Raw genomic sequence first — 128432 nt, forward strand, 5'->3', positions numbered from 1 at the left:
AAATACAGTCACAAAACTAAAGTATTTACAACACAGATATGTTTTTAAGCTGGAAAACAAAAAACGCTATTATCCTGTTTGATAATGTGATAATAGAAGTTTTCTTTACTTTAAATATCTGAAATTCTGTATGCATTGCTAAAATAATTGTTTTATGTCGTACTCACAGAATATTGTGTGGTTTTTATTTTATTTTAATAGAGTGTGTCATTTAACAATATGTACTTCTCTCTTTTTTTCTTGTTTATTTGCCAGTTTTTTTCTAAAAAGTTTGATGCGCCTACAGAAGATGAATTAACTGGACGTCGGAGGGAGAAAAGGTTTCAGCTCAATGTATCTGTAAGAGGAAGAAGTTCAATGTATTTTCTTTTCAAATTAAAATCTCCATCCCAAACTGTGTTAGCATCGGTAAATACATGTGGAAACAAGGAAATAGACAGCCCGGGGACTAAGCCCTCTGGATGTTTCCCTGCTTGTAACCTAAGAAAAACAGGAGAGGGGGGAAAAAGAAATCGTTGCTTTTGCTGAATCAGCACTTTGCAGCAAACTTTGACGCGTTCTGATAAGATCCCCCCGTCCTCAGCATCCAGCCCGGTCCAGAACGGCTGCAAATCAGGGTGAAATTAGATGTACTGTACCAGGGAGCGGGATTAGCTGCGGCCTCCTCGCTCCTGCGCCGAGCGCTCGTGCTGATAAAATCAGACGCTGGCTCGCCGCTTGCTTTGGTCGTGATAATCATCGCTCATAACAGATGCCACTGTTGACATCTGAGAAAGGCAATTAAAGGGTGGGGAGGGGGCGAGGAACCAAGCATCCCGGTGCCATCGGTCCCCATTAGCGTCAGAGCCGGAGGGAAAAGTCTCGGCGAGCGCAAAACCCTCCTGGCTCGGACCGCCCGCCTGCCTGGTGTGAATTATAGCTACTGATCCTGCTGCCGGGGAGAGAAGAATCAAGGATGACGTTGGCAGTAACAAAGCACCGAGTGTGACCTGCGATCACCATGAAAACACACCAAAACAGAGGATCCTCTTCTCGCCCCCCCCCCCGAGGAGGCCAAGTGAGCAAAGTGGGGTCTGCACTCCGGTGGTCTGGAGTTTGTTCTGCTGAGCAAAGTGTGAAGAGGAAAGAGTGAGAGGACAGAATGACAGGCCTTCTACAGATGTATGCTGCCCCCCAGTGGAGAGGAGGGGATGGGGGCAAAACCAGGGTGAGCTCAGAACCCAAACCAAAAGAAATGTGTCATACGTGCAAAGGGGGTGCCGTGGTTTGGACTGCCACCTCACAGCAGGAAAACACTGGTTCAAATCCTGGCTTGGAGCTTTTCCGTGTGAACTTTAAGTTGTTCTTGTGTGCAGATGTTGTTGTTTTTTTTATGAAGAGCCACGTGTACATTAAGATCTGTTTATTATAATGTCCAATATGTTGCTAAACCAACTAAATTCAGGACAAACCTTCATAATTAAAGTCAGAACTGAACATTTACTTCAATCTTGGTGGGTTAAAATGTCGGATTTAGTCGTTATTCAAAGTGTTTGTTGTTATTTTTCCTATTTTCCATGGTTTCAGAGCCGTGTCCCACAGATTTCTGGCACAGTTGAAGAGAAGACAACTTTGCAGAAGTTGTGAGGATTTAAAAAATATAGCTGCAGAGGTTTTGTTCCAGGGTGTCAGCAGTTTACAATATTGTGAATCATATTGAGTTTTTCACATTTTATTTTAATATCTTAACCTAAAAGTTTACTTTCTGAATGCAGATTGACGTATTTATCCTCCACTTGCTCTGTAAACTCTAGAGCAGGGGTGTCAAACATAAGACCCGTGGGCCAAAACTGGCTCGCAAGAGGCTCCAATCTGGCCCAAGAAAACATCAAGCAAATTGTAAAAAGTTCTAAGACTTTATTCAAAACTTTTTTCTTTTAAAGAATTTCAGACACAACACTGAGACCCGAGCTGAGATACGAAGTGAAAGCCTCAAAGCAGAGTGAGTTTGTAAAAACACCCATAATGCAAAAGCTGTAGGAGAGGTTGTTGTTGTTGTTTTTTCCCCACCGCATTTTGCTTCATCAAAATTGGCTTTACGTTGAGATTATTGAGATTTTCTTGGAATTAATTGTTTGGTTTTGGAGAAAATAAACTTTGAGTCACAGCAAAGACAAACTTTAACGTTTTAATATAAATGTTGTTCTGGCACCATTTTATCAAGCTGAAATTGTACTGAACTCAAAGGAGTTTGATACCCCTGCACTAGAGGGAGGCAGATCCTTTAAATCTGCATGTCACCAAGCTTGACTTTCAACAAATCCTGCAAATGTAAAAGCCACCAGATCCAGAAGGAATGGTTATGGGGTGACTGGAGACTCACATGCATGTGTTACAGCACATGCACATCCCTGTATTATAGGAACCAAGCTGCATTTAAAATAGAAACAATGCTTTTGCATTGTTGTCTCCAGGCACTACAGAACATTTTCCCCCTCAGCTCCTCCCAACCAGTGCCACAAGCGAAGCAAAGCAAACACTACTAATTATTTGCACAGTGTCTGCTCTCAGTCTGAGTGCTCTGCTGCAGTCTTTATGCTGCACAGTAACAACCTTGGCAGGGGGCTACAGGGGAGGCTGCAGTGTCCAGTGCTGTCCACTAGGGGGGAGAAGAAAACAGCAGGACACGTAGGAGCAGACCCAGAGTCTGTCCTCTGTGCAGATGTGTCTCGTACGGATTCTAATGCTGTTTTAAACAGTGAAAACTGAGGACTGCAAAGTGCACACAATCTGAATTCTTCACATGCACATTCCTCACGCTGCACACAAGACATTCTGCGTACTGTCACACGCAGCATGTGACAGTAAGAATCCCATCTGTGAGTGACTTGGCAGACGAGATGAATGAATAAGCCTCCCAGTGTAATCATGGAGGCTCTTGGAGGTTTGGAGGCTGAAATGATTGTCCAGAATGAGGAGTGAACTCCCCTCCAGCTCGTTGATCCCTTTATTGATCTGTCACTCATTCAGGTAAAAAGTCTTGTTGGTGTAACCTTCCTTTAAGACCTCCGCGTGCCTCTTTTTCCGTTGTTTGTTCGGCTTGTTTGTTCTGTCTGGCTCTCTGGGCTGATTCACTTCTGTCTGTTTGTCTTGCACTTCCCTGCGGATCGCTTGTCAATCAAGCAGTTGATGGAGTTCAGTCTGATCGGCTTCACGAGACGTTCATTCCCCATGAATACGACCTCAGAGGTGATGCTGCACAGACTCAGGTTATAACTGTTTCCACCTTCCAAGAGTTATTCAGTTTATTTGTATTACAGTTTCATAACCTCCACCTCCTCCATCAGTTTGCTGCCTCATGAAACGTGGGATGGTTGTTCTTCCGCCTTCATTTCAGTCAGCCTAATTTTGCAGCTTCCTACCAAATCCCAACTTGGGTTACTTATACTCAGGCCAATGAAGTGATGCTTTAGTGTTGTCTTTCTTTACACTGTGTGTTCTCCATACCAAACCACTTTAAATTCAAGCCTGTGTAACCCCACATTCCCATTGTGACTAACAGCTCCTCTGACTGCTTGTGGGCAGTACAATAGGCTCTGATTGCGTCTATGTAATCATCAGCTACTCTGGTTTCAACACCTCCAATTGCTCATGTTTTTTCTTTTCCTTTCCTGTTTGCTTTTCACAACAATGCCAAGATTTTACGGCTGGCAAATAATGCAAACGTAGCCTCAACTGGGTCACAAACCGTGATCAGCATAACAATTTTAGTCCTGCTGACCTGGATTGAGCATTTCAAAAATATCATGGCTGTATTTCTGCAAATGTATATCAAACTATATTTCAATCATTCATCAGAGAGCAGGAAAACAGAGTCATGATGCCACTAAAAAGATATGTTTAATCCAGCATGCCAAGCAATTTGACCCAGTCTTGCAATACCACTTTATACCACCAGATGGTGTAAAGATTCATTTGTTAAAGGGACAACACATAACATTTCTTGTATTAAAACCAGCCAAAAAGATTGTGAGGGAAAAACGGCCATCATAAAATCTCCTAAGCCTAATTCATAGTACCTCAACAAAGGATTCACAAAGGCAAACTACCTTCGCTGTCCTCTGTGTAGAACGGTGCGCATCTCCAAATATTTGTAATAACAAGTCAAAGTGACACAGAATTCAAGAAGAAGTTCACTGCTAATTTTGTCATTATGGCGGCAAAATTGCTTCACGCCACTTACAACCTCGACTCAAAACTTCCAGGGGTGAATGCATGGTGCTATAGTCTCACAAAATGAGAAGAAACACCCCCCATGATGCCATTTCCAAAACACCTTTCAAATCAAGCAGAGACCATCTTGTTCCGGTCCTGCAATCAAGACCACTTTGTACCATCGGTTGGTGTAAAATCTCATTGGTGAAAAGAAAAGATGTGTCAGATTGTTAGTATGAAACAAAGAAAAAGTCAAACTATCATCAGGATGAGATGTACTGAGGTCATCTTCAATACATCCATATAACCTGATATTAACTGAAACTAGAAAACTAACTAATGTCTCCCAAACCGATTTTAGAATATTTGTTGTTTTAGTTCTTGTTTCTCCAACCGAGGTCGTCATGTGAGCAAAGTCATATGTGATGGTGATTGACATTATGTGATTCTTTTTGGTAGACCATCAGGGGCTGATGGAGGACCACACAGCCAATCAAGGCGTGATGATAAGGAAGATTTCCTGCTTGATGCATAAGTAGTAGCTCCCTATGCATTTTTTGTCTGAGGAGACTGAACATCAAGCAAAATTTCTTCGAGGTGATTCAAGTGTTGAACCAATCAGGGTTGAGTGAACAAGGCAACATGGCGTCCAGAACAGCCATTGCATCGGGAATCTTGGAATAAAAAAGCAACATTCTCCACCTGTTCCAGGACATTGTGTTGAATTTCCCAACTATGTTCGGAAACAACAGCATTAAACCTATGAACTTTTCACCAAGGCCTCGATGACTTTTCCCTCTCCAGGTCGCCGACCGCCCACACATGACTTCAGTTTCCCCGGACACTGGGCTCTGCAGGACAAGAATGGACTCCTGGTGATTTTTATTGTCCTGCCTGCGGCGCCTTTGCAGGGTCGCAGTGAGAACTAATTGAATTAGTGCATTTCGCCCAAGGATGGTCTCAAAGTGTCCTGGGAATAAATCGATATTTCCTCCACCGACCGCATATGTGACAGAGGGAGGAATCCTGGCATGAATTGAATCTTAATTTGCAGCTCACATGATGATAGACACTTCACTGATTGTACGTGTGAAACTTCTTAAAGAAAATCCTCGTCCTGAACTACTGTAAGCAAATTAAATGGAATTGACCCCGGCCCTGCATGGTACTGCCGTTATCTTGTGATAAGCCTCAATGCGAGCGCAGCGTTTCCCCTCCTCGGCCTGCGTGGAGGTGTGAGGGGGGGGTTAAACCCCTCTGTATTTGCTTTCCCCTCAAAGGGACTATGCGAGGAATTCCGGGAATCCAACTGATCTCAAAGTGTCCCGGTATGGCTCCCAGTGCTGCTGCCCCACTCACGTTCTGGAAACAGCCGAGCTACCTGACACTGGACACCGGGCGACCCCCCCACCACCACCGCCGTGGGAAAAAGGAACAGAACGAAAACACATTGAATCACGGGAATGAAAGCACAAATATCACCAATGGATTCACACCAACGGGGACATTTTGTCTCTTCGGTCATGACAGCAGTCAATGAGTCTCCTGGTTGTGATTAGTGCCATTTGACGTGCCAATCGAAATCGAAATAAGCTCATAGTTCCCATAAAATATAAACACATGTTATGTTGGAATGGGAATACCATCTGGGATTTCTAACTTTAGATCACCCACCCATGTCTGAAGAGAAGGAAAACACGGTTGAAGGTCCGGCGTTGGACACAAAGCAGCAGATAATGAAAGCTGGACTCCAAACAGTATGTGCTAATGTCATGTGGGCTCCACACAAAAGACATCCTCCTGACTGCACGCTAGTTAGTAGAAATGAATTTCCCTTGATTACCCCCCCACAACACCATGTTTGAAGAAGTCCTGGCAATCACTGCAAATTATCGAGGTGGAGGCAGAACTGAAGTCGCCTCTAATGAGGTTTTATCAAACGCTGCTTTACCAAAGATTTAGTTTTTTATAGTTTCCTCAGCACGAGAATGTGAAGGTAAAAGATATTGCATGGCATGGACAACAGGATCAAAATGCCGATTCAAATTCAACGAGGACTGTGATGAAAAGTAATCTGACATAATCTAATATGATCTGATATGCTTTACAATTGGTACACATTTAATCTAGTCAATTCAACTCTAATCTAACCCAATTTGAACATTGTCTAATGTAACTGAAAGTAATTTTGTCTGGAAAAAAAACAACCTCATCTAATAATATATAATCTAACAAAAAGACTGATTCAATGTAATCCCAAATAGCATTATCTACACTGACTATATCTATAAAAACCTTATAATATAATGTAATGTATAAAAAATATCATATATCATATAATTCGAATTAGTTGTGTCTAAGCAAATCTAACCATAACCATCTCATATAATACAATCTCAGACAAAAGTCTAATGAAATCAAAACATTTATAATCAAATCTCATTAAATTCAACCAACTTCAAATGTCATGACTTTAAATTTAATCTAATCAAAATTATTAATCTGATCTCCTAAGCATATTTAGCAAAATCGGATCCAAATTGTTAGTATATAATCTGATGTTTCTAATATAATATACCGTAATTTCTATCTGTACAGCTGTAGATACCCAACCCTCCCCACCCATTACTTTCACCCCACTTTATCTGGAGAATCATTTTAATCTCAGGTTACTGACATTTATTACTTAAAACTACAGGAAACCTCCTTCAAAGAGCTTCTTATAAAACGCTATGATACTGAAGCAGAGTTGTTAATGACACTGTTGAACCAAAAGACTTTGTGAAAATTCATCTTTCACTCGACACATTTCAGTTTGGACGCTGGAATCGACTCGTTGAGTAAACCTGAGGTCTTTCAAGTTGCTTTAAACCAGCTTTTCCTTCATCTTCTCCAACCTTCACGCATTCTTTTTTTCACCTGTTTCATCCCGTCGCACGCTGTTACCTCATGCACAGCTGGATTATCACGCTTCCTCAGCCAATCCACCCCGTTCGCTGCTCTCGCGCACACACACACACACACACACACACACACACACACACACACACACACACACACACACACACACACACACACACACACACACACACACACACACACACACACACACACACACACACACACACACACACACACACACACACGTCTCCACTTCCTGTTTGACCTTCTCACCGGGTCACCCTCGGACGGGTGCAGCAGGGAGGCCGCAGCAAAGGATTGTGGGAAACAGTGGAGAGGCCAATGAGAGCCCTTCAGACGGATTGCTGCCGGGCATCGCCACCCACCTATGACTGCTCTCTCGCCGTTGCCTTGGCAACAGCAGCGCTTGACAAGAGAAGATTCAAATTTTTTATTTATTTTATTATTTTTTTGTGTGAAGGAGAAGTGCGATGTGCCGAACTCCTCGCCGTTGACCTTGAGACTAATCAAAGGGAGAGCAGCACATGTCGTGACCTTCGAGTTGGATAAAGTTAGTAAACAAAACTCTATTGATTATTTTCAACAATTCGGCTTAAATTTTCAAAATGATCTCAGGGAGAAGAGATGAAACGGTTTGGAGGCAGGAGAGGTGAGACTGTGTGTGTGTGTGTGTGTGTGTGTGTGTGTGTGTGTGTGTGTGTGTGTGTGTGTGTGTGTGTGTGTGTGTGTGTGTGTGTGTGTGTGTGTGTGTGTGTGTGTGTGTATTAAAGAAAGGTAAAAGAGGAGAGATCGGCGTGGGCTGAGCTGTTCATGTTTATTCATAGCGGAGCTGATCTCTTCACAGGTTTGGCTATCATTTGCTGGGTTTTTTTTCCACCCCTCCCCCCCTGCTTCCTCCATCTCTTTTTAATTTTCATTATATCACATCCTTTCATTTCCATCTGCAACCCCAGCCGTGTCAAAGTGACCGAATGATCGGACTCGTGGCAGTTTTCACGCTCCCTCACACACACTTGTGCACAGGTGTGTGTAGCCCACCCGCCCACACACACACACACACACACACACACACACACACACACACACACACACACACATTCACAGGTGAACTGTTAAATGATGCTGCTTGAAACCAAACAGGCAAATAAATGCTTGGAAGAGGCGACTTTCCTGTCATTTGAGGAAATTTAGATTTTTCAAAAGGGCCTTGAAGGGAGCACGACACGCCCACTTCACCCAAATGACACGCCCACTTTAGAGAGAGACTAATGAAGCTACTTCGTTAGTCGAATTAAGCAAAATTTTCACATATTTGTACTGGAGTCATTTATTTTTGCTGATGACTTTTTGCTTTTATTCCCTAAATGTCAACCTAAATTTTTTCACTTTCTACTCTTGAAAGCCTAAAAACCGTCTCGCTGGTTCCACACGAGCATCGGTACGTCTGCTTCAGGAGTATTTCACCTATTCTGCCCCGAGATCTCAACATCGTATCCTCCAAATAAACGAATAAATCTACTAAAATCAAAATACAGTCAATAAATCACTGACGAGACAGTAAGAACCAAAACAATCTGAACAAAAGTCTTACTATTACCTTAGACAATTGTTTAAGCTTTGAGCTAAAATGACATAATAATTAGCTATTTTTAAGCTGAAACAAGCCATGTTCAAGATATCTAAAATCAAATTCATTTAGCAGATGTCCTTTTGAAACCAATGTATTTCTTCGACGGAAGGCGAACAAAGGATTTTCAATCTGAGACACGGCAGCACGGTGGCGGCGGCGCTGAGCTCTCAAGTAAATCGACTGAAATTTGCAAAATAATACAATTAAAAAGTGAGATGTCACGAAAGCGGTGCGAAACGGTCGCTCCTTCACGCGCGCGGCACAAAAGCCCTTTCGCCAACTCAGACTCTTCTCGAGTTCTCCGTCACTGTTGATCCTGTAAATTTCACTCGGCTCGCCGACATTTTGCCAACTTTCCGACTTATTCATCTGCGATCATTTACATGACAAAGTCGGCCATTCATGCGTCTGATGCCGCAGACTCTCCCTGATTGTTGGGTAATGTGCCACAGCCTGAACGCCCCAGCATCCAACCTGATCGTGAAAGCAGCCTTTTCTTCTTCATCACCTGCCTCCTCCTCCTCCTCCTCCTCCTCCACCTCCTCTTTACCACTTCCACCCACGCTCAGCTTTTATGGACTCTTGTCCTAAGCGAGTGTGTATCTCAGCGTGTGCTTGTGTGACACTTTATTATGACATCCCCCCTCCTCTCTCTCCCCTCTACATATTCTTTTGACATATTTTGCTGTGAATGGGTTCGAGAAGTCGCATTTGTGCTGCGAAAAAGCTTCCTGGGAGCTGCCCAGGTACATGGGGAGGGGGTTCCTGCCACATCATCCTTGAAAAATCCAGAAACGGCTCCTGTAGATGTGTGATTTGGGCCCAAACATGCTTTAAGAGTGGCTTTATCATGTTCTTTTAGATTATGTTAGATTATTCTACCAAATTCTCACACTTTGAATTCATTAATTCCCTGTAATCTAACAATGACTTATTTCCCACTTATTGGAGTTTGATTCTTGTATGTGTGTCACATTGACAGGATGTTTTTTTAAATTTTTTTTGCCACTTGGTAATTGCAGCGAGCTGCATGCTGGAATTAACCGACCAATTTCTGTACAGCACAAACACGCTCTTCTCGTCAACGGGATTCACACTTGACTGTTGCCATGGTTCTGCAAATCTGCCAACGTCTATCCATCAAGGCCAGAGTGTTTGACAAAGATATTGTCTGCAACGATGATTCACTCGCACTCAATAGCCGAGATCGGTGTGTGCAACGCCGCCTCGTTTGTCAGAACCAAGACTGTTTGGATTGTGTTTGTCCGCCCTACCAAGGGAAAGGAGGATATGAAAGTTCAACAGCGTGTTCTTCCTTACGGGCATCGAGCTCCAATAAAGGTGGATTAGCCGAGGCTTTGGCTTCCCGAGTTCTTCACTTTCCATTGCTCAGGACATAAATCACCAAACCTGTCCTGAGACGCTTGACATCAACATTTCTGAATTCAGTTGAACGGTAAAACCTTTTGCCCCAAAAAAGAACATTATCCATGTTTTGTTTTTTTTTGTTTGAGAAGCACATCCATCAGGAATCAGACTGACTTGGTGACAGATCCACCACGTTCTCAGTTTCATGTTGAGAATCCTAACTGGCAGATATGAAATGTAGCGTTTCTTGCCTTTGTTGTAAAGGAGGCAACGTGGCTGTTGGTTGCCAGAAGACACCCACGCAGCCCATGTGTTCCTGTTTGCTCCACTCATACACGAGACACACAATCTCAGAGTTCTGCTTATCTATCTATCTATCCATCTATCTATCTATCCATCTATCTATACATAAATACATACATACATGAAAGCCTGAACTTAAATAGCTCAAGGTGGAGACAGAAAAGACAGAAAAGAGACGTGATGGAGAGGCGGTGGTCTCATTCAATCAAAGAGAGAGATTGAAGGGAGCGAGAGGATAGAAAATAAATAAATGGAGCCACGTAACGGAAGACCTTGTGAGTTTGGCCCTGAAATCTAAGCACTCCCAGTTACAGAAGAGATGGAGTTAAGGAAGTGAAAGCTGATGTATTACTAATTACATTTTGGTGTTTTTTTTTTTTTTTTAAAAGGGTTTTAAACACAGTGTCGTCACCAATATTGTGATAATTCTGTGTAACATGATGGGACATGACGTATAGCAATCGGAGGAAAAGTCTGAAACAAACAAGCCAAGTAATCAAGTAGATAACAGCACGATATAAACATTCAAGCTTCTTTATTTTATCTCTTGGTTGTTTTAGCCCATCACAGTGTCTACTGTATGCAGATGACGGCGTAGTAAATGTACATCGTTTAAACCAGATTAAAATAGATTATCAAACTGCATCAGCAAACATAAAGGACCGTCCCAACACACGTTACATCGTGGGTTTATTCAGCACTAAGAGAAGATAACTGTTGAATCCTCGTCCTGTTTTATCACTACACGTTCTCCTCAGCCTCTCCAGTGGCTCCCTGCAGCTTTCACCACATTATGTGTGAAAAGAAAAAGAAATCTTTTCATTTTGCCTCCATAGATGTACTCGTGTTTTGCAGTTTGATGTGACAAATAAAAGAAAGACAGTCTTTGTGTACAGGCCGCAACCTCATTTGTATAATTAGATCATCACGTCGTTTTCCATCGAATTTCATTTTTAGCCATTACTTATTTGCGGTTAATGTTTTCCTCTCGTCCCGCGGTCACATCCGTCCATCTCTTTAAGGAAATCTCATGAATTATCATGTTGTTTATTCCCTCCACAGGAGGCAGAGATCTTTCGGTGTCAATCTAACCAATCATACTTTATTCATCTCTCGGGGGGAAAATCTTTTTCCTTCCATATTGACCCATCCTGTCTCTGGGATGCGGAGGTGCGACGCTCCAGGACCAGTGAACTCCTGATCCCGAGTCTCGAGGCCACCACAGCTCTAAAAGGTAAACAAGGAGCTTTTGTGTGGTGTAGTGCGTGGCTCCTTGAACAATCCTTCAATCCACAATATTATCTCTAAGTAGTTTGCCTCTCAAGCAGAAGCTGCGCATGTCCAGATCCCGAGCACATAATCACTTTTAAGGACGAAATCCTTCACATTTTCAATGCGTGAGCACCAGCCTGTGGCCTGTTGTCCACAGGAACAAGCAGAATGCGCTCTTCACTCGCTCTGCTCTTCAGCAGTAATTATTCCCGGCCATGTGTTTTCAGAGCCACTCGGCCCAGTCCGCTAAGTGCCTCTCTTCTCACAGCCTATCATCAGCACACATCTAAATTGTTTGTTGCTTTTCAATTAACTCACATTCATGTGTCTGATGCACTTTTTTTTTTTTTCTTTCATTTCGGGCACTTCAGACTAATTAAAAGATGAATTCTGGTACCTGGATCTGAGCACACGTGTTTGCTTGCCGGGTCTTTTTTGCCCGCGTTGCACGGCGCATGCTAGTTGGTGAGCGTTTCACCTTCGTAACAGCAAAGGTTAATTTATTTATTCAGAGTACTTTAATTTAATTTGATTTAATTTAATCCCGGTCCATGAAAAACTTTCAGTTTCTGTTTTCTGCATCCGGCTCAGTTTGTGTCGGCTTTACGTTAAAGGTTTAAGTTTCTGCTTCGTGCAGAATGACATCACACTATATACACTTCGCCACATGGCTGACGACAACCACGTCATCCTCCCGCATACTGATGAACCATCACTGATTCTCTGGGAAATAAAGCCGATGACCTAAACTTTACTCTTTCTTTAGTTAAAAAGTCATTTCTGTAAAGTCTTGGGAAAGAGTGCATTGTTATTTTTGCTGACTGCGAGCGCTCACAGATGGCATAGTGTTAAAAAAAAAGAAACAAGTATGACAAGAAGTACAAGAAGTCGACACAAAATAAACACATTTACATAAAACTGCCTTCGTCGCCTCAACTGATGGCACATACTGTTGAATCCAACTGTTTTCCTCCAAATTATTAGAAAGTGAAGATAATAATAATAGAATAAAACACTTAAAGTTTCTGTTTTATTGCTGAGATCGCATGACTAAAACCTTGGCTGCTACCATAGAAGTAACCAATTACTCAAATTAATGGTATAAATAATGAGATAAATAACTATTAATAGCAGTAAAGAAAATATATCACCTGGAGCCTGAATGGGCTCGTTACAAAGCTGCTGTCTCTCATCATTCATTCATTCATTCATTTATCATCGGTAATCAGTGTGTCTTGAAACATTTTGGTGTTTCAGCCCGTTGCTGTTGGAGGGATGAAATCAGAGCTTGAGTGAGGCAAGCTTTTTCTGGGCTTAATAGTTGCACAAAAGCTGAGGAAATAAAACACATATACTGTTTACGTGCCAAACTCTGCAATTTAGAATGATTATTTGAGCAAATCTTTCAAATCTATCGAGAAACACAAATCTTTTGATTGAAAAAATGTGCCTACTCATTGAAATATTTAGAAATCTCAACACTGGGGGTGTTGTTAAAGAATCTTTCATTTCTTTTTCCAGGTCAGGAGGAATCAAAGCGCATTCGTCGATATTTCTGACGATGGAGGAGTTTGGTTTCAGATACTGTACATCCGCCGCCTCCTCATTCTCGCAATATCTCCTCACAAATCCTTGCCGATCCGTACCCACAGCGAGCGACGGAGCGGCTTCGCCCGCCTCGACAAACAGCAGCCTGATCTGCCGGCGCTTCCAGCGCCTCGCTCGGCAAACAGTGAGAAAATTTCCCGAGCTCCGGGACGTAATTAAAGACAAACCGCGATTGATCTCGTTTGTCTACCTGAGCACTTCACTCTGCTTCCTCCGAGGTCAGAGGTCACCGCTGGTTTTGCCTGAAGCACAAATTCCTTGAAAGCTGCAATGTTGCAGCTCGCTCGCTCGCTCGCTCACACACACACACACACACACACACACACACACACACACACACACACACACACACACACACACACACACACACACACACACACACACACACACACACACACACACACACACACACACACACACACACACACACACACCTAGAAAAACAGGCATGACTGTTGTTCATGCATGTCTGGCGGAGTGGAGCTATGTGGAGAGGATCTTTGATCTCAGCCAGGCGGCCTACCAGCTCCTCCACTATTTGCATTCAGTCTCCGGGGTCTGTTGCCTTCTTGGCCCCTCACCAGCTTCAGATGCAGGTTACGGAGGTAGCCAGAGGGAGATTCCCACACATTCCGAGTTTGTGAGAGTGTGTGTTTAAGGTTGCGATTGTGCGATTTTGTGCATGCACCGGCCTGTGTTGTAGCAGGCTCAGAATATATAGCGAGTGAAGAGCGAGAGTACCTGGGCCAGCAGCACATCAAGGGAAAGCGAGAGAGGAGAAGAAGAAAAAAAAGAAACAAGCTGGGATAGAGAGGATGGCGTACAAATAGAAGTGAGACGGGGGAGAAAGAGAGCGAGGCCTCTCCAGGAGGTCACTGAGTTTCTGGATCTCCGCTCCTTTTGTCCCACACCACATTCCATAGCAACAATCTGACCAGTCAGCCAGCGAGCCGAAAAAATGAAAAGAAATATAGAGCAAAGAAAGAAAAGAAAAAAAAAAAGAAACGCTCACCTCAGACTGTATAGAGTTCGAGTGTGGCCAACTCCCCACAGGCCACAAACGAATCCATCACGTTTAGGTTAAAAATACAATCAGAGTCAGACGAATGACCTTTGACACAATGAGCAAGTGAAACGCTTGGTGGAAATGTGTTTTTCCAAGCGTACGTCAGGTTGTGTAAATGCTAGTTTGCATACATTTCTAAATGACACGCGTGTAATTTTGTATAATGGAGAACCGAATGCAACTAAACATGTCACAGAGTGACCACAACACGAGCTATATGGTAGAATAATGATGGATAAATGCAGTAAACGTATTTGCAAACGTTATATAAATATACTGTACATATGTTGAGGCCAGGTTTGGAATTCCATGTTGGCGTAACAGATTACAAACATAATTTTGATTTGATCATGTTGATTATTAACACTGAAACTGTAACAATGTACAAATGGAAAATAATCTGCGAATAAATGAAAAGAAAATATCATTATTGTGAGTAAGTAATAGGATGATGATGAAATGTGATTATTACTGGAGAAATGGTAGGACTAATTAAGTTTGACTTCCTCCAACCAATGTACAGACATGTTGGATTAGAAACATGTGATTGGAATTCCGGATCAAAATTCCAATCTGGGCCTCAACATATGTATATACCAACTTATACTGTACATATATGAGCACACACACACACTTAGATATACTCAAATATATCAAAGTATTTACCTGTATCAGGTGTACTCTCAGCCTCAGCTCGTTTTTTTGCGAGGTGAAGATAATCAGCGACTGATCCAGCAATCCTGGAAACGACAGAAAGAGGAGCGGACTCAGGCTGAGTGTGAGAATAAACTTGGTGAAGACACAAACTGGATGTAGAGCTCCACAGTGAAACAACAACAGACGAGAGCGTCGGTTCCACCGAGAGGGAATCAGGGCTGACGAGACACAGCTGCAGACAATCAAGGATCGGGGACGAGACACGTCTGATCATTTTGACAAGAAACCCCAAACATAAGAAAGACCTAACAGAGAAACTGGACAAACTAGAAAAATAACATGACAAGAAAGACAAGACAAGAAGAGACAGGACGAACTATACTAAAGGAATAATGTCATGAACTGGAAACACACATGATACAATTAGAAATAAAAGAAATTGACGAGGATCCAAATCATAAGGAGGAAAAGGGAAGTGCAATAACATGACTTGAGAACACGCCTTGACACTGACAACGATGTCGTTAGTATGCCAGGCCAGGAGGGGGCACTATTGCTTGTTTTCAAAATGAAACCACACAGACGTGTGCAGAGAACAATACGCTATAAACCTTAACAAAATCGAGAGAACCCGGCATTCGTGTGGACGAATGACGAATTTAATTCCATTAGCCCAACTATAAAACTACCAATAAAACTAGAATACAGACTGCGAGTCCTGCCACTACAGGGGCCTATTTTTGCGGTTACACTCGTTTTCATTGTCACGTAAACAGGGCCTGAGACCCAAAATAAAACCATCCAAATCAATGCAGCAGAGCTGCGACACTTCACACTTCCTTCAAAAAGCAACACGTTTTGAACAAATCCTGTTTTTAAAACAAGTCAGTAATTTTCCTCCACATTTCTCACCTTGACGAACCTCACTCACCCGTGAATTATTTGTATCTCCGGGAGGATTAAAGAGGATTAAAGCCTGTTTGAAGCTTGTTCTTGCCTGATATTAGAGGTTTACCTCCAAGTGGCTGAATATGTGTTGAAGAATTTGCAGCTTCTTTTTTTTTTGTCCTCAGGTGTTTGGGTGGAGAACTTCGGTTTGGTCTCAACCGCACACAAACCACTAATAAACCTTAATAATAGGTCATTTATATAATTGTGATATTGTCTGATTGGATGACTTAATTGGCACTTTTACCGCAGAGACAGCGTCAGCAGAAACCACCTCTTAGTGCCTCGTCTGCCTTTTTGAAGCAGCCGATTCAAATGAGACGCTACAAAATCAGGTTTACCTTTACCAACGGTACAAGTATCGGAGTTCTCGGGGTTCTATCGAACAAGCTGAATCTACAAAAAAAACGACTAAACAAAGCAAAGAATTTTGGGCATGGATCCAAAATGAGATGCAGAATAAATGTGGATTGTTGTTGTGAGAAGGCCCTTGAAGCTGGCATTTCCAGCTATGCAAATCAAGCGCTGCCTAAACACAGGAATCCTGGAAATTGCCGATTGCTCGCTGGTTTGGGCACTCTTAATGCATTTCCCCCGTGCGCCAAAGTCAGGGAGTTCGTTCTTGTTCCCATCGGTAATTTGAAATGTAATTACCCGTCATTTCAGAGTGCTTCAGGAGCCTGACACCTACATCTCCCTATCCGCCTCTCTGTCTTTCCTCTCTCTCTCTCTCTTCCTGGCTGTTTTTTTTTTTTTTTTTTTTTGCATGCTGGTGAAGGATTGTATATTTTCCACCCCCGCACATTTTTTGAGCACCACCCCTACCATTACCTATGTAAATGACTCCAGCTCAGACAGGCGGTTTACAGAGCCACCTCTCCTACACCGTGACTAAATGAGCGCTTTTACATGCGCGCGGGATGCCAGATCACATCCCCGCCGAGGTTACCTTCAAGGAAAATCTGTTTTGGGTGCCTCTTCCTATCTGCCGGCGTCCATGAACGTGAGCCGATATGCGGCGCATCAAAGGAAACTGGAATATTTAGCAGCTGTCAAGTAGCACACAAGCAGGGACCGAGATCTTGCACCTGTTGCACCTGCTTCGTAGCTATTTCATGAGAAGAGCACGCTCTTACAACTCTGGGCTAAATTAATCCACATAAAATGCTGCATAAGTCATAACTGATTTCATTATTAATATCACCAGCCCTGAAACTGAATACTGTCATGATAAATATACCAGTAAAGCAAAGGTTGGTTACTTTCGTCAAGCTCATTGAACTGACCGTGACCTTTGGCTTGAGCGTTATTCCAATAACGTGGTTCAGAAAATGGATGGATGGAATATTGTCGATTGTATCAGCACTTTTCGGTGTAGATTTTGCGCCATTTTCATTTCTGAGCTGCTTGTTAACAACCCGACGCTGCATTATGCAACACCTGTGCTGCTTTCTGGCCCCCGGGATCCAAAATCATATGCAGGAATCTGGGAATCATTTACATTTGGAAACCTCTGATCGGAGTCTGGAGAGTTCATCCATGCGGTGAATCTGCCGTGCAGCCGGGGGCCGAGCCGAGGTCGACGGTATTGTCAAGTGTCCACAGACAAATGCAGCACCGACTCTCCTTAACGACGTCCCACTCAGGGCCGAAATGATAAATGTCTCCTTTTTGTGAGAAAGTTATGACTTCCAAAGAAGAGAAACGACAGATTTCCCGGATAAAGTCAATACTTTGTGTGTCGGTATCTTGCAGAGGCTTATATTTCAGTGATCACACCATCATCCCACAAAGAGTGTGTGTGAATGTGTGTGTGTGTCAAAACTCTGATCTCAAGCAGCTTGAAACCTTTTTTCCAGCCTGCAAATGCTCCCCTGCCTCGCCGGCTACCTGCAGACACTTTTAAAAGTGTCCTTGCTTTTATTTGCACATGTGAACGCTCACTCAGACAAACGCCACTTCTTCCTGCAGCAGTCACGGCTTTGTGTGTCGGCATGACACGGCTCAGCTACACCAAAGTGTTTTCTCAGACGTCTAAACTTATCAACGGTTGCATTAATTCTAAAGATTGAAGAAGGCCAATGGCATGTTTGATATTTGAACTCACTCCATCATTCATCTTCTATACATTTCAGGGTTATGAGATCTTGTAGAAATATAAAGATGAAGTAATCTGATGTGTTACTCTGGTGCTATTATACTGACAAGGCTGAGAATATTTTCCTTACATTCCTGACTATAAAGCACATACAGGGACAGGATAGAGGATTTTTCTGTGCTACTGCTGCCGCACTTTGATGTCCCCCAATGTACCGAAATAAGTCACAAGAAGAGACGAACAACTTTTTAAAAAAGCTAGTAGCGCGCTTAATTTTTAAGACCCCATTTACACCGTTTTTGCATTTTCATTTCAGAAAAGTTTCACGTTTAGACAACAAAATTTGGAAAAAGATGCCTGTTTACACGGAAACGACAGAAACCCTGAAAAGGATGATTTCATGTTGGGCCTCTCGTGGTCGCAGAGAACAAAACACTGTAAAGAATAACGATGTGACATTCTCGTGGACAGACGAGTTGGATTGTTGACACAGTGACTCTCATCTACCAACATTGTTGTTACTGTCCACCTACTGAGCATGTGCAGAAGAACCACTTCCTGCAGTTGCAGCATGAACACGAAGGCGGAGCCCCAGCGTTTTCAAAAAGTTGAGCTTTCAGTGGCTCAGAGCGCCGTTATAAACCGACACCCAAAATGCAAGGAAAGTTTTGCGACGTCACTCATTTCAACCATTCATCCTCCCTTTTCATCTCGTCACCGCTCATCAATTCATCCCCCGATCCCGGTTCATTCTCTTTTCCAGGTTCCATCCTTCGTTTCATCCCTTCGCCTTTATCAACCCGTCTCGTTTCAACTGTTCCTCATCAACTACGCTAACTCTCCAAACTCAGTTCATCCGTTCATGGGCATCAAGTCTTGCTCAGGCTCCAGGGGTCTGAAACCAGTAATTACTCTGCTGTTATTAGATTGAACCCTCCCAACCCCCCCATCCCTCCACCTCCCATGATCCCACCACCGAATCACTTGCATTTCTTCCCATGTGACGGCTCCTCCGCCTCACGCAGCGGCGGCAGCCGGGTGAATTCAGATCACTATTTATAACCTTGTTGCAGTGCAGGTTGCTCAGATTGTCTTTAATTTAAAATTAGCTCGGACTCTCGGAGCTCCTCGAGGAGAAAGGAGGGATTCTGACACGCCGGGCCGCTCTTTGGAGTCGCCGCGTGACCTCTTGCAGCCCTGCGGCCAGCTGGCTTTATGCATATAATGGAGGTAAATGCATCCATTATGAGCTGCTCAGTGGGGATGAGTCACAGGTGTGCACAGCAGAGGATGCTGGCCTTCTCAAGACCCACACACACACACATACACATATACACACCGACACAGGTGACTCTGAAATGTGGACTTTTGCTTTTAATGCTGCGTGTAGGTGTGCACACACATGCAGTTGATGCGTAGGGGTGTGGAGTGGTCAACTGATGAGGCACTGTGGAGGCTGAGAGCTCTGGAGAGTGGTGTGTGTGGGTTGGAAGCCTCCTCTTTTTTCACAAACACACACACTCTGAGACACACACACACACACAAAGCTGGAGGAGGAGGAGGATGAGGAGGAGGAGGAGGAGGAGGCAACAGAGCTCGCTTCGCCGGCTGTCCATTGATCAGTGGAGAGGCTGCGAGACTTAAAAGATGAGTGTAGTGACCGGTGGCGAGCAGAGCGAGGGAGCGGGGGTCCGGTAGAGGCAGTTTACAGGTAAAAAGCAGAGTGGCTGAGGAGGAAGAGGCAGATCACGCCGTCTGGGGTCGCCCCTTGGGGGGTATTAACAGTCTGGACGAAGCCCGTTGGTAAGCACTTCATGTTTCTGTGTTTTTTCCATGTGCACATAGCTACCCGGCTGCCCATTTGTATGCCTGTGTGCGTGCGTCTCGTGCTGCCCATGCTTCGGTGTTGAGCCACTGCGGAGAGGAGTGTGTGTGTGTGTGTGTGTGTGTGTGTGTGTGTGTGTGTGTGTGTGTGTGTGTGTGTGTGTGTGTGTTTGTGTGGTTGGTGGGGGGGGGGGGGGGGGGGTGCCAGGCGTTTGTCTCCACAGCAGCAGGAGTACAAATCTTCCAGGCTTTCCCTTTTCCACTGCAGACATTCACTCCGTTATCTGTTCAATTAAAAGCAGCAGCAGCAGCTCCTGCTGCAGGATTCATTCACAGCGAGCGCTTTCAGAGCTGAATGAAGGTTTTCCAACACCAGATTATGGAGTAAGAACGGCAATGCCTTTGGAAAAAATAAAATACAATCCACTCAAGGAACAAAAGCTGCCTTGCGGGGCAACACTGTCATTCTGGACCGATGTTCTCGTCTCCATGGCGACACAGGATGCACATCACCTGCAGTCACTTTTGTTTTCAGATGCGACTTTTTTGTTTCTGTTCCATTTTGTATTGAATAGAAAAAACAAACAAACTGGGAAGTGGGAGGGGTACCACTGTCAAGTGGGAAAGCTACATCTGGACAGAAGTGGGAAGTTTCTGAGACGGTCATGTGACGTCACTCTCCTGGTGCAACAAATCCAGATATGCAAATTTCCACACAAATTAAATGACTGGGAACTGGGAAAGGTTACACTTTCAGGTGGGAAAAATACATCTGAGTGGGAAGTTTCTGAGGGATCACAGATGGTCATGTGACGACACTTATCTCATCAGAGTAATTTCTTTCACAAATGCAAAAGCATATTTCACACGATACCAGAAGCTGATGAGATGTCCCTCAATATGAAAGTGTTTATTGGCTTTTTTCTTTTTTTGCAGATGGCAAAGCTCCCAACTGGGAAATAGCACTTTCATATCCAGTAACTTCAGCTCCATGATTGTACCATTAAACCTTAAAGGTCGTTTCTGTTTGTAAAAGTGCCAATAAATGCAAAATATGCACATTTTTATTTGTTAAAAAAGTCAAATGAGACTAAAGGTGCACTCGCGAGGAACTGGGAAGTGGGAAAAGTTCCACCCTCAAATGCGATAAATACATCTAAACAGAAGTGGGAAGTTTCTGAGAGATTCCAAAAGCCCAATGTCACATTAGACATTTGTCTTGATGGTGATTGACGACCACTGAGCAGACTTGGTCGCTGTTTTTTTTGTTTCTTGTTTTTCGTTGCTTCAACGTCCCCAACTGGGAAATGGGACTTTTCCACCTGGCAACTTCCTAAATGCCTCGCTGCTGTACACACTAGGTTTTTTTGATAGGGAGAGACAGTATAAAAGAGCTAATAAGTTAAATTGTGCAAATATTTTCATAAACAAAATACAAATGATGGTAATGTTGGTTTAATTAGTAAAGAGGAAAAACTGGTAATAACTGGGAACAACTGGGAAACACAACATATGAGTGGTTGAGAAGTTTCTGAGAGCTACAAGGAGTTAATGATATCACTCAATTTATGTATAAACACCTTTTATAACAGTCTAGTTAAAATCAAGCTGACTTTCTTAACTTAGCATAGATAGTTTCTTAGTTATATCACCTTATATGCAGATAAATGTGATTATATTGCCATCACAAGTTTTATTTTACACCTGCATTCATTTATATTAGCATAGAGGACAGATTGTGGAAGAGGAACCCTGCCAACTGGGAATTTCCCACCATAATCCGCCACACAATCACATTTTGATTGGCTGGAATCTGATTGGCTGAGACATAAATATAGAGCTAATAAATTCAAGTGAGTATTAATTTTGTCATTTTAAATGAAACTCTCCGTTCTGGTCACTTCTCAAGTTCCCAGCTGCATCAGGATCACACTGGATAACTGGGAATGTGGGAAGTTTCTGAGCTTCAGAGAAGTTAATGTTTACATCAACTAATTTATGCACCTATGCAATATTTCCATTAAAACAAGAGATACTTCATAGTAACAGTGCACATAGGTTGCTACCGGTTGTATGAAAAATATAGTTGTGAGTTATATATTATGTTTTTTGGGGTCTACTTCTTAACCATTTTTGCGTGAACACTCCCAACTAGAAAATATTCCTGTCTGGTAATTTCCCAAGTTCCCAGCTGCCTGAAGGCATGATTCTTGAATTCTGCTTGAATCTGATTGGCTGAGAGACTGTTAAAGAGCCAATAAGTGATATCCAGACTCAAGACATCATTTTTAGTTTTGATCCCTTTGCATAAAAAACTGAAGATGATTCCCCATTCTTGTGGATCACTTCAGCTTCAGACTGCATTCCCGTCACTTTCTCCCAGTTCCCACATCGGAACTTTAAGTAAAGACAGACTTCCCACTGTCAGATGCAACTGCAGGCCACTTGTGGCTGGGCCAGTTCCTCAGACAACCGGGGCCCTGGGAGGTCCCCGGACCCCAGTTTGTGCAGCGCTGCGCGCAGAGGCAGGCAGCAGCTGAAGAATCCTCTTTATGATATGGAGGCAACACACGTTGACGTGTCGCGCTGCGCTTCCGACCACTCGTGTCGGTCCGCGTCCTGCGCACACACGCGCTGCGCTCTCACGGGGGACACGCGGCCGGCGGACGCAGCCACGGTAAGTGGAGACACTTTTGCTTTTTTTTTTTTTTTTTTTTTTTCTTCGGATTTTATCTCCTGGGGATGGGGAAAAAGTGAACTAACTTTCCTTCTTTCCTCGCGCTGGAGGAAAAAAATAAAAAGAAGTTTATCGCACTTTTTTTGTTTTCGATCCGCTCCGCGCAAGATTGCGCAAAATATGAAGCTGGGAACGATTGTATTTATGTGGACGGCACCGAACGCGTGTTGTCGTTAAAGCCCGTCTCATCAGCTCCGGTATGCGCGACTTTGGCCATGCGGGGAGCACATTTCAGTGAATGTGCGTTTCAAAAAGAGCATTTTTACGCACAAATTGTTGTTATTTTGGATCAAATCTCGAATGTTTTCCACACAATCTTGGAGGTTTTGGTTACTTTTCAGGGCCAAGTGCGGTGCTCGGTCCAGTGTGTGTATGTGTGTGTGTGTGTGTGAGCACAATGCGCAAAGTGTGTGGTCTCTCCGAGCCTCTCCACCCCCGCAGAGACGCACGGTTTGTGCTCGCGCGCGCACACACACATCCATGCATTGCGTGCGTCCAGGTCGGGCATGGACGGACGTCTCCGGGTCTGAGGAATGCGCCCGGCGTTTTCTCTGGCTTTCTCTCTCTCTCTCTCTCTTTTTTCACATTAAGAGCAGTTTGGGAAGCGCAGCCACCAACAAGTGCGCTGCGGCGATGCCCGCACACATCCGGTGACAGCTTTCACAATAAAAAAGAAAAAAAAAAGAATAATCAAGACATTATCTGTCGATTCTGATGAAAATGGGTTAAATAAATGCAAGGAAACGTGCCAGCATACATAGATATTGGTTATTACAGTGGATACAACGCAGTTATTACATTTATTTGAGCAGATTTATCAGTTTGGGGAACATTTCAAGGGATTAATTGACTTTTCCTTAAAATTGAGTCAATAAACGTGCATAGATCGACAAATGTTTTGCATTTACTTTCCTCAACGTTGTTGTTATTATTTTTACGACTCGACCTTGTACGTACAATACCCAATGCTGCTGTATTTGTGGTGTGATAGATGTTTTTAGGCTGAAAGCGGATAAAGGAGTGTAGTTTCCGGTGTGTACTTGGTGGACTGCAGCTGTCTTAACATCACAGGAGGAGGTGAGGGGGTGAAGGGGTAGTAAGGGGGTGGTGTGTGTGTGTGTGTGTGTGTGGGGGGGGGGGGGGGTAGTCCTTGCCCTGGAGAGGAGAGAGGGGGAAATTCTTGTGTGTTTTGGTATGCGATTACCCAGCAGAGAACCCATGACTGTGGAGGAGGAGGAGGAGGAGGAGGAAGAGGAAGGGTTGAGTTTAGGATACATTCCTGGCCTTCCTCTTTAAGGTAACCACATCTTCACATGTTGTCTATTCACATGACAAGGCAACATCTGACCCAAATGACTTCAACATGCTACCATGACCCCTTATTTACCAAAAAATAAACCCAAATTTCCCCTTTTAGGAGACTTTCCTTAAATAACAAAAAAAATTAGGGAGCCTAGGAAAATTATCAGCACAGGGAGGGGGGATAAATGTAATATTTTGATGAAAACTTTGAACATCCCTTTATTTGAGCTAAAGGCTCATTGAAATGTTTAAGTGCAATAAACCTCGATTCATCTAAAATGTAATTTTGTAGCTTTATTAGATGTTAATTTAATTGCACATTTAGCATAAATTCTAAAAGATTACCTTTAGCTTACCGTATTATAAATCTGCTTTATTGAATGCAATTCGACACATAAAGTGATATTTATATTTAATGGGAGGACTTTTTTTACACAGCTGTCATGAACAAAAGTTTGAGCTGATGAAATTATGCCAACTCAAATTCTCATAAGTTAGTCTTTAAAAATGCTCATTGTAGCTAGTACTTCGCAATTGTGTTTTGTTTTTCTTCATTTTGAAGAGTATATTCTTATTAATATCGTACATTTTTATATGCCGAGCTAATTTGCGTGTTTATTTAATTGCATTTTAACCTGAAATCATGCTAACTATTAGTTGTTAACTCCTACGGATAGTTACTTTCTGGCTACGAGAAAAAGACGAGCATGTAAACGGGAAAACTGTGCAACTTCACCTGGCTCTCTTGTTATATATATATATATACAGTATATTTAATTGGCTAACACATTCCAACCATGTCAAATAATTTGCATACAGCCCCTTAAAAAAACAAGCTCACTTCATTGTTTCTCTCAAAGTCGTTTTCATATTAACATCTGCCTAGAAACCCTCCATTTGTCTTACACACACACACACACACACACACACATATACACACACACACACGGTTGATAAAATCCCCACATATTAAAAAGCGTCGGCCACATTTGTATAAAACCAGTGGAGCTGTGCTTGTTCTTGAGCTGCTGAAGCCGTAATCGCCCACTCACTAACAACAATTACTATAATGGACTGATTGTTGGATTATGCCACCAAAGTGGTTTCAACTCGCATCTGCATAATTGTTCTTAGCATATATGCGCCGGCGGGCTCGCGGCTGCCATTAGCTGTAGCGGAGAGGAGAGTGATTGAGGAGTCGCACAAATTGTTTCCCCAGCTGTGTGGGTGTTTTAAGTGTGTGCATGTCGTCTTATTAAACATCAGACTGGATATCGACGGCTGCAGCAGCGTTTTCAAAAAGGCAGGAATCAGTTAGAAGAAGTTAACACAGCGATGTAGCCTTACAAAAAAAGGTTTGGATTTTTATCATGACACGAGACCCCGAAACAATTCCAATTCCAACACTTCAAATATAAAGAATAAGACATTCCCACCTGTTGCTATTCCCATTACGGGAAAGATGTACATCGTCAAAAGGGGCGGAGCTTTAAGAAATTCTATTGGTGCAGAGTTAGGAAACAGCCCCGAGCACAAGACGAATCATCAGGCTTTTAATAGCGTGAAGAAATGAGTTGGGAATTTGACGTGAGAACATTAAAATAATAGATTTTTTTCAACCATGTGTGGCACAACAACAGGGGTGGGGCTTGTTTGGCCACACCCCTAAATGTAAGATGAGCCATTGGGTTTTTTTGAGGAGTTTTATAGTCAGAAAAAAAGTAATTAGATGTGAAAATACGTTCACATCTATTTTATACTTTCTCATATTGTGAAAATTAAATATAAAAGTACTTTACCATCAAGATTAAAAATAAAAGGGGGGTTTTATGTTTTTGATTTTCTGGCATCTTTAAATGGCAACAGATGGACGGATACATCTGCAGTACTGAGGGATTGTAGCAGCGAGCCAGAACAACAGCTGAACTGTATAAACATGCAGCGAGGAGGAGGAGGAAGAGGAGGTGTGGGGGAAGAAGCATGGAAATCCGTCGGACCCATTCCTTTTTCTTGCTTATTTTCTGAATGGTGTTCGTTGGCGAGCGCTCGCGCCACCTCGCGGGGGAACGTCAGCAAGACCTGAAACCTGTTACCTAATCCCCTCTTTTGTTGCTCATCTTTTGAAAGCAGGCCAATAACACACACACACACACACAAACACACACACTCATCCTCGCTGTGCTAATTACTCTCCGTTCCCATGGCAACGGGTAGCACCTTTTTTTTTTTTTTTTTTTTTTTACATCTTGGACAGCTCATCACAAACAAGCCTCACAATTGTCCTCGAGTGAACACTGAGACTTTCTGTAATAAAGGAAGCAGCTGAATACATTTTATTCTCATCTTTTACACTCAAATATTAGAGCGATTTGAGTCTATATGATTAAAAAGTCACTTTAGTTTTGTAGCATTTTACTATATAAATCCCATTTACATATATAAGGAAATATTTTGGAAAATGGGCAGAAATTACATTGTGTTTCACATTATATAGTAAAGTATTTGATATATAAAGGAATTGATCTGAGTATCTGAAGTAATCTGATTTGAGGTTTAAAGATTGTTTGTCTTTTTTTTTAAAAGCTAATTAGACAAGTCAATGTATGTTTCACGTGTAGCAGCACATGTTCATTGTCATATCACGGTTAGTATTTGTTAGCCTTTGATTTTTCAATCATTAGCTTATTTACAGCATCGAATACCTTTTTTTCATGTTGCTCTTTTATTTTTTAATGTAACTTTTTATTACACTTACTCAAAAAAAACCATACCTTTAAAAAAGCTTTTTTTTTTCTAAATTCACCTGAAAAATGTTGCTTTTTTTTCCTTCGGTATTTAAATATATCAGTCTTAACTGTAGCTGAAAAGAAAAAGTACAAAGACGGACAATCCTATCAAATATAATAATTGAAGTGTGTATGATAAGACATTATCCTCACTGACCCTGGAGTTTTATGAATGGGCAAGTAGGAGGGGCTCTGATAGGCTGAGAGCTTCAGCCAATCAGAGAGGAGGATTGTTTAGTGGGAAGTGCATGAATGGGCAGACATTTGTAGAGGTCAGGGTCCGGTGTGTGTGTGTGTGTGTGTGTGTGTGTGTGTGTGTGTGTGTGTGTGTGTGTGTGTGTGTGTGTCTATCTATACATAGCAGGCCATCAGTAAAATTAGCAGTCAGGACCACCTGAAGGACATTGATCTACTCCTACAACCCCCCCACTGCAGGGAGTCATTGTTGGAGGGGCTTGGAGTTCACATACCGGGCTCCTGGAGCTCAGCCAGATCTCATAGGACGAGGACACTGCTATCTCCGTAACACCAGGTGCCCTGACAGCAGGAACAGGTGTTATGCTGGCTTTTGCACAACTGCTGATTAGTGCACCCCCCTCCCCGCCTCACTGCACTTCTTACTGATCGACTCAGACTTATGAGTGTTTGCAGCTTCATAAGATGAGGGGTACATCATTCGACAGGAGTGATGAGGATTTCTGAACACCTTCCAAATAGGTGGCAGTGGACCGATCCAACGGGAACGGGCCGAATTTAAAGATCTGCATCGTCATAGAATAGGAGGCTGTGTCGATTCTGATCTGAGCAGCTCCTCATGCCTCCCAAGAAATGTGCTTTGTTTTCTTAAATGGCAATGACAAAAACTATTTTTATTAACTATTAAACCTCCACTTGTTCTTTTTTTCCAGGGATCCATCCAGACATGTGACCCCCCCTGTGACCCCCCCCACACACACACAGAGGAAGACGACCCCACACTGTCAGCATGGACGTGATCAGCCAATAGGACGCAGAGGGACGACGTGCACAAATACTCAAGGACTCATAAATAACTATCATCTGTCAAGAATAATGTATTTTAATGCTGCGATGAGGGTGCAAGGATTTCCTTTTTTTATGATTTTTAGAGGGGATGGGAGGGGGGGGGGGGGGGGGGGGGGTTAAACATCCTCAGCATCCTGCTCAGTCATGTGAAAACAGAAGTGAATCCAAGTGATCCAAGCGATCCACAGATAAGCTGAATCCACCTGCTTATAACTCAGGACACTATAAAACTCAAACATTTTATTAAAATCCAAAGTGACGATGCAGATCCACACTTTTCTCTGATTTGCTGAAATATTTTATTTCACCCACAAACTAAGCAGGACCGTTAAAAAAAAAAAGACGAGGCAGATTGAGTCTTTATATGTGAATCACCATCATGAAGGTTAAAGCCAGTTTATTTAACACTTCATGTTAATATTTTATATTTGAATACATTTACAAATAGATTAAGAAATGGAGTGATTTTAGAGGGTTATTATGGACTTTTTTCTTTTCACACAAAATAAAACACCTTGAGAAAACAGATGATAAATCCCCACCCCCCAAAAAAGGGGGAAGTTTTGGGGGTTTTGAGGTTGATTTAGAAAAAAGGTTTTGTGATTCACGTTTTTAGAAGAAAATGTTAAAATACTGTACATTTCTGGGATAAATATAGAGAAAAAATTGCATTTTATGCATGTTTACTGGTTTTGGAAGCCCTTCCACCCTCGTTTGCTGCAGTTTCTTGTAAAGACTTCCCGTTTCGCTGCGTTTACCTGCGTGAGGATCGCCAGGAGTTTGTCGGCAAGCGTCCGTCTCCGTGGGTCCCTCGGCGGGGGGCCGTCAGCGGGTGCTCAGTAGTCAGTGTAGATCCTGTGGGGCTGGCAGCAGCTACATCTGGCTACTGGGTCTCTGCAGACGAGCCCACAGCACCGTCCGCAGCCAAGACGTCTGATCTGGTCCGGATCCCCCCCCCCCCCCCCCAGGTGGGAGTCGTGGACCTGGCATACAGTGTAGGATCCTGTGTGTGTCGGCCTACAGCTACATTGTCTGCTGGGTTTCGGGCCTCCCAGCCCCCCACCCCACTGCATTCAGGAACCACACAGCCGCCGGACCACTCCATTCCACAACTCTTGTGTTTATTGACTCATCATAAAACATTCTTCAAACAATAAAACGATTTTTTTTGTTGTTTTTTTTAAAACGTCCCGTTTTTCTGTACAATGCTTATTTATATATAGAAAATGTACGAGGAGCCGTGTTAAAATGACAGGGCTCCTTCAAATTTAATGGCAGGTACTCTGGAAAAAAATAACAGCATTCCATCGACAAATATTTTCAAGCAATAAATATGTATTTATAAATAGTGTAAATTTACATCGAGATTAGAAACTGAAAAAAAAGAAAATCACAAATTAAACTTAATTCCATAAGTCTATGTGCAACCCATTTTCTTTGTGACTTGGCTAGTAAGAGTTTCTTTTTTTTGTAGTTTTTTTTTTCTTTTTTTTACCTAAGAAACAAACGAAAAAGACGAAACAAAAGCTGTAAAAAAAAAAAAAAAAAAAAAAAAAAAAAAAAAGAAGAAGTGAAAGAAAATCAGCTAAACTCTTCACATTACAAATTCTTTACGGGGAGACGGGGGGGGGGTTGCCGTCCAAAGAGTCTTAAAATGACTACCTAACATAGAAAAGGAGGAATCCAGAAATCAAAATGTTGGGGGGGTGAAGAGAGGGGAGAAGGGGGGGTAAGTCAGTAGTCTTTATACGGGTGGTGTTGCCAGTTTGTGACAGTTAACAAGTATCTACAAAACGTGAGAGAGGCCCCGCTCCTCCCCCGGGGTGATTGAGTCCTCAGAGAGAGAGAAAGGGTGTTTGGGGTGGGGTGGGGGGGGTTACGAGGGTTCTGCTATCGAGCTGAGGTCGGCGCCCCCTTGAGGAGGCCCTGTGCCCACCGGCGCTTCTCGAGACAGGGTTGCATAGACAAGACGCTCGGCCGCCTCTTTGCCTCCAGCCGTCGCTATGGAGACCAGCCATACAGGAGGGTGGAGGGGTGGATGGATGGAGGGAGGGGTGGGGGGGGGGGGGCGGCCTCGGCTTTTCCTGAATATCAGAAATGGTCCGTGTTTGTCCTCAATACAAAGTTCCTGGAAAGAGACGCCTAATGTCAAGATGAAGACGAGTGAAGAGGGGGGGCCTGTGGGTAGAGAGAGAGAGCACCAATCAGAGCTGTTCAACATCAACATGGCTCCGCCTCCTGACCGCTGACCCCCGGACACGTACTAATGTGAACTGGTCGTAGATGTGCATCAGGTCCTCCATGCAGTGCTGCTCTAGCACCACGAAGTCGTCCAGCGTGGCGCTGCCTTTGCGAGCGCAGTCCTGGCAGTGAACCACATGCTGCTTCTTGGACAGCAGCTCGCGGCGCACGAATAGCAGGTTAAACACCTCCACCTGTGCCACACCCCACGAAAAAAAAAAAAAATTGCTTTTGTACACACTTATAAACAAACACGCTGCAGAATTAGAGCTAATATTGTGCTAATATTGTTAGCATGTCTCAGCACTGGCTTCCTTTAATGCTGAAAGAGGCTGCAGACGCCATCTAGTGGCCGATGAAGGTCTTTCCTTAACTTTTCAACATGAGTACAAATCCTGAAACACGACCCAGCTGGGCTGATCAGGTTCAAACCGGCACTGACCTCACAGATGGTGCAGTAGTGCGCCGGCTCGTCGCGGGTCCTCGGCCGCAGCACCGTCTCCTTGCCGGCGGACGTCAGCGCCTCCTTCACCCACTGGCACTGCTTGAGGGTCCGCAGCAGGCAGTACCTGGCCCCAGACGCACGTCGCGTTAGTATCGCGTGAAAAGACGAGGAGGGAGCGAGCGGAGGGGAGGCGAACTCACTTGATCATCTCGAACAGCTTGTGGTCCGACACTTTGATGTTGCGCGCCATGTTCCAGGAGAGGTGCACCATGGGAACCATGGACTTGACGCTCTGCAACTTGTTCCACTCGTAGCGCTCCACGGCCAGCTTGTACTGGTGGGCTGAGGCAGGGAACCATTGTAGAACGTTAGTTTCCAGCTAATTCCTGTGTTTGCACAACTTCAGATTCATCTACAGATTCCTCAAAATAAATCAAAATTTATTCCTTCCACAATAACATTGATTATCTGTTTGAACTGTTATACAAAAGGTGTGAGGTAGGAGTGAACTAATAATACGTTTTAGTGTCAAACATGCAGCGCATAGGAAATTGAAAGGTCTGATCCAGCCGACGAAGACTGAATCCATTTTTTTATTCCATTTTTAATAAAAGTAAGTCCAGTTTCTTTTCATTTTTTTAGTGAGGGATGTGTTGTTTAAATCAGACGTAGCAGTGAAAGCTCGCTAGATGTTAGATTAGAATGACGTTGAAATGCGACGAGGCGAAAAGGCAAACGGGAAAGCCGTACCGGTGAGCGGCCCCACGTTCCAGGCGATGTTGTTGCACCAGCCGATGGCCTGCACCCAGTGCACCGTCCCCGTGTTGAGCCACACCAGGTCTCCCGGCCGCTGGATGAAGCGGTATACGGGCACGTCGGCCTCGTACAGGTCCTCCAGGTTGGGCCACCACGAGCCCATCAGGAAGTTGATGTTGTTCTTCTCGCAGAAGTTGCTCATCACGCCCCAGTACGGCTCGGGCACGGCGAACCACTCGCAGTCCCCAGGTCCAATGTTGATGTTGACGGCGCAGAAGTTGTTGTGTTCCTGGTGGCCTGTGCACAGGAAAACAAACGGTCACTCCTCGAGTCTACAACATCTCCAGCCGGGTTCTGCTGTTGAAACACCGACCCGGGATCCTGCTGCCGGGGACCTTCATGTAGAGCTGCACCGTGTTCATGCCCAGGATGGTGTGGCCCACGTGGCTCAGCAGGTTCCCAGCCGAGACCACGCGAGCGAACGCCGGCAGCTTGCTGAGCTCCTGCAGCTGCTGCTTCCACCTGGTGGACACGGGGCAGACATGTTTGGTGAGATCAGAAAGGAATCCTTTATATAAAAAAGAATTTACAAGGAATCAGATCAATACGCACTTCTTCTCATCCGACACGTCGATGTTGGTTCCAAACTTGATGTGCTTCAAGGGTCCCCGCCTCTTCCGGGCAGCGCTGAAACCACAAGTGAAAACTCGCAGAATTGAGTGAACAGAGTGGAAAACACATTAGATTGGTGAATGATGACGTGCAATCAAAAGAAAGTATTTACCTCTCTGCCGACGCTGGCTCCGTGTCTGAAGGCTCCTTCAGCGCCTTCTTCTCATTCTCCTCCTGGAAAAAAAATATAGGCAAAAAATTTAGAAGCAGCTCTTTGAATCTGGTGAGGTTTTCAGGAGCTCATTCTCACCCGCAGGGACTCCTGGAAGGACGCGGCCTGATACTGGGCGTATTTGGCGATGGTGGTGTGGGCGCGGGCGCTCTCACAGCGCCACATCTTCTTGGTGCCCGTGGGGTCCCAGTTCTCATCTGCGGGCTGCGACAGCTGAGTCCACACCTCCACCAGGTGCTCGGGGTTCGCCTCCACCAGCGTCTTGGTGGAGAACAGGCCCAGATCTGCACACAGAGGAGAGTCACACACCTGATGCTGCTGTAGTTTGAATACACTGACGTCAGGAGACAGGGCGTGGGGGTGTTTACCCAGTTTTAGAGCTCCGGCCAGGCCTCTGATGACCGTGACGGGGTTGGAGGGGTTTGTGCAGAACTGGTGCAGTGGGGGGAAGAAAGCATCTCTCTTGTTCTCCAGCTGCAAACACACGAGAAGTTAGAGGACATCCACTCACTGCGACATGGATTTCCTCTCAGGCGCGCACTCACGTAGATGCTGGGCGTGGGCGGGTTGAGTTTGTCTTTGGGCATGGCTGGTGACGGGGGCGGGGGCAGCCGTGGCGGGGGGCACTTGTCCAGGAGGATGCTGCTGTTGGAAAGGCCGTTCTTTCCCAGATTTCTGCACAAAAACATTGGAGCTGAAGGATATCTGCATGGCAACAACGCCGGCGGACGGTTACATAATCATCCGGCTGGGGTTTTGTAATGATGCCACATGGCCACTTGGGGGAGACATGCTCAAAACAAAGCAGATTCTGCAGGGAGAATGCAGCTTCACGCACTGTCACAGTGCAGCGAATCCTTTTCATCAATAAATGATGATTTTACATAGATTGGCATCTGCAGGGATTAAACAATTTGAGCTTATACGTGATCACAATGAAATAGACAAATGTTGTGCTGCCCCAGTCTCACCTGCAGGCCTTCAGCACGTCTGTGGAGCTCGGGTATATGGATATCGAGGATGAAGACGACGAAGACGAGGAGGAGGATCCGTGTCCGTGTGGCGGCGTGGCTTTGAGGCTGCTGACAACAGGCGGTGGCTCTGCCTTCAGCGGACTCTGAGAGTCCTCAGAAATGCCCCCCTTGCCGTTGACGGCGGCCGACGTGGAGGTGGTGGGGATGATGGCGGAGGCCATGGTGGTGGTGGGAGTGGAGGGAGTATTGGTAGTGGTGGGGGTGTTCGTGGTGGCGGGGCTTTGGGCGCCCTGGTGGGTGTGTTCATTGGATTTGGGTGAGGGCGTGGCCGTGGATATGGCGGAGATGGGCGAGGAGGCAGCCGAGCTGCCCTGTGCGTGGGGGGTGGGGGGAAGGACGGCCGGGTGGATGTTGTTGACCTTCTTGTGGGCCCCTTCTGAGGGCCCCTCACTCTCCTCGGGGCCCTTCCCCCCCGCCAGCAGGGCGGACAGCCTCGGATTGTCTGCGCTAAGGCTTGGCTTCTCGCCGCCTTCCGCCACGTGATTGGCCAGGCCCTCGGCCGACGCCGCTTTGCCTTCTGCCAGCGGCAGCGGCGACGGGGCCTTGCCCTCGGTACCCCCGTTGCCGAGGGACGTGGCGGCGGCCGTGGCGTGGGCGGCTGCGGCGTTGCCTTCTTTGGTAGCGGACGTGGCGGGTCCGGCTCCACCTGAGGTAGAGGAGTGGGGGAGGGAGGGAGGGGACGGGAGGTGGTGGTTATGAGGCTGCGGCCGTGGCGACGGGGCATTAGTGGAATGTCCAACCTGATTGTTGGGGTGCAGGGGGGTGGTGGAGTTGGGGGTCAGGGGGTGGGAGGGGGTCCCCTCAGTGCTGGAGCCTGCCGCATGTGGAGCAGACCCCTTCTGAAGCCCCTGGAGGGGGGAGGGGGGGGAGGAGAGGTCAAACGTTACTCAGCAGAAACTTTATTGAAATTACCAAGAGTCAACCGACGAGTCCAGAGTGAGGGTAAAGAATGCACAGATTTATAAACAACTTGAGCTTCGTTCACGTTGCAGGTTTTGATGCTCAATTACGATTTTTTACTGGGATCAGATTTTTTTTGCGTGATCGTTCACATTACATTTTAAATGCAACCTTTATTAGACTGCCATGTGAACGTGATCAGACCCGAAAATTCTCGGGCCCCAGAGTGAATGTGCAGAAGGAAGTGTTGACGGAAGTAAATCTGGATGGCACACCGGTCAGGGTTGCCAGATGTGACTCCCGGTTTCCAGCCCAAACAACATAAAACACACACACTTCAATAAAAACCGGCCCAAATATCAGCCTGTGTAGAAAGCTTGTAAAAACCGTAAAACTATTATATGTGTAAATGCCATAAATACACAAATTAAACAAAGTTCAAAGGTACGACAATTTGGCTCCACAATTGGGGGACACCAGCCACATCTGGCAACACTGGTGTGCTAGTGCAGATCCATTTTCAGGTGGTTGTTAAATATGAGTCGACAAAATGACAAGGGAAAGAAAGAGAATGACAAAAAAGAGAGCAGAGCTAACATTTTGGTGGAGCCCCTTCCTACGGCAATTATCCGTGACGTCAGCCACATGTCAATGACGAAGAAGTCGCACGTGGAAAAATATTCAAATTGGTGCCACATGTGATTGAGCCCTGGGTCTGGTGTGAAAATATATTCAATTTGCAATATTCCCACGGCAACAAAACAAAAATATGTCACTTGTGAGCAATTTTTTTTAAATAAATCTGAATTGGGTCTCATTTCCCTGCAGTGTGAATGTGCCCTTACAGACTGAAACAGGTTTTTTGGCCCCTGTAAAACACGGAAAGGATGTGGCTCCACTAGGGTGAGCCTATAAATCTAAACTCGGCAAAGAAATCACCTAATTACAGGCAAATTTCTGGAGGTTTACAGGTTCTCCTGCTGCCGTTTGGAGGTAAATGAGGGTTTATTTGTACATAATCTAAACCTACAGGCAATATATAGCAACATGCAGTGATTCCAAACAAAAGAGAGCCTGCAAGTCTCGCCTGAGGGCACTTAAAGCCAGGAATTAAAAAGAAATCTCTGTCGACCTCAATTTTCACAGGAGGGTTTTGATCTTCTGCCGCTACAGAGATAATTAACAAAATCTAAGAGTGCTATTTAGAAAGCCATGGAGTTAACGAGAGCACAAAATTTGAACAAGTGCCTCACCTGAGAGGAGTTTAGGTGCAGGGCCTGGTGCGGCGCAGCGTCCTGTGTTAGCGTGGTTGTGCAGGTGTGAGGTAGCGGGGCTGCGTTGCCGCTGCCGGCAGCTTGCAGGTAAGGCACGTCTCCGTTGGGCCCCGCAGCCATGGGCCCTGGCTGATTATTACTACTACTACTGTTACTGCTCGGCAGAAAGTCCGAGTGTCCCACCGGCCCGTTGGCCAGCGGTGGGCACGGGGGCCGGTGCAGGGGCAGGTGGGGCCGCGTGGGGTGGAGGCCAGGGTTGGGGGAGGGGAGGGAGTTGGCGGTGGGACCGTTAGGGAGCGAGGGGCGCAGGTGACCTCCTCCTGAGGCGTTCTGTCTCATCTGAGGGGGACAAAAATAGGCAAGGTTAACTTGATGACGCGTGCACACGTCACATTCTGTGTTAAAGTTGCGCCAACACTATTTTCTGTTTTCAAAATTTTGTGTCTTTACAAGCTCTCATACGTTTATAGCTATGGGCTGCGTTCGGACAGTGATTGGGGGAGTTGATAGCGTATTTCGCATGTTTACCTGCTGCTGGTGCTGCTGCATGATGGCGAGCTGAGCCTCCAGCTGCTCCAGCATCTGAAGCTGTGGGGGCTTCAGGTTGGCCCGGTTAGTCCGCAACTGTTCCAGCACCTGGATTAAAAATTTTTTAATTAAATAGGATAAAACTTGGCCTCAGCAGATCACAAGTCAGAAGAGAACAGGAGCAGAAATGGTGCCAACCTGTAGTTTCTGCGGGGAGAGATACCAGTTGGGGACGGGCTGCTGCGTAGGACTCCCGATCCAGGAATCAGCCTGGAGGAGACAGAGCGGAGCGTGTCAGTTGGAACACAATTCTTGAATGCGTCTCGGTCGCTGCTCTGTTTACCTTGCCAGGACTGGACGCTCTTTTCCTCTTGGCCGGGCAGGAGTGGTCCTCTGCTTGGCCCAGCGAGCCCACGTGAGGGGGCAGAGAAGGACCCGAGCCCCCGCCGTCTGCGCTGTGATTGGGCTTGCAGGCCTGGACGGGGTAAAAGGAGGTGGGGGGGTGAGCGGGGGAGCAAAGAACAGGCCAGTGCTGTGATTCCATGTCAGACATTTAACCACAGCAGAAAAACAATCCGGTGTGTGTGGAGTCCTGACGAGACCTCCACAAGCAGAGAGGCTTACTCTTACTTACGGGAGTCTGCAGCTCTGATTTAAAAGTGCAGGAAGTAAAAACTAAGCGGTCGTGATATTTACAATAAAATCTGCCTGTACCTTTAAATGAATAAAACTTTGACCTCCGTGACGGTGGTGAGTGCGGCTGAGGTTTGTCACACACACACCCACATATATATCTAGAAACGACAACTACCGGCGTCCACTATATGGCGATGGGGTGGATTGAATGAAGTGGCGATGAGGCACTAGGGGGCGTCGCTGGGGCTTTGTGTGCAGGGACGTCTAAGGTCAACTAGTGGACGGGAAAAAGAGAAGCAGGGAGAGGAGAAGAGGATGCACAGCTTCACCAATCTCACACACCCACAGAAGGAAACGGAGGCTACAGCACAGGAATTCAAAACGCAGCCTTTAGAGCTGCTTTGACCTTTAGTGTGACTGGAGGGAAATGGGAGCGTAATCCAGAATAGACGAATCGATTGGAAGGGGACAAACAGAAAAAAACGATTTGATTGAAATGACTCCTGTGCTGTGGGGATGGGTAACACTCGTGAGCTTTCGTTAGCTTCTTTACACATTTGTTGTCAAGCGTTACCCATCAGCTTACCCCCGAGGACTTGTCTCATTCAGACCAAAAGGAAGGAAGGAAGAAGAAAGGAAGGGAGAGAGGAAGGAAGGGAAGAAGTGGGTGCATCTATCTGGTCTCTCACCTGCTGTGGTGCACTGCTCAGGCCTCCCTGCCTGGAGGTTAGCTCAGCTGGGATTGGCAGACTCCATGCCTCCTCAATAAGAGGGAGCATTTTACTTTTACCCTGTAGGCTACTGAGCTGGGGGTTACTCAACTGAGCCTAGGGGAATGGAGAACGACGTGACAAAAAACAAAAAAGGAAAATAATAAGAACAACACAAGGCTCTTTTGTTGCTCAAACGATGACCTCAAAACAAGGAAAATGATCAGCAAATGGCAAATAGGTAGAGGTTAAAAAAACTGACATCCTGGAGTAAGTCTGGCCTGAGGATGGCATTCAGCAACAATACTGGCAGAACACAACCACAGATCCATTAAAACAAGCTGTTGAGCTTGTCTTAATGCCATGAGATTGTGCTGACTGGTGGAAATGTAACATTCCTTCATGCAAAGGGACAAAAATGACATTTAAGGGATGAGGAACTTAACGCATGAGGTCTGAAGGAGGCTAGGGGCTGATCAGAGCTAATTGCTACCTGATTCCCAATCAGAGGTTATCAGCTCACTGGGATTGTTAGAGAACAGCAAAAATAAAATAAAAAAAAAGGCAGAAAAGCACCATGGTGGCAGTACAGAGGAAACCCTGAGAAAGCCCCATGCTGCCCTTCTTCTGCAGGGAGAAGTCGGGAGAAGGTGCAGAAAGAGGAGAGGCTGCTATCGCTATGCTACCTCCTGCAACTGGGTCAACTGGAGCACTCTCACACACCACTGGAATGAAATCAATCAATCAGGGGTGTCCCCATGTAATCCAGGTATTTCACTGTGGCTCTGTAGACATCTTTAGCTAACAGCTGCAACACTGCTGCCGATACTCGACTGAACGCGGGGCTGTATCCATCCATCCATCCATCCTGCCCGGCCTTCCCTTCTCCACCCACCTGCAGGCATTTGATGCGGTGGGTGAGCGCGGTGGTGTTGGTGCAGCCCTTGCTGCGCGTGGCGTTGATGTAGCACTTGATGGCGTCGTGCGGCTGGTTACACGACTCGTACAGCGTGCCCAGGTCCATCCAGGCGGCGGCGTGGCTGTGGTCCAGCTGCACAGCGCAGATGTAGGCCTGCAGAGCATCCATGGGCTGGTTCTGCTGCTGGTACAGGACCCTGAGGGGATCGGGGGCGGGGGGGTCCAGCCAGGTTTAGGAGTCAAATACGTGGAGTGTGACAGCAAAGGAATGTAAACGTTTAAAAGGATACTCACCCTATAGAGCACCAGGTATCTGCACTGGCCTCTGATTTGTCTATGGATTGCCGATAAGAGATGAATGCGTCCTGGACCTTCCCAATACTCGAGTAGCACCTGCAGCAGACGCAGAATGCTCAGTCTGTGGCTATAATGACAGAGCTTCTGTCCCCATTGAACCCCCGTAGCATTGCAGATCGGTGTGCGCAACGTACCTGCCGAGGAAGTACCAGGACTGTCCAGAGTTGGGGTCCGCCTCCAGAGACTTCTGCAGACACTGGATGGCATAGCTGTCCCTACTGGCTCTGTCCCCGAGCTGTTCCACTGTGTGATGCATCCAGCCTGGGAACGGGCGCCAGATAACAAGATGTGGTCTGCAATTAAACCACTTTTCTGTGCCGCTTTAAGGACTTGGAATGTAATGATTTGATGCATTTTGTTTTATATTGTGCACCCCATCGAAGGTAGATATTTAGTCAGGTATTTCTTTGAATATAAAAGCAGGAATAACCTGCCAAGAGAACCTTTCGGGTGCACTGAGGAACTTTTTGTGAAAATAAAAATGGGATTAATGAGTTGAAATCTCACCAAGCTGCTGCAGGGTCGTGGCCTTCACCTGTGCAGGAAGATCCTCCGTTTGCAGGAGGCTCTCATAAGCCTCCTTGGAAGCCCGGTATCTCTTCTGAAAAAGAGGAGGAGAAAAGGGGGAGGGGGGGGGGGGGGGGGGGGGTCACGCAATGCGTTTAGAATTAACTCATCTGTTTATCCATTCAGTGAGAAGCGAGAGCCACTGTACCTCCCCACATAAGAGAGAGAGAGAGAGAGAGAGAGAGAGAGAGAGAGAGAGAGAGAGAGACCACCAGCATACAAAAGAGGGGGAGACAGACTTGCTTGTTTCCGTGGCAACCCCGTCGATGGGCTGAGAGTGATCTCCTGTCCCCTCCCGCCTGCCCGCCCACCCACACTGCTCTCCCTCATCAATTTGTCAGCAAATACTTCAAAACCACAAAAACACACACACACACACACACAAACACACAGCGCTAACCGCTTCACTCAGACTCCACCAGCATTGTTCTGACAAACACAACAGATCCAAGGACAAAGAAAATCTTTAAAAAGAATGAGTAAGAGGAAACACTTACCTGGATCTCATATAAATGAGCGATGTGGAACTGAACTGGAAGAGGAAAAAGAGAGGAGACGGGTCAGATCGGGAGATTTGTCAGCCCATATCAATAAGTCTGAGTGAGCGGAGCAGATAGGTAGCTGCACCTTCCTTTGTCTGGAGCGCTGCAGTGTCTGATCTAAGCTGCCTGAGTGACTCTGAGCAGATGGAGGAAGGGAGGGAGGGAGGGAGAGAGAGCGAGAGAGAGAGAGTGCGAGGGGGAGAAAGACGGGGGCTGCCCTTGCTACGTAGTCGAGTGAGAAACGAAGGGGGGGACACTCAAAACAGCAAGAGGCTGGGCAACTAATTAAAAAAAAAAAAAAAAAAAAAAGATATTACTGTTGCCAAGGTAACAAGTGAAGACAGGGCTTACTTTCAGCTTTGGACAAAGTGCAGGGGTTGGAGTCAATCAAAGCCAGCTGAAAATGCTGAGAGAGAAACACAGGATGAGTAAATAAACACAGATCTGTTTCGGCGTCATCTGTGAGGAAGCGCGTCGTACCTTTAGGCTCGACTCGTAGTCTGTGTTGACCTTGAACATGAGACCCAAGCGGAGGTGGATCTCCTTGGCCCGGGAGAAGCCCGGGTCGATGTACAGCACCTCCTGGAATGCTTTGATCGCCCTGGGGGAAAACAAAATGATAACTTATTTTAAAACCATCACATCCGTTTGTAATGCATCTTTTTTTTTCTTCCACTTTATTTTCCGCCAATTTCCACAAGTTTTTCATTATTTACATACATATTATTTACAATTTCATGTTCTTAATTCTCAATTTATTTCCATATTTACAATTTTTTTCTTTGATTTGTAATTTAAATTATTCACTGCTTTCTACATGTATAATTTATCTAGTCATTATCTCTTACAGTACACGTGCACACCTGCACAGAAATCTAGAAATAAATAAATGTGAAAATAAATAAATGAAGTGTTGAAACATGAGTACAAAAAAGAAATAAAATCTAAATGGAAAAAACCCACAACAAAAGCAGAAAATTTGAAAATAAATTTATAAAATAAACAATTATTGAAAGTGTACAAATGAAAAAACAAATGTAGGAATATACTTTTTTTTTTTTAAAAGGTAAAAATACATAATGGTTCTTTTCTTAAAGTATAGATTGACTTATCAATATTTCTAAGCATTTCTATACTGATGTTTTTGATATGTTCTGTCTCATGCACACAGTCCGCGCTACTGCACGCACACTTGGAGTGGATTTCTCTTCCACTGAAAACTAAAGACTGGAGCCTCATCAGTGTTTCAGCTACAGTAACTAAAGTTCACCTCTGCAGGACGGAAACACAGAGAGTCATCCACAAATACATTTCTTATACACAAACAAACAAATAATTGTGTTTCTTATATAAATTATATATGTAAAAAAAAATTTCGACATTAGAGGATGTGTGCGTCTTTACTCGTGGAAACAATCCGGCTCGCAGTGAGCTTCCTGCTTAGAGTTGTGGTGTTGCTATGGAAACTATCAGCTGCTGATGTGTGGAAGTGCACATCACTGATTCCAGTGTCTCAGGGTAAATGATGTCAAACTGTCCAGAGCGGAGCGAGCTCACCATTCCCCAGTGTGGGTTCTGGACTAAGTTTGCTCCTACAGATTGTTTGTTTTCATGCTGGTGATACAAACAAAACTCACCACTGAAAGGCATTATAGTGGAAGTAGACCATCCCGAGGCCGTACAGAAAGGCAGCATTCTGGGCGGGAAGGAGAAAGTGTACAAGTTAACAGGAAAGCACTGACAGGTTGTGAGTGATTACGTAATGTTGTGTGTCTGTCTCACCTTCCAGTAGTCTGACTGTAAACTGTAGTACCTCTGGTATGCTGATAATGCTGGAATCACAGAGAGGAGCGAGAACTCATTTGAACGCTTCATACGAGGTCAACTACGCTTCTTTAGTGGGATTTAGGTACAAAGGAGAATGATAAACAAAGCGTTTGTGGAGCTCAGGATGGAGACCAGAGAGGATTTAGAAGCATCTTGAGCCCAAAACACACAGGTGAGAACGAGCAGGGACTCACCTTTCGGATAATCCTCCAGGAGGAGGTTGAAATGGCCGAGCTGGCAGAATAACTCGGGCTCCACTTTGCCCTCGGCCTTCAGGATGAGCGAATCGTAGCAGCGGACGGCCTGCGGAGGACAAACACACACAAGGACGAGATCAGGGCAGGAAAGAGAAAGATCTCCTGAAAGTTGCAGCAACACTGACGTCAGCTGCTAAATAGTTAACGCACCAATGTGGATTCTTTCCAGCAGATACATATCGGGTCGGGGATTAAGATCGAAACAGATAAGGATATTAGCTTTAATGCTATTCGAGACCTTCCAGCTATGACAACAACACAAAAGCAACATGCTCTTATTCCAGTTCAGTTCCATCTCAATTAGGCCTGAGCAGACACATATTACAATAATAACAAGACTTAAGTTTATTACAGATCTTCACATTTTAAGACAAGAGAAAACAAAAACAATGTTCCTGCACAATCAGGCTGCTTGAAAATGCAAAAGTGACCGATATCGTCACAGTTTGAGCCAGCAGGGATTAGCATTGGAGGATCTCACAGTCATAGCAAGTCAGCTTAGCTACATAACAGCGCTCCTTCTCTTACCCCAATACCATACGGGGTTTATCCAGCATCTTTTTAGCGAAACAAGCATTGACTTAGAACTTTTACTGAAATACAGTGTTTTCAATTCGCTATTCAAACAATTTTTGTGAATTATTAGTGATCACTCTGAGCTTTTCTTTGATATGGAAGATTGTGTTGTTTTGAGTTTGCAGGTCATGAATACAGAATAATTGGAAGCATTGATTACTATTAAATCAGTGTTCAGCAACATGTATGCTGATTGTCTTTATTTACCTACTTTAACATTGTTTCTTTTAGCAGGATTTCCTTTTAGAATTAAAAGCAAAAGGCAGTTATCCTTATCCTGCAGCTCCATTCACTCCTGAAACTTGATTTTTACGCGCTTTCTGTTTTAAATGGATTTGTTTTTGGGGTCGTGTGCTGTGAAAATAGTGAGGAAAACGGTGCAATCACAAGTCAACTTGGGTGTCGTGATAATGTTTTGATCTTTAATGTACTTCCGCTCAGAGTTAACGTGGCTGCCGTTCCAAAATCAACAACCTCCTGGTCCATGTTGGGAAATCTGTTGTGTACGAGTGAGTAATTAGTCTCCGCGTACTGTCGTTCAATTGCACACAGGAGTGACACAAGTTGGCATCAAAGACGGTACAGCGAGTCCCGGAGAGGCGGCTGCACAAGCCAGAGAGACGGAGACTTCCAAGTTTATGGACGGGAGGCTAATCTTTCATCGCGTCACGCGTGGATAGTCTTTCATCTCCAGTTCTGACCTACGTGTAGCAATAACCTTCAGACGAGCAGCTCGCCTTTGGACAAGGGTGTTATGCAATCAAATCATTCAATTCGAGGGTGTTGAAAAGACCAGAGCAGCAGATGCAGTGGCGAATGCTGAGAGAGGGGCGAACACGTGCAGAGCATAGAAATGTTTCAATAACGCTGAGTGTTTACACTGTGGAGATGGGGCATTAGCATTAAATCTCATTACATAAGCCAGGAGACAATGAGAGGTGTGTCGTCCTGTTGCTGACTAGAGGGCTGCTACTACTACTCTCCCTCACTCCCCGCATTGACGTTATTTCATTGAGTGTGCCAGAAAAAGGCAAATGAGGTGAGCGCTGGGTTTGGGAAGGAGGCGGGGCTCTGCTAGATGTGCATTGGAGAGAGCCAGCGGGCGAGTGAGTGTCACTACACCCTCCTTGGTGTCTGATTTACTGACGGCCATTCATCTTACTCATGGAAAGCATGCACACGCACACACGGAGGCCCGGGCGTTCATTGTGGACAACGTGGCTATTGTTTGGATCTCTGTGACAGTCGGACGTGATTTCAAGGCATTGTCAACATCAGCTGCTCAGCGGAAAGTAGCTTCAAGAGAGGTCAGACTTGAGTTTGCGCACTCATAAAACACAAGCTGCAATGTTTATTGGATATATTTTGGTCCAACTGGAAGCCACTGCAGCAATGGTAACGCCACAGTGAGTAGCTTTTAGAGCAAACTAGAAAGAAATCAAGAGTAACCTACTTTCAACAAACCACATCAACTCTACCAATATCAAGATGTATAGCTTTTTTGCATTTACAGTGCTGACGAGCAGAGACAGATATTTAATCCAATAACCGGGTAATCATTATTCACTACGAGCACTCCCTTGTTAGAATTAGGTTAATGAGGTGGTAATTACATAAGAGTGCAAAACAAAGACTGAGCTAATCTCCCACTGGTCATATATTGATGTACGGCTTAAAATCCAGACGTCCAAGACTTCCAAACAGATCTTTATTTACAAAGCAGGAAAGATGCTGATGGACAAATGGCCATGATTAATAAGTAAATTACCTCCCAAACTCATGATGTTCTTTATGAATATCAATAAGGAAGTACGTTTCTCAATTAACTGGATGGACATGTTAGAAGATTTGTAAGATGGACTCCTTTTAAAAACACATTTCTGAGCCGATGAATGCCAATTTATCTGCAACAAACTTCCATAAGTAATCTTCTATTTCACTTCAATTTGAATCTCAGGGTCAAAAAAATCAGTTATAATGGGTCTACAGAACAAACCTTGTATTAAACCATCCAAACATCGATTTTTACCTCAATTTGATGTGACAAAAAGGATTAAAACACCCAAATCGATCTTGTAATTCATATTTCAGCTCAGCCCTACAACACCGACAATGATCAAAGTCGTAATTCTTACATTATTGAATCATAGTGGTTTTTTTTATTATTATTGTGGATTAATGGGCAGTTATGAAAAAATACAAATAAAAGAAGGTGTACGCAAAAAAAACCCTGCAAAATGACCTTCTATCCTAACTAGTTTAGCACCAAGGTAAGCCTCAGCGCAGCAACCACCGGCAATACACGTCTTGCGAGCTCTCAGTGCGGAGAACATGCAAACTCGACCCAGAAACACACAGACCAGCCAAATAGTGATGAGAAAATTAAGACAAAAGGACGCCTCTCCTCCATGGAGGGGGTTTACGTCACGGCCGCCGAGTTACTGGTGGTGATACAGTGACCTAGTTCTGTCAGCAGCGATGGAGCCGCTCTTATCTGGAAGACACGACCACTACAAAGTGCCAGACGGGGTTATCGTCTGCAACCGAGGAGGAAAACGCATCAATGGGTTTTGATTTAAGCAGAAACTGTTAAAATGTGTATCGAGTGGCGACTCATTGGAGTGAGAGGTCTGGTAGATGTTGATGAGTGGTGAGGCCTCGTTCTGGTTCACTTGGTTTGTGCGGGAAGTATTAAGCAGAAATGACACATCATCCTCTCACGATCTGGACGCAACAGTAACAAACCACCACCTGATGCACTTCTAAATATTACAGCCTGTATCGTCATCATCGTCCAGGTAATGCTCAAACAAACAAGAAAAGAAGAGTTCAGCTGAGGACAGACTGGAAAACTAGTCTGATCATCATTTATACACTATTAAAGCAGAAATACACCACAGTGACGATCCACCACCTAAACATTGTCAAGAGTAGAGGTGTCAAACATAAGGCCTGTGGGGCAAAACAGGCCTGCATGAAGCTCTAAATCAGCCCACCAAACCACCAAGAAAATTGTCAACATTTCAAAAGAAAACACAAATTTTTGAACACATTTTGTGTGCAGCAGACAAAACACAACACTGAGACCCGAGCTGAGATGTTGGTGATGCCGCCATGAAAGCTAGCAAATTATCATTTAGCCTCAAATCATGCTGTCAGGGTTTAAAAGCATGCCTAATTCAGCAGCTATAGAAGATGATTTTAGGTCATTTCACTGTATTTTGCACCAGACGTTTTCATTAAAATTGGCTTCATGTTGAGATTGTAGTCTTTTTAGGTAGTAACTGTTTGGTTTTGTGGAAATATAAAATGTTTGATCACGTATACCCTATGCCACAACAAAGTAAAACTAAAAGTAAATCTCAAGGTTATTATGGCACTATTTTACTGCTCTGGTCCACTCAAGATGAAATTGGGCTCAACTAAAATGTGTTTGACACCCCTGGTCCACGACACTATCAAAATTTCATACTCTCAACAACAACCAGCCTATTAAATCAGATCAAACCAAACTGAGGCACTCTAGCCTCCAGTCTGTCTTCAATCAAATAAGATTCTTAAATTGGTAGCTGGGATGACAGATCAAACCTCTCCACATGTATTTGGGAAGTACGAATCAAACAACAAGCCTCAAAAACCTAGAAGGTCCAAGCAAGGACAGGCCCGACCACAATTAGCACACAACAAATAGAAAGTAGTAATGGTCACTCTTTAGTCCAACAATAGGAAGAATATGCTGTAGTAGGTTCCAACGCTGAAAGACTGAACAATATACACAATAAAGTTTTTAGCTACGACTAACAACGAGTGAAATGGGGGCTGGATTGGGGACAAGAGTGACAAACCACTGTCAACCAAAGATTTATTATCAGAGTATCTGAATTCCATTGGGAGGCATTTCTATGGTGACTGACTTCTCACATATTCAGGGCATTTTGTTCCAAGTAAAATTTGCCTACTTCATCAAAATTGAAGCACTCTACTATCCAGTCTGTCAACAATCACAAATGTCCATTGCAGATTCTCTTTGAGATTATTGATTGATAACTGAGGATGGGCAAGAAGCTAAAGTAATCCACCATTTGCAAACACACAAAACAGGAAATACGTCTTCCGCATTGCATCTTAAAAAATTAAAGTGGCAATCAAAATATTACTCTGCAACAATAAGATCTTCTATCGCATCGAGTCTGTCTTCAGTACAACAGAAGATAAAGACGCAGCAGAAGCTGCATACACTGGAAGATTAAACAGTAAATACAGCTGTGCATGAAGAACTTGACAACTTCTCGAAGAGGTAGTCTGAGGACACAGTTGACGCTTCAGTGTCCAACTTGAACCACAGATCTGCACATGAAGGCAGGGTGGCTGCAGGAGCTGCATGCACATATCTGCAACAGGAAAGCATGGCAGCAGATGGAGCGAGATCAGGCTCATGACTGAGTCAAACATGCACTGCCAACGTCAACACACCAGACACATCTGCACAGGACATGTGCAGGTTAGACAGCAAAACAAACCGACTGATGTGCACATCTGTTTGATAATTGACAACATAGGCGGCTGGCATACTGGTATGGCTTGAAAGCAAGTGCGCACGCTGACGCAAGCCTGCGAAGACATGGATCGCATGTACACGCCGTCCACATTGTCTGAGCCCTGAGCAGCAACACTTCCGAGGTATCCACACCACCTAGCGAGCAGATGTGTGGACGTGCCCTCCCAAGTGTGAGCTGTCAGTGGCACCTTCTCCTCCCTGTCATCCACGGATTATGACAGATGCACACTTGAAGGTGGGCTTTATGTCTGTTCAGGCAATGTGTCAAGTACAGGTTGGCAGGCTGTAAACAAAGGACCCTGACACCCCCCGGGTCAGCAAGAGGAGGGCACCTTTACACACACACAAACCAGGGGAGCAGCTTGAGAGCCACCACAAAGACACGGACCCATACCAAACCGCTTATACAGCCATCGGTGACACTCCGCCACGTCCCGCCATCTTGGACAGGCAGCCAGCCATGAACGTTACTTTAGTAACGTGCAGATACCAGTGTCGCTAAAGGTTACATGTAACGCTCGCATGCAGAGATACGTGCACTGCAATCACCGTTGCATTAAACTCTACTCATTTGCGTTTCGACAAAACCGTGACGACGTTCGCGCCGCTGCGGCTGCAAGTGCACGGGCTGCATGTTTGCAGCTAACAGGGAAGGGCGGTTGCTCGGGGAATAACGGCATAAAGGGGGGAGGCTCGCGGGGGTGAAACGAGGCAGAAGTGGGTGGTGGTGGAGGCCCACACGGGACAGCGTGCAGCAGCACGAGCTCGCCGCAGGTGCAGGGTCGAAGGACGCTAACTAGCCAGCCTGCTAGCCGCCTGGCTACCAGAGGGGCTGCGGCTCGCTGGCTTCGGCTGCCCGGAGGAAGCGAGCGGAGTCACCGCTTTAAATTCACCGCCGCACGCGGCTGCCGCCGCTCCTTGTAGCGTCCCGTCAATATAAAGCCACCGCTCGGTTAAACATGCCCAGCTAGACTCGCTACCTTCATCAGCAGGGCCTTCGTTCTGGCGCCATCTTCATGAAGCTTCTGAAATCCAAACAGTGAGCTGCAAGGCAAAGAACACAACATAGGCGGCTCAGTAATCACTCGCAGGGTACCGCGGGGAGAAAACCGTTAATTTTCACAGCTGTGTGAGCGCACGGGGCGGCTGTCCCGACCTGTCGATCCCGGCCAGAGCGTCCCTCTCCTGGGCTGTCAGTGTCGGAAAGTCCTCCTCTGTTTCACTCGCTTTTCCCGCCGCCATTTTCTTTCCCTCATCACCACTGCTGGAAGAAGCCGAGCCGAGACTCCGAGCGGCAGCGCAGGCAGCAGCGGCGAGCGACACACCGCACGATTGCATGGAAAAGCGCGACACGGGGACGAACGGTTTGCTCAATCAAAGAAGGAGAACTGAAGGAAACAAAAAGAGCGAAAACTTTTTCCCCAGGATGAAAAAGATGCGATTCGATATAGTAAATCCTTTCGGGGGAGGAGGGGGGGAACTGAAGCGCTCTCCGGGTAGCTCCTCAAACGTCACATTTTTCTCCACAAAGTGGTACCGTGCCGCTATTTGAATGCAAATAGCTGCGTGTAATATCCAAAATGTGGGAATTTGACTGTAAAAACGCGTTTCTTCCGCGAAGATAAAGTTGTTATAATTGTGTCACCCAAGCGAACCCACGCGCCGCTGTGGCCCCGCCCTCTCCTCCCGGATTAGCCAATCGGAGTACTCTGATGTGACCACATGACTTCCCTTATATATCATTCTTCTATCTTAAATATTCATTTAATCCTGCGAATTTTCTCATTTTCTAAATAAAGACATCATGCATCTTCATTGCATTATCTTTCATGTTGTATTTACTAAAGTTTCCAGTGATTAAATATATTTTGACACTTGGGTTGTCTCGGATGGGCTGGTTAAACAGTGACTGCAATGCATCATTTCCTTTAAAATCCCACCCTGACTCCGGGAATTCATCCTCTCATGGAGAGAAAAACGAGCTCGTAACGCCTCTGTGGTAAACTTGCTCAATTTGCTGAGGCTAATCAACTGAGATGAGAGCTTTTTTTTAATAAAAAAAAATAAATATATATATATATATATATATATATATATATACCTGACGTGGCATTGCGTCACAGAGTGGGCGGGATTTAGTATTGTCAACATCCTGGTGACATAACGAGCTTCTCCAAAATGGCGACGGCGGGCCAGAGAGAAGGTTGGTTGTTTTGTTTGTTGGAAATACAGACTTTAAAAACCACACAAAGTGTGCTCTTTCAACCTTTATTTTTACACCAGAGATAACAAACTCGGGTTATGACTCATGTCATAAGAAGAAGTTAATCTCAGTGTGCGGCGATGTTACGATGGGAGACATTAGACGCGAGCAGGCTAATATTAGCATTATAATTCATTTAAATTAAATAAACATCCTTCAGAGGCTCTGACGTGTTTTTATTACTTTTTAACCACCCACTTGTTTTTAGAAGCCTTAATCCCATTGATTTATCCTATTTACTGCTGGGACTTTGACGGCCCACTACAATCTAATCAGATACAGCCCACTGTAGTATACATTTTTATTGCTCCTTCAAACGTAAGATACCTGCACAAATATCACATTTAAGATACTGTCTATCATCTGCAAAGCATCTCTTATTAACCATATATAGGATGCTGTCAATCCATGTGACTGTGACAGCCCACTGTAGTTTGTCACACAATAACTTCTTGGTTATTTTCTTTATCTTCTATGCAACTTAATCCTGTGCAGGGTCACAGAATGCTGGTGCCAATCTCAGTTTACTGTGGGTGAGGACAGGATACACCCTGGACGGGTCTCCAGTCCATCACAGGGCAGACGGACAAACGGACACATTCCCAGTCACATAGAGGCAAACTATGGTCACCAATCGACCTCACATGCATGTTTTTGGACTGAGAGGAAACCAGATTATCTGGAGGAAACTCAAGCACACACGGAGAAAACATGTAAACTCCACACAGAAAGGCCCAGTATTTGAAGTCACTCACTGTGAGGCAAGAGTCACTGAGTCATGTGACTTTGTTAACCTCCTTAATCACATACATTTCAGTGACTGTGAAATGAGGGCTGTGACTGTCCATCTGCACAAAAACCTGACTTGATTTGTGATCAGCCTGGAGGAGGTGACGTGTTGACAAATTGGCTGCATGTCGCTGTTAAAGATGCTGGTCCGGACGACCCGGAAAGCGAAGACGAGGTGTACGAGGTGGTGGACCTGACCGAGTACGCCCGCAGGCACCAGTGGTGGAGCCGAGTGTTCGGGAGCAACTCCGGCCCCATCGCAGAGAAATACTCTGTGGCTACGCAGATCATGATGGGTGGAGTGACGGGATGGTAAGAGAGGAGGAGGAGGAAGAGGTGAATCAATCCAGTCAAACAGCCACTAAGTGAAGATTCCCTGTCATTACAGGTGTGCTGGTTACATCTTCCAGAGAGTGGGCAAGCTCGCAGCTACTGCTGTAGGTGGAGGCTTCCTTCTCCTGCAGGTATTCTTACACACACACACACACACATATATAACGAGATTTGCGAATTATGATCTTGCCTCTTTTAATCTTGTTTTTTGGAATATGTTGCCTCCTCCACCCACAGATTGCCAATCACAGTGGCTATGTGCAGGTGGACTGGAAGAAAGTGGAGAAAGATGTGAACAAAGCCAAGAAGCACCTGAAAAAGAAAGCCAACAAAGCTGCTCCAGAGATCAACACTTTCATAGAGGAGGTAAAGGTATCTGGAACTGAGCTCGCTTTCTTTCATGCTTTCTGTAGGTTTGTGTTTGAGAAAAGGGCACTGCTCCTCCAGAGCAGCAGTGCCCTCTAGTGTCGTGCTTGTGCTGCTACACCCTTCCTGGAGTTTAACCTCTTTAACTTTCAGGCCACAGACTTCATCAAGAGGAACATCATGCTGTCCAGTGGCTTCGTGGGAGGCTTCTTCCTCGGTCTGGCCTCGTGAATCTGCCTTCCTTCATATACTGTGAACACTTCAGAGAGCACCCTCCCCTCACCTATCCATCCAGCATGATCTGTCGTGACAGTGGCACTAACACAGGTTCTTCAGCTGTAAATAAATTGCCTTTTGTTTTGTTTGGTTTTCTTCCACAGCTGTAAATATGATGTAAACAACACCGCTGGCAGTTTTTAACATAACTGGTTTACAGGCCATCAGTGAAATGTGTACTGTATCTTTAAAAGTTGCATCACTGAACAAGGTGAAATAAGATTCCAGGAGTAATCAACAAAAAAACAGCTGCTTTCTTCAGGTAGTTTTATTTGCCTTTATTTTTTTTATTGGTGCAATATAAAACAGTGTTTAAGATGTGACCCTCATTCTTTGTATTTGATGTTACTTTTTGCTGTATGGGTTTGGTTTGCCTCTCATGCAATAATAAAGCTGCCTGATTTTGTTTTAATTTAGTGAAATTTGACGGGGTTTTTTTTTAGAATAATGGGAAATCACACCGAACACAGTGGGAGGAACTGATGACGACCACAGCATTAGAATCGGTTAACCAGAAACAATCGCATACTTTTGTGCTTTTATTTACAATAATAATGTACAAGGTGACGGACAGAAAATATTCACAACTGGCGAAAAGAACTCAGGACATCTTGGTCACCATGGCAACTGGGCCACGATCAGTCTGCCATAATTACGGGTACAAGACGTCAAAGAGAAACACCAGAGTCTGACTGGATCCACAAGATCGGTTTGATGCATGTGGCTGTTTCTCAAACCAAATATATAAAATAATGAGCAGTTTTAAAAAAACAAGGCTGGTGTGTGAACAGTTTTCAGTCTGCTTTCGGTGTGACTCAGATGGGCATTTTGAGCAAGGCGCACTCGGTGAGCAGAGCCAGGGTGGTGATCACATATCGGCTGCTGGACATCTGAAATGGGGGGAAAAAAAACAAAAAAAAAAAAACATTTTAACTTGTAATTCCACTTTATTCCACACGGAGGTACTGTGAGATCTCAATTTGGAAGCTGCAAACTTGTATTTGGTGGTGTTGTTTGCAGCTGTTTAAGTTATTATCTGTGTAAAATGCTTAAACGTAGAGTGGGCGTGTACCAGATCTGACTGACATCTTTAGTGGGCAATTAAATTGCACAACCTATGCTGTAGCAGCATTTTTATTGACTGCAGAAATGGGACACACAAATAACTACATGCAAAGTCATGAGACAATCAGCAGTTTTACAAGAAGAGAAAAAAATTGAAATTGATAGAAAAAAGTTATTATTCATGTTGTTTTTTCTGGATATTTGGCAGAGAGCATGTCAAAAATGAAAAGTTATTTCATAGGATGTCCTGCCTTGGTGCTGGTTCAGTGTTCCTACCTTGATCCTGCCGTTGAAGCTGGCCGAGCCCAGCGCGGTGGAGACCTGGCTCAGACTCCCTGCCGACAGGTCCAGCCTGAAGTGTCTGTCGAAGTGGCTCTTCAGTCCGTGCAGGAACCTCGTCACCTCCTCCATGTCAATGCAGTCTTCCTCCCCCTCGGACGAGGCCTTCCTGACGCTGCTCCACAGGTCCCAGGCGTCCTGCGAGTGGACCGTGAAGGTGACCTGCAGCGGCGGCGTGACCGGGAGAGTCCACACCATCTTCAAGTGCTGGATGTTGTACTCGGCGTGGCAGTTGGTCCACAGAGCCAGGAGCCACTGCAGGATGGTGTGGTTGATTTCCAGCGGGCCCAAGCAGCAGTCAAACTTCTGCTGGATCCAGGATTTGACCAGAGAGGTAAGGACATCTGCGCCGTTGCAGCCGAACAGCGGCAGGCAGGTGAAGTCTTTGGGGAGCGAGCACAAGTACTTGGGGTTGCCGCTGATGCACGTCAGCCAGCCGCTCCAAACCAACTTCTGTGGCTCGTCTGGCCGGGAAAGTAGCGGCTTGGAATGGATCTATAACGAGGAGGCGAGAGAGAGAGAACTTTACCTCGGAGAGGAAATCCTTAAAGTCCCACTAGAAAGTCGTTAACGCTCACATGACAACAACAAAATGTTGAGCATTTGCTTTTGTACATCTCACAAGCAAATCATCAACACTCCTTTTTGATTTGTTGCTATGTCTCATTTGTGAGCAAAAATTAAAAAGGAAACTTTTTTTAAATTCGATATTAATCAACATATCGTCTGTCATTTCTGATCAGTCCTGAAAACTGTCTAAACGTGCTTGTTTGCTTTTAAACAAAGACAGTAAAGACAATTGAATGTGCGACTCTGCCCACCTGTATGAGGACGGTCTCGGGGTCGTCGTTCTCGGCCCCGACCAGCCCTTGCAGGACACTAAAAGACACCCGGAAGCTGTTCTGTGTTCCCTCCACCTCCACCGCCAAGCCCTGCTGCTTCTCTGCGGCGATGAACGCCGACAGCTCCCTGGAGTAGCTCTTCAGCTGCGTGTGCCTGAACTGATACAGAGGGGTGACGTAGGACAGCTGCCACCGGGTCTTCACCAGCAGGGCGAGATGCTCCGCGTTCACCTTCTCCTGTGAAGAGAGAGGAGGCCATCACGCCATGCTTCAGAGATACTTAGATCTTGAAATCGTGGATAGAAAGGACTCACTGTGATGTCTTGTGACTTGGGAGGCCTCCTGCTTGTGTTGAGCCTCCGCGCTGTGAGCGTGGGAGTCAGCCACAGTCTGGATGGAGCGCCTCCTGAGCAGCGGTACGACTGCCTGTAGCTCTTACTCTTGCTCCTCCTCTGGACCAAAACACTTTTTTGGGGAGTCCTCCCCACACTGGAAGACATAAACGCAAGAAGTTCACAAATGGGACTGAAGGCTTCTCCTTTTTTAACACCACATCATTGCGGTAAAACAATTCCATTTTTGTTTCATCTGACCATAAAACAGAAGTTAAACATTAGGTAAAGTTGATATTTTCTATTATCTTGCCAACTGCAATGGACAAACAAGGGGTCATATTACTACAATTGTATATGTAATTGTGATTGAATTAAATGTATGAAAAATGAAATATTGAACATGTACTGTTAATGTGAGACAGACCACAGCTAAATTCAGCATAATATGGACTCAACTGGATCACAAAGTGAGTATAGTTAACGTGAATCGGTGTCGTTTACGGGTTAAATGACTTATTATGGCAAGAACAGTCATAACAATGGAAGATATGGTTTCTATGAAAGCATTAAAAGCCCGAAAGTACTTTTAGTGCCAGCATTGTTTTGTTTGGAACATGAATGAACCAACAGGACGATGACAAAGTACTGCAACTTTCGTGCTAATAACGTACTCTACAGAAAGTAAGACCACAGCCGTATTGAAAAGGAGCGGTTACACGTTCATAAATTCCATTGTACAGTATTAAATACGCTTTTAATATGTCATACAGTTAAGGTTGGGTAGAACTAAGTGATTCCTAAACCTTAGTTTGGTTCGACCGGTTGCTTATGCTAAAGCGAGCGGACACTCGCAGTCAGGACTTGAAACGCTCTGTTTAGACTTATTCGCGCAGTTTTCTATGACAAATACGTGAAAGAAAACTCTTGTGAACGGAGAAATAGCGAGTAAAGTTTGTGCTTTACCTTTGTTGAGGACGCTCCATGCTTAGAGGACCGAGCAAAACGCTTCAGGACAGAAATTCGAACATGAGTGTGCGCGGTGAGCGTCAGCCAATCACAGCGCTCCTCTGGCCTTCGTCTTCTTCTCCTGTTATTTTTTTTTAAAGGAACAATGCGCTTCACTACCGCTCCCTACTGGACATTCTTTCCATTTCCGCAACACTACACAAACAAGGAGATGATATTCTTAACAAATTCAAGAAAACAAATATTTGACGACCTTTGTTGTAAATTACATTCTTCTTATATTATTCGCATGTAAATGTACCTACCTATGTTTTTCCAATGACTTTATATATGATAAAAATCCTTCCTTTTTGTGGCCATAGAACTCTGTAACTCCTCCCTGTACATAGGGTTTTCTGTTAATATTATCCTTTGTGTGCTTATTTTAGTCACAGTGAAGCTTATGAAAATTAAGATTCAATATTACTTATGTATTGTATTCTGTCTCATTTGATGTTTAACTTTCTTTTCTATTTATTCTGTGTGTTCTATGTTGTGTGGAGCAAAGCTTTGAAAAAATGTAATTGTGTGATTAATAAAGTGGTATTTCTGTTCTATTCTATTCTATTCTATAACTGAGTTTGTAGTCATTCTCATAACCTTGTACATGTCTTTCCAGAGAATCAAAATTTCTGTCATTACATTTCACAAAAAACTCAAACATGAAATTATTGGATTTTTTTTATGGCCAAACAACTAAAAACAGTCTGGAAAAAAATGACCTTGCGAAGTATAAAAAAAATAAAAAAACAGACTGCAATTTTTCAATCAAAGTAACTGATCCAAAAAGAAATAAAAATACAACACCACGCTGTGAGATCGGCGATGCAGCCATAAATTCAAGCTACCTTCACAGTATCAGAGCTATACTGTGAGGCTGGATATGTAAAAACATGCAGGCTGAAAGAGACACAAGCTATCGAAATCATTAGGAAAACACATTTGTTGCTAGGATTGTATATATTTTGTACATTTAGGAGTTCTGACTAAGGCACAAAGTCAAATATAATTTCCTTTGTCATTTTTGTATGGAGAGGAAAATAATAGTGTTAAATGGGGAACATATTTTTTGAAATTTGACTTTTCAGTGCACTGCATTACTAAAATGTTGAAAATCCACAATGTTTTGAGAGGAAAAAAACTCAAATTAGTTCAGGAATCTTGAAAATATATTCATTCAAATATATAACTTTTCATTTGACTAATCTGGTCCAAGAAAAAAAATGAATTGGGGTGAACTATGAGTTCCAGACATATCAAGATTTTTCTAAATCTCTCAGATGGACAAAAATATTGAAAATTAATAAATAATGATTCGTGAAAAATAAAAGCTTGATCAAGGTGTTGGATTTAAGAGAAATGTGTGCTCCTGTGTTATAAACACAAATGTGTGTGTCCAATGTGTATAATCCACAAGCTGCCACTTTCACATAAGACCACCAAAATCTCCCCCCTCCCTGTTACCATGGAAACAGTGTTCTTTTTTTCTGCTAAATGTGGTGCTGTCACTCTTCTTTTCCTCCTTTTCTTTCACCATGCTGGTCTCATTGCATTGATTTGGGTCTCCCATTTTCCACCGAGTACGTATTGTGCATGAGGTGTGTGTGTATATGTGTGTGTGAGATGTGTGTGTGTGTGTGTGTGTGTGCATTTATATGTTTTGAATGGAGTGCTGTGCAAAGAGCTGAGAGTATGATGACCACATCAGCAGCCAATAGAACTATCGGTAGCTGCTGGTGGGCTTCAGCCAATGGGGTACTCTTTCAGATGAGTCGCAGGGAGACAGGGATGCAGCGCCATGGAAACTGCAAAGGGGTGTGTGTGTGTGTGTGTGTGTGTGTGAGGAGGTGGAGGGGACCCTCAATAAAGGGCGCACTCTAGTGGCACAAGGGAGTGACGTTGATCATGCACCCACTTACAGTATTTACATTTGTTGATTGTGTTTGCTGGACATCTACTGTGTGTGGAGGTCACGCTGACAGATCTGCCCTCATGTGTGACTCTATTTTTATGTTTTCCTCATTGAATAGAATACATCTGTTGTCAAAAAAAGTGTTGTCAATTCAGTCCTTATAAATCAGTCATTTCTTTTAGAAAGTAGAATGTCAAAAAGTTAGATTACACAAGTAAACATACAAAACAAGTTGGCCGCGGTCATGCAGGACTGCACTTTATAAGTTGATAATGAGTTTCAATGACTCTTTCATAATTTGCTGTAGACTTTTGGATGAAATCCATCAATCATTTCTTCTATTTCTATCCTCTATTGGTAGAAATACCGCAATATAATCACTAAAGGTCACTTTGAATTGTGCAACTGTTCCTAATAGAGTGGATAAATAAAGAAGATTCAAATAGGAGGCAAACTGGAGCAGCGGGAGAGGAACAGTTCCTGCCATCCCCTCTAGAGGACACCATCAACACATCCCCTTGCTTATCTTCCATAACACCTGAGAAGCATCCACCTGCCACCTGCACCTGCTGACGGGCTCACACATGGCCTATGGCACTGTTTTCCTGCAGAAATTTCAAATAAAAAGGTGCTTCAGAATATCTAAATGATTACATAAAATCCTCTAAGATACTGATTAGGGTCAAACTAACGAAGGATGGAGACATACAAATTGCCCATTATTTCCAAGAGGAACCTCCCTATGGGCCCAGGCTCCAGGGAAATGTGGGAATAACAGTCCCCCTGTTTATATTCAGATTGCGTAATCCATTGGTTTATTCACGTGTCTGGCAGTAAATATGCTGGGGATGGGTTATTACTGACAGAGGGGGTAAATTTGGAGGGGAATAAACTGCATGTTAAAATGATGGAGATAAGAGGAAGGGGCTGACGTAAGGTGATGAGGTTTCGGTGGTCGACGCCTGCGCGGGATAACGTTGGATGCGACCGTTACAGGGGATTAGGAAACTGCGCCTAAATCGAGCCCCCGTCGAACGCCATTTTGGATCTACGAGCGCTTGGATTTGGGAAGCGGCGCCCCTACGCTCCCCACGGCCATTCGGGCTCTGCTCGGCGTCAGTTTCCTGGACGATAGAGGGAGGAGTCTGGCATTTCTGGAAGTCGGAGAAGCAGCCAGTCAAAGCCAGCCAGCATCTGAGCCAGCGTAAGAACCGGAGCGACGGTGGACGAAGGGAATACGGGAGGAAAAAAAAAAATTACAAGAATCCCCCGAGCGCAGGCGGTGTGTGTGTGTGCATCGGATCGGCGGCGGACATGTACGTGAAGGTCTTCCAGTGGGGATCGGGGAGCTGAAGCGCACTGCAGCCCCGGTCGGCGTTCCGTTTTTTCGGTGGGATAAGCCATCTGTGATACACTGGGTGTGCACGGCGCAATAACGGAGCGAGCCAACCGGTGATTCCGTCGACAGCTAGCTCGCATTATCCTCCGCTAGCCGACCTTTTTTTTTTTTTTCCTCCCGATCGCTTTGCGGAGAGAGAAGGAGAGAGAGCATCTGTCATCCGTGGATGCTGCTGAGGGAGACCCGCCAGCGAGGAGCCGAGCCGAGGCATGCGAAGAGGGGCGAGCGGGGAGCTCTCCACGCCCTGGGCTCTGGTCTGTGGCTGCTCTCGCGCTAGCTGCGCGGCTAGTCAGCCTGCCAGCGGAGGAGCTGAAGGTGGGGCCGCGGACTGACGGCCAGCTAATGTGGCTAGCCGGGCTAACGAGCCTCTGACATTCCTGCTGGTTGTATTATCAAGGAGCGCGTTGTGTGACACAACAGACCCCCCTTCCTCCTCCTCCATCCCCCCCGATCGCCCGAGAAAACACGCCGTCATTGATCCCCTCTGAAGCCGTGTGGGTGGGACGCCTCGAGGAGCATCCTCGGTTACCTGAATGACCATGGCGGACGACGACGTGCTGTTCGAGGATGTCTACGAGTTGTGTGAGGTGATTGGCAAGTAAGTCCAGTGTGTGTGTGTGTGTGTGTGTGTGTGTCTGTCGCCCATTGTCTGTGTTGTCCTGAGGGTCCGCCACACTCCTACACTGCTGCAGGGGCCCTGCTGGATTTGTCTGGGTGCTGTTTTTTATCAGCCTCCATGGTGGGTGAGTTGAGGTCAGTCCCAATGCTGCATTTAACCTCACCAAACATCACTCATTAATATGCTCAGAGGCTGGGATTAGACTTAGATTAGTGATAAAGGATCATCTGTGAGACATTAACCCGTTTGGTTGCAGGCCCCAGCTTGTCATCCCCCCCTTAAAATGAACTGCATGGCTGGTAAACATCATGATTTTATTGTAGACCCTCCTTCCATTTGTGACAAGCGACTGATTTGAATGCACTTCTATCTCTGGTGAGTTGTCACTCTGAGCTTAAAAACACAAGGACATGTGGACGAATCATCTGGCTCCTCACAGAAAAGCGACTGCAGGCAGGATTTTCCCTCTAATCCCGGCTATTTGACAGTTGCCACACCTGTACCGGCAGATCGCCTCGCCGGGCTCTCCGTGGAGGTGTCGGAATGAGGCGTAGCTTTGCAGAGATCGGCATCAGACGCACGCTAAGATCCTGAGCTTGGAGGGTTCAAGCTGCCACGAGCATTATGAGCTGTCCCCATTTAGGCCTCAGACATGGCTCCCTCCCTCCACCCCTCCTGGATGTGAGATGGGAAGGCTTGACAGCCCTACCGGTCAGTCCCCTCCCCCTTGCCTTGGATTTCTGGGGGTCCATTAAGTTTGTTGTAGGGGAGGAGACACACTATCCTGACCCGAGGGCTCTCCGGAGGTTCTTCCAGCACTTCTAACTTAGATGACTGTAACAGAAATACAACACTCCATACATTTGCATTGATTTCTTTGACCGTATTAATTAGCCAGGGATGTAAATTGCTGTGCAAAGGTGTGTTTTCTCAATTGTGCTTGCAGTCATGGACGAGACAGATTGATATTGAACTCCAGCTGCCTGAACATACCTCCACAGACATAATTCAGGGAATAAATATCTGTAAGCTTTAATATCTTCTGCCTGCAGTCAGAAGCAAACAGTGAATGAGTGTGTTGAGCACTTGTGCAGGTCTGATCACACAGCCCAGACAGAGCAGCAGCAGAAGAGGAGGAACATGAGCAAACAGAAGTCTGGGGTCTAATGTAAGCTATGGTAAGGAAGTGCAATGTCGCAGAAAAGCTCAGAAAATCCCCCTCCTCTCAGCTTCCAGCCGGCTCCTTTCGCTGAACTGCAGCCGATGGATCAAGTGTGTTGAGTCCCGGTGTCTGGGGATGTGTTGCGGGAAGAAGGTGGTGGGGTGGAGGGGGATCATTTCCCCCTCAGCACCAAGGTGGGAGGAGAAGAGAGGCCTGGGCAGATCAATGGAGACCAGCGGGGTTGGGAATGTGATGGCCCCGAGGCGAAGGATATAAATAATGCCGGCCGACATCGACTGCAGCCTTCTGCCATCTCCTGCTTTGTTTTTAGCCTCTTTGGTTTATGGCCTGAGAGGTAGTGGACAGCTGAAACCCCAAGCTGTTGATAACGGAGCAAAAATACATGAAAAGCCCACTTCCACATCTCTCTTTCGGAGTGGATCCGGCACTGCCGTCCCAGCCCGAGTGTGTTTTGTAACAGAAGCCAGATTTATCTCTGCACAAAGTAGACAGAGAAAGGAATGATCATTTGGCTGTTCCCAGAGTTAAATAGATTGATGACGGGATGTCAGTGAAATCTGCCTTCAGGCTTTCATTACTTCAGTTCTCCCTTATTTCACTACAATGAAATCCAGGATGCTCCACACTGCCACTCAATTCCCTTTTATAAACCTGCCACGGTGTGTCTCAGGCTGGGATTTCAAGTGTGCATCATGGAGGGAATTAATGAGTTTGCGCGAGTCGCCACAGCGAGTCGTGTCACATTATTGGATGATCTTGACGCCGTTGTTTACACACGCGTCTCCTACTGCCCTTTGACCTCAGCGCCTTTCAAACTTGTACGTAAACCCTTTCATTCAGCCCGCCCCTCCTTCAGGCTTCTATTGTTGCTCCGAGGAGTCTATTATTGTCACTGATCGGCTTGTGCTGGAGCGGAGCAGCCTGGCTGGGTGGGATTGAGCTCACTGGGCACTCCATCGCTGTCCAATGATCATCTCCTCTCAATGTGGACGCTATAAAGAGCCATGTTCAGGGTGATTTCTACAGAAAGACGGTCAGTAAGGTCACAAGGACAAAGTGTATTTTTTCCTTTCCTGGTAGTTTTCAGTTCAGGCTGGAGTTTGGGGTTCTGTTCAGGGCGCCACATCGGCTGCTTTCCATCGCGCTACCTTCCTCTCGTTGCGTGAAGAGATTAGCTTGTGATTCTCTGCCAGCGCTCAGAGCTGTAGCAAGGTTTCAGAACTGCGAGCCAAAGAAGAACGACAAGTCAAAATATTTCAACTCGCACCAAGTCAGACCCCGGCCTGAATCATCGGGGTGTATAGTTGTGTGGCAACAGTCAGGAGCTGCATATGTTCGGTGTAGTATAGACGGACGCCACTTGTGTCTGATGCCTACAACTCGTGCTTGGAAATGCTGATTGTTGTCCCCTGCGGTTCCACTGGCCTCACTTCAATAGACAGAGATCAGACAGGTCAGATGTCGGCTCGACTCCTGACTAGATTAACTGTGCTGAAAGATGACACGGGCTATTACACAGGCTCAGGCAGTCGGACCCAGCTCTTTATCGTTTGTGGTGTACGTAGTAAACGTGCGATGAACATAATGCGGTAACCACAGGCGTGTTTTTGTAGCTATCGTTGAAGAGTTGACGAGGCGCCGAGGCAGCCGGATCCATTTCTGCCTGTAATGATTCTGTTTGAATGGGACTCGGGTTGTTGAGAAGCACTATTGGAGTCACAGAGCTCTTGTTTCAGCCCTGGGGTGCTCATTAGAGTCCAGGATATTGGGATGCGCGACTCACTCGAAACCAATGAAGTGATCAGTCCTCTGGCTTATTCAGAGACGGATAATTAAATTGCTCGGGCAACATTTCAGATGGCAAATTTGCATTGATTGTTTTGAAGTGTTCGGCGGTCTCACGGCAGTTTCACCAATGTGACCTTTTGCATACAAATATAAGTTAAAGTGAGGGGCTGCTGGAAAGGCAAGGCGCTGCTGTTGATTCAGGGTGGCAGTTCAAAGTTGTTTTTAATTTGAATCATCAAAAATTTTATCTCCAAAATGTCAAAGAAGGAAGATCAACATTATAATAAATGTACATATTTTGATCTACAAATCATTGCTCACAATAGTTTATCAACCAATTGTCCTATTGAGGATCTGATTGTCGATTATTAGCAATCAAAGGGAAAACGGATTGATTTTCCTTTGGTCAACGGTTTGCTCCTTCTTTTTACCATCAGTACACAATCTTATTACTCTGCTTACAATACACAGTTTGTCTATTTTTAACAGATCTTGTGTGAAGTTGTGCAGAAGATATTGAGTCAGACAGCAAGTACCCACACAAAAGGCAAATTTTCCAAAAAAAAGAACTCCAAAGTAGTTTATCTTTTAGTGGAGTATGTGGCGATGTCATGTTTGAGGATAACTGTTTTCACCACAGCTCTTTAAAGCCAAGTCAAAAAAAACCAACCTGCATATAATGGAAATAACAAATTTCAAATACTTTGAAGAATTGTAATTCCATTTTGAGGTACTTGTAAGATTACTTTGTACCCATACACAATGTTGAATTCTGTTTCTTAACAGCCGTGGAATACTTCATATCTAATTGATTTAACCTGCTGTGACCCATGAGGCTGAGATCTGTGTGAGAAAAGTCTTAACTGAGGATCGAGTTGAAGCCCCCGAGCTTGGCGAGCCTCCACTGGAATCTGCAGTTCCTGCTGGGATCACTGAAGTCTCACATTACCATGTGTCATCTGGCTATACCGTTTTGTACAGGAAGGTTTTAAAGTCGTGTCGATAAAAGAAAACTTTTCGGCTAAACTCCAGCTTAAATAGTGACACGTGTGTTTCCGAATCTGCAGAAAACAGTCAAACAAGCTCTTAATGTGTTCTTCCAGCCCTCCCTCCCCATGTACAGTATACGCTGCTTTGCGTCGCCCACACACAGCCGATCAATAGTCGTGAATGGACGGTGTAGAGTTGAGAGGAAGAGGTTTAGAAGAAAAAAAAAAAAAGACTGCATCCTCCTCTGACTTGTGTAGAAGAAAAGGATTTTCTACCAAAAGACTTAAAACCTCCCGAGGCCACCTCTGCTCCCAATTTCAGTTCCAAATGTTAATTTCCCTGCTAATATTCAAAGGCCTGTTTCCCCTCATTTGCATAAGGAGGCGCTGTGGATTATGGCTGTTCAGACATACAGCGTCGCTGAACTTTGTTGAACTTGTTCAATGGAACGCTTCACACTGAAGCTCGGTTTGGGCGGTAGGGCAGATTTACTCCGGACATTTACAGCCATATAATGTTTCCGTCAATCCAGCCATTTTGCTATGAAAGGTGCAGCATTTCAATGTTGGGCAGCACCACTCTTGTGCTTTAGGTGGCAGTAATGAGACACTTTCGTACTCAGTTTAGTTTTATTTTTTCTATTTATTGTTGTACTGATTGCACCTCATGTTTTTAGATCAACAGCTTTGGTTGTTTTGCGCTCAAGAAATAATGTTGAGTCGAGTTGATCAGTCTGGCAGTGTTAAAAAATGGACACCTTAGCATGGACTCCTTATTGACATGATGAAGCGGCGTGTTGAGATGCGCCAAAGGAGCAGCATGGAAGGATCGCCACTCCGGGCTAATGTTTGATGACTGCTGCTGTCGGATGTGAGCCATGTGTGGGCGTTTTGTATGAGCCCACTCAGCACAGCTGCGGTGATGTCAGTACGGCATGCGGCCTCTCAGCTTCCACACTCACACTCTCTCACACACACACACACACACACACACACACACACACACACACACACACACACACACACACACACACACACACACACACACACACACACACACACACACACACACACACACACACACACACACACACACACCTCTGTATTTGCGAGGACTCTCACTGACATAATTCAAACCAGAGACCATCACAATTAAAAATGGAATTGCATCGCTGATCTATAAAATGAAACAGCTGGTGAACCATGAAATGTAAAAATGACACATTTTGGGGAATTGATTGCTTGGAATTGAAGTTCACTGATGAGGTTGATGCCGAATGACTTTTCTCGATACACGTGTCACCTCGGTGGCTGGACGTCCTTCCCCTCTTCCCTGTAGAAGCCGAGCAGCGCCTGCTTCCCCTCGCTGGATAAACACAGCTGCTGCAGCATGCAAGTCTGGGAGGGCGGAGGTCAGCGCTTCACCGACAGGATTCCCGCGCACTCTCAAGGCAGGAGACGCTGCCCACGTCTTGTTTGTACGGGTTAATCATTCCAGCAGATGTGCGAGACGAGCGTGAGAGCGAATCGGCTGCGGCTCCCACACAGACGCCCAAGCTGCGTGGCTGCTCCTGTCACACCGACTTTGTTAGGTGTGTTATCTCACTAATTCAGTTGCAGCAAACTCCTGCTCGCAGCCACAGGTCCTGCTGAATGTGTGAGCGTAGATTGAAGACAGAGGAGTACGTTTGTTGGAGGATTTCCGTGTTCCACTGTGAGAAACCACAAGATTGGCATATGTGTGCAGTTAAATGGCGTGTTTTCTCCAGCTGAGGCCACAGAAATGTCATTACCGGAGGAACCAATTTAAAGTCTCATCCTACCGTCCGTTAATGTGTTTCAGATCGGTGGAGGAAACTCACCGATCTGCCCAGAGTTGACCGTTCAGTCACTCATCAAAGACCATGTGCCATCAAGTTACGATGAAAAAGCGTTGCTTGTGTGGTTATGATGATTCTCACGTTGATGAACCCACAGCCTCCAACGCAAAGGTTCCCAAATATGGCCAGTCTCATAATATGAGCCTTTCTAGAAGCTCGAGAAGAACTAAGAAACTGGATTGCTTCGGAGATGTTGCACGTGTCCTCATTTCAAGGCAACTAGCAAGTCCTGAGTCTAACCTTCAATCAAACATGGACTGGTGAAAGAAAAATGTAAACAGTTTTGGTTGGGCAACATTACGCCTGCATAATTTCAGTTTCCCAATACCACAAAGCTAATAGCAAATCGGAGGTCAGAAAGGGGACCGTTTGAAAGAGATCCAGGGAAAAAAACCCTTTGTGAACCACGTCTCCTAATGGGTAAACACATCTTTAACCAGTGTTCAAAGATGGATGTACTACGCTGTGTTGGTTTCTGGTTCCCATAAAAGGACAGTGTTGGCTTCAAGCTGCTAACTTTACAAAAGCTGCGAAAAACTAAAGACCGCCGGTCCACTCTCTTTGTCTTGAACAACAGTCTGAGCACTGCTGCTGGAAACGGGTCAAGAAAACCAACTTTATAGCTTCCATATGGCGGCCGCCAGCGTTGCTATTTGAGGAAGCCCAAATTTGCAATATCTGCCACCTTCTTTAGCCAAAAATAAGCGTTGCAGGGCCGGCCCTCAGCGAGCGCAGGTCTCTGTAATAAACCTTTCAGTTTAGCTTTACAGCTGTGCCGCGCCACACTGCTCTGTAATTCCCACTGGCACCAGCGCGGAGGCTACGAAGCGTAGCTAACCACCCACTGTAAATCCACATTATTCCTCCGAAACGCTACGGCGTCTTCCCACCGTGGACCGCCAGCGCGTGCACGCCATCATGTGCGTGTAACGGCTAACTGATCTAAATCCCAAAGAGGCGTGCACATCCACATAATGTTTGTGTGTGTGTGTGTGTGTGTGTGTGTGTGTGTGTGTGTGTGTGTGTGTGTGTGTGTGTGTGTGTGTGTGTGTGTGTGTGTGTGTGTGTGTGTGTGTGTGTGTGTGTGTGTGTGTGTGTGTGTGTGTGTGTGTGTGTGTGTGTGTGTGTGTGTGTGTGTGTGTGTGTGTGTGTGTGTGTGTGTGTGTGTGTGTGTGTGTGTGTGTGTGTGTGTGTGTGTGTGTGTGTGTGTGTGTGTGTGTGTGTGTGTGTGTGTGTGTGTGTGTGTGTGTGTGTGTGTGTGTGTGTGTGTGTTCCAGGGGTCCCTTCAGCGTGGTGCGGCGCTGCATCAACAGGGACACCGGACAGCAGTTTGCAGTGAAGATCGTGGATGTAGCCAGTTTCACCTCCAGCCCTGGACTCAGCACAGAAGGTGAGGAACACAACACTGGAGGAACACAACACAATCTCCAACCAACTCGTGGGTTATTCATGTAAATCCCACCCACCTGCCTCTCCACAGGAGCGATCGCTAATATTTGGTATTATCTGCAAAACCCAGCGTGCATACCGAGTGTATACGGTTTCCCCGCACATAAATAAATGAAGCGTAATGTCACACACACTGCACAGAGCCCAGATGAGTAATATGTTGGAACTGCATGGGTTTGTTGATGTGGTGGCGAGGTAGTGTTGCATGCCATGTATCACCATGTAGTTTGGTGTCATGCTGAGGTGTGTGTGCGTGTGTTTGTACTGTTGAAGTCTCTAGATCAGGAAACTTGTGGTTACTACATTTGATGGAGACTAAGGTTAGGAACAGGCAGGTGTGGTTGAGGTGTCAGTCTGCAAAAAATGGTGTGAGGATCAAACCTGCCATTTCCCGCCTCTCTAGCCACTCGGCCATCACTATAATTCTGTAAAACTGAATCGCTATATTTACACATATCTTTATTTACATGCATGTGTCCATATATACATGAGCGTATGTTTGCGTGTTGGTGTGTGTTTGTGTGTTGGTGTTGGTGTGTGTTGGTGTGTGTTTGTGTGTTGGTGTTGGTGTGTGTTGGTGTGTGTTTGTGTTGGCATCCCCTCCATGCCATCTGTGACGCCCCAGTCAGACATGAGCTCGGCAGCCAACAACAGCAAGACCAGGAAATGACCCGAGGGAGCAGAAGGAGTAAAAAGAGGAGATCACACCAGTGTTTCCTGAAGCTCCATCTTCAGCTTCAGTCATTTTGCTGCTGAAAATAGAAGCTGGGTCCTTTTTTTTTTTTTTTTTTTTTTTAAGTGTTTCTATTTCCTCAATCATTTAAAAAAAAAAAAGTGTAGTGCTGAGACACCTGTGTGTGACGCTTATTTACAGTTGATCAAACCACAAGGAAGTATTATAGTTGTATATTTTTCGAATTAATTGGTTCTTTAATCAGCAGATCGGAAACCTGAGCGGGATTCATTTAGGAGGCGTACAGATGGAAGGGTTCCATACCCGGCCTCTCTGAGAGCTCTGGGCGCTTCTGCAGACACTGGGCAGCATTGTTACAGTTGAAGAGCACAGAGGGATAATGGAGAGGAGAATGGGGGCTCTGTAGTGGGGGGGTGTCCTTTCTCCGTGTTACATAATGACACGTCTCTGTCACGACACACACTGAGTGTGTAAATTAGGTTTTTATGGAGCCGGGAACTCGACAACAGCTCATTATGTCTGTCTGGTTACAATCGCAGTTTAAAGGCTTGCATGTTCTTCCTCTGCACGTCCAGGTTGTCTCCGTTTCAGCCATGTGATAATTTAAGCCCTCAAAACTCTGTAGAAGCAGCTCCCAAGTTAATCTCTCTCTCTCCATCATCTTTATTTCATTTAATCACATATTTATTCTTTTACAGTATCATTCCTTTTTGTTTAATCCTTCTCTTGCATAAGCGCCTGGAACAAAAAGCAATTTTATTTTCCTTGTAGGGGGTCATTAAAGGGTTGTGATCGTAAAATGCTCTGTGGCTCCCCCTGGTGGTGAAATAGAAGTAGAACAGGAGTAAAACAATTAAGTCAGGAAAAAATATTAGAATATTTAATCCGATCAGATTCTTTTTTTTTTTTTTTTTTTAACCACACCACTTATTTATTGCAATTTCATTCTTGAAAATGTAGAATTTTTCTTGTTTGTATGTTGTGACTGGAAAGTCTACGTTTTATTAAGTTTTATAGGAATGAAAACAACTTAATTGCCCATCTAACAGTCTGAGTCAGTTCAAACCTATTTCTGTGCCACAGTGTCGTGCAACAACAGCTTTTTTTGTGTCTTTTGTAAACACCCTCTCCACACAATCACTGTGGTGAAATGCATGATCTGTTTGTCACGTAGTTTCCTCTCTTTCTGCAGATCTGAAGCGAGAGGCCAGCATCTGCCACATGCTGAAGCACCCGCACATCGTGGAGCTGCTGGAGACCTACAGCTCCGACGGCATGCTCTACATGGTTTTTGAATTGTAAGTGCGCTTCAAACAAAGCAGGAAACACCTTTTATTTTATTCTGTTATTTTTGTGGTTACATGAGTTGACAGCTGGAAAATGGGTTAATACCCAGAGTGATTTTATCTGCTTCTCGCAGATGGCATGATAAAAAAAGAGTGTGATCATCGAGGCAGGAAGCTGTATTCTTGTACAAAAGCTTGTGTTCCTCAAAAGCAGCTTTGCATTCTAATCGGATAAAAATAATTTGAAAGGTTTCAACCAATTTTTGAATATTTATCGCAATAGTCACGCCCTCTTTCTGAAACTGAAAAAAATGCTCTAATCTGATTAAATATTTTTAGATACTTTTCACATACTGTATGTAAAAACTAAAGGTCCAAACACAGAACCCTGTGGAACTCCATGGGGAGCTTTAGTCTGAGCGGTTGAGTGGAATCAGACAATAAAGTTTATAACAAGTACAATGTAGTGAACCAAATCATTAAACTAAACCTCAAGCTGCAGTCACTCGCCTCCGAACACACGTCTTCTACAAGGCTTTTTCCAGCTTAAAGTGGTGAGATAATCCGCAGAGAATTACGGGGAAGGTGGCTTAAAACATAAATGTGCTGCTTTTCATGCGTTTCTCTGAGGTTTTCTCTGCTGTTGATTAGTACTTGCTTAGTATGATGGAAAATACTAGTAAAATTCTTGAAAGGTAAAAGTTTCATGAGGAATAATTGGAGAAATTGCAGAGGTAGTTTGACTGTTTTTAGTCTGGATAGGAATTGATGATATGTCAGCTTTACACTGAATGTGAATATTTGCATTTTCAAACCGACACGCGTGCTTGTCCGAGAAGTTTTATGTAGATTTCCGGTAAAACTGTATTCTCAATGCGCGAGCTGAGAAGACCTGGTTGCGGTTTTAAACTCATCTTTAATCACAATCGTGTCGTCCTTTCTGTCTCAGTATGGACGGCGCGGACCTGTGTTTTGAGATTGTGAAGCGAGCAGATGCCGGGTTTGTGTACAGCGAAGCCGTAGCCAGGTAGGATACTGTCAGTGGAACTGGAATTATTAATTGCTGATTAAGAACCAAAGACAAACTTGTTTTCCTTTTCCGCTCCGCTGTCCTTCAGTCACTACATGAGGCAGATTCTGGAGGCGCTCCGGTACTGCCACGACAACAACGTGATTCATCGCGATGTAAAGGTGAGAGTCTCGCGGTGACAAAAAAAAGAATGTGTGGGATTTTCTTAAGACGAGCTTCAGAACTGAAAATGTGTTTGTTCCAGGAAGCGTCATTGAATTCTCAATCCGCCCTCTCAGCAAATTCAACGATTGCATGCCTGTAACAGGCGCATGGATTTATTAGCAGCTCTTACAGGCAGATTACATGCGGGGGGGCGGGATTAGCCGACCGACACAGGTGACAGACACTAGCAGGCCAGATGGAGCGGTCAGGAAGCAGGCCTTTGATCCACACAGACGCCAACATTATGTTTACATTATATTCATTCTGCTTATAGGTTTTTAACACATTTATTCCGTTATTTTTTTTTAACAACTCTACAAGAGGAACATAGAGAAATACAAACACTGGTTGATAAAGACACTTATTGATGAAAAAAAAAAAAGACTCCATCTTCCAAAAAGCAGTTTAATGTTATACTAAAACTTCTCTGTACTGGAAAACATGAAGAAAAGGTCCACCTTCTGCTGCAAGCGTCACATATTCATTCACAAAAGCTGACGGCAAGCGTCGGAATCACTTTAGTCCGTTTTGAGCGGCGCCCGTGCGGCGCAGCGTGGAGTTGAGGACACAGATGCTGGTCCTGGGCGTGAGGCCGGGCTCCGGTAAGCCCATCGGCACAGACGAGCGCCTGAACTCCATGGTGGAGCTGTTGGAGGTGGCGTCGTTCAGGAATGGCAGCCGGTGACCGAGCGCCTGCATGGCGGCTTTACGCACCGAGCCGGACAACAGGAAGTACATGACAGGATCCAAACAGCTGTTGAAGGCGGAGAACAGCAGCATGACCTCGTTGGTGTGATCCACCAGCTGCATGGTGTCGCACCGGACCGTCTGGCTGATCTGCGTGAGGATGTAGACGGGGCGGAAGGCGTGGTAGGGCCCGAAGCAGACGGTGAACAGGAAGAGCACGAAGAAGGACTTCTTGGCGGTGCGCTGGTACTTGTGCGCGTTGGGAAGGTCGGGCTTGTCCTGCGACACCCGCAGCAGCTGAGAGGCGATCTTGGCGTAGGAGACCACGAGCATGACGAAGACGAGCCAGAAGAAGATCACCAGCGCCGCGTTGAAGTACGCCTTGCCAGTGACGGAGAGCCTCTTCTTGAACTGGAAGCACTTCCTGCTGTCTTGGGAGTCCTCGGCGGTGGCGATCATGGGCACCAGGGCCAGCAGCGAGAGGCTCCACAGAGCCCCGCACACCCCCCAGCTCCAAGGCCGGCGCCGCCCCCACAGCCTCATCTGCATGCACCGCCGCGCCCGACCCCTCCCCTGCAGCCTCAGGTATCGATCCAGGCTGATGAGGCCCAGCAGGAGGATGCTGACGTACATGTTCATGTAGAATAAATTCCCCACCAGCTTGCAGGCCACGGCTCCCAGCTCCCACTTGTTTCCGTTGACGTGGTAGAAGACCCTGAAGGGCAGGCACGCCAGGAGCACCAGGTCCGCCACCGCGCAGTTGATGAGAAGCACCCGCACTGAGTTGCGACTCGAGTGCAGGAAGAGGAAGACCCACAGGGCGAAGAGGTTACCCACGAGCCCGAAAATGAAGAAGAGGGAGTAGAGCACCGCGAGCGGCAGGCGGAGCGTCTCCTCGTCTATTGTGCAGTTCTGGTTTGCAGAAACCACCGAAGACACCGACGAGAACAAAGACCGGGGGTCGTTGGAAGCGGTGGATGTGAACGTGGTCATGATGTCAGAGGTTTGACGGTGTAGCCTGGATCTGAGGAAGAGGAGAAAACCCAGCCGGTCAGCTCTGCGCTGACAAACCAGTCAAAGAGTTTGCAGATCTGAAACTAGCGGATTTAAATGTGGCAACACTGAAACCATGGCTCTGTAGTTTCTGAGTAATTCAAACACAGGTGAGTAATATGTCAGGTGGAACCTTGAAATGTCAAAACTTTGAACTTTGTGACAAGTTGAGCTCAAAGTGAAAGACATTATCTTTTTAAACTTCTGCCTGCAAAATAAGACCAACTGTTCAATCTTCTGAAAATCATATTACTGAGCTCAACTTCAACTCCAGCTGGAGTCGTGGCTGATGGAGAGTTTCATGCCTGTTTTTCTCATAGATTCCAATGTCGCAGTCTGAAGTCAGAGCCTGAGGGTTTTCAATCAGTCACACACACAGATGTTTGGATTAAGACACAAAACTCACCAATCTTGCTTCCATAGGAGGTTCAGCACAGCTGGACTGGATGAGACGAGTGTGAGAGAACAGGGGTCCACTTTGTGTTCTCCTCCATCAAACCTGAACAATCCTTTGAAATGTGTTGAATAAAGCCGTTTTTTTAGTTGATAGTTTGGTCCGACTCCCTGAACACACTGCTGTTTTTTTACCTTTCCTCCAGTCTGTGAACCAATCATAAATCCTGCCGACTTGTCTCCTTTCTTTTTTTTTTTTTCTCCACCACGTCCTCTCCTGTCAGCCGTCCTCTCCGCTCTGTGTTCTCAGCGTTTTTGTATTTTATCTCCGCCTCTTGTCTTCTCTCTCTCTCTCTCTCTCTCTGGCCACATCCTCCACGCCCCTCGGATCCTGTGTTTGTACGAGAAGTACCAAAATGTAAAAGGAAATGAGCCCACCACCGACACTTTTCCAGTCATCATGTTCCTCCTCTGCGCTCATGCATACTTTGCAGCGCTAACCTTTCAAGAATATGACGTTCAGACATGCGTTTTCTCTAAATGACTCCTTGGTGACGTTTATGTTTTGATGCATCACATTTTACCTTCCAAACCTTCCTGAATGATTCAATAGATTGTGAAGAAGCAAGGATGTTGACATTGTGGTTGTGTATTATTAGTTCTCAGTCGTGCCGCACGGCCAGAAAAGCCCAGTTAAAGTGTGGTTGGGACCTGTTGTATGGAGTTTGTATGTTCTCGCACTGCACAGCTCCAGTATAGAAGATGAAAGCTTACTGATGGAAGCGTTTGAGTGTAGTGTGAAGTCTGTTAAAAAAGAAGCAGGAACGATGCTCCTGGCATCAATAAAGTAACAGTAATCTCCCAACATTGTGAGAACCCAAAACTGCCCCCTGTGTTCAATGCTGGTATTACATAAATCTAACGTGCCCAACTTTTAATGTGAGATATTAAAACTATCCAAGATGATATAGCGGTCGGGTGAGTTCTCCGTCCACTGATGCTCGATGAAGCACAAGTCTCCACTTGGTGGATGGCCAAAAATGTATTCAACTCTGCCCCCTGGTGGTCACAAGGACATTACATCGCTTCTAATGCTCTTTAGCGTAGATTGCGCTCAGTAGAAGTAGTATGTGCATAATCCAAATAGAAAGTGGAGAATGTATTTACATCAGCTGGCGACTCATTGCCACTTGGCAGCGGCTCTTTTATTGCCAAGCACTTAAGTTTATCGCCTGCCTCGGCCCTGCAGCGTGGTTTCTATGCAAACCGAGGAGAAACCAGCAGTTATACTTGCTCTCATCATACAAACGATTAAAAGACGGATAATGGATTAGGATTACTTTTAGCCATCCTTTGAGATTGTACTTTGTCAGTTTATCAAAGTTGCCTGCTAGTTTAAAGTAGTTTCACACGATTAAAGCAAACATCCCGCTTTAGAAAATGACAAAGAATTTATTCACAAAAACATTTCTTCTCCGGAAAAATTATTACATATTATAATTACGTTACCTCACTGCCACCGAGTTGTTGCTAGATGGGATTTTATTTTTTCCGTGCAGGTATTACTGTATTAATTGCACATATAGTTTTAAAAGAAAGTTCAGCTCTTCAAAAGATAAATTGTCTGCTTGCTTACAGCGTGTAGAGAGATGATGTGCTCTGCTACTTTTTTTGTGTCGATGCATGCACAGATTGTGGTTTCGTTTGCTCTCTTCTCTGTGAGACTAATCAGCACTGAAAAATCTTGCACTTCACTCGACGGTTTCTTCCAATGAGTGAATGTGACTTGAACTGTGTCTGTTTTTTCCTCTGCAGCCTCATTGTGTGCTGCTGGCCTCCAAGGAGAACTCTGCTCCGGTGAAGCTGGGAGGGTTCGGAGTGGCGATACAGCTGGGAGAGTCTGGTTTAGTAGCTGGAGGTACGAATCAAGTGGTGTAAAGTGTCTGCTACAACTACGTATAAACTGTGGAGCTGGAGATGCTTCAGACCCTGGAAAGCAGCTGATTTCATGTTTTACAAGAGGAAGATGACTAAACAAAATACTGATCCCCGTCTCTGCCAGGTCGAGTCGGCACTCCCCACTTCATGGCCCCCGAGGTGGTCAAGAGGGAGCCGTACGGCAAACCTGTGGATGTGTGGGGCTGCGGGGTCATCCTCTTCATCCTCCTGTCTGGCTGCCTGCCTTTCTACGGCACCAAGGAGCGCTTGTTCGAAGCCATCATTAAGGGGAAATACAAGGTGACAACATTGGGTTTTCATGTCACGGGTTTAAGTGGCTTAAAGCCTCGAATAAACTGCTAATCATCAGGCGGGGGAACGCTTGTATGAATTTCCCGCTCGGTGCATTAATCTGTGGCAGATGCAGCCGCAGCAGGCAGCCGTGATGGACGACACCGCCGTGTCTTCCATCAAGCTGCTGCTACACAGCTGCCACAGGATTCACACATGATGTGGAGGAAAATCCCAACATATGAGATATCCCGCTATTTCACAACACTGCAGCGATAGCAGGGACATGTATGGGTTTGCAAGAATGGATATTCTGGTTAAAAGGCAGAATTTCTGGTATTTTTCACATCATGGTTTCCATCGGCAATAAAACCATCTGATCCTTTTTGATATTCATCTAGTCTTTTCTTGAAAGTTAAGAGGAAAACAGAGTTGGAAACGGCATCCCCCAATGGTTATTAACTCGCCCCACACGTTTACATTCATTTTAACTTGTTCGCTTTTTGTCTGTGTGTGTGTCTAGATGAACCCGCGCCAGTGGGCCCACATCTCGGAGAGTGCCAAGGACCTGGTCAGACGCATGCTGATGCTGGACCCCGCTGAGAGAATCACTGTGTACGAGGCCCTCAACCACCCCTGGCTGAAGGCAAGAACAACACATGCACCGCACACCACTTCAGCAGATCAAAGTCACCTTTAAACCAGAGTTCGTCTTGATGCTGGCATAAACACGCTTCCTCCGGCAGCCACAGCTCTACTTTCACATCCGTTCGATGTCTATAGTTTGTCAACTTTGTGTTCACTCTCGTGTGTGTGTGTGTGTGTGTGTGTGTGTGTGTGTGTGTGTGTGTGTGTGTGTGTGTGTGTGTGTGTGTGTGTGTGTGTGTGTGTGTGTGTGTGTGTGTGTGTGTGTGTGTGTGTGTGTGTGTGTGTGTGTGTGTGTGTGTGTGTGTGTGTGTGTGTGTGTGTGTGTGTGTGTGTGTGTGTGTGTGCAGGAGAGGGACAGGTACGCCTACAAGATCCACCTGCCTGAGACGGTGGAACAGCTGAGGAAATTCAACGCCAGGAGGAAGCTGAAGGTCAGCGCGCTGGAAGCGTAGATTCAGCACGATGAGAGGCCGAGATAAGAGGAAGTGTGACCTCCTCTTCATCGTGCAGCTTCACACTCTAACAATTGCACTCTTTCTCCACTTCCCAGGGTGCAGTGCTGGCTGCTGTGTCCAGCCACAAGTTCAACTCCTACTACGGCGACCCCCCCGAGGAGCTCCATGACTTCTCAGATGACCCCACCTCCTCAGGTACACCGGCTCACCTCCGACCTGCAGCTCACAAGTGTGTGTGTCATATTATCTCGCCACGAGTCAAAACACCAGCATTTGTTCATTTTATTATGATATTTACAGGTTAACATGAAAACTAAAGTGGAAGCATGAAACAATAGAATCAAACAAAGGATCACTTTTTTTTCAGATTTCTGTTTAATCTGAGGGTATTTACAGCACTTTAACCCATCAGGAGTTAAATCTGAACCTTTTTAGGCACAATCTAGCTGTAGAAATTAAGCAGGGATATCACAGGAGCCATCACATAATAGAAATCTCAGAAATTAAGCTTCACAGATTGAGCCCAATTATCTCCATTAATATTTAAACATTCAGATTTATTTATCATAGCATCAATAATGACATGAAACTGATAATAATCTGGCTCGACTTGAGATTGAACTCTCTTACACTGAAATAGCACAGTTAATAAAAGAAAGTGGTATCAGTGTTTTACACAGAATAAAATCCTTTTATCATACATTTCCCAGCTTAGAAAAACCTTGAAACTGAGTGCCCGACTATATAATGTATAATATAACATAATATATTACAGAAAGAAGCTCAACCTAAAGCAGCTCAACTAAGGAAGTGGTCCAGCCTGAAATATAAACCTCAGGAAAAACTGCATGTGTGTGACTATCGACCTTGTCATGTGAGGTCAGAGATGAAACTGAGCGTCACTTTCTAGCTTCCCCCCCTCCTCCCTTCCCTCCTCCATTGTGCTTTCTATTCTTGGCGCTCAGCCAGCTGTCTGTGGAGAACTTCCCCTCTTTAAATGAAGACATTGCGTTGCCCAACAGCCTCACTTCCCTGTCTCAGGACCTCACTTTCACTTCCTTTGATGGATCGATAGGCAGCAGTTGGCAGCTCGGGTTCGCTTTCCTCCCTCTCCGACTCCTGCATGTCCTTTCTGCTGAGCCCGGCAGTCTGTCGACCGGCCTGCTTCCTGCTTTATTTGCAGCCGCTGAACAGCTCTGGCAACTTCTGCTGACTTTCTTTCTCCTCCTCCTTCCTCCCTCTCCCTTTGTTCTCGCCTCCTTTTTTCACTCTGAGGTATTAAACTATATTCGTATTTGCTCCTCTAATCTCTGCCTCTCTTTTCTTTGCTGGTGTTTTTTCCTTCCGCTCTGCCGTCTCTAGGACTGCTAGCTGCCGAAAGTACGTATCCCCATTCCCACCACCAGATTCATGATGGAAACATCATCATGACATCACTCGCTTTTCAGTTGGCTTTTTATTTCCCACCTCAATGACAGAAATCTTTCCCTCCTCTTTGTGTCCGTTTTTTTTCTTCTAACGATCACATAAAGTTCCAGCAGTTTCAAAGTGTCTAACTTGCATGAGAAGGAATCAGCTTTTTTATTATCATGTGAAAGACATTGGAAATGTAATTCAAAGTCATTCTAAGGAAAAATCATTGATGATTCCGGAGCTCCTAAGAGAGGACTTCTCCTCAAAGTGCCTGAATCCACCGTCATCATGTTAGTTTCCTCCTTTGAAGTGTTTGCTCGCGGCTTTGTAACGGTTATTGGTGTGCACACGGTACACAGTCGGCTTAAGAAAAGCGTTCAAACTAGTATTTGGGTATAATGATGCATGTCAACAGAGTTATTACCAGCTTAACCCAACATGTTCCCATCTCTCTGCTTCATGGTTCATTTAAGTTGCATTTCTGCTTTATTAACATATGTTTGTATCTAAGCTCCATCTATTTCTTCAATAGCTCCAAATTCAAAGTATACCAGTTTGAGGTTTTAGCCTGTCGAAGGTGCGAGTTAATCCTTTCTCCGCTGCACATTTTCCCCATTTTTGCCCTCATCCTCACCTTTGACTTACTGAAGTGACTTTCCCCTGATGTTGTATTGATGCAATGTACCGCTGTTTCTCTGGTTTTGCTGCATGTGTGGGCGATGCAGCAGGTACTTGGGGTTTCACTAGTTCTGGGTGTTTGTGTGTCGTCTGTCTTCGTGTCACTGTGGTTTCATGTCTTTTCTTTATGCCTGTTTGTGAATGTGAGTGGAGTGTCGGTCCTGTTCTATTTATTTTTTCTTTCTGGAATGTTTGCTCGTTGTACACGTTGGATGTTTCTGGGTGTTTGTGTGTCAGCCTGGGTGTGTGTGTAACATGGATGTGTGTGTGTGCAGGGGCAGTATCGCAGGTTTTGGACAGCCTGGAGGAGATCCATGCACTGACGGACTGCAGTGAGAAGGACATGGATTTCCTGCACAGCGTCTTCCAGGATCAGCACCTCCACACACTCTTAGATGTGAGTGCTGCAACGCCAAACACGCTCACTAGATGTCAGGAGAGCCCAATAATCACCAACCTCATGAGTTCGTCCTAAAACAATTCTGCACTTCTTGTATTGCTTTTTTTCCAGCTTTATGACAAAATCAACACCAGGTCGTCTCCTCAGATTCGAAATCCCCCGAGTGACGGCGTGCAGCGAGCCAAAGAGGTGAGGGTCTTTGACACACTGCTGATATGAGGCCTCTTCTTCAAACTTTAAAAGTCACTCCTCTCCGATTTGTCCAACCAGGTACTGGAAACAATCTCCTGTTACCCGGAAAACATGGAAGCCAAGGAGCTACGGAGGATCCTCACACAGCCTCACTTCATGGTGGGATATTTATCAGAACGCACACTGGTTTGGTTGCATGTATAATCACACCTCGGCGTGTCAGAAGTCGGGCTCCTCTAACTCCCTCGGTGACAAAGCTGCTTAGCACCTGAGCTTGGCGAGCACTCTGTGCGGGTTAGACAGAAGCATTAGGGCGTTTGGACGTGCAGAGGAAACACACGCCGGAGGCGAGGCATGGATACTGTTTAGGGTGTGTTTTACATGAGTCTCGTAGCTGAAACGGAGACGGAAAAGACTGTAGCGGCACCGAGAGGAAACCGGCGCTTCGATCGGAGGTATGAAGTAGTTCTGAGGAAGACGGAGTAGTAGCAAGAAAGCGGAGGTGTTTCTCTGGGCTGATTCGGTCCGTGACACTCACCGGGAGGCGTCACGCCCGAGGTCTGCTTCAATCCAATTAGCCCCGTCCTGATCTGTGACCCCGCCGGCTGTGTTCCAGCCTGCCGCTGTCACTTCGCAGCACCGCTAACGGAAACGGGTCAAAGGAGTTGAGCACAGCAGAGTGAGGGGAAAACGCGCCTCGTTTGAACCTCTCCATTCTTCTTTGACTAATAATGTGACTCCAGAGAATATATCACCAAGTAGTGCTCGGTCTTCTTCTGCATAATGACTTTATCTCTCTTCATTCGATCTTTTGCATTCAAAATCGTGATAACGATAAATTTGCAATACATTGTGCAGCTTGATCTGGAAACAAACCTTGTAAATGTACACGACATTACAGCCAGGCGACGACTGTGAGCAATAACACTCCAGTAACTGAGTACTCTTTTCTTCTACTGAGGTTGAATTGAGATGGTTGGTCTCCGTCCTGCTTCCAATCCAACTGTTTGCTTATGAGTTACTGTTTCACGATACTCCTGTTTACTGGTTTACCAGGTGTGTGTGTGTGTGTGTGTGTGTTGGTGCACATGCAGGCCCTGCTGCAGACCCACGATGTGGTGGCCCACGAGGTGTACAGTGATGAGGCGCTGAGGGTCACCCCCCCGCCCACCTCGCCATACCTGAACGGAGACTCCCCCGACAGCACCAACGGAGACATGGACCTGGAAAACGTCACCCGGGTTCGCCTGGTCCAGTTCCAGAAGAACACGGACGAGCCCATGGTGCGGAGGCAGAGGGAAACCTTCACTTCACGTCACACAATCGTAAACGGCCCCAAAGTGTTGAACACACACACTGTCTCTGATCCTGTCTCTTGTAGGGCATTACTCTGAAAATGAACGACCTCAACCACTGTATCGTGGCCCGCATCATGCATGGTGGAATGATTCATCGGCAAGGTAAGCCAAATTCTCTTCGTTATGTGAGATGAGGAAACCGGATTTTAGCCTCAATTTGACCTTCTGCCAATTCATCTGTTCTCCGCTTAGGGACTCTGCACGTAGGAGATGAAATCCGAGAGATAAATGGCATCAGCGTGGCCAATCAGACGGTAGAACAGCTCCAGAAGATGCTGGTGAGTCTCATGTGACTTTATTCCACTTAGAGATTGTGGTAGTAGCACATTGGAAATAGGTTTTCAGTTTCTGTATCAGAACTTAACCTTCCAAAGCTAAAAGTGGCTAAAAGAAGACCAAAGTGGAGGAAACCAGCTGTTTCCTTTCAGTATCATAATTATTTTCACCGAAAAACTAATTTCGTCATCATGTTATGAAAACTTTCCAGGATTAATTAATACTTTTAAAACTAAAGATTCCCTTGTCTTTGCAGAAAGAGATGAGGGGCAGCATCACCTTCAAGATCGTCCCCAGTTACCGGTCCCAGTCGATGTCCTGCGAGGTATTAAACCATCCAAAGTCTCGCCTGGACACGTTTCTATAACCTGCGGCAGGAGTAAAGTGTTTGTTCTTTCCTGCTGCAGAAAGAGTCTCCGGATTTATCTCAACAGTCGCCTGCAAACGGTCACGCTAGTGTCACCAGCTCCATCCTGGTAGGTCTCAACCTCCTCCTTTCTGCTCCAGATGTTTCCCCCGAAAAGCTGTGAACGCTCACATATCTGTTTGAAAACAAGCGAGCAGAATAAAGCCGATGGAATTGGCCCAGAATGTTCTGAGATATCATCTCCTTTCAGGATCTGCCGTCGACGATCCAGCCCAAAGGCCGTCAGGTGAGACCTGCTCCCGCACTCACATGTGAATGTGTAGCGTGGGAGAGACGAACCTCACCGTCCCATGTCATCGGTTTCTGTTTCCATCACCTAAACTGACTTGGACACGGGCTCTCTTTCCGTGTGTAGCATGTCGTCTCATGCTACAACATCACACACATGTATAAAGCTGCAGCACAACCTTTAAATAAGACTACAGCCCTCCCCCTCCCTCCTTCACCTTCATCACATGTCCTTTTGTTTATGCCCCCACTTCAACATTTTCTACTTGCATGATATATGTGTGTGTGTGTGTGTGTGATGCTCTCAACCCCATAGATCTCCAGACCTGCTATCAAGGACAAATTGTCCATCAAGGTAAGCGGTATCTCTTGGGACCCTCGGTAGAAGTAGACCCCCTCCCTCCCACCCACCCACCCCCCCCCCCCCCACTCTTTGTACACCCCCCCTCCCCTTTTCCCATTGCAAAGTATGGTCCCTGCTCATAGTGGTGTTTAGCTCCCATGCCAGCGGTTCCTCAGGGTGTGTGCGCACGAGCCGGCGGAGAAGCAGCACAGAGCTTCCTTCATCTGTTCACCGATCTAAATGTCTGCGCCTTTTTTCTGCTTCGGCTTAAATTCTCTTGATTTTGCTCCGTCTGAAGAGAAGCAGTGTGTTTCTCAAAAATCTGTGCAGCTTGGCTAATCATGACCCCCCCCCCCCACCCCCCCTCCCCCGTGGCGTCACACAGCTCCCATCTTCTCCCGCTGTAAGGGAGCAACTTAACAGGTTGTTTTCTTTTCTCTCTCTCTGTGTGTCTTTCACCTCTCTCGCCCTCGCAGATTTACGTCCGTGCTCAGTTTGAGTACGACCCGTCGAAGGACGACCTCATTCCCTGCAAGGAGGCGGGAATCCGCTTCCGGGTGGGCGACATCATCCAGATCATCTCCAAGGACGACCACAACTGGTGGCAGGGGAAGCTGGAGAACACCAAGAACGGGACGGCGGGCCTCATCCCCTCGCCGGAGCTGCAGGAGTGGTGAGGACGGCCACAAAATCTCACATCGCTTTAGCTTCCACTGTTGCCATGGCAACATAAACAAACCGGCTCATTCCACGTCAGTGTGCCGGACTCCACTTTGATATATGAAATTCAGGCTCCTGAAGGTGTTTCAGACTAAAGTTTTATGTTAATGAAGCCCAGGCGAGAGCAGAGCAGGCGCTTTTATTTGAGGCTTCTTGCTCTTGTTTTGGTTTCACTGTAATAAAGGAGCAAATTAGAGATCTGGGAGCGGGTTTGCAGCATTTAGAATATCTACATAAGAAGACTGATCTCCATTAGCTTCCATTTTCACTTCTGGCTTCACTGCCATCCCAGCGAAAACAAGCAGATAGATTAAAGCCGGTCTATGACAACAGATCCACTGATCCGGGATCACAGGTGAGAGCGTTTCAGCAGTGTGTGTGTGTGTGTGTGTGTGTGTGTTTCCTCGCAGGCGTGTGGCATGCATAGCCATGGAGAAGACCAAACAGGAGCAGCAGGCCAGTTGTACCTGGTTTGGCAAGAAGAAGAAGCAGTACAAGGATAAATACCTGGCCAAGCACAATGCAGGTGAGCTCGCAGGCAGCAAGGATTTTACAGATCAACGTCCCTCTCAACTGATAGTTTCCTCCTGTTTTGACTCACTTTGTTGTATTTGATTGCGCTGCACTGAAGGTTATGTGCAGTGAATAAACCCTTTGTGGTGGATGTGAGCAGCCTTGTACGTGTAACCGTTGCACACGTTTTCCCCTCCAACAGTCCTCTTCTACCGCAGCCTCAAGTTTTGCCTGGTTTTCCAGTGACTAACAGCTTTGTGTTTACTTTTTGGTTCAATTTGTCTTCTTTTCTGTTGTCTGTTGATTAACCCTTCCACTCCTGCCCTTTGTCCATCTTCCATGCTGTCTCTTACCCAATGACATGGCTGCATGTAAGTAACTCCAGACAGCTGGAATCCAGCTTCTGTTGGTTTTATTTCTTCCTCTCTCTCTTTCTCTCTGCATTCACACCTCCTCCTCTTCCTCCCGCCTCCTCAGCTCCTCCTCTCCGTTTGTAATTCAGACCGAGGAGACGCTGGTTCAGCTCCATTCTGTTTACCTGTGTGTGCGAGGTTAATGAGCAGGGTTTAATGCTTTCTCCAGGCTTCTGACCTTAATGGATTCTGCTTGATTGAATAAATCAGAGTTTAATAAAGCTCTTTAATTAGCCTGCTGTTGTGTCCCTCTGAAATACATGGACGATCTAATGCAGCCCTGCAGTAATCCTCCTGAAGTGGGTCTTCACAGTGTGGGGAGGTTGTTTATTCCGCACTTTGAAAACCCATATCCATCTTCATGAAGGCATGTTCTGAAAGACGGGTTTCTATACAGACTGCTGTTTTTCGCATCATAGATTAGTCACATTTCCTTGAGCTTTTCCATGCACCACCATGTGACCGCGATGAAACTCGTCCCGTGCTAACGCCGTGTCTCTCCTGTGGCAGTGTTCGACCAACTAGACCTGGTGACGTACGAGGAAGTGGTCAAGCTGCCGTCGTTCAAGAGGAAAACGCTGGTTTTGCTCGGTAAGTGGCTCATTTTACAATAATGTGGGCGTGGCGTAAAGCCTCACCTTCCTAGGATTTCTAACACGAGACGTTTCAATCTGTAAGTGAGTTTCCCCACCTTGTTTCTGATTGGCCGATCGTCTTCTCTGTGTCTCCTGGTCCAGGTGCGCATGGAGTCGGAAGAAGGCACATCAAGAACACGCTCATTACCAAACACCCCGACCGCTTCGCCTACCCCATCCCCCGTAAGACCGCCCGGCGATTGCAGCGCCGCAACAAATCGGAGCCGACGGTGTGGCGCTCAGATCACATTTTGGTTTCTCTGTCCCAGACACGACTCGGCCCCCGAAGAAGGACGAGGAGAACGGGAAGAACTACTACTTTGTGTCCCACGACCAGATGATGCAGGACATCAGCAACAACGACTACCTGGAGTACGGCAGCCACGAGGACGCCATGTACGGGACCCGGCTGGAGACCATCCGGCAGATCCACGGGCAGGGCATGATCTCCATCCTGGACGTGGAGCCACAGGTGGCCTTCCCCTTAAATCCCACATGTGATTAGGCAGTTAATCTTTCACAGGAACTCGAGGTAATTAAGTGTGTGTCCCCCTCCTTCTTTCAGGCTCTAAAGATCCTCAGGACGGCTGAGTTTGCTCCTTACGTTGTCTTCATCGCAGCGCCCACCATCACCCCCGGAATGACCGAGGTACACTCTCACAGAAACGACTAAATCCTCCTTTTGTCAAGTTTCTGCACAAACTCACCGACTAATCCATCCACACCCACGAGCCCAGTGTTGGACACCCGCTTGGTTAAAGTTCCTTCTTGTTTCAGTCACTGTTTCTCTCACGGCCTGTTTGTTTCTTAAGCATGTTTGTATTTTCTTTGGCATGTCCGTTTTCATTTGCACCAAAGGTCCCAAAGTGGTGCAGGAAACTGCCTGTAAGTACTGATTAGACGGTGTGAGTTGAGCCCGTAGAAAGGCTCGTTTAGCCTCTTGTGTTTGTGGACGTAGCAGATGTCTAGCTTTGTTCACTCCTGTTCCTTTTGATTTCCTCCTCTAATCCATCCCATAATCCCTGTGTTTGGGTGCTTTCTCAGTGGTTCTTCTTCTTCATTGTGGGATAAAGCTGCCTCCACCGTCTTCCCTCTCCCTCCGTCACACAGTTTCATACAAAATAAATCTGATTTCTCCTTTAAGTTTCCAGTGATATTAACAGAAATAAACCTGCTCTAAGCTTAATTATCGGCTTGAAATATTCACGTTTTAATAGATGCAGACAAAAACAGAGTTTTCAATCTGGTAAACATTCATTTCACAGTACTACACATTAAGACACAACTTAAGATTACTTCTAACTTAAATAGAAAGGTGTTAAAAGCATAAACACAGTTTTGGCTCTGTTCTACAAGAATTTCATCAGTTGTTGCGGGTTGGATTGGGGTGCGTTGGCCAACGTTCATTACACTTACATGATGGGAAAGACGGATTTAAAGCAGTTTGAATGTTTACTGACGAGCTGCTCTCCCTCTCCCTCAGGACGACTCTCTCCAGCGGCTCCAGAAGGAATCGGAGATGCTGCAGCGGACCTACGCCCACTACTTCGACCAGACCATCATCAACAACGAGATCGACGACACCATCCGCCTGCTGGAGGAGGCCGTGGACCTGGTGTCCACCACCGCTCAGTGGGTGCCCGTCTCCTGGGTCTACTGACCCCCGGTCCGTCTCCCCACCAGTCGCGTCTCTCTCATCGGAATCACGTTTCCTGTAGATAAACTGTTGCAGAAAAAGAGGGAAATGAAGAATTGACTTGACGCCTCATCGAACCCCCCCGCCTCTTTTTTTCTTTTCTTTTCTCAGCAGCCTCAAAGGCACATCGTTGTGTACATATATACATATATATATATAAATGATAAAAAAAACATCAAGTGAATATGGTTCTGTCCTCATATAGTTGACGGGTGGGGAGTGGCGGGGCAGCGTAGTAGATATTTTGTACTTTCTTTTGTAATCGACGGACGGAGGAGCTTTGGAAAGGCAATAGCGAGCATGATCATAAAGCAAGTCTGTGTGTGTGTGTGTGTGTGTGTGTGTGTGTGTGTGTGTGTGTGTGTGTGTGTGTGTGTGTGTGTGTGTGTGTGTGTGTGTGTGTGTGTGTGTGTGTGTGTGTGTGTGTGTGTGTGTGTGTGTGTGTGTGTGTGTGTGTGTGTGTGTGTGTGTGTGTGTGTCGGTACTTCTCGTGGTACTTTGCGTCCTCCTGCCCATCATACCCCCCCCCCCCCCCTTCACTCCCACCCTGATACAAACAGGCTGAAGCACATCAGAAGCTGCTATAGTGGCAACAAGTGACGGCTCCGCGTGCAAGTCCGAGCTAGAAAACGGGGAAAAAAAATATTAAGCACAGGAAACTTGGCAGTTTCACCCCCCCAACCCCCCCCCCCCCCCCCCCCCCCCCCCTTTTCGTGCCTTTCAGTTTGTTGAAGGAGCACACTGCCCCCCGTTGCTGTATCCCCCCTCCCTCCCTCCGCCTCCCTTCTCGATGGTCTTTGTTTACATCTCAGTTTGCACAAAAATGGACAATGAAAAAAAACATTAGTGCACCCTCGGTCTTCATCGCGTCTACGGCCCCCCCCCTCCCCCCTCCGCCTTCGGAGACCACCGGATGGCCAACACCTATGCACCATCTTCTCCAGGTGATAAGCGACACGTCCGAGGGGGAAAAGAGGGAGTAGGTGGGATGAATCGCATCCTCGAGCCACCGATTTTTGGAACTGTTAACTGTCGTCTTTAAAAAAAAAATATATATAAGAAGTATTCTTGTTTTTTTGGGGGGGAGAGAAAATAACAATTTTTGTGTGTAAATGTTTCAATGGTGCGTACGTCATACGAGTGAACTACCAAGAGCCAGTGTATATTAACCCTAAAAAGAAAAAAAGAAGCTCAGTATGTGACCTAACCTCTTCATGCTTGACCAGAAGTGGCGCAACACCCCCCCTCCCGCCTGTGAAAGGAGATCGTAGGAGAAAATGAAAAAAATAAAAATAAAAAAATACACTAAACTACAACCCGACCTGAAAGAGTGAACGTTTGGAGAGCGGCGCGGGCGCTGTTGTGCCACTCCAAGTGAAGCCGCATCATTTCCAGTCCTGTGTAAATTACCTCTGCAAATGACAAAAGCAGCTCTTCTGTATGAAATGTTGTTCTTTTTCTTTTTGTTATTTCATTTTTAAAAAAAAATATATTTCCTTTTACGTGTTTAAAGCGCCTCGTCCTTGCGTGAGTGTGTGTTCTTTCTGTCGTGACGACACAATAATACTTGCAAACACACAAATCGTTCTACAAAGAGAAAAGGCACCAAGCAATAACGATATCTACGAGCAGCATAAACCTCCAGCAGCTTAACCTGAAAGCACAACTGTGTAAACTCTGTCATTAACTGACAGCCTAAAATAATCCCAAAGTACTGTCACTCTTAACATTGTTGACAGTTTTTTCAAAGCTGGGCATTTAGTCCCTCCACACATATTTTTAGTCATGTGGAGGAGATGTGTGTGTGTCCGTGCATCGCCACCAGGGGGCGCCACAGCCTGCTGACTGGGATGGAAAGCAGAGATTCACTCTTTAGTGTTTGAACTGAAGGTGAGTTCAAAAGTTAACAAAATAATGCTTATTCGAGTCCTATTTGATGATGTTTTCCTCAGTGTGACACGAGGCAGTCCAGCTTCACGAGAAGCCCCGCCCACTACCAGCAGCAGCCAATGAGAGGAGAGCATGTGTGTGTACAGTTTGCATGTTCTTCCAAACAAGCTTCTGTTGGTCTGTAGGTGAGCTCTCTCTCTCTCTCTCTCTCTCTCTCTCTCTCTCAGTAATGTTGGGATCAGCTTCAGCTCCCACTGAACCTTCAGGTGGATGAAAATGTAAAAAAAGACGACGTATTCAGGTTCTCCTCACAGCAGCAACATATTTCTAGAACCTGTTTTCAAAATGTACAACAGACAAGCTGCTTTAAGACAACTTTCCCCATATTGTGTTCATTTGTTCTCACCTTTTAGAACAAAAACACCCAAAAGATTAACCTAATTGTTTTCTGTTTCCAAACTGTTCTTTATAACAGTTCTGCTTGGTTTTGCAGTTTTGACTGTGACATAACTGAGAAGTATCAATGATCTTGTATTGTTTTGGAATTTGATGTAATTTTGAGCTACAAGGAGCAAATATTCAAATTTTTAGGGTCATTAATCTCATAAACGAGCACTAACAAACTCTGAGACAAATAAAGAGTTGAAATATATGTATGGATGAATACTCGGTTACCACTCAGTATCACATCTGCTGAAATGGGTGTTTTTGTAAGTGTTATGCATTTTAACAGCACGGCGCCACTTTCAGCACTCCCATGCGTTCCTTTGTGGAGACACTTTTGTGTTACTTTTCATGCTGCCTGTATATTTTCTCCATCAACTGCTTCTGAGTCATCGTCTGGATTCACTTCTGATCTTATTCTACTAGGAGGTTTTTCCTTTAAATGGGTTAAAAAAAAAAATCCCATCTTGCTCGATACTATTCTTAATAAGTGGAGAACTTTTACTTCTCTGCACATTTTGTGAAATGACTTTGATTAAAACTGAAATCTTGAAACTTAAAAACTAAACAGGAGTTTTCTCAGGTGAGAAATGAGAGGAGTGATCTTCCCAAAACGTTCAGAGTTCACGATGTTCCTCCTCTAATCACCTGATCCACCTTCTCCATGTAGATTATAAATAACAAAACTGGACACACAAAACAGTCAGTAAATATTTCAATCATCTGGCAACAAAGATTGGAGATGATGAATTTGATTATCTTGAATCATCGAATATCAACTGGACCTACAGTGTTATGAAGAAAAGTAAAGTATTTGTGATTTAAGCAAACCAACAAATTATTTTTAACTGTTAGAACGCGACAAAACACATTGAACTAGTGACAGCATATTTTTACCTCAAGTACCTTAGAAAGATAATTACAAGTTAAGTTGAAGATGATTGTTTAAGCAGCAATCTATGTGGAGATTATTTGATCAGCTTTTCACTGAACGCTGCAAATATATTCATCCTCTGTGACTTTTCTTGTAGATATTGATCTTCTTGGTCAGTTGAAGTGTTTTCACTAATATCAAACATAAATTGTTGGTTTGACTATTTTTCCATTGTTTTAATTTCGATGTATAATTTAGTTTCTGTCCATCCATCGCTACAGTCTGTTTGTTCAGTTAGTTTGTCTTTGGCTCCATCTGCTGGCCAGTAAATATCACTGCAGGAAGAAAACCACAACTCCTTTAACGGGTCCATGTTTTCTGATTTGTTTTTACATGATATTTATGAGCCATTGCATATGTTTTTTGTATTGAGCCTGTATAGTTCAATAAGTTTCACTCTATGGCCAATGGATATTTAATAAGAAATAATTGTTCACCCGTTTCCAAAGCTTTGAGCTCATTGTTACCATCCATGACCGAACAGGCTGCGATGAGTCCTCTGATGGCCAAAACATTCCAAACCTGTACTGAAAGGAAAAATTATAATCAGATAAGTTAAACAACAACTAGTGTTTGTCTACAGAATATAGGCAAAAAGTGGATGCTGAATTTAGCCTAGTGACCAGAGTTTGTCAGTGCAGCTCAGACCTTCCCTGTAACCTTGTTAAACTGCTGAATTCAGACACATGACCGGCTGCATGTATTGACGGCAAAAGTCCGAACCAGAGCAGCAGGCACAATGAGGACTTTGTGGACGAAGAGTAACCGAAGAAGTGAATGCTCTTGTTGGTTTGTTGTCTGAAAAACAGTGCAGTAGGCCTTTATTTAAACATGGTAGTGCTTTTCTTGCATACATAATTAGTGATCTGTTGCACAATAGGTTACATTCAATATGGCCACAGATTAAAAACAATCAACATAAAAGAGTCATCGCTGTCTTTCTGCAGCAGATGGAGCTAAAAGAAGATTTGTACAGAATTAAAATCACCACGGAAGGAGAATGTGACACTGAATTGTTGCACTGTGATGCAGAAACATGCATTCTGCTCTGAAGAGCTGGACCCCACAACGACAACCATGTTCATCGTGTCTTAAGAAGTCCGGAAGTTTACACGATCATTTACAGGTTGAGTTTCATGACAGTCTGTTGGGTGGGGGGGAGAAAAGAAAAAAAATCACACCAAGTGGTTCTGAAGCAACCAGCTGAAGAGAAGTATTGCTTACAGGCTGCAGGCTCTCATGATATTTGGAGAAAAAAAAAAAGTGGTGAAAGAAATGAAGTGAGGAAAAGAAACACACCAAAACTTTGAAACACTCACCGACTCAAAGTGTCACGATTCGCTACGAGACACACAGTTTAAAATCATTTAGACAGTTCTTGTGCAAAAATATCTTCCTTAAGGAATGATTAGATATGACAGAATGTGATGGCACGTTGATTTTTCCTCTCAAAGGTTACGCAACAAAAAGAGCAAACAAAGACAAAAAGGAACATACATTCAGCCTTTCCTCTGTGAAGGTGAACTTCTAAGTGCAAATCGTTGCCTCACAGCTCACAATAAGATGCGATTACGTGAAGAGTTTTTGGTCACAATGTATTCTGAAACTTTCCCGAGGACTCGATTTGTACCTCCAGTCTTGGTATTTAAATGCCGCGAGAGTGAACCATGTCTGAGTGCTCCATGTCTCATCACTGGGATGTACAGAAAACCCTGAATTTAGTTTTTCAGTCAGTTCCTCTGGAGATTCACGCCCTTCGTGGCAGCTACATATTAAACTTTACCTGTAAGCGGATGATATCAACACTTGAATAACTGCACAGGCGTCGCGGCTGTGAGCTTATTTTACATGTCGGACGAGACGAGCAGCCGCGCGAGTGGAACGGGATCGTTTGACGCGTCGATTCTGTGAGAGTAACAGTCACAGTTTAACTAATGCAGTAACTCTGCTCCCATCACACTAAATGATTCTCGGCTTCATTTGACTCGAAACACCAAGAAATGCCCCGTGGAGACGCAGATTGTTTAATTTCCATAGTGAAAGGAATATTTAAGAATCACACTAGCTGCCCTGCATCAAAGACCATCAGACGGTCCACACCTCCATCAACCCCAGTGCATCTGTAAAAGATAACAATTTTGAAGTTGAGTGAAATTTCCCCAGCTTTTCTATTGGTCAGTTCAAACTTAATAACCCTGATTAGAACGACTCTACTTCTTATGTTTCTACTTAAAAATACCCCAAACAACAGTTTGATGACGTCTGAGCCCACATTAAGTCCTGATCAGTCGAAACCAGCTTCAGTTTGAGCTCGTGGTGTATCTTCATGTGTGTGTGTGTAGATCCCAGGGAAAAGGATGATTATTAAAAGTCTCAAACACGAAGCCGGCAGTGGAACATTTGACATTTTTTCTGCCTGCGCGTGCAGAAGGCGACGTCTTCCTCGCGGCCTCCACGGACCGCCAACCCGAAGTACCTGCTCTGACGTAGCTGGTGAAGCGAAACGACGCCACAGATTCACCAGCGACTCCGGCCCGCTCAGTTCTGCGGCGTGCAGAAGTACGTCTGCGAGCCGCAGTAGTAGTTCTGAGGCGTGGAGTAGTAGTTAGTGTGGTGGTGGTGGTGGTGGTGGTGGTAGTTGCTCTGCGGGGTGGAGTAGTAGTTGTGGTGGTGGTGGTGATTGTGGCTCTGCACGTTCCCGTAGGCGAAGAGGAGGGGGGCGGTGGAAGATGGCGGCTGCTCGTCGGACGCCGCCACCCCCGCGGCCAGACTCCCGTTGCGCTGGATGGAGCCGTACCAACTGGACACACCCAGCTGGGGTGTGGTGGAGAGGAGACTGACGGGCGAGAAGAAGAGAGGTTGCAGGAGGTGATCGTCCTACACAAAGTGTGTGTACGTGTGTGTACGTGTGTGTTCCCCCACCTGGCCCGGTCAGCCCGGCTGTTGATGCTTCTGGATAGATCGTCATCGCTGTCGTACCGTCGTGGATTGTCAAAGAAGTAGGCCCTGGAGCTGAAGCTGTGGCTGTTGATCATCCCGCCGGGAGCCTGAGGGAGACGGGAGGCCATCAGTCCCTGATCACTTCACATTAAAGGACCGCGGCGTTAGAAACATGTCAGTGTACCAGGTTCTGGTTGGGTCGCTGCACCCGGAAGAAAACCACCACCAGGCTGGTTGGAAGCAGCTCCCAGAAGAAGAGGATGATCCCGAACACGATGTAGGCCACGCCGGTGATCTCCTGCACGTCGGCCTGCAGTGGTTAAAGAACAGGACACACTGACGCACTGAGGAAACTAACAGTGCTTCCATCAGGTCACGACCGTCACCTCCGTTCTGAGAGACCAAAGCACAATTTGACATGTAAGGAAGGCGACATGTTGGGGGTTTAGAGACTCAAGCTTAAGCAGGAAGAGGACGAATGATGCTCAGATGTTGCTCTGCCAGCTGGTCCACACACAGATTAAGGGAATAATTTGTAATATCAGATTAGGGCCCCGGATCGGATGTCAGTTGGTATCTATTATGTGTGACACAAAGACAGAGAACTGTGTAAAATGGGTTGTCAGTCTCAGGGCCTGAGCCCTGATGTAGGTCAGGGGGCGCGCACACGCACGCACGCGCACACGCACACACACACACACACACACACACGGTTATTTATAGCCGAACAAAGCCCTTTACCCCACTAAGCATTGCTTCCCTAAATCTCCTCGGATGTATTGTGTGCACACAGAGCCCAGAGAGGGGGTTTGTGGGTGAACAGTGTGGTCGGGGTACCTCATCAGAAACGCTGTACCAGCCGTAGTTGAAGAGAGTGGGTCGGTCCTGCGGCGACAGCGCCACCACCACCAGGTTGTAACAGGCTCTGGAGGTGTACAAGAGAATCACCATGGCCCCGATGGCCGTGGCTTGGCACACTGACGTACCCTGGGGAAAGAGCCATTGTCCCCAAAATCAGCTGTTTTCTGTGACAACGCAGCCAGAAATCTATCAGCCGGGTTTTTGTTGGTACCTTGGACTCGAGGTAAACATTGGCAGATGACATCTTGGCGATTTTGAAGATGCACACAGCCAGAGATATGGCACACAGGACGAACAGGCTGTCGTTGATGAGGACCCGGGCCAGGACTGCATGCCTGACACCGCCATCACTAAAGATTAAAAACATTGGTAGAAGGGCTGCTCTTCTTCTCTCTGACACAATTCTGTCTTTGTTTGTGTTTACCTGGGTGATTCGGAGCGCTCCAGAGCTCCCTGCACCAACAACGCACAAGTTAAATTCACCACCAGGAAGAAAACGCTGAGGCAGAGGAAGAACAAACGCAGAGGAACCCTGGAGACGGAGAACAAGAGGCAATCAACACAGAGACGGACAAAAACTGCGGCTTTACTCATAAACAACAACTCATTAAAATTCATGGTGTTGAAGCTGCAAACTGTCTGTTTGTGTGAAGAATAAGAAAGAGAAAAGGCAGGAATCACAGATTAAGCAGCACTTACTTGTATTTGGTGAGCTCCGGGGAATATTTGGCTTTAGCCTTAAACATCACCTGAAGTCAGATGAGAGAAAAGCCATGAAAGAAATGTCAGTTTGGACTAATCCACACATTGTGAATGAAAGAACGGGCAGGTGACTTTCATTTAGAAGCAGAGTGTGAACCTAACAAGGCCCGGGGAGATTCCTGCGCTTCTCCAAAGTAAACAAGCACAAAGTTGTATGTAGGACAATATTGGAGTTAGAAAACAGCTATGTGAAATCATGATGCCTGGACGTTATCAGCACTGACCTCAGAAAACATCACAAGTCCAGTTGAAGTTCACAGAAACCTGGACGCTGCCTGAGTTCACCGTCCTTTACGAGACGTGTTTACTAAAACGTACTTTATTCAGCTAGAGGGGTCAAGGATATTTGACTCAAAATTAAAAACTTTGACTCCATTAAAAAAAAATAATAAATCACTCCACTGACAGCCCCTCCACTTCTGATTTGCAGATGCACTGAACACAAAGGTCACTCAGCTTTAAACAAATTTGCTTTAAACCCATCCGCCTCCATACATGCTCAGTCAGCCTTTTGTGTGAGAAAGTAGGCCAGGAGGAGGGAATCTGTAACCTGGGAATGAAGCAACTAGGCAGCAGAGCTCAGCTGGATTCTGGACTTTACCTGCACAGAAACGTATCAGAAACCCCTTCCCTGGAGATATGTGACACTTGTGATGTACATCTTAGCAAATGCACAAAGACAGAAGGAAACAAAATTGAGTGTGACTCATCAGAAAGCCACTATTTCCACACATGATGGATGTGGGTGTCAGGCAGTGGTGGCATGACACCAGCTTTCAAAAAAGTATGTTGCACAACATGCATGAGTGACATTGTGAGGATCTTTGAGTTAAAAGTTGAAGACAGACCAATGCATGCTGCAGAATCACACACAGGGAGGCTTTTACCTGGGTGAAGTAGAGGTTGAGGAGGCAGAGGGTGAAGAACTGCAGGCAGACAGGGCAGCAGTACAGCAGCCAGTAGGCCAGAGGCTGCAGCTGGTTGGCCTGCACCACATTTTTAAAGTAGAAGGAGAAGAGGGTGGTCCGCAGCGCTGCCCACAGCAGGCATAGGAACAGAAAGACGCTCTGGTAGCTGAAGCGCTTGTGTCCATAATGCAAAATGAGCCAGAGCTGCAGATAGACGAAAACAAACAGGAAGGAGTAGAGGACGGTGTAGATGGTGGTCAGACTGAGCTCCAGCGTTGGGGAGATCGCAGCTCCGGAGGACTCCTTCAGGGAGGTAAACAAACGGGACTGGATCTCCTCTCCTGCAGGAAACATCTCCACTGACGGCTCACAATAAACGCATGGGATGCGGTAGAAGACAAACACACAGAAACTGGGTCAGACCTGCACTAAATGCAACGCGCGAAACAAAAAGACTCCATAAAAACTGTTTATTCTAAAAAGAAGTGTCATTTTCAACCACGACGAGGGGCTTGAAAATGTATTTGGATTTAGTTTTAAAAAGGAGAGAAAAAAAACAAGAGAAGTCCCCCCTGTGATTCTCTGCAAAGCTGCTGTCTGTAAAAAAACAACTTGAGGGGGGAAAACCTCCAGATCAGCTGTGATGCAGTTCTAGACCCGCCCCTCTTTTGACAGTCAAAACGGAAACTGGCTACTCATCGGCCGCCATCTTGGCTCTGGACCAGCCTTGTTTTCGAGAGAAACAGCTGTGTCTTGAGCCACGGAGTATCGCCAGTTTCCTACACTGGATTTTACTGGGCGAAGGAAAACAACAGCTCATTGGCTCACACTCTCACCCAGCCTCCGCAATTCTATCATACCATTGGTTGAAGATGATGTCAGCTGAAAATAGTCCCGCCCTCTTACCTTCCGCGATTAGTTGTTGGTTCGAAGCAAAACGTGTTCCTCATATGATTGGTTAACGTAAACACGTGGTAGTTGTTAGCTTCACAGTGTTTATCAGACATGGAGCATCAGTCATTAAAGTCACATTTTACGATTTTCTGGGAAAATAAAACCTGTGAAAGTCGATGTATCTGAGGCCACATGTCATCCGGACATAAACTGACACGCACTTTGTAGTTATTGTGTTAGCGTGAGCTGTTTGAAGATGTAAACAAAGAGGCTAAGTAGCTAGCATCAACCCGAATCAGCCAGATGTTTTTTTTACACTATTAGCTAATCAACTGTCATAACATGTATTTTTTTTTTTAATTCCACTACGATGTTTGTGGTGTGATCGCAGGAGAAATGTGAAAGTCTGAACTCACCGTCCCAGGTAACTGCATGATCACTTCTCACTGCTTATGAAACAACGTGAATGTGGCAAAGATGCTTTTCAGGACATATATAGAGTTATTAAAGTTAAAATAGCTAATTATATAGTATGACTCACATCATAGAGTTGATAGCAATCCTTTCCTCATTTCCATTTATCATTATCACGATGTGTTTCTGTGTATTCTAGGAAAGTAATCAAGGTCTTCATCACCATCATGTGGACCTGTGTTGCTGTCTTCATGCTTTGGATGACTTTAGGAGGATGTACAGTCCAGGCAAACACCTCTAATCTGATCCAATTCACGGCTGCAGACTTTCATGAGAAATTACACTCGGGAAAGATGATGTTTTTGTATTTTGAGCATCAAGGTAGTCTCTGAAATATAACTAAACCACTAAATAATTATTTGGACCACAACTGTATTACATTAATCTCCCGTGCTGCTGTTTCCAGTCTCACCAACCATTGCTCTGTTTCTGGTGGAGTTGGAGAAGTCTGTCGAGGCTCTGCAGGACTACGGTGTGCTGGTGGGAAAGGTAGAAAGAGTCCTCATGGTGCTTGGACTCCAACACTAAAGCTCCTGCATGTTAGAATGAAGATGTCTTTGTTGTTTCAGGTGAACTGCAACAGAGAGGACGTGCAGACGTACTGCACTGATGAACGACTGCAGCACACAGTGTTTCTCTTCAGGTGGTGCAGATCTCACAGTGCAGACTTTAATGTTGTGTAATGTGATGAGAGTTAATGTCTCTGTCTTTCTCCCAGAGGTGGGAAGGAGTTCTTGGGTTTTGATTTGGACACTGTGTTCGACGTCAACTCCATCGTCTCCGAAGTCCTGTTGTAAGTTGTAATCATGTCTTGTTTGAGATTAGAGTGATCAAAAAGCCTTTATTGCTTAAAATTAGACTTGTTGGTGTAATTTACCAAATGCAGGAGTTTCAGAATTTTACCATTTGTAGCTTCTGCCCATCATCTTGTCCTCCAGTGCTATCCTGCGTGAGGAGGTGAGGTACGTGCACACTGACGCCGACCTGCTGGCCATGGAGAAGACCACCCAAGGGAAAAAAGACATTGTGCTGGGTTACGTTCGCAGTCTGGGGACACAAGGTAGGGCAAAGAGTGTGATCGCTCTCTGTGGACTGATGTGATTTAATTTATTTGTGCTTGTTTGTGTTGCTGAAGAGCACCGATCGATGATGGAGACAGCGTACGTATACGGATCCAAATACCAGTTTATCCTCATCACTGGAGGCCCTGTCTTAAAGTATTTCGAGTAAGTTTTTTTTTTCCCCTTGTTTGTTTTATTTTTCACTTGTATTTTTTTCATCACGAGAAGAACTAAGCAACATTATCACAGGTGGGTTTTTGTGCCGCTTATGAGCTGAAAAGGTGATTATTTAGACCACAAACATGCTGCAGATTAACTTGCGTTCACAACGCCGCAGTAAAGAGGAACCACTTTGGAGGAACAAGTCATTTCAGACTGTCAGATGAGGTGACTGAACGACAGAGACTCTTAAATTCCACTCAAACAGTCACTTATATGAGGGCAAAGAAGCTCAAACTGTCTGGAAGACGGTGAATCAATGACTCAAGTGGAAGAAGTGATGACAAGTCTGAGTTGCCAGAAAGTTCTGCAATGAACAGTTGGATGAAGTTTGACTAATGTGTGCTGTCTCTGGGTCTGTGTTTCAGTGTGAACGAGTCGTCTCTCTCGTCTCAGGTGTGGTTCCTCCACTGCAGAGGTCACAGTAGCTTGGTGACCTCGGACCGCTGCCCTCTGACCCTGATGAGGAAGCCTCTGTCCACCCTGAGCCTTCACTCCTTCCTGCAGCTCATGGAGGCGCCGCTCGTGGTACAAACAGGATGAGACACGCAGACATCTGCATCAGTGACGTGAAGATCTTAGAAAATAAATGGTTTCCGTCTCTCTCCTGCCAGTCTGAAGTGTATGATGACCCCTCCTCGGTCCCGCCCCCCCAGTTTCCTTACCAACTGACCCCGCAGGTCTTCATCTTCGCTCAACCTGAAACTGAGCACTTGGACCGGGACACGGCCACCGCTTTGGCTCAGAGGCTGCGTGGCCTCGCCCTGCTACTTTTGGTGCACAGGTAAATATTCTTTTAATCCCACTCCGACTCACAATACGATGACCTCCTGCATCCCCGTGTTTTCACCAGGCAGAGCCCTGCAGTGAAAACCCCGGTGGAGTATAACGCTGCTTACAGGCTGCCTGAAAAGGTACGATGACCACATGTTTATGCCTACAGACTAAAAGTGACAGGTCATCTTACCTACCTGAGGTTTTGTGTGCATTTTCAGAGCTCGGAGGTGAAATATTTCACCCTACACAGCCTCGATGAGGTGCTGGATTTCTTCACAAGTCAAGAGAAAGATGAAGATGAAGAGGAGGAGTATGAATATGAAGATGAGGAGGACTTTGGTAAAGAGATTATGAAGAGGAAAGAAGGGATCAGACATGAGAATGTGTGTTTACGTCTCTGCGTGTGTCCACAGAGAAGCTGGATGATGAAATCGCAGCGTCTGTGTTTGAACGTCGAGGCGAGACGCCGGACTCAAATTCAATCACCCACCTCACCTCGCACAGCTTCCACACTGCAGTCGCACAAAGCAAACTCACAGTGGCGCTCTTCTACCTCAAATGTAAGACAAACAGCCTTCTATTCTATTGTTTTGTTTAAGAAGAAAATCCTGAATTCCATTTTCACTGAACAGTGTTTCTTTCTCCCACCAGGGGACGCTGTTTCGTTGTACTTTCTCAGCTCTTTTATTTACATCGCAGAGAGACTTGCAGGTAAACATGAGCAAAAGACACATTTTCTTTGATAGAACAGTTATTGTTTGGATATCATTTCCTACATCCGTGTTTTTTTAAAAAGAAAATCTTTTTAAAGATTAAACCCATCTTATGCCGCTTTCTGATGACCTGCTTCAGATTTGGAGGTTGATGATGTCCAGATGAGCTGTGTGGACTGTGGAGAGTGGACCGACCTCTGTGCCGCTCAGCCTGGCGCCGCCGTCCCCTTCCAGCCAATCACAGTCTTTCCCACAATCTTGTTCTTCCGCCCCCATCAGGCAGCGCGGCGCTACAGAGGCATGCTGGGTAGTGACGCGCTGCAGCGCTTCATCATGATGTGAGAAGATGTCTTTAAAAATAATCCCTCTGTTTAGATTCTACTGAAATGTTTGGCTCTAAATTCTAGGCGTGTTCTCGTTTTTGTTGTTTGGTGGAACCAGGAGCCGTGAACCTTCTCCTTCAATGTTTTCTTCTGAAGAGGATCTGACGTCGTTCCTTCACGAGGTGCCACATCCTGGGCTCGCAGGATACGATGTGGACAAAGTCGTCGGGCTGTTTGAGACACACACGCAAACAGGTAGGAGGTTAATGTCTGCTGATTTTCCACGTGAGGATGTGACGACGACGCTTCTCTGTCTCCTCAGGTTTGTCTGTGTTCACTGAAGCTGCAGAGTCACTGAGAGGAGAAGTGCTGAGTGGACTGATGACGGAGGCCCTGGCACAGAAATGGTACCAGCTCTTCTTTGCAGTTGCAAGTCATCCTGAATAGTTGAAGGTAGCCGTTTTAATACAGTCGACCAGGCTCACATGTAGACAAAACTTATGAATTATGGAGCGCCTCATCACAACAGGATGTTCTTTTAAGTTTTCTTTACACTTATAAATCACAGAGCTATGCTTGAGTGTTTTTAGGGGCTTTTGAAGGCTTTATTTATTAAATGGTACAAGAGGAACGAGCTTGTATTGAAGTAAAGCCTCTGCATGAATATCAGAAGTTCTTCCTTTGTTTTGCTTTGTGCTGCAGGGCTGCAGAGCACAGTGTGGAGCTTCCTGCAGTGCTGGTGTTTCCATCGTGGAGGACACACTCTCATCCCTTTCGGCTGACTCCTCCGTCTTCTGCTGACGAGCTGCTCACACACATCAACTCTGCCCTGCTCAATCCGATGGTTTCTGTCTTTCTAGAGGATTCAGTCTGCACCTGTGACTTGCTGTTGTTGAATTAATCTGCATTGCTTTGCTTCTTTGTTTCTGCCGAGCAGCCTGAGCTGACAGTGGAGAACCTGCCGGCCTTCCTCTCGCTGGGTAAAGCCCTCTTGCTCCTCTTTGTGGGAGAGGATGAGGACGAGATCGGGTGGAGGCAGAACCAGGTGCTGGTGGAGGAGCTGAGAGGAGTGGTTGGGCTGGGAGGAGAGAGGATGGAGCGATACCTGCCCTGCTGGATCCACCTGTAAATTTATCCATCTGCTGTTATTCAGTCAATCAGAAACACGTGAATAAGTTCTTATGTTTTTGTGGATTTCTATTGCAGTGGTCGCACTCCAGCTGGCATGTCCATCCTGGGGTCGTACCTGGGATTGATGCCCCCTCTTCCCGCTCTTCTCCTCACACATTTGCCCTCGGGAGATGAGATCTACCAGTACCCACCCAAGAAGCTGATAGAGGCCTCCTCTGTCCTGCAGTGGGTGCAGAGGATTGAGGACGGGGCTGAGCCCCCTGCAGGTAAAGAGGGACACGTTTCATAAAAACCAAGACACTATAATAGAGGGAACAAAGTGGAAAATGCGCGTCTCAGTGTGCTGATCACACTCCTGTAGCAAACCAGCTGTCGTTTACTTCTGGAATTCAGCCGTCTGATGTGTCATCTGTCTGCAGTGGCACTCTGTTTGCAGCCATATGCACTGATGACTGAGCTAATGGCTTTCCAACACACTGTCAAGATTACCTTTAAATGTAGACGACTAGGTCAGCATGTTCTCTGCAGAACGTCTGCAGTGGTGAAATTTTATCTAAATGGAAATGTGTGGCCATCATAGATAAAATAAATAACCTCATTGTGAATTCCTCTGTGCTGTATGGGCTTTAATCTTCAAGGTCATTATTGAGGTGCAGAGATAATCAATATTCTCCCAGATAAAGAGAGGTTGAAGGAACACTAATTTGTCTTTATTGTGCTGTGAGAGGACTGTTTTATGACTGAGCTTTGAAGTGAAGCCTTTAAGACTCTGAACCATGCAGCTGTATAGATGAGTTTAGATTACAGAGATCTGAAAATCACATCAGCTTTAAGATTTCATTATTGTCGAGTAGAAGTTAGTGTTCATCAAGTTGGCAGTGGAAAAAACCTTCACTCATCCACTGACTTTTGATTTTGATTTTACACACTGAAATCAATCAATCACAGAGCACTCGGTTACAGCGTGGATTTAAATCTGGTACATGGTGTAACTACAGTCTGAGTGTTTCCTGTTGGTCTGCGTAGGGATGCTGGGGGATGATGACTGGCCTCCCACCGGTCACTTCTACGACTTTCTCAAAATCATGGATGCACAACAAGCGGGCTCCAGTCAGGAGCTAACGTCTGAAGAGGATGAAGAGGAAGAGGAGGAGCAAGAAGAAGAGGAGGAAGAGGAGGTGGAGGTGGAGGAGGAGGAGGAGGAGGAGGTTGATGTGGAAGAACATTTGACTACAGAGGAGACGACAAATTACAACCCAAAGAAAAATCCGGAGCCTCATTCTGAACTATAGCAGTTTTGACCTGAACTTCTATAAATAAATAAACTGTTTAAAAAGCTGTGTGACCTGAATAGCTGACTTAACATAACCAATACTATAACAAGGCAGTGGTGGCCTGAAAGGTTGGAGTTCATGGACTTTTAATCTTACATGTAATTCTTCACTTTGGTCATAATTGAACACATAGTAAATATAAACACCAACAAATGCTGTTCACTTAAATGACCATGAATAGGCTGAAGCCAATGGTTTATTCTGAATCTATGAATCAATAACATAGAATTTGTACAACTTACAAACAACAAAAGGAATACAAATTTAATAAAAAAGATCTAAAGGAATTTTAGCTATTTAAGAGCTAATGTATACAGTATTTCCCAGAGTATTTGTCTGTCTAGATCACTGTTAATACTGTCAACTAAACACACCGACTCAGCGATGACCATGAAAATAAATGATGATGAAAATAGAGACTCCTGATTTACACTTATTATTATGCAACGAGCTTTGGCTTCCTAAAATGTCAGGCAAGTAATGAAAATTAAATAATAAAGACTCCCAATTCCCAAAAGGTTCGTCAAACGAACCTAAAAGTACCGAGAGGTCATTCCTCTTGACGCGTTTCCGGGTTTGTCAAACGAACCCGGAAGTACCAGGACGAGACTACTCTCCAGCGTGTGTTGGTATTGGGTGGTGGCGCTGGCGTATCTTCGTTTTAAAGTTGCTTTACAGTCAGTTTATATGTCAGAAACCGCCCCTAAACGCCCGGGGGTTGGGGTCGGGGTGCTGGTGACAGACTCAACCCACCCGGGCTGCGTTCTGCTGGGGAGGCGGAGGAGCGCCGTGGGCCGGGGGAAGTACCAGCTCCCCGGAGGGCATCTGGAGTTCGGGTAGGAGCGGAGTGATCGGGTTCCATTCATAAATCTCACTTTTACAACTCATGTGTGCGCGGTTCATTCGTAATCTACAACAACAATGTGCTCCTGAATAACTCGGTACATAATGAAGGATGTACTTGAAATGTCATGGAGTTGTGATTATTGATGATGGGTGATGAGGACCAATCCACAAAGTTATTTCATAAATAAACAACATGTCCTTGAAATGATCACTGCCAGTGACTACAAATACACCGGAAGTGATCTTGGTGGTAGTCAAATGTGCACAAAGGGACTTTAAAGAGATTCAAAACACATCCACAAAGTGATTAACCCAAAAATAATTGCAGATATCACAAGGATGATCGCAGACATACAATAAAGCACAAAGTGGAGACACAAAAGCACACAAACAACATTTCCTGGATCTGACGCTTTCCAGTGTGGGTGACGGCGATGATGTGCTGTCATTGAAGGGAGACGTGGGAGGAGTGTGCCCACAGAGAGGTGATGGAGGAAGCCGGGGTTCGTCTGGTGAAGATCTCCTTTGCGTCGGTGGTGAACTCCGTCCGACTGGAGGAGCAGTACCACTACGTCACCATCATCATGCGAGGGGAGCTGGACAGAACGCAGTCTGGGGAACCGGAGAATCTAGAACCAGAGAAGAATGAAGGTGGGACGAAGAGTTGGAGATCGCCTCCTTCCTGAGCCGGTGGTGACAGAGTGTCTGGTTCTTCTTCTTTTTAACAGGCTGGACTTGGACCCACTGGGACGAGTTTCCTCCTGAGGAGAAGCTCTTTCTGCCCCTGGCCGGACTGAGACAACAAGGCTATCGACCTTTCAGTGACACACAAGCGCAACACTGAAACTCCCTCAAACATCACGTGGACTTAATTTTTTTATTATTAAACAATTGAATACATTTACATTTCAACGTCATAAATGAAGACACACGTTTTGTCTGAGATGCAGATATTCAATCTTAACAGTTTAGTTTCACGTTATCACATGAGAGTGACTCCGGTGGTTCCTGCTGCTAACAGCACAGTCCAAAGGGTCACGGCGGCGGTGGCGGCGGCAGCATTAAAGGTCTTGTCGTGGGCGTAGGTGATGATGTGGAGGGCTCCGCTGTAGGCCTCCTCACAGGTGGGCTGGATCTGATCCTCTGGGAGCTCGAAGCCAAATGTGCCGTTGTCCCTCAGCTCGAAGGTGTAGGTCAGCGGGATGCCCAGCATGTGAGCCCAGTCTTGTGACGAACCTGTGAAGTTATCTGGCAGAAAAGCTGGTTGTTAAACATTGGTAGTGAAACCAATACACCTTTTTCCTCCAGGTGGCGCCATCTCATGAGAAGTGCTTCTATTTGCACTCTAGTGCGTTTTCCTTGATTATACCTACATAATATATCTGCAGGGGTTCCAACAGTGTAGATCATCCCATTGACTTTCCGAATAGCTTCAGCAGCAGCTTGTCCCACCTCCATCTGAGGACCAGAAGTTTTTATCAGAGAACGAGAGGCTTGTTTTCGATGGCGCAGGAATATTTTGACCCATGGTTGTGAGTGTGATTCTCATCCAGAGACGTGGTGTTAGTAGTTCGTGTGGTAAAGTCTGTGGATGTGAATACCAGCTCAGCGTAGTTGGGGGCGGTGAAGTTCGGGTGACCGTATGGAACGAGGAGCTGCTGGCCGTAGGAGTGGATGGTGAGGAAACACAGGAAGTCGTCCTTTCGGCTTTCCACGAAGTAGGTCAGGAACTGGGTCTCGGGCTCAGACATGGGACCACTCCCACAGTAGAAGTTACTGCAGCAGTCAGAAGAGACTCCAACCACTGTAATAGACAACACAGACAATAAATCTAGATGCTGAGCTCTCATAAGAAAGGCAGTGAACGTCTTCTGTTGATGTTTGGAGGACCCATACCAAGAGGAACCAGCAATCAAACAACAAAATGCAATAAACTTTATTGCCCTGGACTCAAATACTGCATGGGAACAAGTATCCACACCCGCAGTAAAACAGATAGCAACCAAAATGTGGCTGTCAGCCTCGAGCCGCAAAAAGATCCTGAACATGTGCAATGAACTAAGGGGAGTTTTCAATCTGGATGATGAGTATCTGTGGCTTGATCATTAATGTTATTGATTTTTATACAACACTCACTTCCCCAGTGTGCATCAAAGTTGCGGTTGAGATCGGTGCCGTGACAGTAACAACCTGGAGGTGGTGCCGATTTGTTCTTCCTCCACAGGCGAGTCTGCATAGATAGCAGACGTTTAAAATATACTGTGTATTAATAGAAATGATAAATATCCATCAAATACAAGCACTGACCGTGCTGTTCTTCCACGAGTAGACATAACCGTCTATGTTCAAAACTGGCGTGACGTAAAAATCCATGTTCTTCATCATCAGCTCCATCTTGGGGTCCGTTTTATACATTTGAAGAATCTAGTCCAATAAATCTGGGTCAGATTTATTGGAGCGTGTGTCGGGTAGGAAGTGCTTGCGAGTTTCTTACCTGACTGACAAAGTACTGACAGAAAGCTGGTGCGATCCACTCCCGGGCGTGTATACCACAGTCCATCCAGACGGCTTTCTTCTTCAATCCAGTGTCAAAGCCGATCTGAGAAACACATTGAAACACACATGAACCGTGCAGCAGCATCCCTCGGCTGTGTGCTCCGTCATTACCTTCAGTAAACTAATGGTCCGGTTTTCATGAGTCTTTCCGTAGTCCACCATGGTCACGAGATCGGGGTAATCCTTCACTATCAGCGACATCCACTTTGTGATCTGCAAAGCGAAGTATTAGAAACATATCTCCTCATTAATAATGTGAATCAGATGTCCTCACCTCTGGCATGGGATGATATCTGAAGTAGTCGTGCTCCACCCTGTTGATCACATAATACAAGAGACACATTAAAAAGAACTTTAAGGTTTTATGATGCCAAATTCAAAAACAATACTCAGTCTTTTGATATTGAATAATGATAGGGGGGTCAAAAATAACCAAAATCACTGCCTTCTTCTTGATCTGTATTGTAATACCACTTTCTAGTAATAAACTGACTTACATGCATATAATCTGTAAATAATTCTGACCAATACTGCCACCTGGGCTACAAAAGCTGCATTACCTATGCACCACATACTGCCCCTTTAAAGGGTTGCTTTTGTTTTTTCTCAATTTAATTCATTTCAGACAAATGTGTGAAATCACATTCATAAACCAATAACCATCTAGTCCATATATACACAAATACATACTCATGTATATACTCCCTTTCATTATAATATAAATAAATTATATTTACATTGTATTGTATTATACTAATACACACACACACCTCATATATTTAATTAACATGCCTGAAAAACGGTCGGAAGAAGTAAAAACTTAAATGTTAAGTTTTAGGTTTCAAAATGCCAAGATCTCGTCATTGTTGGAATTTAACACGTCACAATCAGGTCATCCTTCACACTTTTCATGCTAAGCTGAGTTTTAAAGGTATTCTACATGTTCCTCTTCCCTCTTGGTTAAAGTCTCTATTGTTCAGGTGTGAGACGTCGACGCTGTCTCTACTTTTTAGAACTTTTCACTCTTCAGTTTGTACTTTGAACGTAGAATTGATTTGCTTTTTCAATATTTGATGACCTCAGCTGTTCAAACAGCACTATAAGTTTCCTGCACTCCGGCTTTCTAATCTTCACTTTGGATGTTGGATTTTCTTTAAATTCTTGTATGATTCAAGCCAAAATTCTTGGTGAATTCTTACAAACTACAGAATTAAAGAAGATGTAAACTGTTAGATATCAGTCTTAAAATGTTATCAACTTGACGCATTAGAACATTTCAGCTTTTGCCTCTTCACTCTGAACTTCAAAATCCAAAGGTTTCCTCTGTACGTTCAACCGGTATTTCTTATGAAATTGAGAATCTGCTGTAATGCCCCGTCTGGAAGTGGGAAATGGATGAATCTGTTTCCTCGATAATAGTCACATATTGTACTTCAAAGCATCTTTTTAGTCGAAGGATTGTTTTCCTTTAATGAAGATCTTCCATCCAGAGTTTTGCATCTATTTTTTTTTATAAGTTATTTTACACAAGTAACTTTAAAAAAAAATCGGATGTTAGTATTAACACGTCTCACCTCTCTATTGTTGCTGCTCCCACAGTTAAAAGCAGGGTGGCACAAATGAATCCCACACAGTGAAGCATTGTTGCTCTTGGTCACATTAACCCCGTTTGTGTCTGTCTGCCTCCGCGTGGAAGCCTTATAGGAGACGGGCGTCAGATAAGGCCCTCCATATAACAATGAGTTGTTCAGAAAAGCGATCATAAAAGTGGAGCCCTGAATAGGTTAATTGACGATAAACTGTTAATCTTCCCTCCATTTTTGCACACGATAACTTTATCAAGTCTGTCTGTAAAACTAATGTGGAAAAGAAGAACAGAGAACATAAAAGACATGAAACCAAAGAGGAAGGAAGTGAGACTGGTTGAAAAGAGCAAAGTACCAGGCCATAAATGAACATTCACACCCCACTACCAAGAGGGAAACGTCTTCAATTGATGGTTGGAACAGTTGACAGGATTGTAAAACACTTTGAACGCGTCAGGGGCGAAATGGTTCTGCCGAAATCTTCTACTTGTGTCAGATATCTGTTCCCGCTGTCGAGGAGAAGAGAAAGGAGACAGCGGATGGACAACCATCCCACCTTACCCTCCAGGCCAGCCACCATATTAGGAGGAAAAACACACGAGAGGAAGAGGCTAAAAAGTCCCACCACACTAACCTGAAGACCTGAGAGGATCCACGTCCTTCAAACCCCCACAGCCAGGTACCTTCTGTTCTGTTCTGATCCATCAGACCTCTCGGATCACCTGGATCAAACCTGCTTTCTCTTCAGAGTCAGAACCAAACAAGCAGAAGCTGCTTTATAGTTTTTATGCATCAAATATTTAGAACAAACTTGGCCTTTGTGTTTGCTGCTGCCTTTCAGTGAAGACAATTTATTTTATATTGCACTGTATCTTTAACCCGTGTGCTTGCTCTTCTTCTTTCAACTGCTTTGATATTTTAGATTTCATCGTGTTTTTGTCTTTTCTTCTTTTCATCCACGTTTTTTTGTTGCTAACTGTCCATGTTTGTTAACGTGGAGCACTTTAAAATTTTTGCTGAAATCCGTTGTACAAATAAAGTTGCCTTGCCTTGAATAGTTGTTGGTGATGATTTGTTCTTGTCCTAAAAGATTATCTGTGCTGTTTGTAATTACTTCACCTAACTTTAATCAGTTGGCATTTTAAAAACAACCACAGCTGAAACAAAGGGCTGTACTTGAATAGACATAAAAAAAAACATAAGATGAAATGTGAACAATAAACCAATAAAAATACAATAAAATCAATAAAATAGCCACATTAAAACCAAGGTGGCTTAAAAGCCAAGGAATACAAATGGGTTTTAAGATTAGTTTTTAAAGTAGACAGTGAAAGGGTTTGATGGGCAATTCCACAATATATATGACTTTATCATATTTAAACTTTTACTAGTAGTCTGATCCATGTATCCAACTTTAGGAATGACTCTTATTGCTCTTTTCTGTTGAATGAATTGTTGATACTATGAACTTTTTTTACACGTTTTGTTTTTTCCAGTTGTAGATATTCTTCATTTATTGTGACATTAAGAAATGTAATTTTGTAGATCCTGTCATCCCTGTATCTCTGAACATGCACATATAACCCACTTCTACATTTATTTTTTTTGTCTTGCCTGAATTTAAAATAAACATATGATAAATTGCTACGTTAACTACATTTGTTGTTTCTTATACAAACTGAGTTATTCACAGGGTCACATAAAGTTGTAATTGTTTTAATGAGCCTGTGCCACTGATCCTCTTCTCACAGTATTGCTTCTCACCAGGAGATGGCAGGGTAAGAAAACTAATGGTATTGTCAGTTTTGTCCAGCTGTAACTGAGATAATGTTGAAATTCTGCACATAGCGCAGTGTGAACTCCTTTAAAGTTTTAATATGCGTCCTGGACTGAATTCACCTTTTGAATTTTGTCATAATTTCCACTGAGAGGAGAGATAGTGTCTACCAGAGACTTAAATGAGGCAGAATACTTCATATCATGAGTAAAACCGTAGTTCAATTGCATCTTTGAGGAACAGCTCATCATTTGTATTTAAAAAAAGAAGAACTACAATTCACCTTTTTGTCACAAGAACTGAAGAAGCTGAAAGTTTGTTCTGACCATACACAGTGGCAAAGAATAATGGGCAAAATGTCAGTCCTGCAGCTAAAGGTGGCTCTACAAAGCATTTATTGGTCTATCACATAAAATCCCAATAAAATACATTTAAATTTGTGGGTTTAATGTGACAGAATGTGGAAAAGTTCAAGTGGTATGAGTACTTTTGTTCAAATTTTACAGAGGCCTTAACAGCCTCTTGATCTAACAGGAGTATGAATAACAGCCTCAGTGCCCATGGGGGCTGTTTGATTTTCTGCCCTTCTAAAGTGCCCGTGGTTAATGAGAAGGTCATGATGAGATTCACTCTGTATTTTTTTTCTGTAGTGATGCTAACGAGAAGCCCGGCGCTTCTGAATGACTCTGGAGTGCCCTCAGTGATGAACCCGAACACCCCCTCCATCAATGCCCTCATTATGTGGCCATTCCAGTTCAGTTATTCATCTGATGCTGATGATAGATATAATAGCTGCCATTTGGAGTCAGACATTTCAGCCATTTAAGCTCTTCTTTTTTCTTGATTTTACTAATCACTCTCACTCTGAGCCTTAAATGAGAAAAAATGTCTTTTAACTAATTTCCTCAAACCCAGTTTGATGAGGTGAGTTTCTCCACTTTAAAAAATACATCTTTTAATTTAAGAAGAAGGCTGTATTTTAGTCATTTAGAAACAAGGGGGGGGGGGGGGTCTTTGTATCCCCCCTTTAAATCAACCATTAGTTCTTAAAAAAACAGGTAAATGTCACATCATTACACTTTTTATTGGTCACTTTTATAGTGATTATTACAACAGCTGTTGTTTTTCCCTTTTCAGGTGAAAACCCAGCAACCACTTCCTAAAGTCCTAATGGGTCAGTCCGGTTCAACGAATGCAGTACAGACTCGTTGGAATATGTATCATCCCCTTTTTCAACATCAAAATCCAGACTCATAAAGACAGTAAAGGCTCTGGGGCCACATGTGGCTCATCAAGCCCTCTGTAGTGACTCCTTTAAGGTTTCATCAAATGTCATGTAAATAAACATTTTAAGACAGATTTTTACAAAGACTCAGATTTTCAGACAAAAAATGAACAAAGAGAAAATAACTTCTGCTCAAAAAGGATAAGATACCTGTAACTTGTACAAAAGACAGCAAAATCTGTATAATAAACCCATTTAGAATTGCTAAATATAGATGCTTTTGACATGTTGCCACTGGTAGGAACCTTCTACACTGTCACAGCATCGCTGCCGGACACTTTACCTGCAGCGCCACCTGTGACCAATGGAGTTCCGGAAGCTGCAGGAAAACATTAACAACCAATAATTACAGGTAAGATATAATATCAGAGCACTCACACACATTGCATGATAATAAATATTCCATGACTGTATATATTTGGAGAAGTTTAATATGCCTAACTGACGTTAGCTCACTAATTATCATATCCGTTAGCATTGGCAAATTTTTATTTCCCCCAACTATAGAAACGTCTTTGTGACCTTTTATTGTTCCATGAAGCAATTTAAAACTCTGTCATCAATCGATTTCACTGAAACTACTGGTCGGTTTATGCATGTTTTGTTCAGAGATAACATGAATCCAATCAGTGTACCGGTGTTATGGATTAGCTGGTGCCGCTGTCAACATGTGACCAACTTCCTTCAGCGTCAGCTGTCGCTAGTAAATAGAAAAATATAAGTTCACGGGTAAAAATAAAGAGATTATAGGTTGGTAATTCGTTGGACCTCCATGTTTACTAATCCACACACATAACAACTATAATTATACTTCAACTTTGACCCGAAACAGTGAACATCAGATAAGTCTAATATTCATGAAAATGTTTATTTTATTCCAAACGTGTTTATCAGCTTAGACATGAATGATCACACATTTTTTCCTAAAAATATTGACGATCTTTAAATTAGATTAATAATTTTTTAAAGAGACCAAACTCAAATCAAGAAAATGATGGACAATCCAGCTGAGACCGAAAATGAGAACACTCCAGGCTGACAGGCAGAGAAACCTTGACTCATCCTGGTTCAGTGTTCACTGGTGGCTTGAGGCCTCACAGACTCATGACTGAACATACTGCTATGTACAGGTATATTGGACTCAAAAAAGACCTAAAAAAGCTAGATTGATATATGTGAAGTAATCAATCAGCATTAATCTAAAGCCGGGATGGGCTGTCCTGGTCCTGGAAGGACATGCAGTCTTGCATGTTTGCAATGTTCTCCTACTCCAATACACCTGAATTTAATTAAGAAATCATGATTTTTAGCTCTGCAGATAACAAGCCAATCATTGCTATCAGGTGTGTTGATGTGAGTTCTTTTTTCTCAGTTACACGTGTAAATAATAAAACACGTACACGTGTATCGCTCTTGTTTTCTAAGGCAGCCCACCAGACAGCGAAAAGCTCACTCAGTGTGTTGTTCTGGCTGTCACACGCTGGAGAGACTGATAGGGGATGCCAGCCTCCCTCCCACTGCCCATCCTCTCGCTGCCCACTCTCATCTCGCACTTTGTCTATTGGACGAGCTGGCATCCAGACTCGTGTGGAAACGCCTCAGTCGCTTCGTCACCTCAGCGACCAGCGCGGTGCCCGGCCTGAGCCGCATCAAAGACGGCAAAAACTCCTGGCAGGATGCGGCGCCGCGTTCATGGGGGCTCACTAAGGCATGAGAGCGAAACAGAATAATGTGTTTACATGATCCTTCTAGGACGAGGTGTTTCACACACACAACGCTGCACACACACACACACGCACACACACACACACACACACACACACACACACACACACACACACACACACACACACACACACACACACACACACACACACACACACACACACACACACACACACACACACACACACACACAGACAGTGCCCTCTGGACACGCACGTCTCTTCCCATCTGTCTTGTAGAACAAGCTCCTGGAGCCACTGCGTTCACAATCTCTCTCTAAAATAAATAAATAAATAAAAAAACAGCTCTTACATCTTGTAGAAATACATTAAACTTTAACACGTTTCCTCATGTGAGGCACGGAATTTAAAGAAGGGCTATTTCACTGATAATTTAGTTGGGAGACACCCACGAAGGACAATCTTCTTAATCATATCATAACAGGCAAATTTTGGTCCTCGGGAGTCCTTGTGTTCGACTTGATTTCAAGATAGTGCCTTATAGATTCAGTGCAATAATAAATGATTATATATTAGATGACACCTTATGACATTCTTTAGGTACAAACACTACCCAGTCTTTCATGTATAGAAACATAATGCTTCAATAATTTCCCAAAATGGATAAAATACATGCGGTGAAACAAACTTCTGTCCTCTAAATACTGGTTACGGTTCGGTGCAAAAGATTAATTTATTCCAAATAAAACATTCAGATGCTGAAGCCCAATGAAAGTAAAGTTTTATTGAGCTTCTCAGTTTGTTAAAGCTGCATAATCATGAGTTCCGTGTTGTAGATGTAGCAGAGAAGATGCAATTTGCAGTAATTACTATGCTTAGCATAAATTATTAATCAAAGGCACTTTTTTTGTAATTGCAACTAGATATATCTGGAGGTGGTTTTTGATTATAGGGCGTTTGAGCATTGTGCTTCAGGGATTTTAGATACATGCAGAATTGTGGGTCTCTGGCTTTTAAGAACATAATTCAGAATACCATCATGACAAAAATACAAATGAAATAATTTTTACACAATCAGTATAAGTTTGTAAAATCTACATCGTCAGTGAAGAACAAGAAGAAGAAGAAAGTTAAGTCGAGAAAATGTTTCCTTTGCATTTTAATGATGAGAATGAGACAAGCGCTTTGTTGGCTTGTCAGGTTCTTAATGTGATTTTTAGTTTCTTTCTCTCAAAGGTGAAGAGCAGAGCGCAGTCTGAATCAGACACCCTTGGTTTCAAAGAAAAAAAGAGTACAAGGTAAACAACAAAACCTCCATCTTTCATGTTTTAACAGTTTGTCATGTCCGTAACAAGTTTCAGTCATCAAAGTGGTTAAATGCGACCCAGACGTGGCGCCGTGGAGATATGAAGAGCTTCAACCTGAAACTTCAACCAAGCAGGACTCCAGGGACCAAGGCCAAGAAATACTGAGATAAATCACAGCCTTGCTTAGAGGAATGTTAATAAACAGATGAAACCACAGTAAAGCTGTTTGGGGATGCAGTACAGCAGGTTGATCAAAAACCAGCAAATGAAGGCCACAAAGAAAAAGCCCAGTAAAGCATGGTGGCGGTATCATCATGCTGTGGGAAAGCTTTTCTGTTTTGGGTACTGGAGGTGTTCATCATTCCAAAGCAACAGTCGTCACTTGAATATGAGAAATTGGATTAACCCACTTAAATTCATCCCAGTTTTCCTTAAATATTGTGATGATGCAGAATTTGTTCAGACCTTTGTGGTGAAAAACGACTCCTGAGCAAAGACTGACGAACTTGATCTTAAATAAATAATACATGAGCAGATTGAACTATTTTATCTGTAGACCGGCTGATTTTGTAGTCTGACACTGATCAGAGCCTAAAACGAAGCGCTCATATGTGTTTACGTCCTTGAGCTGCAGACGATGCAACGGCCACCGGTTGTATCGCACTTATCGATATCCTTGACAAAGGCTGGGCTGTTGAGAAACATTGAAGGTGATGTTCACTTGACATGCACAGAAGCAAAATGTGTTCACTGCTCAGCAGTGAAACCATTTTAGAGGACATGTTTGTTTCTCCATGTTTTTTTTGTTGTTTTTTTCATTGTGTTGCAGAGAGAGATGGAGATGGAGAGAGGGACATGAATAAATGAATGTTCACTTTGATCAAATCTGGCAACCTTTAAATTTCCTTCTTTCATATAGGCGGCTGAGTGGAGTCGGTTGAATTTCCAAGTGACTCTACGTGAGGTGAGTAAAGAGGGAGGGACATTAATCAAATCTGTCACTCTCTTTTCCTCTTGTGTCCAAGAATCTGTAAAAAGTCGCAATTACCAGATGGTTTCTGAGACGCTGCCGTCTGCAGCATATATTTATCTGATATCTCATTCTCACTCATCGCTGTGTTTTTGCGCCTGTTCACCTCATTAATCATTCATATCTGCTGCATTGTTGATCTTCTCTGATCAATTCTGTCGACTCTGTGCTTCAGAGAACGTCCCAGAGGTCAATATAGGTTGAGTCAGAATCAAGAAAACGATCATTCTCCGTGAAGCATAACTGCAAAAATACCAGTGAGGACAAATTGTGAAGGCCTCTGCCATTTTCTGAAAAATATTACCGTCATCCTACTCGGGGAGCGCAAACCTCAGCATTAGGAAGCAGAACAGTGTAATCACAATCAAGACGCTCAGCGGGGAATCCATTGTAAAGGTCAGACAGAAAGTGTCTGAAATGACAGGCTGCATTTTATTTGTTTCCATGACGATTTCTTCACCGTGACATTTGCTTACCACGGCCGACGTGTAAAGATTTGCTTTGTTCAGGAAGCCTTTATGAAGCTTTTTTTCATTTTTAGATATTTATTTAAGTGTCGGGAGGTTTGGCTGTCTCCTCGGCTCACGGGTGGCCACATAAAAACTGCTTTTAACTCAACCGCATTGTAGAAAGAAGATAAAGTTTTCACACAAGACATGGTCATCCTTTTGTGATTTGTTGGCCCGATATTGTATTTATACATTCAAATTTGTGCCTTATATTTGAAATATTTCTTGATTTGAAGCCTGAGCAAAAAATGGAAGATGAAGTCTTTTGAATTTCAGACTCACACCAATCGAAACTAACCCGTCAGCTTTTACTCTCATGAAGTTCACAGTCGTTACGCTCACGCAGGCAGAGAAAAGCCTTGAAAAGTCACCAGCTGTGCCTGAATTGTAAGATTTGTACGTTTCATTGATTACATGTGAACAACAGCGGCACCCACGCAGTCTCACACGATTCGGCGTCAATGCTCCTCCTCCCACGGCTCACGGGACGGCTGGAAAGAGCCCGCAGCGAGCCCAGGCTGTCGGCTGCCACCTGATTACCTGCAAGGCATGAAGAAACGAGGGGGTGCGAGAGCTCTGAAAGCCGCTGCGCCCACACACATTGATTAGAATCAGGGGAGTGTGGAGAGCAGAGGGATGTATTTGTTGTGGAAAGAGGCGAACAAGGCCCTCGAAAGCCTCTCTGTGTGGTGGTGAGTCAAGTAGCTCTTGTGAACCACTGTTCTTTTTGTTATATCAAGGTGTGTGTGTGCGTGCGTGCGTGCGTGCGTGCGTGCGTGCGTGCGTGCGTGCGTGCGTGCGTGCGTGCGTGCGTGCGTGTTACTCCTCTGTGGAGATCTGCTGGGTGGTGAATTATCCATTCAATTTGAAATAATTTGGGTTTCCTGGCAGCGCCGTAACTAATTTGGCTCCAAATCAGTCATGATGAACTTCTTCCATCTGGTCAAAATAACCAGCGCACCCTTTAGCGGTGCTGTCAAGTGGCTCAGATTTTCATTTCAATAGCAGTCAGTGACTTAATAGAAACTGCATTAGAGTATGTCACTCTCATCACTGCAGCGATTCAGTCATGTTTGGCAACACAAGTCAACTACCTGAAGCTGTATTTCGAATCCTATCAATAACAATGATTAGAGGGTCGATCTGTCCCATAATATGAGGGCAGTAGGGCCCACCTCCGATGTTCACATTCAAGTCATACTAATCAGAGGAGACAAAACAAGGCAATGACCTTTTCAGTTTGGATGACTCTCAAAGTAGATGGCTGGTTTAAGCTCTGTGTTCAAGTCCCATCAGAATCAACTGATGTCTGAACAAAGTGACTGAAGTGCAGTAGATGTGGCTCATACAGGACTTTTTTTTTAGGATTTCATTTAGCACCGAGAAGAATCTGCTTGTATTAAAATATCCTAATGCACACTAGTACGCTACGGGGGACTCCTCTTCCAGCGCAGTGATCCAGGGAAGCTTCTGGCGCTGCTGCAGGCAGTGGAAACTGCAAGTCTACTGTGTCATCTGAAGTCTGATCCTCTCTAAAGGAACCTTCATAAATAAATCAGCTTCTAAAGACAACAAAAGGAATGAGATTAAATCATCGGTCAACAATTTCATATTGAGGAGTTGGTGTTTTTCTGCTATCTTCAGTGCATAAATGAATGAATGAAAGTGTGAGGTTCCTTTATTTCCTGGGATAGAGAGAATATTAGAGGAAGGCACTGGCAGTGGAAACCGATTAACAAGAATGTAGAAAGTCAATTTACGGGATAAGTAACTTCTAATTAGACTGCTTGCATGAGCTTGATGATCATTGGACAACAAACTGTGTGAGGGAGACGTCTGTATCTTCTAAAAAGTAATTCTGTGCTCAGATATGTACTCAGCCGGCCCACACATAAACGTGCAGTAAGAGGAACAGTCACGAGGCTTAAGACGGTATTTTCTTCGAGCGGAGAATAATTCATTCACGCTCATTTTTCAAACTCTTTTACGGTTTGTTGGAGTGATGGAGGGGAGAAAACCAGGCTATGAATACATTGAGAGGAGCGCGGCTGCGTCAAGTGTGCCTGCGGTGGTAATCTCCAAAAAGGTTACAAGAAAATAAACAGTTGTGGCCTAAAATGCCCTCGTCTCTGTGTTTCAGCCTCAGCAGACCCCACAAACAAGTTACTGCACATTAAGCTGAAGCACGAATAGAGACAGTAGTAGATGAATACATACAATAGATGACTATTACACTTAAAACATATGGGGCTATTATAAATGAAGTTGTCTGCAATCACACACAGAGCAGATGGCGACTGCACTTACTGTAATTACACCTCACGTCTTTGTGAAGAAATTCCTCTGTTTCAAGGCCAGATGGTTGGATGTGTTTCGAAGTAGGTGTCAGGATGTAATAAACATAAAGGAGGAGAATCTGCAGTTTGTTCACTGTACGGAGAAACACACATTCACACACAATGTGATTATGTTTACCTAGGATGCCGGAAAGAATGGCGATATTACAATGTTCAGCTGTGACGGTGGAAAAGGTCAACATGTTGATTCATGAGAAAAGCTACAGTGGCTATCATTCATCAATGCTAGGTAATTTCATGCAGGAAATGATAGAGTCACGATGTTGGTGTTTTGTTTTTTTAATGCCTTGATAAGTCCTCCATTGTATGAGAGGAAATACGACGCCACAATAGGTTCAGTTTGGTTTCCATATTTGTTCACGTTTTTGATAGTGCTCGCTGGAAGATTCACTTTGTGTGACGGTAGTGGGGTGGCTCTGACACACTGGTGGTGAGGGTGTGGGTGAGGGTGGAGTCCGGGCGGGGGGGTGGGGGGGGTTCTGATTGGCTCATTACCAGCTTGATCAAATCGTGGTGTTTCGGAGCAGGAGGATTTTAAAAACATGGCTGACTGTCGTCCCCCAGGACCACCGTAGCCCACCTCTGCTCCAGGCAGAAATACACAGGTGAACAGAACACACACTGACAGGTTTCTGAAAACATGTAGGAAGAAAGAAAATTTTAAATTTTGGAATCAGGACGTGAACAGAGGATTATACATGGAATTTCTTCAGAGGGTGGTTTGGAATACTAATCATAGAGTAAAACAAAAGCTTTTCACTTGTCTGGTGTCTTTTCTTTGGTCTCACAGGGAAATGACTGTACTTTGTATTTCAACAAAGTTCCACAGGAAATGAGCAAGACTGACGATGAAATGTTAGCTGGGGTAAAAAGAGGCTGAAAGCTGCATGTTCGAATAGCACCGAGGCTTTTTAATCCAAGAGCATTTAAACTGTTTGAGGAATGCCACGCTTCTGAGGCCGTGAAAAGGCCCGTGCAGGCTGTTTATGCCTGTCTAACTCTGTAAACATTTCAAGCCATTATCTCCTTTTTGAAATTTCAGGAAATTATCATATTTCTTTGAACTTTCAAAGGGCTGTCTCACTTTTGAAATGCCTTTTCTTTGCTCTTACTGAACGCACGTCACACTTTCAGAGGCTCCTGTGTATGTACGCTGCTTCCATCTTGAGGTTTGATCTCTTCAGGAGCCACTGATGCACATGCAGTATGATGATGTGGTCCTAAAGCACATGGCCCCATGGAGAGGGCTCATTCTTTGCACTGCAAAGGATTTTCAAGCAGATGGCCTGTGGATGGCTGCCATTCCTTTCTGAGAAATGTGCACTGCAATGTGTGTTTCTCTCTATTTCCAGTGAATATGACATATTATTCTTGGATTTTACGTTTTTTCACAGCGCTCCTGCTTGGCACAGCCAGCTGTAATTGTCCAGCATGCAATTTTAATGCCCTCATTTGCTCGATTCTTCAAGATATACTCATTTTGCTGTAATCTCTTTGTGAGCGGCCTATTTCCCTGGAGGGGTCTTATTCGTCCGGCTATGTGCACCCAGCAGTTTCTGCAGGAGTTACAGGCACAGGTGAAGAACAGGATGTATCATCCTAATTATTACCTGATTGATCCTTCTCCTACGGATTACAGCCTCCATCTGTGAAGTAGTCAGCCAGCAATTCAACCAAATTTGCTGAAAAGGAGATAATGAACTTCATCAGAGCCGTTGGAACATTTTGAGAAATCCAACTGGAAATTATTGCTCATTATGTAACACAGCTTATTTGGACTCAGAAGCCCAGTTCAAGGTCAATATTTGCATGGAGTCAGTCGGACCTCTGGAAACTGGACAAAAGTCACTGTCCTGTCCACTTAAAGTCCCGACAAGGTGAAATATATTGTTATAAATCACATCTATGAGGGAGTTTCACGTAAAAACCTCTCCTTTTTTTCTTTGACGTAAACTACCTGCTGCCTTCTTTTGATTCATGAGTTTGTAAAATTCGCTGGATGCACGTTCACTTGTTTGTTCAACGTATTGTGCAAATGGCGTATATCAGAAACCGAAAATGTAGACAAAAAGGACAGCACCGCTAAATTTGTTGCTTGTTCAAACTAATAGTTTTGAAGTCTGCGTGTAAACAGCTGGTGAGTTAGCAGCCGTCAGTCAGAAGAGACACGATGTACTGGGGGTAACCCGTCGTCCTCGTCCGGGAAAAGAATGTACAGGACAACAGGAGGAGCAAAAGCTTTTAAGCAAACCGCACTTGTTGACTCAAAACAGAGAATGTACGGCTCTTTGAAAAGTTAAGTGAGCTAAGTGTCTGTGTGATCGCTCTGTCACCTTTGCCATGAAACTCTCCGAAGGAAAAGAGGCGTCGTAACATTTGCTCAGTAAAGTAAGCTCCCATGGCATGTGACTGCACGGATGTTGAACGCAAACAGCTGCAGGAAAAACAGCCGAGAGCATGAGAGGTTTCACATCCCCGTATGAATGATGATTGACTGGTTTCAAATGGTTTCATTTTGGGGTAGTTGGGAAAACTTCCATCTCATTTGTATTTATTGTGGTTGCAGCTGGTAATTTATTCCATTATTGCTCCATTTATTAAACATTTGTGCAGGTAAATACTCAGTCAGGAAAGTTTGAAGGAATAACGTGCTTTTACACTGGATATCAGAGGTAAATAATACCGTAAAAACGTATGTTAGTCGTTCATAATACTTTACTTCCACTACTGCTGGATATTCATCTAAATTGTCCTCTGGAGCAAGTTCAACATCCAGTTTGAAATTGATGACTAAAGTTTGTGTTTATATTAACTACATTGACTATTTGAGATTTCTGCTCCCGTGTTGACTCCTCACTTTCAATCCCTCGGGGCCTCCGCCTGTCAAGATGAGTGACAGAATCCCGTCAACCTCTCTGCTGGGATCAGTCACAAAGAGGCCTTTTTCCCACAGGATTTGAATTACGGTCCATATTTCATGTGCCACTGGATGAAAAGTGCCAAATCCTCTCATCGGTTTAGATACGGTGCCAGGTTTATGACATTTTATTCAAGCAGCGAAGGTGGGTGAGGATACTGAGGGACTGGAAAATGCATGCTGCTTCATCTCACCTGTCCAAACCCATTATGGAGGAATCAGTGTAGAGAAATGCAAACAGCTACGAAGCATTTTAAAGTAACATTTACTGCTAAAAAACGATTACAGCTCACATAAAGTGTTCACATCGCTCGTTTATAGTAGCACTTTCCTCTTTCATGTAAGCACTGATGGATGTAATGGACATCCAGTGCAGATTAAATTAGTTCAACTTGTATCTGACCTCAAGGCTGCAGACAAGGACTTGGCCTTTATCTGCAACAACAAGCTATGAATGATTCTGTTGGATTTTCCAGTAATCTGCCTTTTGTTTGCCTTGTGATGGATTAAGGACCTGCCTATGGTGTTTCTTGCCTTCCTCATGATCATAAATTAGACAAAGCGGAACAGAAGCTTATATAATTTTTTTATTTATACTCTTGGGCGTAAATAGCAAATTTCCCTCTTGCCACTATAGTAAAATCGACGAGCTGTGTAACTGTAAAACTTTATGCTGGGAAGTGTTGTTGTGTACATATTGCATGTAGCAGTCAAACTCCTTGTTGTTTCAGCATGAGTTATAGTCTTAAACGTCTGATTACCTTCTCTTGTTTTTCATTCCGTCACCATGCTCACTTTTCATCACATTACCGAGTACCCTCTGTATCCTCTGACTGCTCCTGCTGGCTCACAGAGTTTTGTGAGTGAGCAGAGCCAGCAGCTTGCGGCTTCATGCCACCGTGCCATGTGGCGTGGCCCCGGAGATTCCCATTTTCATAACGAGGTGTCAACAAGGATGACGGATGATGTCTCTGCTCGCCTCCTTCACGTGGGACTCTGTGGTGCAGAGGCTTGGCCAACCGGAGCGCAGGAGGGACTCAGAGAGCAGTGGATGTAGACAGCATGACTGCATGGTTTTCCTTCTCTCCCATTGAGGCAGACATCGGCTGTGATGTCAGCGCTGAGACGCGCCACAGTCCCAGATATCACTGCCAGGATCAGTCTGAGTTGATGATTTCTGCCGGCCTCATAACTCCATTCCCACGGACTCATTACCAGTCATCAACACCCTGAGATTGTTATTATGGCTTCAGGCCAGAGGAAACTGCATTTATTACCACGTTGCCAAATATTAACTGCAGATTGAGTGTTGTCGGTGCTTTAGAGCCTTTCTTTGCTCCAGGATCTTTAGATTAAACGCAGTCGTAAATGTCCTGCAAAAATAGTCTTCAGCTTTAGCTTGGACCTTGGGATCAATTAGTTTCACGACATTACACCCTATAAATTTCACAACCCAATAACTACATTTTTTGTCTATTAAATTAACTGCTGTCCCAGATTTGTCCACCTTCGCCTTCAACACAAACTGTGATGGTGAGTGTGTAAAAACCTGCATGCTAGCGACTACAGGACTCCTTCATTCTGAGGAGAGAAACACTAAAGCAGACAGGATATCAGATTACTCTTTGAAAAATTAGGTTTTGTAAAAAAAAAAAAAAATACCCTGTCAACATTTTCAAAAGTCTGTGGACTAAAACTTAGACAAACCTTCAGAGTTGACTTTATTTAAAGGTCATTGTTAAACTCCCGCACATTCCACTAAAAGTTTTCTGTGCCTTGGAAAGTAAAATGTGTTTGATTTCGCTGACTTGGTGTGTATCTAAGATACTTACCTAAAAAGGAAATCAATCAGCACCAAAGTGGTATCGGAAAAATATTTAGAGGATTACCAAACTCCTAATCGGATTAAGATCGTGGACCACTGGTCAAGGTGATGGACTGACTCATCATCTATCTGAACAAATAGATTCGGCTCTTAAATTGTGCGCTAATCCTCAGCAAAAAGCTGTTCTTAATGGGCAGTAGAGCGTTGTTTACACAGGAACCCTGCGAATGATCAAATGTGGTTACACCACCTCTGCACGTGGGTCAACGCGTCACATCATTAAAACCAGTATGACTACGACCGCTTGTTTACTCCGGCACACAAATGGAGAGTTTGAATCCAGCTGTGCTCCCGATGCAAGATATGACTTTACTTTCATTATGCTAAACAAGCTCAGATGAAATTACAAACCAATTATCGGCACGTACAGGAGCCTGAGGTGTTCCCGGTGTGAACTGTGCAGACTCCTAATGGGTGCGCAGATGCATGCCGTAATGATTTTTATCCAGTCATATATTCCTAATTAGAAGATCACCTTGATGTCAGGATGGGAGTGAAATTAAATTTAGTGTCACGCAGAGCGTGGAAAAGCCCACATTGCGGGTAGTAAGCCACCTGAAGAACATGACACTTTACACGTGAAGCCTTCACGTGAACAAATGAAACAGGAGCTCGTTACATGAACCAGGCCCCTCAAGTGCTCCCCGTTGTCACTCTTAATAATTACTGCTGCTGTAATGATCAACTTAATGACGGTCCTGGTGATGACGCTCATTACCAGTGATTGAGAAAATAGTCGCTTAATGCTGTGCAGTCACTTTTAGATACTTCCAGCAATCCACCACTGATATTGATTTGTTTGGCACCACTCGTGTTTCCCCTTCAGGGTTTTTATTTTTATTTTTTTAATGTTTTCTCACTGTTACTCCATCTGAGCTTTACTTTGTTCCCACTGAGCTTCAATTTAATTAGAAATTAATTGCATCTGACCCACCAACCGCTGGGTTTGAGATTTGTCTCTGTGGTACTTACAGTTTTTATTATCTACACCAGACAGAGGCGTGGATACCATCCAGAATACAGGTGGAATTAAAGAGATTAAAGGGCCAAAGAAAAGTGACAACAATGGTCAAGATAAAGTTCTTTCATTTCCGGTTTTATTGCTGATCCCGTTCTTAATAGTCAATTATTTAGTATTGAGCTAGTGCCTTCAAACTGAGGTGATACTAAGCCCCATCTCATGCAGGTCTCGTTTCCAATAATGCAAATGTACTTTGTTAATATTCTACAGGCATCTCTGAAACGCAGCTCCTTAAATGTGCTTCATAAAATCAGCACAATTTGAGGCGGTAATAATCAACCTAACAGATTCATCTTTCTTTTTATTGTTTCCAAATTACGGGAACAAAGGATGCTTTTGCTTAATTGCTCATGTTAATCGTGAACATGCTAAAATCAGTCAAGTGACATTCATGTATCAGGGAGTTAGAAATCTTGAGAGCTCATTACATTGAAAAGGAGTTTTATCTTTGTCTTTTCTCACTCAGTGTGGCTCTCGAGTCCTTTTCAAAGTCCTCATGGATGCTCACGCTACATATGTGGCTCCTTCTTGTAGGAAACGCAGAAATCTTCCTACATAAATGTTCCCATGTCACGCTGAACCACAGAAATAGATTCCCTCCAGAGGACACCCCCTCGCCTCCCACCCTCTGCTTATTGTTGTCTCATGGTGGAAACCTCGGAAGGTCTTTTGCTGGTCGGCTTGGATTGACTCCATCCGACGTGGAGCATCTTGAACAGGCAGAAACTGGCGCCGCGCCAACGGACGTAAGCACAAACCTGCCATGCTGACACTTCTTCACACTTTCCCTCTGGTGGGGGGAAATTAATGCACAGCACTTGCCAAGCACGGCAAGCTGTTGGTCCCGGTCTGGAGATGGCTTGGGTTAGATAGCACAAACGGCAAATGAAAAAGATGAAGTCTAATCCGGTTTAGCTCTCCTCGCCCAGGCCATGTGATTACCTTCGGCAGGAAGAGGTGAGCAAATGCCTCTCATGTCAATAAGCAGAAAATTGCTGGGAGAGGACATTCCCACAACTTGTTGTATTTGGAGACTGTTTACCCCCCCTGGCTGTCATATCTGAAAAATGTGTGTGTGTGTGTGTGTGTGTGTGTGTGTGTGTGTGTGTGTGTGTGTGTGTGTGTGTGTGTGTGTGTGTGTGTGTGTGTGTGTGTGTGTGTGTGTGTGTGTGTGTGTGTGTGTGTGTGTGTGTGTGTGTGTGTGTGTGTGTGTGTGTGTGTGTGTGTGTGTGTGTGTGTGTGTTCTTGAGGGATATAAGTTAACAAAACGAGTATCAGGTAAAAGGAGGGTGCATTAGTCTTGAAAGAGGCTCGGGGAGAACGCAGGTTCGAGTTCATGGTCTACATGAATGTAAGGAAATGTTTAATCCCCATAAGGCACACAACTTAAATAAACTGCGTGTACGTTCCCCAAGAGGCAGGATTTCATTCCCATCCAGTCCATATGCTCCAAATAATAAATTTCCCACCCCCACTCTGCTCCTCAAACAAAGCCATGTGTTCTTTTTAATGAACATGTCGCATATTTATTTATTTTTTTTCCTTTAACCATGGAGACTTTTCCTTTCACTTCAGTTACTTGGCAACTAGATGACTTATCATATAAGAAAAGGGAAAAAAAAAACTTGAGACCTCAGTTGTGAAGGGGAAACTATGAAAAACAGAAGGACTTCACAGTAACAGGACGAGCGTTGGCATCCAGATTTTCAGAACTTCCTTTTTGGCATCTTTAGGTGCCGTTCATCAGCTCTGCAGGTCACATCAGGACAGATTCGGAGCCGACGAGCAGACAGGGAAGGAAAGATGTCTTAAAAGAGTTTTTCCGGTTGATTTTCAAGAGTCTTTGCAGGTCATTCTCCAGGTTCCTGCTTGCATATATATTAAAAATCTCTCTAAAAGGTCACCTTTCACGATCTTGACATCACATTGCAACTAAATTGAAACCCTCTTATTATACTTGAATTAGCCTCGCGGGATCTTCATAGCAGCTTTCATCAGAGTGCCCTGCCACATAATTTATGGCTTTAAGGCTTTTACAGCTTTTTTTTTATTTTAAACAAAAGCACTGCTTCTACTACCCATATCCCGCTAACACACTGCACTGAAGCAGAAGTATATGGATCTTTGACTCGACATACTGTGATTCTGCTTTTCTGCCAGACTATATGATCTTTCAAGCTAAAGAAGGACATTCTGCTTATGCCTGCTAAAAGCCATTATTTCTCCTTTTTGTTCCTCAGTGCAGGCTGTAAGGTTTGGTTCAAGGAGGCTTTTACAGTAACTTTTACATTCCCTAACAGTTCCCACTACATTTATTACGCCTTGTCAGCTGTAACTGTGCTGGCTGAGTCATACATCCGCAAGGCAGTCATTTCAGTCTGTCGCTTGTGTTGCAAGTAAACATGGGAAGAGAGAAGAGGAGGGTGGGAGTAAGAGGGGAGAAGTGCCAGAGGTGGGTAAAGGTCATTAGGAATACCTGCTAGCAAACTCTGGGAAGATAAATGAGCTGTCTATTGTTGGGAGTGTTGGGTAGGAATGGCTGCAGCAGTAAAGCCCTGAACATTTACTCGATCCTCCACTGTTGACTTCTATTACTGAAGCCCGTGGCTGCAGGCCGTCATGACAAATAGTGCAGCAGTGGGCAGGCTAATGGCGCACACAGAAACACAGCTTGCTGCTCTGGGGGAACAAACCGAGCTACAGATGAGTTAAGAGCAGCGTGGAGCTCGACAATCTCGCAGGTGTTGCATATCGGAGTAACGTCTGAGCAGCATCAGTTTGCAGTTCTCGCTCTGTAGTCAGGAAGTTGTTTCAGACACAGAAAAACAACACCGCACTATCAGCGTCCCCGACTGTACGAACGGGCTCTGTTGGATGATGATGATGATGATGATGATGATGATGATGATGATGATGCACCTGGGGCAGTTTTCTCATTTTTGTTACATGCAAATCACCATGTAGTTTCAAAAATGAATGCTTCCGTGCAAACAGGATAACTTCGAGAGCTGAGTGTTCACCTGGAGTCCTGTATTTCTACATTTGTATTTCCTCTCCACATATTCCTGAGGAAATGTCTGCCTCTTTATCTCTGATTAGAACAGAGTGTGGTGGTTAGCACTCTTGCTTTACAGTCCCCTACAGTGAGCCTGGATCGATGCAGCACTTTGTGACCCTCAGTTGGATAAGCAGTGATAGAAAACTGGATGCGTGGAGGGAGTTCCCGGGGAAAGACGCTTTACATCATCCTCTGACTGTGTGAAATATTTTAAAGTTTGCATGAACTTCTGCAGGAGAAAACAAAGGGACAAGGTTTTGTTTGTATTCAGGCCCCCTCAAAAAATCTACGTCTCTGTTGAATAGCTAAATGAAAATATTCGATGCATCAGACTTCTGCTGTGAGACGATACGCTGAGGCTGCGGCCGTGGCTCCTGAACTTGAAGTTTGAACTTCCTGGCGTCTGTTTCCCTGTGGACTGATTCATGCCCGAGCACATTTGCTTCGAAAGCTAACTCGACATAGTTTATTGTGGTTTTATTATTCACCGCCTCTGTTTTCTTCATCCTTTTGAGTGCTGAATACTTATTCACAGTCCTGCTTTCTCGATGACAAAGCGTTTCAAGCTCCGTGAGGCATTTATTTTGTTGATTTTAATTCGGGAAAACAACACAATCACATGCTTTTATATTTATTCATAAGTATTCCGATGTAGCATAAAAAGGCACAAGCAAGATTTTAAAATGCATCAGCAGACCCGAGGGCTGCTTTGGTAAACATTTATTGCATGTAGACGCAGCCAGCCTGGCCATCAATGCAGGATTTCCATTGCTAATAAGAGTTAAATTCACGATTTCATCACCTTCTCTCTGTGCCCGCTCTTCACTGTTTACTGCAGCTTTTTGTTTTTCCCCCTCTTCCCCCAAGCTACAACTTTACCCTGACATGTGCAAGTTAACACTCAACACACGGTGTTTGGGAGAAAGAAAACAACTCTCTGCTGTAACTCCCGCTGAGAGGAGAGCGTTGGAAGAAAGGCATTGGAAACATGAAAAGGAGCAGACGAGCTGCCTCTTTGAGCACTCAGGTGCAGAACCTGTGGGCCAAAACAAGAGATATCACCTTGCACTGGAGGTGGAAAATTACCCAAAACTGCTCTTTTGCAATTATGAATTATTCTGCAGAAAGAAAAAAAATGGAGACAAAAATCAAAATCCAGTAGAGGCACATTTTACTCGCAGCCGTCCTCAAGGAAGCCATTATAAATAATTGAGAGACAACTTCTTCTAATTTACTTGGGGCTGTTTTGTCAGTCTTTGCTGCAGGCTAAGAATCCCGCTAACTTTTTAGAAAGCGGTGAATTGTGCAGTTTTGTTTGTAGCATATTTGAAGAACGACTTGGAGTTTCCTCACTCCAAGTAATCCCTCAATTTAAGTTAAAATATGGAAATCCTTCAAATTAGAGTTTAACTGAGGGGACAATCACAAGGAGCAACTTGAAGTGAAGCTATAAAATGGCTTGAAAAGTGGAACAAATGGCATTTTTTAAAGACTGCATTATTGATTCATGATTTGGAGGCGATGAGGAGACTGGTAGGAAAGTCTAGCGATTATCAAAATTAGTTCCATATGTTGTGAGCAGATGGAATAAAGAGGAAGATGAGGGTTGCAGCTTTGTTTTTTCTTTCTTTTTTTTTTTTTCTGCTGATGCGCCGCCCGGGGCCCTTAATGGGATTTTGGTGTGAGGAGGTGGAGATAAGAGAGGAAGCAACTGTGTGCCTCGCTCTCGTTTCAGCTTCAATTTGCATCGGGCATTGTTCTGGGGATGGGGTCAGAATTGAATTCCTCACCAGTGAAGGAGTTGTTTTTACCTTTCTATAAAGTCAGTACAGAGTTTTTGGTCTTCAGTATCAGTCATAGGCAGCATTGTGGAAAGTGGTTTGCGCTTGAACTTCATGGCTTGATGAACGTGATTTCAGGCTTTCATGGAGCTTGTATGTTGTTTTTTTTGGCTTGTCTGGATTTTCTGCTTGTATAAATGGCCCGGGGGTGTCTCAACCTTTTCTGTACTTTTATTTTTAATTTTTTTTATTGTTTATCTGAACTTGCTGGCCTGTTGAGATGAAGAGCACAACATACAATATTCACATTATCTGAGCTAGATCTCAAGTCATTATGGGATTAGGAGGCTTTTTATTATAATTCAAGGTTACTTAACAGGGTTCATTTATCAGAAAACACTCAAGCTCTATTCTTATTAAAGGCCCAGACAAATTTACTGAAAGTTAAAGGACTTTGCACACAGAGTGAAATAAATCACCCAAGTGCTGGCGAAGATATGGAAATCACTCACTGTCTCCTGCTTTAATTACAAAAGCACACACGCATCGAGGGCTTCTAGAGCAACTGAAGCTCTGTTGGGGATTTTTCTGTGTGCCAATTGTCTGTTTGCAAGTCGAACCCACCGCCACGGCTGCAGCGGCCTGTGAACTGCTCTCGGACATTGCAAATCTCAGCTGTCACCCACGCACTATTGTCATTCATGTATTCATACGCCACTGTGCCGGAAAGGATGAAAAGATGGGTGGCTTGGTGGTGGTGGTGGTGGTGGTGGTGGTCGTGGGGGGTGGAGCTGAAGGGACTTTCGGCAATGGGAGGACAAGAAAAAGCACCCAAACTTGAAAGTGACAGGATGTGACAGCGCTAAGCTGTCACCGCTCAGCAGATCTGAGACAAAATGTGTGCTAACAGGAATCCAGCGTGCTGCTGTGCTGCTCAGGCCAACTATTTGAGCGCTTTAGCTTCATACTTTAATGTAAATGCTCTTTCTGTTGTTGTTGTGATTATCAAAGCCTGAGCAGGTTTGCCTGTGTTGGCCATTTAGCGTCAATTTTATCCAAGCAAAAGCATGAGATCTGGACTGTGAGGGTCCCTCAGAAGCACCTCGTTAGTCTGAGTATGAAAACAGGGGGCTTTGTACTTAGGTAAAGCTCATGGTAATTGGCAGCACTGCAGTAGAAGTCAGAGAGCGAGAGAGACAGAGATCAGAAAGGCCCCACAGAGATAATTGAGCAGAAAAGGTGAGGTTTTAAAGCACTTTTCTCGCGGCGAGCAGGTGCACTCAGTCTCTCACAAAGGAATGAGCTGCACCTTTTCTGTTAATTTGCGCCCTGCATCTGTATTCATCACGCATTTGCACCAGCGCTGACTGCACATAGAGCCTGCTTGAGTGCCGTACTGCAGAAATCGATCAGCACAAGCACAAAAAGTGTGTACGCCATCAAATTCCAGTCTTCAGAGGTTTATGTAGAGATGTGCCTGCCTGGTGGATCTGAAAAAGGGTTAAAAGCCTCCCAGATTGATGAGTTTTGATGATGGCATGATGTTGTACTATTTGTGTGTTTCTGTAGTTTAGATTGCTGACATCCGTGTGTTTCTTCACAGACTGAGGAGAGCGAAACTTCCTCTTGGACTGAGTTTGGAAAAATCCTCCATGCTGCTGCAGGTTGCTCGGCTGTCTGCGACGGGTGCAGCCTGAAACTCACTTCTGCATGACCAGATAACTTCCCCTGGACGTGTGAGTACAAACCAACAATGCAGGCGTGTGCTAAGGAGCTTCTTCAGGCCACAATGTGTTTTCAGCCACCAGCACCCACGCCTGTGTGGTTTTTAGCTCTGATCAAAGTATATTTAGACTGTGTTCACACTTCTGGACACGAAAAATAAGAGAGAGAAAGCGAAAACATTGAATTTGAGTCAAATTTTTTAATTTGTCTCAAGCGTTTACTGAAATATCGGGTTGAACTGGTTTGTGGGCTATAGGGTAACTATTTAAAATGAGATATGGGTGTCATACTTGAGGTACGCAGACAGTGATCTGAACTTGTAAAGTCGTCAGCAGCATTCTGTCAGAGGTTTCTCGTGGAAACTGTGATATCTGGCAAGTGTCAGTGTACACTATGTGTTGTGTAGTGTCCTTGGTGTATTTAAAGCTTGGTTCTGTATGCTCCACACCGAGTTGAGTGGGAGGTGTGAACATTTAGAAATAAGCCCAACAGCTAAAGTGAAATTATGTCGAGGAGAGGTATTCTGCAGGCTGATCTTTTCATTCTTTGCAAGGTCATTCCCTTCACATTCATAATGCTGAGTCATGACAGTCGGGATGACATTTTAAGTGCTGTTGGTACTTACTGAATCCTAAGGTCAGGATATCACTTTTCAGTTTCATTTCAGAGGAAATAAGAGTTGAAGGGTAAATAAAATGTGCTGTACTCTGTGAGGTTGTAAACATTTTAATTTTGGGGGGAGTTTTCAGTTGTGAGAACAGAAACAGTACAACAACACTGAACAAATCTCAGAGAGCATTTTCTGATACAGCTACACATTTTGCAAACGTCCTATTAGTAACCCGCCCCGTCCCGCATCATAGTCAAAGGAATTCGTAAGATTTTCCTTCGATCTTCAGCAGAAAGGTCATCCTCTCAAATCACTGGACCAAGAAGCGCACTGCACTCTATTATCATGACTTCCCCAATCCTGGTCATCCGTCTGCTCCTCATGCTGCTTCCTCCACACTAAGGCTTCAGTTCGGATTAACTCCAGAAATGGTGAGATTGGTTTGACCTCAAGGGCACAATGTAGCTGCTAGTCTATTTTCAGGACAAATGCATTCTTTTCATTCAGGGACTTGGGGTTTCCTTCCACCGAAAATGTTATATTTTACAGGATATTTAATTTAAGAAACAAAGGTTTCCTCTGTTTGTAAACTGGTCACATAGCAGGAGATCTGAAGGCATGAAATAGAAAACATTGCTTTTTCTAGATTTGGTGGACACTTCAAGATTAATGGGTTTGATTTTGTTTTCCTGCAACTTCACACATGTCCCATATTTTAATAGAAATTTCTACTTTTTGCCCTTGCACTCAAAAATGATTGAGTCAGACTTTGATCAAAGGTCAAAGTTGGTGTGACCACATAGATTTGCTCTGGGAATTGTTTGAAATCTGACACCACTTTTCACTCTGACTCAATGCTTGATCTCCGAAAAGCCAACACTTAATTATACAAGTCAGGACAGACATTATTTGTCAAATTCACAGCCTGAGGGAAGCTTTCAATCACATTACAGTACTCTTGTTATGTAAGGAGCAGACTAAGACGCTAATCGTTTTTACAATCAGGCGAACCCTCAATGACCTTTTTGGTGTTTGGTTCTACTATACTGGAAAGAATGATGATCCAAATGAAGTCAAATTAAACTGAAAAGAAGGATGAAACGCAGAGTCTTCCCATTCTAGCGGTACATTCCCATCAGATCATTCACCTTTGGCACGCTCAGGACATAAAGACAGTATTTACATGGACACAGATTCAAGATTTCCCACTTTTCCACAAAGATGTCCAGACATGACAGACGGAGCCACAGAGAGAGCACAGGCACTTGAATTTCTCTTCAGGATGCAACAAAGCGGACGC

At 44.7% G+C, this 128432-nt stretch overlaps 9 protein-coding genes across 14 annotated transcripts; 4 read left to right on the plus strand and 5 right to left on the minus strand.

The window, feature by feature from the left end:
- Window positions 1-28860: 28860 nt before the first annotated feature.
- On the minus strand, window positions 28861-48538 carry LOC308127894 (lysine-specific demethylase 6A-like). 2 transcript variants are annotated; one of them, XM_080493294.1, is made up of 29 exons: window positions 47886-48538; window positions 47710-47773; window positions 41533-41641; window positions 41294-41343; window positions 41149-41207; window positions 39992-40112; window positions 39863-39917; window positions 39467-39501; window positions 38910-39003; window positions 38537-38663; window positions 38340-38438; window positions 38023-38242; window positions 37107-37244; window positions 36125-36256; window positions 35980-36051; window positions 35782-35889; window positions 35233-35592; window positions 33017-33927; window positions 32591-32720; window positions 32414-32519; window positions 32124-32329; window positions 31986-32047; window positions 31814-31888; window positions 31575-31723; window positions 31196-31498; window positions 30646-30787; window positions 30443-30569; window positions 30024-30194; window positions 28861-29937 (listed from the first exon to the last, which is right to left on the minus strand). In XM_080493294.1, exons 1-29 carry the CDS (start codon window positions 48065-48067, stop codon window positions 29908-29910), a joined length of 4437 nt encoding a protein of 1478 aa, XP_080349420.1. In that variant the 5' UTR covers window positions 48068-48538; the 3' UTR covers window positions 28861-29907. The 2 variants fall into 2 exon arrangements, with proteins under 2 accessions (XP_080349420.1, XP_080349421.1); XM_080493295.1 differs by lacking the exon at window positions 37107-37244.
- A 321-nt stretch (window positions 48539-48859) lies between these two features.
- On the plus strand, window positions 48860-51175 carry LOC308127896 (FUN14 domain-containing protein 1). 2 transcript variants are annotated; one of them, XM_080493298.1, is made up of 5 exons: window positions 48860-48932; window positions 49922-50093; window positions 50170-50245; window positions 50352-50480; window positions 50634-51175. In XM_080493298.1, exons 1-5 carry the CDS (start codon window positions 48908-48910, stop codon window positions 50709-50711), a joined length of 480 nt encoding a protein of 159 aa, XP_080349424.1. In that variant the 5' UTR covers window positions 48860-48907; the 3' UTR covers window positions 50712-51175. The 2 variants fall into 2 exon arrangements, with proteins under 2 accessions (XP_080349424.1, XP_080349423.1); XM_080493297.1 differs by having other exon boundaries at window positions 48876-48932; window positions 50352-50486; window positions 50634-51171.
- Window positions 51008-54375, minus strand: cenpl (centromere protein L). Its single transcript, XM_080493296.1, has 5 exons — window positions 54301-54375; window positions 53317-53491; window positions 52982-53239; window positions 52098-52655; window positions 51008-51646 (listed from the first exon to the last, which is right to left on the minus strand). Exons 1-5 carry the CDS (start codon window positions 54318-54320, stop codon window positions 51572-51574), a joined length of 1086 nt encoding a protein of 361 aa, XP_080349422.1. The 5' UTR covers window positions 54321-54375; the 3' UTR covers window positions 51008-51571.
- A 3054-nt stretch (window positions 54376-57429) lies between these two features.
- LOC308127815 (peripheral plasma membrane protein CASK-like) lies at window positions 57430-84957 on the plus strand. 2 transcript variants are annotated; one of them, XM_080493155.1, is made up of 27 exons: window positions 57430-58251; window positions 65390-65502; window positions 67448-67553; window positions 68491-68568; window positions 68660-68732; window positions 72724-72826; window positions 72971-73146; window positions 73661-73783; window positions 74133-74216; window positions 74336-74435; window positions 76607-76728; window positions 76843-76920; window positions 77002-77082; window positions 78018-78206; window positions 78305-78383; window positions 78474-78559; window positions 78814-78882; window positions 78965-79033; window positions 79175-79210; window positions 79529-79567; window positions 80032-80228; window positions 80686-80801; window positions 81712-81792; window positions 81939-82019; window positions 82106-82308; window positions 82402-82485; window positions 83320-84957. In XM_080493155.1, the coding sequence occupies exons 1-27, from the start codon at window positions 58187-58189 to the stop codon at window positions 83494-83496; spliced, it is 2808 nt and encodes a 935-aa protein (XP_080349281.1). In that variant the 5' UTR covers window positions 57430-58186; the 3' UTR covers window positions 83497-84957. The 2 variants fall into 2 exon arrangements, with proteins under 2 accessions (XP_080349281.1, XP_080349282.1); XM_080493156.1 differs by lacking the exon at window positions 79529-79567.
- LOC308127816 (putative G-protein coupled receptor 34) lies at window positions 67575-71227 on the minus strand. 2 transcript variants are annotated; one of them, XM_080493158.1, is made up of 3 exons: window positions 71104-71227; window positions 70922-71024; window positions 68790-70486 (listed from the first exon to the last, which is right to left on the minus strand). In XM_080493158.1, the coding sequence occupies exon 3, from the start codon at window positions 70453-70455 to the stop codon at window positions 69289-69291; it is 1167 nt and encodes a 388-aa protein (XP_080349284.1). In that variant the 5' UTR covers window positions 70456-70486; window positions 70922-71024; window positions 71104-71227; the 3' UTR covers window positions 68790-69288. The 2 variants fall into 2 exon arrangements, with proteins under 2 accessions (XP_080349283.1, XP_080349284.1); XM_080493157.1 differs by having other exon boundaries at window positions 67575-70486; window positions 70922-71227.
- Window positions 84958-87588: 2631 nt separating the features above from the next.
- On the minus strand, window positions 87589-92910 carry gpr137c (G protein-coupled receptor 137c). The gene is made up of 8 exons (XM_080492598.1): window positions 92251-92910; window positions 91301-91350; window positions 91026-91133; window positions 90813-90951; window positions 90578-90727; window positions 89925-90050; window positions 89723-89847; window positions 87589-89636 (listed from the first exon to the last, which is right to left on the minus strand). Exons 1-8 carry the CDS (start codon window positions 92623-92625, stop codon window positions 89339-89341), a joined length of 1371 nt encoding a protein of 456 aa, XP_080348724.1. The 5' UTR covers window positions 92626-92910; the 3' UTR covers window positions 87589-89338.
- Window positions 92911-93219: 309 nt separating this feature from the next.
- On the plus strand, window positions 93220-99606 carry txndc16 (thioredoxin domain containing 16). Its single transcript, XM_080492659.1, has 20 exons — window positions 93220-93589; window positions 93779-93960; window positions 94046-94128; window positions 94209-94282; window positions 94358-94432; window positions 94578-94699; window positions 94775-94865; window positions 95288-95447; window positions 95534-95703; window positions 95773-95833; window positions 95915-96035; window positions 96110-96256; window positions 96348-96407; window positions 96549-96747; window positions 96851-96987; window positions 97055-97139; window positions 97435-97576; window positions 97670-97857; window positions 97939-98129; window positions 98890-99606. The coding sequence occupies exons 2-20, from the start codon at window positions 93807-93809 to the stop codon at window positions 99153-99155; spliced, it is 2526 nt and encodes an 841-aa protein (XP_080348785.1). The 5' UTR covers window positions 93220-93589; window positions 93779-93806; the 3' UTR covers window positions 99156-99606.
- Window positions 99607-99769: 163 nt separating this feature from the next.
- Window positions 99770-100996, plus strand: nudt15 (nudix (nucleoside diphosphate linked moiety X)-type motif 15). The gene is made up of 3 exons (XM_080493182.1): window positions 99770-100033; window positions 100498-100694; window positions 100772-100996. The coding sequence occupies exons 1-3, from the start codon at window positions 99885-99887 to the stop codon at window positions 100885-100887; spliced, it is 462 nt and encodes a 153-aa protein (XP_080349308.1). The 5' UTR covers window positions 99770-99884; the 3' UTR covers window positions 100888-100996.
- Window positions 100997-101025: 29 nt separating this feature from the next.
- LOC308127832 (carboxypeptidase O-like) lies at window positions 101026-104275 on the minus strand (the record flags this gene model as incomplete). Of its 2 annotated transcripts, XM_080493180.1 has the most annotated exons (9): window positions 104174-104272; window positions 102874-102913; window positions 102711-102812; window positions 102538-102642; window positions 102351-102467; window positions 102180-102273; window positions 101645-101847; window positions 101417-101501; window positions 101026-101291 (listed from the first exon to the last, which is right to left on the minus strand). In XM_080493180.1, exons 1-9 carry the CDS (start codon window positions 104239-104241, stop codon window positions 101026-101028), a joined length of 1080 nt encoding a protein of 359 aa, XP_080349306.1. In that variant the 5' UTR covers window positions 104242-104272. The 2 variants fall into 2 exon arrangements, with proteins under 2 accessions (XP_080349306.1, XP_080349307.1); XM_080493181.1 differs by lacking the exon at window positions 102351-102467 and having other exon boundaries at window positions 104174-104275.
- Window positions 104276-128432: the final 24157 nt, after the last annotated feature.

The sequence above is a fragment of the Lipophrys pholis genome (genome assembly GCF_963383615.2).
Source record: "Lipophrys pholis genome assembly, chromosome: 23".
Classification (NCBI taxonomy): domain Eukaryota; kingdom Metazoa; phylum Chordata; class Actinopteri; order Blenniiformes; family Blenniidae; genus Lipophrys; species Lipophrys pholis.

Bases quoted from the DNA above. Each gene is read 5' to 3' on its own strand.
- gpr137c (XM_080492598.1), bottom strand. From the start codon at position 92,625: ATGTTTCCTGCAGGAGAGGAGATCCAGTCCCGTTTGTTTACCTCCCTG. The intron at 90,728-90,812 runs GTACCAACAAAA...CTCTTTCCCCAG, and splicing joins ATGTTTACCTCGAGTCCAAG to GGTACGTCAGTGTGCCAAGC. The intron at 89,848-89,924 runs GTACACTGACAT...CGTCTCCCTCAG, and splicing joins AGCGACCCAACCAGAACCTG to GCTCCCGGCGGGATGATCAA.
- LOC308127894 (XM_080493294.1), bottom strand. From the start codon at position 48,067: ATGCAATCGTGCGGTGTGTCGCTCGCCGCTGCTGCCTGCGCTGCCGCT. The intron at 32,520-32,590 runs GTGAGTGCGCGC...GTGTGTTTGCAG, and splicing joins CGCCCACGCCCAGCATCTAC to CTGGAGAACAAGAGAGATGC. The intron at 30,195-30,442 runs GTCAGTGCCGGT...GGTGTGGCACAG, and splicing joins ACTACTGCACCATCTGTGAG to GTGGAGGTGTTTAACCTGCT.
- LOC308127816 (XM_080493157.1), bottom strand. From the start codon at position 70,455: ATGACCACGTTCACATCCACCGCTTCCAACGACCCCCGGTCTTTGTTC.
- LOC308127815 (XM_080493155.1), top strand. From the start codon at position 58,187: ATGACCATGGCGGACGACGACGTGCTGTTCGAGGATGTCTACGAGTTG. The intron at 68,733-72,723 runs GTGAGAGTCTCG...TTTCCTCTGCAG, and splicing joins TGATTCATCGCGATGTAAAG to CCTCATTGTGTGCTGCTGGC. The intron at 72,827-72,970 runs GTACGAATCAAG...CGTCTCTGCCAG, and splicing joins GTCTGGTTTAGTAGCTGGAG to GTCGAGTCGGCACTCCCCAC.
- LOC308127896 (XM_080493297.1), top strand. From the start codon at position 48,908: ATGGCGACGGCGGGCCAGAGAGAAG. The intron at 50,094-50,169 runs GTAAGAGAGGAG...CTGTCATTACAG, and splicing joins ATGGGTGGAGTGACGGGATG to GTGTGCTGGTTACATCTTCC. The intron at 50,487-50,633 runs GTATCTGGAACT...TTTAACTTTCAG, and splicing joins CTTTCATAGAGGAGGTAAAG to GCCACAGACTTCATCAAGAG.
- txndc16 (XM_080492659.1), top strand. From the start codon at position 93,807: ATGTGGACCTGTGTTGCTGTCTTCATGCTTTGGATGACTTTAGGAGGA. The intron at 96,257-96,347 runs GTAAGACAAACA...TTCTCCCACCAG, and splicing joins GGCGCTCTTCTACCTCAAAT to GGGACGCTGTTTCGTTGTAC. The intron at 98,130-98,889 runs GTAAAGAGGGAC...TGGTCTGCGTAG, and splicing joins CGGGGCTGAGCCCCCTGCAG to GGATGCTGGGGGATGATGAC.
- nudt15 (XM_080493182.1), top strand. From the start codon at position 99,885: ATGTCAGAAACCGCCCCTAAACGCCCGGGGGTTGGGGTCGGGGTGCTG. The intron at 100,034-100,497 runs GTAGGAGCGGAG...CTGTCATTGAAG, and splicing joins GGAGGGCATCTGGAGTTCGG to GGAGACGTGGGAGGAGTGTG. The intron at 100,695-100,771 runs GTGGGACGAAGA...TCTTTTTAACAG, and splicing joins AGAACCAGAGAAGAATGAAG to GCTGGACTTGGACCCACTGG.
- cenpl (XM_080493296.1), bottom strand. From the start codon at position 54,320: ATGGAGCGTCCTCAACAAAG. The intron at 53,240-53,316 runs GTGAGTCCTTTC...CTCTCTTCACAG, and splicing joins CCAAGTCACAAGACATCACA to GAGAAGGTGAACGCGGAGCA. The intron at 51,647-52,097 runs GTAGGAACACTG...CCCCCATTTCAG, and splicing joins GCTTCAACGGCAGGATCAAG to ATGTCCAGCAGCCGATATGT.